Raw genomic sequence first — 144,179 nt, 5'->3', positions numbered from 1 at the left:
TGAGAAAAACATCATGGGGTTGTGCGCATTGTATGGGGGTGTGTTACATTACATTCACTAGTAGGAGTGAGAAAAACTTCGCGGGTTGGTGCGCATTGTATGGGTGTGTGTTACATTACATTCAATAGTAGGAGTGAGAAAAACATCACGGGTTGGTGCGCATTGTATGGGTGTGTGTTACATTACATTCACTAGGAGGAGTGCGATAAACATCACGGGGTGGTGCGCATTGTATGGGTGTGTGTTACATTACATTCACTAGTAGGTGTGAGAAAAACATCACGGGGTGGTGTGAATCGGAGGGTCTGAATTAGGATAGGCAGTGATTGGCAATGTAGGATGGAGAAAAGCACCGCGGGGTGGTCAGCATGGGGTGGTCAGGGAACATGCAGTGGCAATGTAGGATAGGTTTCTGAAAAACATCGCGGGGTGCTGCGCATTGTTTGGGTGTGTGTTACATTACATTCACTAGTAGGAGTGAGAAAAACATCACGGGGTGGTGCGCATTGTATGGGTGTGTGTTACATTACATTCACTAGTAGGAGTGAGAAAAACATCGCGGGGTGGTGCGCATTGTATTGGGTGTGTGTTACATTACATTCACTAGTAGGAGTGAGAAAAACATCGCGGGGTGGTGCGCATTGTATGGGTGTGTGTTACATTACATGAACTAGTAGGAGTGATAAAATCATCACGGGGTGGTGTGAATCGGAGGGTCTGAATTAGGATAGGCAGTGAGTGGCAATGTAGGATGGAGAAAAACACCGCGGGGTGGTCAGCATGCGGAGGTCAGGGAACATGCAGTGGCAATGTAGGATAGGTTTCTGAAAAACATCGCGGGGTGGTGCGCATTGTATGGGTGTGTGTTACATTACATTCACTAATAGGAGTGAGAAAAACATCACGGGGTGGTGTGAATCGGAGGGTCTGAATTAAGATAGGCAGTGAGTGGCAATGTAGGATGGAGAAAACCACCGCGGGGTGGTCAGCATGGGGAGGTCAGGGAACATGCAGTGGCAATGTAGGATAGGTTTCTGAAAAACATCGCGGGGTGTGCGCATTGTATGGGTGTGTGTTACATTACATTCACTAGTAGGAGTGAGAAAAACATCACGGGGTGGTGCGCATTGTATGGGTGTGTGTTACATTACATTCACTAGTAGGAGTGAGAAAAACATCACGGGGTGGTGTGAATCGGAGGGTCTGAATTAGGATAGGCAGTGAGTGGCAATGTAGAATGGATAAAACCACCGCGGGGTGGTCAGAATGGGGAGGTCAGGGCACATGCAGTGGCAATGTAGGATAGGTTTCTGAAAAACATCGCGGTGTGGTGCGCTTTGTATGGGTGTGTGTTACATTACATTCACTAGTAGGAGTGAGAAAAACATCACGGGGTTGTGCGCATTGTATGGGGGTGTGTTACATTACATTCACTAGTAGGAGTGAGAAAAACATCACGGGGTGGTGCGCATTGTATGGGTGTGTGTTACATTACATTAACTAGTAGGAGTGAGAAAAACATCGCGGGGTGGTGCGCATTGTTTGGGTGTGTGTTACATTGCATTCACTAGTAGGAGTGAGAAAAACATCGCGGGGTGGTGCGCATTGTATGGGTGTGTGTTACATTACATTCACTAGGAGGAGTGCGAAAAACATCACGGGGTGGTGCGCATTTTATGGGTGTGTGTTACATTACATTCACTAGTAGGACTGAGAAAAACATCACGGGGTGGTGTGAATCGGAGTGTCTGAATTAGGATAGGCAGTGAGTGGCAATGTAGGATGGAGAAAACCACCGCTGGGTGGTCAGCATGGGGAGGTCAGGGAACATGCAGTGGCAATGTAGGATAGGTTTCTGAAAAACATCGAAGGGTGGTGCGCATTGTATGGGTGTGTGTTACATTACATTCACTAGTAGGAGTGAGAAAAACATCACGGTGTGGTGCGCATTGTATGGGTGTGTGTTACATTACATTCACTAGTAGGAGTGAGAAAAACATCACGGGGTGGTGTGAATCGGAGGGTCTGAATTAGGATAGGCAGTGAGTGGCAATGTAGGATGGAGAAAACCACCGCGGGGTGGTCAGCATGGGGAGGTCAGGGAACATGCAGTGGCAATGTAGGATAGGTTTCTGAAAAACATCGCGGGGTGGTGCGCATTGTATGGGTGTGTGTTACATTACATTCACTAGTAGGAGTGAGAAAAACATCACGGGGTGGTGCGCATTGTATGGGTGTGTGTTACATTACATTCACTAGTAGGAGTGAGAAAAACATCACGGGGTGGTGTGAATCGGAGGGTCTGAATTAGGATAGGCAGTGAGTGGCAATGTAGGATGGAGAAAAGCACAGCGGGGTGGTCAGCATGGGGAAGTCAGGGAACATGCAGTGGTAATGTAGGATAGGTTTCTGAGAAATATCGCGAGGTGGTGCACATTGTATGGGTGTGTGTTACATTACATTCACTAGTAGGAGTGAGAATAACATCACGCGGTGGTGTGAATCAGAGGGTCTGAATTAGGATAGGCAGTGAGTGGCAATGTAGGATGGAGAAAAGCACCGCGGGGTGGTCCGCATGGGGAAGTCAGGGAACATGCAGTGGCAATGTAGGGTAGGTTTCGGAAAAACATCGCGGGGTGGTGCGCATTGTATGGGTGTGTGTTACATTACATTCACTAGTAGGAGTGAGAAAAACATCATGGGGTTGTGCGCATTGTATGGGGGTGTGTTACATTACATTCACTAGTAGGAGTGAGAAAAACATCGCGGGTTGGTGCGCATTGTATGGGTGTGTGTTACATTACATTCAATAGTAGGAGTGAGAAAAACATCACGGGTTGGTGCGCATTGTATGGGTGTGTGTTACATTACATTCACTAGGAGGAGTGCGATAAACATCACGGGGTGGTGCGCATTGTATGGGTGTGTGTTACATTACATTCACTAGTAGGTGTGAGAAAAACATCACGGGGTGGTGTGAATCGGAGGGTCTGAATTAGGATAGGCAGTGATTGGCAATGTAGGATGGAGAAAAGCACCGCGGGGTGGTCAGCATGGGGTGGTCAGGGAACATGCAGTGGCAATGTAGGATAGGTTTCTGAAAAACATCGCGGGGTGCTGCGCATTGTTTGGGTGTGTGTTACATTACATTCACTAGTAGGAGTGAGAAAAACATCACGGGGTGGTGCGCATTGTATGGGTGTGTGTTACATTACATTCACTAGTAGGAGTGAGAAAAACATCGCGGGGTGGTGCGCATTGTATTGGGTGTGTGTTACATTACATTCACTAGTAGGAGTGAGAAAAACATCGCGGGGTGGTGCGCATTGTATGGGTGTGTGTTACATTACATGAACTAGTAGGAGTGATAAAATCATCACGGGGTGGTGTGAATCGGAGGGTCTGAATTAGGATAGGCAATGAGTGGCAATGTAGGATGGAGAAAAACACCGCGGGGTGGTCAGCATGCGGAGGTCAGGGAACATGCAGTGGCAATGTAGGATAGGTTTCTGAAAAACATCGCGTGGTGGTGCGCATTGTATGGGTGTGTGTTACATTACATTCACTAATAGGAGTGAGAAAAACATCACGGGGTGGTGTGAATCGGAGGGTCTGAATTAAGATAGGCAGTGAGTGGCAATGTAGGATGGAGAAAACCACCGCGGGGTGGTCAGCATGGGGAGGTCAGGGAACATGCAGTGGCAATGTAGGATAGGTTTCTGAAAAACATCGCGGGGTGTGCGCATTGTATGGGTGTGTGTTACATTACATTCACTAGTAGGAGTGAGAAAAACATCACGGGGTGGTGCGCATTGTATGGGTGTGTGTTACATTACATTCACTAGTAGGAGTGAGAAAAACATCACGGGGTGGTGTGAATCGGAGGGTCTGAATTAGGATAGGCAGTGAGTGGCAATGTAGAATGGATAAAACCACCGCGGGGTGGTCAGAATGGGGAGGTCAGGGCACATGCAGTGGCAATGTAGGATAGGTTTCTGAAAAACATCGCGGTGTGGTGCGCTTTGTATGGGTGTGTGTTACATTACATTCACTAGTAGGAGTGAGAAAAACATCACGGGGTTGTGCGCATTGTATGGGGGTGTGTTACATTACATTCACTAGTAGGAGTGAGAAAAACATCACGGGGTGGTGCGCATTGTATGGGTGTGTGTTACATTACATTAACTAGTAGGAGTGAGAAAAACATCGCGGGGTGGTGCGCATTGTTTGGGTGTGTGTTACATTGCATTCACTAGTAGGAGTGAGAAAAACATCGCGGGGTGGTGCGCATTGTATGGGTGTGTGTTACATTACATTCACTAGTAGGAGTGAGAAAAAAATCGCGGGGTGATGCGCATTGTATGGGTGTGTGTTACATTACATTCACTAGTAGGAGTGAGAAAAACATCACGGGGTGATGCGCATTGTATGGGTGTGTGTTATATTACATTCACTAGTAGGTGTGAGAAAAACATCACGGGGTGGTGTGAATCGGAGGGTCTGAATTAGGATAGGCAGTGATTGGCAATGTAGGATGGAGAAAAGCACCGCGGGGTGGTCAGCATGGGGTGGTCAGGGAACATGCAGTGGCAATGTAGGATAGGTTTCTGAAAAACATCGCGGGGTGGTGCGCATTGTTTGGGTGTGTGTTACATTACATTCACTAGTAGGAGTGAGAAAAACATCACGGGGTGGTGCGCATTGTATGGGTGTGTGTTACATTACATTCACTAGTAGGAGTGAGAAAAACATCGCGGGGTGGTGCGCATTGTATTGGGTGTGTGTTACATTACATTCACTAGTAGGAGTGAGAAAAACATCACGGGGTGGTGCGCATTGTATGGGTGTGTGTTACATTACATGCACTAGTAGGAGTGAGAAAATCATCACGGGGTGGTGTGAATCGGAGGGTCTGAATTAGGATAGGCAGTGAGTGGCAATGTAGGATGGAGAAAAACACCGCGGGGTGGTCAGCATGGGGAGGTCAGGGAACATGCAGTGGCAATGTAGGATAGGCTTCTGAAAAACATCGCGGGTTGGTGCGCATTGTATGGGTGTGTGTTACATTACATTCACTAGTAGGAGTGAGAAAAACATCACGGGTTGGTGCGCATTGTATGGGTGTGTGTTACATTACATTCACTAGGAGGAGTGCGAAAAACATCACGTGGTGGTGCGGATTGTATGGGTGTGTGTTACATTACATTCACTAGTAGGTTTGAGAAAAACATCACGGGGTGGTGTGAATCGGAGGGTCTGAATTAGGATAGGCAGTGAGTGGCAATGTAGGATGGAGAAAAGCACCGCGGGGTGGTCAGCATGGGGTGGTCAGGGAATATGCAGTGGCAATGTAGGATAGGTTTCTGAAAAACATCGCGGGGTGGTGCGCATTGTATGGGTGTGTGTTACATTACATTCACTAGTAGGAGTGAGAAAAACATCACGGGGTGGTGTGAATCGGAGGGTCTGAATTAGGATAGGCAGTGAGTGGCAATGTAGGATGGAGAAAAGCACCGCGGGGTGGTCAGCATGGGGAGGTCAGGGAACATGCAGTGGCAATGTAGGATAGGTTTCTGAAAAACATCGCGGGGTGGTGCGCATTGTATGGGTGTGTGTTACATTACATTCACTAGTAGGAGTGAGAAAAACATCACGGGGTGGTGCGCATTGTATGGGTGTGTGTTACATTACATTCACTAGTAGGAGTGAGAAAAACATCACGGGGTGGTGTGAATCGGAGGGTCTGAATTAGGATAGGCAGTGAGTGGCAATGTAGGATGGAGAATAGCACCGCGGGGTGGTCAGCATGGGGAAGTCAGGGAACATGCAGTGGCAATGAAGGATAGGTTTCTGAGAAATATCGCGCGGTGGTGCACATTGTATGGGTGTGTGTTACATTACATTCACTAGTAGGAGTGAGAATAACATCACGCGGTGGTGTGAATCGGAGGGTCTGAATTAGGATAGGCAGTGAGTGGCAATGTAGGATGGAGAAAAGCACCGCGGGGTGGTCCGCATGGGGAGGTCAGGGAACATGCAGTGGCAATGTAGGGTAGGTTTTGGAAAAACATCGCGGGGTGGTGCGCATTGTATGGGTGTGTGTTACATTACATTCACTAGTAGGAGTGAGAAAAACATCATGGGGTTGTGCGCATTGTATGGGGGTGTGTTACATTACATTCACTAGTAGGAGTGAGAAAAACATCGCGGGTTGATGCGCATTGTATGGGTGTGTGTTACATTACATTCAATAGTAGGAGTGAGAAAAACATCGCGGGTTGGTGCGCATTGTATGGGTGTGTGTTACATTACATTCACTAGGAGGAGTGCGATAAACATCACGGGGTGGTGCGCATTGTATGGGTGTGTGTTACATTACATTCACTAGTAGGTGTGAGAAAAACATCACGGGGTGGTGTGAATCGGAGGGTTTGAATTAGGATAGGCAGTGATTGGCAATGTAGGATGGAGAAAAGCACCGCGGGGTGGTCAGCATGGGGTGGTCAGGGAACATGCAGTGGCAATGTAGGATAGGTTTCTGAAAAACATCGCGGGGTGGTGCGCATTGTTTGGGTGTGTGTTACATTACATTCACTAGTAGGAGTGAGAAAAACATCACGGGGTGGTGCGCATTGTATGGGTGTGTGTTACATTACATTCACTAGTAGGAGTGAGAAAAACATCGCGGGGTGGTGCGCATTGTATTGGGTGTGTGTTACATTACATTCACTAGTAGGAGTGAGAAAAACATCACGGGGTGGTGCGCATTGTATGGGTGTGTGTTACATTACATGAACTAGTAGGAGTGAGAAAATCATCACGGGGTGGTGTGAATCGGAGGGTCTGAATTAGGATAGGCAGTGAGTGGCAATGTAGGATGGAGAAAAACACCGCGGGGTGGTCAGCATGGGGAGGTCAGGGAACATGCAGTGGCAATGTAGGATAGGTTTCTGAAAAACATCGCGGGGTGGTGCGCATTGTATGGGTGTGTGTTACATTACATTCACTAATAGGAGTGAGAAAAACATCACGGGGTGGTGTGAATCGGAGGGTCTGAATTAAGATAGGCAGTGAGTGGCAATGTAGGATGGAGAAAACCACCGCCGGGTGGTCAGCATGGGGAGGTCAGGGAACATGCATTGGCAATGTAGGATAGGTTTTTGAAAAACATGGCGGGGTGGTGCGCATTGTATGGGTGTGTGTTACATTACATTCACTAGTAGGAGTGAGAAAAACATCACGGGGTGGTGCGCATTGTATGGGTGTGTGTTACATTACATTCACAAGTAGGAGTGAGAAAAACATCACGGGGTGGTGTGAATCGGAGGGTCTGAATTAGGATAGGCAGTGAGTGGCAATGTAGAATGGATAAAACCACCGCGGGGTGGTCAGCATGGGGAGGTCAGGGCACATGCAGTGGCAATGTAGGATAGGTTTCTGAAAAACATCGCGGTGTGGTGCGCATTGTATGGGTGTGTGTTACATTACATTCACTAGTAGGAGTGAGAAAAACATCACGGGGTTGTGCGCATTGTATGGGGGTGTGTTACATTACATTCACTAGTAGGAGTGAGAAAAACATCACGGGGTGGTGCGCATTGTATGGGTGTGTGTTACATTACATTAACTAGTAGGAGTGAGAAAAACATCGCGGGGTGGTGCGCATTGTATGGGTGTGTGTTACATTACATTCACTAGTAGCAGTGAGAAAAACATCGCGGGGTGGTGTGCATTGTATGGGTGTGTGTTACATTACATTCACTAGTAGGAGTGAGAAAAAAATCGCGGGGTGATGCGCATTGTATGGGTGTGTGTTACATTACGTTCACTAGGAGGATTGCGAAAAACACCACGGGGTGGTGCGCATTGTATGGGTGTGTTACATTACATTCACTAATAGGAGTGAGAAAAACATCACGGGGTGGTGCGCATTGTATGGGTGTGTGTTACATTACATTCACTAGTAGGAGTGAGATAAACATGACGGTGTGGTGAGCATTGTATGGGTGTGTGTTACATTACATTCACTAGTAGTAGTGAGAAAAACATCACGGGGTGGTGCGCACTTTATAGGTGTGTGTTACATTAGATTCACTAGTAGGAGTGGGAAAAACATCGCGGGGTGGTGCGCACTGTATGGGTGTGTGTTACATTACATTCACTAGTAGGAGTGAGAAAAACATCACGGGGTGGTGCGCATTTTATGGGTGTGTGTTACATTACATTCACTAGTAGGATTGAGAAAAACATCACGGGGTGTTGCGCATTGTATGGGTGTGTGTTACATTACATTCACTAGTAGGAGTGAGAAAAACATCACGGGGTTGTGCGCATTGTATGGGTGTGTGTTACATTACATTCACTAGTAGGAGTGAGAAAAACATCACGGGGTGGTGCGCATTGTATGGGTGTGTGTTACATTACATTCACTAGTAGGAGTGAGAAAAACATCACGGGGTGGTGCGCATTGTATCGGTGCGTGTTACATTACATTCACTAGTAGGAGTGAGAAAAATATCACGGGGTGGTGTGAATAGGAGGGTCTGAATTAGGCTAGGCAGTGAGTCGCAATGTAGGATGGAGAAAAGCACCACGGGGTGGTCAGCATGGGGAGGTCAGGGAACATGCAGTGGCGATGTATGATATGTTTCTGAAAAACGTCGTGTGGTGGTGCGCATTTTATGGGTGTGTGTTACATTACATTCACTAGTAGGAGTGAGAAAAACATCACGGGGTGGTGCGCATTGTATGGGTGTGTGTTACATTACATTCACTAGTAGGAGTGAGAAAAACATCACGTTGTGGTGCGCATTGTATGGGTGTGTGTTACATTACATTCACTAGTAGGAGTGAGAAAAACATCACGGGGTGGTGCGCATTGTATGGGTGTGTGTTACATTACATTCACTAGTAGGAGTGAGAAAAACATCACGGGGTGGTGCGCATTGTATGGGTGCGTGTTACATTACATTCACTAGTAGGAGTGAGAAAAACATCACGAGATGGTGCGCATTGTATGGGTGCGTGTTACATTACATTCACTAGTAGGAGTGAGAAAAACATCGCGGGGTGGTGCGCATTGTATTGGGTGTGTGTTACATTACATTCACTAGTAGGAGTGAGAAAAACATCACGGGGTGGTGCGCATTGTATGGGTGTGTGTTACATTACATGCACTAGTAGGAGTGAGAAAATCATCACGGGGTGGTGTGAATCGGAGGGTCTGAATTAGGATAGGCAGTGAGTGGCAATGTAGGATGGAGAAAAACACCGCGGGGTGGTCAGCATGGGGAGGTCAGGGAACATGCAGTGGCAATGTAGGATAGGCTTCTGAAAACCATCGCGGGTTGGTGCGCATTGTATGGGTGTGTGTTACATTACATTCACTAGTATGAGTGAGAAAAACATCACGGGGTGGTGCGCATTGTATGAGTGTGTGTTACATTACATTCACTAGTAGGAGTGAGAAAAACATCACGGGGTGGTGCGCATTGTATGGGTGCGTGTTACATTACATTCACTAGTAGGATTGAGAAAAATATCACGGGGTGGTGTGAATAGGAGGGTCTGAATTAGGCTAGGCAGTGAGTCGCAATGTAGGATGGAGAAAAGCACCACGGGGTGGTCAGCATGGGGAGGTCAGGGAACATGCAGTGGCGATATAGGATATGTTTCTGAAAAACGTCGCAGGGTGGTGCGCATTTTATGGGTGTGTGTTACATTACATTCACTAGTAGGAGTGAGAAAAACATCACGGTGTGGTGCGCATTGTATGGGTGTGTGTTACATTACATTCACTAGTAGGAGTGAGAAAAACATCACGTTGTGGTGCGCATTGTATGGGTGTGTGTTACATTACATTCACTAGTAGGAGTGAGAAAAACATCACGGGGTGGTGCGCATTGTATGGGTGTGTGTTACATTACATTCACTAGTAGGAGAGAGAAAACCATCACGGGGTGGTGTGAATCGGAGGGTCTGAATTAGGATAGGCAGTGAGTGGCAATGTAGGATGGAGAAAAGAACCGCGGGGTGGTCAGCATGGGGAGGTCAGGGAAAATGCAGTGGCAATGTAGGATAGTTTTTTGAAAAACATCACGGTGTGGTGCGCATTGTATGGGTGTGTGTTACATTACATTCACTAGTAGGAGTGAGAAAAACATCACGGGATGGTGCGCATTGTATGGGTGTGTGTTACATTACATTCACTAGTAGGAGTGAGAAAAACATCGCGGGGTGGTGCGCATTGTATTGGGTGTGTGTTACATTACATTCACTAGTAGGAGTGAGAAAAACATCACGGTGTGGTGCGCATTGTATGGGTGTGTGTTACATTACATGCACTAGTAGGAGTGAGAAAATCATCACGGGGTGGTGTGAATCGGAGGGTCTGAATTAGGATAGGCAGTGAGTGGCAATGTAGGATGGAGAAAAACACCGCGGGGTGGTCAGCATGGGGAGGTCAGCGAACATGCAGTGGCAATATAGGATAGGCTTCTGAAAAACATTGCGGGTTCATGCGCATTGTATGGGTGTGTGTTACATTACATTCACTAGTAGGAGTGAGAAAAACATCACGGGTTGGTGCGCATTGTATGGGTGTGTGTTACATTACATTCACTAGGAGGAGTGCGAAAAACATCACGGGGTGGTGCGCATTTTATGGGTGTGTGTTACATTACATTCACTAGTAGGACTGAGAAAAACATCACGGGGTGGTGTGAATCGGAGTGTCTGAATTAGGATAGGCAGTGAGTGGCAATGTAGGATGGAGAAAACCACCGCTGGGTGGTCAGCATGGGGAGGTCAGGGAACATGCAGTGGCAATGTAGGATAGGTTTCTGAAAAACATCGAAGGGTGGTGCGCATTGTATGGGTGTGTGTTACATTACATTCACTAGTAGGAGTGAGAAAAACATCACGGTGTGGTGCGCATTGTATGGGTGTGTGTTACATTACATTCACTAGTAGGAGTGAGAAAAACATCACGGGGTGGTGTGAATCGGAGGGTCTGAATTAGGATAGGCAGTGAGTGGCAATGTAGGATGGAGAAAACCACCGCGGGGTGGTCAGCATGGGGAGGTCAGGGAACATGCAGTGGCAATGTAGGATAGGTTTCTGAAAAACATCGCGGGGTGGTGCGCATTGTATGGGTGTGTGTTACATTACATTCACTAGTAGGAGTGAGAAAAACATCACGGGGTGGTGCGCATTGTATGGGTGTGTGTTACATTACATTCACTAGTAGGAGTGAGAAAAACATCACGGGGTGGTGTGAATCGGAGGGTCTGAATTAGGATAGGCAGTGAGTGGCAATGTAGGATGGAGAATAGCACCGCGGGGTGGTCAGCATGGGGAAGTCAGGGAACATGCAGTGGCAATGTAGGATAGGTTTCTGAGAAATATCGCGAGGTGGTGCACATTGTATGGGTGTGTGTTACATTACATTCACTAGTAGGAGTGAGAATAACATCACGCGGTGGTGTGAATCAGAGGGTCTGAATTAGGATAGGCAGTGAGTGGCAATGTAGGATGGAGAAAAGCACCGCGGGGTGGTCCGCATGGGGAAGTCAGGGAACATGCAGTGGCAATGTAGGGTAGGTTTCGGAAAAACATCGCGGGGTGGTGCGCATTGTATGGGTGTGTTACATTACATTCACTAGTAGGAGTGAGAAAAACATCATGGGGTTGTGCGCATTGTATGGGGGTGTGTTACATTACATTCACTAGTAGGAGTGAGAAAAACATCGCGGGTTGGTGCGCATTGTATGGGTGTGTGTTACATTACATTCAATAGTAGGAGTGAGAAAAACATCACGGGTTGGTGCGCATTGTATGGGTGTGTGTTACATTACATTCACTAGGAGGAGTGCGATAAACATCACGGGGTGGTGCGCATTGTATGGGTGTGTGTTACATTACATTCACTAGTAGGTGTGAGAAAAACATCACGGGGTGGTGTGAATCGGAGGGTCTGAATTAGGATAGGCAGTGATTGGCAATGTAGGATGGAGAAAAGCACCGCGGGGTGGTCAGCATGGGGTGGTCAGGGAACATGCAGTGGCAATGTAGGATAGGTTTCTGAAAAACATCGCGGGGTGCTGCGCATTGTTTGGGTGTGTGTTACATTACATTCACTAGTAGGAGTGAGAAAAACATCACGGGGTGGTGCGCATTGTATGGGTGTGTGTTACATTACATTCACTAGTAGGAGTGAGAAAAACATCGCGGGGTGGTGCGCATTGTATTGGGTGTGTGTTACATTACATTCACTAGTAGGAGTGAGAAAAACATCACGGGGTGGTGCGCATTGTATGGGTGTGTGTTACATTACATGAACTAGTAGGAGTGATAAAATCATCACGGGGTGGTGTGAATCGGAGGGTCTGAATTAGGATAGGCAGTGAGTGGCAATGTAGGATGGAGAAAAACACCGCGGGGTGGTCAGCATGCGGAGGTCAGGGAACATGCAGTGGCAATGTAGGATAGGTTTCTGAAAAACATCGCGGGGTGGTGCGCATTGTATGGGTGTGTGTTACATTACATTCACTAATAGGAGTGAGAAAAACATCACGGGGTGGTGTGAATCGGAGCGTCTGAATTAAGATAGGCAGTGAGTGGCAATGTAGGATGGAGAAAACCACCGCGGGGTGGTCAGCATGGGGAGGTCAGGGAACATGCAGTGGCAATGTAGGATAGGTTTCTGAAAAACATCGCGGGGTGGTGCGCATTGTATGGGTGTGTGTTACATTACATTCACTAGTAGGAGTGAGAAAAACATCACGGGGTGGTGCGCATTGTATGGGTGTGTGTTACATTACATTCACTAGTAGGAGTGAGAAAAACATCACGGGGTGGTGTGAATCGGAGGGTCTGAATTAGGATAGGCAGTGAGTGGCAATGTAGAATGGATAAAACCACCGCGGGGTGGTCAGCATGGGGAGGTCAGGGCACATGCAGTGGCAATGTAGGATAGGTTTCTGAAAAACATCGCGGTGTGGTGCGCTTTGTATGGGTGTGTGTTACATTACATTCACTAGTAGGAGTGAGAAAAACATCACGGGGTTGTGCGCATTGTATGGGGATGTGTTACATTACATTCACTAGTAGGAGTGAGAAAAACATCACGGGGTGGTGCGCATTGTATGGGTGTGTGTTACATTACATTAACTAGTAGGAGTGAGAAAAACATCGCGGGGTGGTGCGCATTGTTTGGGTGTGTGTTACATTGCATTCACTAGTAGGAGTGAGAAAAACATCGCGGGGTGGTGTGCATTGTATGGGTGTGTGTTACATTACATTCACTAGTAGGAGTGAGAAAAAAATCGCGGGGTGATGCGCATTGTATGGGTGTGTGTTACATTACATTCACTAGTAGGAGTGAGAAAAACATCACGGGGTGATGCGCATTGTATGGGTGTGTGTTACATTACATTCACTAGTAGGAGTGAGAAAAACATCACGGGGAGGTGCGCATTGTATGGGTGTGTGTTACACTACATTCACTAGTAGGAGTGAGAAAAACATCGCGGGGTGGTGTGCATTGTATGGGTGTGTGTTACATTACATTCACTAGTAGGAGTGAGAAAAAAATCGCGGGGTGATGCGCATTGTATGGGTGTGTGTTACATTACATTCACTAGTAGGAGTGAGAAAAACATCACGGGGTTGTGCGCATTGTATGGGTGTGTGTTACATTACATTCACTAGTAGGAGTGAGAAAAACATCACGGGGAGGTGCGCATTGTATGGGTGTGTGTTACACTACATTCACTAGTAGGAGTGAGAAAAACATCACGGGGTGGTGCGCATTGTATGGGTGTGTGTTACATTACATTAACTAGTAGGAGTGAGAAAAACATCGCGGGGTGGTGCGCATTGTTTGGGTGTGTGTTACATTGCATTCACTAGTAGGAGTGAGAAAAACATCGCGGGGTGGTGTGCATTGTATGGGTGTGTGTTACATTACATTCACTAGTAGGAGTGAGAAAAACATCACGGGTTGGTGCGCATTGTATGGGTGTGTGTGACATTACATTCACTAGGAGGAGTGGGAAAAACATCACGGGGTGGTGCGGATTGTATGGGTGTGTGTTACATTACATTCACTAGTAGGTGTGAGAAAAAGATCACGGGGTGGTGTGAATCGGAGGGTCTGAATTAGGATAGGCAGTGAGTGGCAATGTAGGATGGAGAAAAGAACCGCGGGGTGGTCAGCATGGGGTGGTCAGGGAATATGCAGTGGCAATGTAGGATAGGTTTCTGAAAAACATCGCGGGGTGGTGCGCATTGTAAGGGTGTGTGTTACATTACATTCACTAGTAGGAGTGAGAAAAACATCACGGGGTGGTGTGAATCGGAGGGTCTGAATTAGGATAGGCAGTGAGTGGCAATGTAGGATGGAGAAAACCACCGCGGGGTGGTCAGCATGGGGAGGTCAGGGAACATGCAGTGGCAATGTAGGATAGGTTTCTGAAAAACATCGCGGGGTGGTGCGCATTGTATGGGTGTGTGTTACATTACATTCACTAGTAGGAATGAGAAAAACATCGCGGGGTGGTGCGCATTGTTTGGGTGTGTGTTACATTACATTCACTAGTAGGAGTGAGAAAAACATCACGGGGTGGTGCGCATTGTATGGGTGTGTGTTACATTACATTCACTAGTAGGAGTGAGAAAAACATCGCGGGGTGGTGCGCATTGTATTGGGTGTGTGTTACATTACATTCACTAGTAGGAGTGAGAAAAACATCACGGGGTGGTGCGCATTGTATGGGTGTGTGTTACATTACATGAACTAGTAGGAGTGAGAAAATCATCACGGGGTGGTGTGAATCGGAGGGTCTGAATTAGGATAGGCAGTGAGTGGCAATGTAGGATGGAGAATAGCACCGCGGGGTGGTCAGCATGGGGAAGTCAGGGAACATGCAGTGGCAATGTAGGATATGTTTCTGAGAAATAACGCGCGGTGGTGCACATTGTATGGGTGTGTGTTACATTACATTCACTAGTAGGAGTGAGAATAACATCACGCGGTGGTGTGAATCGGAGGGTCTGAATTAGGATAGGCAGTGAGTGGCAATGTAGGATGGAGAAAAGCACCGCGGGGTGGTCCGCATGGGGAGGTCAGGGAACATGCAGTGGCAATGTAGGGTAGGTTTCGGAAAAACATCGCGGGGTGGTGCGCATTGTATGGGTGTGTGTTACATTACATTCACTAGTAGGAGTGAGAAAAACATCATGGGGTTGTGCGCATTGTATGGGGGTGTGTTACATTACATTCACTAGTAGGAGTGAGAAAAACATCGCGGGTTGGTGCGCATTGTATGGGTGTGTGTTACATTACATTCACTAGTAGGAGTGAGAAAAACATCACGGGTTGGTGCGCATTGTATGGGTGTGTGTTACATTACATTCACTAGGAGGAGTGCGATAAACATCACGGGGTGGTGCGCATTGTATGGGTGTGTGTTACATTACATTCACTAGTAGGTGTGAGAAAAACATCACGGGGTGGTGTGAATCGGAGGGTCTGAATTAGGATAGGCAGTGATTGGCAATTTAGGATGGAGAAAAGCACCGCGGGGTGGTCAGCATGGGGTGGTCAGGGAACATGCAGTGGCAATGTAGGATAGGTTTCTGAAAAACATCGCGGGGTGGTGCGCATTGTTTGGGTGTGTGTTACATTACATTCACTAGTAGGAGTGAGAAAAACATCATGGGATGGTGTGAATCGGAGGGTCTGAATTAGGATAGGCAGTGAGTGGGAATGTAGAATGGAGAAAACCACCGCGGGGTGGTCAGCATGGGGAGGTCAGGGCACATGCAGTGGCAATGTAGGATAGGTTTCTGAAAAACATCGCGGGGTGGTGCGCATTGTATGGGTGTGTGTTACATTACATTCACTAGTAGGAGTGAGAAAAACATCACGCGGTGGTGTGAATCGGAGGGTCTGAATTAGGATAGGCAGTGAGTGGCAATGTAGGATGGAGAAAAGCACCGCGGGGTGGTCCACATGGGGAGGTCAGGGAACATGCAGTGGCAATGTAGGGTAGGTTTCTGAAAAACATCGCGGTGTGGTGCGCATTGTATGGGTGTGTGTTACATTACATTCACTAGTAGGAGTGAGAAAAACATCACGGGGTTGTGCGCATTGTATGGGGGTGTGTTACATTACATTCACTAGTAGGAGTGAGAAAAACATCACGGGGTGGTGCGCATTGTATGGGTGTGTGTTACATTACATTAACTAGTAGGAGTGAGAAAAACATCGCGGGGTGGTGCGCATTGTATGGGTGTGTGTTACATTACATTCACTAGTAGGAGTGAGAAAAACATCGCGGGGTGGTGTGCATTGTATGGGTGTGTGTTACATTACATTCACTAGTAGGAGTGAGAAAAACATCGCTGGGTGATGCGCATTGTATGGGTGAGTGTTACATTACATTCACTAGGAGGATTGCGAAAAACACCACGGGGTGGTGCGCATTGTATGGGTGTGTTACATTACATTCACTAATAGGAGTGAGAAAAACATCACGGGGTGGAGCGCATTGTATGGGTGCGTGTTGCATTACATTCACTAATAGGAGTGAGATAAACATGACGGTGTGGTGCGCATTGTATGGGTGTTTGTTACATTACATTCACTAGTAGGAGTGACAAAAACATCACAGGGTGGTGCGCACTGTATAGGTGTGTGTTACATTAGATTCACTAGTAGGAGTGAGAAAAACATCGCGGGGTGGTGCGCACTGTATGGGTGTGTGTTACATTACATTCACTAGTAGGAGTGAGAAAAACATCACGGGGTGGTTCGCATTGTATGGGTGTGTGTTACATTACATTCACTAGTAGGATTGAGAAAAACATCACGGGGTGTTGCGCATTGTATGGGTGTGTGTTACATTACATTCACTAGTAGGAGTGAGAAAAACATCACGGGGTTGTACGCATTGTATGGGTGTGTGTTACATTACATTCAGTAGTAGGAGTGAGAAAAACATCACGGGGTGGTGCGCATTGTATGGGTGTGTGTTACATTACATTCACTAGTAGGAGTGAGAAAAACATCACGGGGTGGTGCGCATTGTATCGGTGCGTGTTACATTACATTCACTAGTAGGAGTGAGAAAAATATCACGGGGTGGTGTGAATAGGAGGGTCTGAATTAGGCTAGGCAGTGAGTCGCAATGTAGGATGGAGAAAAGCACCATGGGGTGGTCAGCATGGGGAGGTCAGGGAACATGCAGTGGCGATGTATGATATGTTTCTGAAAAACGTCGTGTGGTGGTGCGCATTTTATGGGTGTGTGTTACATTACATTCACTAGTAGGAGTGAGAAAAACATCACGGGGTGGTGGGCATTGTATGGGTGTGTGTTACATTACATTCACTAGTAGGAGTGAGAAAAACATCACGTTGTGGTGCGCATTGTATGGGTGTGTGTTATATTACATTCACTAGTAGGAGTGAGAAAAACATCACGGGGTGGTGCGCATTGTATGGGTGTGTGTTACATTACATTCACTAGTAGGAGTGAGAAAAACATCACGGGGTGGTGCGCAATGTATGGATGCGTGTTACATTACATTCACAGGTAGGAGTGAGAAAAACATCACGGGATGGTGCGCATTGTATGGGTGTGTGTTACATTACATTCACTAGTAGGAGTGAGAAAAACATCGCGGGGTGGTGCGCATTGTATTGGGTGTGTGTTACATTACATTCACTAGTAGGAGTGAGAAAAACATCACGGGGTGGTGCGCATTGTATGGGTGTGTGTTACATTACATGCACTAGTAGGAGTGAGAAAATCATCACGGGGTGGTGTGAATTGGAGGGTCTGAATTAGGATAGGCAGTGAGTGGCAATGTAGGATGGAGAAAAACACCGCTGGGTGGTCAGCATGAGGAGGTCAGGGAACATGCAGTGGCAATGTAGGATAGGCTTCTGAAAAACATCGCGGGTTGGTGCGCATTGTATGGGTGTGTGTTACATTACATTCACTAGTAGGAGTGAGAAAAACATCACGGGTTGGTGCGCATTGTATGGGTGTGTGTTACATTACATTCACTACTAGGTGTGAGAAAAACATCACGGGGTGGTGTGAATCGGAGGGTCTGAATTAGGATAGGCAGTGATTGGCAATGTAGGATGGAGAAAAGCACCGCGGGGTGGTCAGCATGGGGTGGTCAGGGAATATGCAGTGGCAATGTAGGATAGGTTTCTGAAAAACATCGCGGGGTGGTGTGCATTGTATGGGTGTGTGTTACATTACATTCACTAGTAGGAGTGAGAAAAACATCACGGGGTGGTGTGAATCGGAGGGTCTGAATTAGGATAGGCAGTGAGTGGCAATGTAGGATGGAGAAAACCACCGCGGGGTGGTCAGCATGGGGAGGTCAGGGAACATGCAGTGGCAATGTAGGATAGGTTTCTGAAAAACATCACGGGGTGGTGCGCATTGTATGGGTGTGTGTTACATTACATTCACTAGTAGGTGTGAGAAAAACATCACGGGGTGGTGTGAATCGGAGGGTCTGAATTAGGATAGGCAGTGATTGGCAATGTAGGATGGAGAAAAGCACCGCGGGGTGGTCAGCATGGGGTGGTCAGGGAACATGCAGTGGCAATGTAGGATAGGTTTCTGAAAAACATCGCGGGGTGCTGCGCATTGTTTGGGTGTGTGTTACATTACATTCACTAGTAGGAGTGAGAAAAACATCACGGGGTGGTGCGCATTGTATTGGTGTGTGTTACATTACATTCACTAGTAGGAGGGAGAAAAACATCGCGGGGTGGTGCGCATTGTATTGGGTGTGTGTTACATTACATTCACTAGTAGGAGTGAGAAAAAGATCACGGGGTGGTGCGCATTGTATGGGTGTGTGTTACATTACATGAACTAGTAGGAGTGATAAAATCATCACGGGGTGGTGTGAATCGGAGGGTCTGAATTAGGATAGGCAGTGAGTGGCAATGTAGGATGGAGAAAAACACCGCGGGGTGGTCAGCATGCGGAGGTCAGGGAACATGCAGTGGCAATGTAGGATAGGTTTCTGAAAAACATCGCGGGGTGGTGCGCATTGTATGGGTGTGTGTTACATTACATTCACTAATAGGAGTGAGAAAAACATCACGGGGTGGTGTGAATCGGAGCGTCTGAATTAAGATAGGCAGTGAGTGGCAATGTAGGATGGAGAAAACCACCGCGGGGTGGTCAGCATGGGGAGGTCAGGGAACATGCAGTGGCAATGTAGGATAGGTTTCTGAAAAACATCGCGGGGTGGTGCGCATTGTATGGGTGTGTGTTACATTACATTCACTAGTAGGAGTGAGAAAAACATCACGGGGTGGTGCGCATTGTATGGGTGTGTGTTACATTACATTCACTAGTAGGAGTGAGAAAAACATCACGGGGTGGTGTGAATCGGAGGGTCTGAATTAGGATAGGCAGTGAGTGGCAATGTAGAATGGATAAAACCACCGCGGGGTGGTCAGCATGGGGAGGTCAGGGCACATGCAGTGGCAATGTAGGATAGGTTTCTGAAAAACATCGCGGTGTGGTGCGCTTTGTATGGGTGTGTGTTACATTACATTCACTAGTAGGAGTGAGAAAAACATCACGGGGTTGTGCGCATTGTATGGGGATGTGTTACATTACATTCACTAGTAGGAGTGAGAAAAACATCACGGGGTGGTGCGCATTGTATGGGTGTGTGTTACATTTCATTAACTAGTAGGAGTGAGAAAAACATCGCGGGGTGGTGCGCATTGTTTGGGTGTGTGTTACATTGCATTCACTAGTAGGAGTGAGAAAAACATCGCGTGGTGGTGTGCATTGTATGGGTGTGTGTTACATTACATTCACTAGTAGGAGTGAGAAAAAAATCGCGGGGTGATGCGCATTGTATGGGTGTGTGTTACATTACATTCACTAGTAGGAGTGAGAAAAACATCACGGGGTGATGCGCATTGTATGGGTGTGTGTTACATTACATTCACTAGTAGGAGTGAGAAAAACATCACGGGGAGGTGCGCATTGTATGGGTGTGTGTTACACTACATTCACTAGTAGGAGTGAGAAAAACATCGCGGGGTGGTGTGCATTGTATGGGTGTGTGTTACATTACATTCACTAGTAGGAGTGAGAAAAAAATCGCGGGGTGATGCGCATTGTATGGGTGTGTGTTACATTACATTCACTAGTAGGAGTGAGAAAAACATCACGGGGTTGTGCGCATTGTATGGGTGTGTGTTACATTACATTCACTAGTAGGAGTGAGAAAAACATCACGGGGAGGTGCGCATTGTATGGGTGTGTGTTACACTACATTCACTAGTAGGAGTGAGAAAAACATCACGGGGTGGTGCGCATTGTATGGGTGTGTGTTACATTACATTAACTAGTAGGAGTGAGAAAAACATCGCGGGGTGGTGCGCATTGTTTGGGTGTGTGTTATATTGCATTCACTAGTAGGAGTGAGAAAAACATCGCGGGGTGGTGTGCATTGTATGGGTGTGTGTTACATTACATTCACTAGTAGGAGTGAGAAAAACATCACGGGTTGGTGCGCATTGTATGGGTGTGTGTTACATTACATTCACTAGGAGGAGTGAGAAAAACATCACGGGGTGGTGTGAATCGGAGGGTCTGAATTAGGATAGGCAGTGAGTGGCAATGTAGGATGGAGAAAACCACCGCGGGGTGGTCAGCATGGGGAGGTCAGGGAACATGCAGTGGCAATGTAGGATAGGTTTCTGAAAAACATCGCGGGGTGGTGCGCATTGTATGGGTGTGTGTTACATTACATTCACTAGTAGGAATGAGAAAAACATCGCGGGGTGGTGCGCATTGTTTGGGTGTGTGTTACATTACATTCACTAGTAGGAGTGAGAAAAACATCACGGGGTGGTGCGCATTGTATGGGTGTGTGTTACATTACATTCACTAGTAGGAGTGAGAAAAACATCGCGGGGTGGTGCGCATTGTATTGGGTGTGTGTTACATTACATTCACTAGTAGGAGTGAGAAAAACATCACGGGGTGGTGCGCATTGTATGGGTGTGTGTTACATTACATGAACTAGTAGGAGTGAGAAAATCATCACGGGGTGGTGTGAATCGGAGGGTCTGAATTAGGATAGGCAGTGAGTGGCAATGTAGGATGGAGAATAGCACCGCGGGTGGTCAGCATGGGGAAGTCAGGGAACATGCAGTGGCAATGTAGGATATGTTTCTGAGAAATAACGCGCGGTGGTGCACATTGTATGGGTGTGTGTTACATTACATTCACTAGTAGGAGTGAGAATAACATCACGCGGTGGTGTGAATCGGAGGGTCTGAATTAGGATAGGCAGTGAGTGGCAATGTAGGATGGAGAAATGCACCGCGGGGTGGTCCGCATGGGGAGGTCAGGGAACATGCAGTGGCAATGTAGGGTAGGTTTCGGAAAAACATCGCGGGGTGGTGCGCATTGTATGGGTGTGTGTTACATTACATTCACTAGTAGGAGTGAGAAAAACATCATGGGGTTGTGCGCATTGTATGGGGGTGTGTTACATTACATTCACTAGTAGGAGTGAGAAAAACATCGCGGGTTGGTGCGCATTGTATGGGTGTGTGTTACATTACATTCACTAGTAGGAGTGAGAAAAACATCACGGGTTGGTGCGCATTGTATGGGTGTGTGTTACATTACATTCACTAGGAGGAGTGCGATAAACATCACGGGGTGGTGCGCATTGTATGGGTGTGTGTTACATTACATTCACTAGTAGGTGTGAGAAAAACATCACGGGGTGGTGTGAATCGGAGGGTCTGAATTAGGATAGGCAGTGAGTGGGAATGTAGAATGGAGAAAACCACCGCGGGGTGGTCAGCATGGGGAGGTCAGGGCACATGCAGTGGCAATGTAGGATAGGTTTCTGAAAAACATCGCGGGGTGGTGCGCATTGTATGGGTGTGTGTTACATTACATTCACTAGTAGGAGTGAGAAAAACATCACGCGGTGGTGTGAATCGGAGGGTCTGAATTAGGATAGGCAGTGAGTGGCAATGTAGGATGGAGAAAAGCACCGCGGGGTGGTCCACATGGGGAGGTCAGGGAACATGCAGTGGCAATGTAGGGTAGGTTTCTGAAAAACATCGCGGTGTGGTTCGCATTGTATGGGTGTGTGTTACATTACATTCACTAGTAGGAGTGAGAAAAACATCACGGGGTTGTGCGCATTGTATGGGGGTGTGTTACATTACATTCACTAGTAGGAGTGAGAAAATCATCACGGGGTGGTGCGCATTGTATGGGTGTGTGTTACATTACATTAACTAGTAGGAGTGAGAAAAACATCGCGGGGTGGTGCGCATTGTATGGGTGTGTGTTACATTACATTCACTAGTAGGAGTGAGAAAAACATCGCGGGGTGGTGTGCATTGTATGGGTGTGTGTTACATTACATTCACTAGTAGGAGTGAGAAAAACATCGCTGGGTGATGCGCATTGTATGGGTGAGTGTTACATTACATTCACTAGGAGGATTGCGAAAAACACCACGGGGTGGTGCGCATTGTATGGGTGTGTTACATTACATTCACTAATAGGAGTGAGAAAAACATCACGGGGTGGTGCGCATTGTATGGGTGCGTGTTGCATTACATTCACTAGTAGGAGTGAGATAAACATGACGGTGTGGTGCGCATTGTATGGGTGTTTGTTACATTACATTCACTAGTAGGAGTGACAAAAACATCACAGGGTGGTGCGCACTGTATAGGTGTGTGTTACATTAGATTCACTAGTAGGAGTGAGAAAAACATCGCGGGGTGGTGCGCACTGTATGGCTGTGTGTTACATTACATTCACTAGTAGGAGTGAGAAAAACATCACGGGGTGGTTCGCATTGTATGGGTGTGTGTTACATTACATTCACTAGTAGGATTGAGAAAAACATCACGGGGTGTTGCGCATTGTATGGGTGTGTGTTACATTACATTCACTAGTAGGAGTGAGAAAAACATCACGGGGTTGTACGCATTGTATGGGTGTGTGTTACATTACATTCAGTAGTAGGAGTGAGAAAAACATCACGGGGTGGTGCGCATTGTATGGGTGTGTGTTACATTACATTCACTAGTAGGAGTGAGAAAAACATCACGGGGTGGTGCGCATTGTATCGGTGCGTGTTACATTACATTCACTAGTAGGAGTGAGAAAAATATCACGGGGTGGTGTGAATAGGAGGGTCTGAATTAGGCTAGGCAGTGAGTCGCAATGTAGGATGGAGAAAAGCACCACGGGGTGGTCAGCATGGGGAGGTCAGGGAACATGCAGTGGCGATGTATGATATGTTTCTGAAAAACGTCGTGTGGTGGTGCGCATTTTATGGGTGTGTGTTACATTACATTCACTAGTAGGAGTGAGAAAAACATCACGGGGTGGTGGGCATTGTATGGGTGTGTGTTACATTACATTCACTAGTAGGAGTGAGAAAAACATCACGTTGTGGTGCGCATTGTATGGGTGTGTGTTACATTACATTCACTAGTAGGAGTGAGAAAAACATCACGGGGTGGTGTGCATTGTATGGGTGTGTGTTACATTACATTCACTAGTAGGAGTGAGAAAAACATCACGGGGTGGTGCGCAATGTATGGGTGCGTGTTACATTACATTCACTAGTAGGAGTGAGAAAAACATCACGGGATGGTGCGCATTGTATGGGTGTGTGTTACATTACATTCACTAGTAGGAGTGAGAAAAACATCGCGGGGTGGTGCGCATTGTATTGGGTGTGTGTTACATTACATTCACTAGTAGGAGTGAGAAAAACATCACGGGGTGGTGCGCATTGTATGGGTGTGTGTTACATTACATGCACTAGTAGGAGTGAGAAAATCATCACGGGGTGGTGTGAATTGGAGGGTCTGAATTAGGATAGGCAGTGAGTGGCAATGTAGGATGGAGAAAAACACCGCTGGGTGGTCAGCATGAGGAGGTCAGGGAACATGCAGTGGCAATGTAGGATAGGCTTCTGAAAAACATCGCGGGTTGGTGCGCATTGTATGGGTGTGTGTTACATTACATTCACTAGTAGGAGTGAGAAAAACATCACGGGTTGGTGCGCATTGTATGGGTGTGTGTTACATTACATTCACTACTAGGTGTGAGAAAAACATCACGGGGTGGTGTGAATCGGAGGGTCTGAATTAGGATAGGCAGTGATTGGCAATGTAGGATGGAGAAAAGCACCGCGGGGTGGTCAGCATGGGGTGGTCAGGGAATATGCAGTGGCAATGTAGGATAGGTTTCTGAAAAACATCGCGGGGTGGTGTGCATTGTATGGGTGTGTGTTACATTACATTCACTAGTAGGAGTGAGAAAAACATCACGGGGTGGTGTGAATCGGAGGGTCTGAATTAGGATAGGCAGTGAGTGGCAATGTAGGATGGAGAAAACCACCGCGGGGTGGTCAGCATGGGGAGGTCAGGGAACATGCAGTGGCAATGTAGGATAGGTTTCTGAAAAACATCACGGGGTGGTGCGCATTGTATGGGTGTGTGTTACATTACATTCACTAGTAGGAATGAGAAAAACATCACGGGGTGGTGCGCATTGTATGGGTGTGTGTTACATTACATTCACTAGTAGGAGTGAGAAAAACATCACGGGGTGGTGTGAATCGGAGGGTCTGAATTAGGATAGGCAGTGAGTGGCAATGTAGGATGGAGAAAACCACCGCGGGGTGGTCAGCATGTGGAGGTCAGGGAACATGCAGTGGCAATGTAGGATAGGTTTCTGAAAAACATCGCGGGGTGGTGCGCATTGTATGGGTGTGTGTTACATTACATTCACTAGTAGGAATGAGAAAAACATCGCGGGGTGGTGCGCATTGTTTGGGGGTGTGTTACATTACATTCACTAGTAGGAGTGAGAAAAACATCACGGGGTGGTGCGCATTGTATGGGTGTGTGTTACATTACATTCACTAGTAGGAGTGAGAAAAACATCGCGGGGTGGTGCGCATTGTATTGGGTGTGTGTTACATTACATTCACTAGTAGGAGTGAGAAAAACATCACGGGGTGGTGCGCATTGTATGGGTGTGTGTTACATTACATGAACTAGTAGGAGTGAGAAAATCATCACGGGGTGGTGTGAATCGGAGGGTCTGAATTAGGATAGGCAGTGAGTGGCAATGTAGGATGGAGAATAGCACCGCGGGGTGGTCAGCATGGGGAAGTCAGGGAACATGCAGTGGCAATGTAGGATATGTTTCTGAGAAATAACGCGCGGTGGTGCACATTGTATGGGTGTGTGTTACATTACATTCACTAGTAGGAGTGAGAATAACATCACGCGGTGGTGTGAATCGGAGGGTCTGAATTAGGATAGGCAGTGAGTGGCAATGTAGGATGGAGAAAAGCACCGCCGGGTGGTCCGCATGGGGAGGTCAGGGAACATGCAGTGGCAATGTAGGGTAGGTTTCGTAAAAACATCGCGGGGTGGTGCGCATTGTATGGGTGTGTGTTACATTACATTCACTAGTAGGAGTGAGAAAAACATCATGGGGTTGTGCGCATTGTATGGGGGTGTGTTACATTACATTCACTAGTAGGAGTGAGAAAAACATCGCGGGTTGGTGCGCATTGTATGGGTGTGTGTTACATTACATTCACTAGTAGGAGTGAGAAAAACATCACGGGTTGGTGCGCATTGTATGGGTGTGTGTTACATTACATTCACTAGGAGGAGTGCGATAAACATCACGGGGTGGTGCGCATTGTATGGGTGTGTGTTACATTACATTCACTAGTAGGTGTGAGAAAAACATCACGGGGTGGTGTGAATCGGAGGGTCTGAATTAGGATAGGCAGTGATTGGCAATGTAGGATGGAGAAAAGCACCGCGGGGTGGTCAGCATGGGGTGGTCAGGGAACATGCAGTGGCAATGTAGGATAGGTTTCTGAAAAACATCGCGGGGTGGTGCGCATTGTTTGGGTGTGTGTTACATTACATTCACTAGTAGGAGTGAGAAAAACATCATGGGATGGTGTGAATCGGAGGGTCTGAATTAGGATAGGCAGTGAGTGGGAATGTAGAATGGAGAAAACCACCGCGGGGTGGTCAGCATGGGGAGGTCAGGGCACATGCAGTGGCAATGTAGGATAGGTTTCTGAAAAACATCGCGGGGTGGTGCGCATTGTATGGGTGTGTGTTACATTACATTCACTAGTAGGAGTGAGAAAAACATCACGCGGTGGTGCGCATTGTATGGGTGTGTGTTGCATTACATTCACTAGTAGGAGTGAGATAAACATGACGGTGTGGTGCGCACTGTATGGGTGTTTGTTACATTACATTCACTAGTAGGAGTGAGAAAAACATCACAGGGTGGTGCGCACTGTATAGGTGTGTGTTACATTAGATTCACTAGTAGGAGTGAGAAAAACATCGCGGGGTGGTGCGCACTGTATGGGTGTGTGTTACATTACATTCACTAGTAGGAGTGAGAAAAACATCACGGGGTGGTGCGCATTGTATGGGTGTGTGTTACATTACATTCACTAGTAGGATTGAGAAAAACATCACGGGGTGTTGCGCATTGTATGGGTGTGTGTTACATTACATTCACTAGTAGGAGTGAGAAAAACATCACGGGGTTGTGCGCATTGTATGGGTGTGTGTTACATTACATTCAGTAGTAGGAGTGAGAAAAACATCACGGGGTGGTGCGCATTGTATGGGTGTGTGTTACATTACATTCACTAGTAGGAGTGAGAAAAACATCACGGGGTGGTGCGCATTGTATCGGTGCGTGTTACATTACATTCACTAGTAGGAGTGAGAAAAATATCACGGGGTGGTGTGAATAGGAGGGTCTGAATTAGGCTAGGCAGTGAGTCGCAATGTAGGATGGAGAAAAGCACCACGGGGTGGTCAGTATGGGGAGGTCAGGGAACATGCAGTGGCGATGTATGATATGTTTCTGAAAAACGTCGTGTGGTGGTGCGCATTTTATGGGTGTGTGTTACATTACATTCACTAGTAGGAGTGAGAAAAACATCACGGGGTGGTGGGCATTGTATGGGTGTGTGTTACATTACATTCACTAGTAGGAGTGAGAAAAACATCACGTTGTGGTGCGCATTGTATGGGTGTGTGTTACATTACATTCACTAGTAGGAGTGAGAAAAACATCACGGGGTGGTGCGCATTGTATGGGTGTGTGTTACATTACATTCACTAGTAGGAGTGAGAAAAACATCACGGGGTGGTGCGCATTGTATGGGTGCGTGTTACATTACATTCACTAGTAGGAGTGAGAAAAACATCACGGGATGGTGCGCATTGTATGGGTGTGTGTTACATTACATTCACTAGTAGGAGTGAGAAAAACATCGCGGGGTGGTGCGCATTGTATTGGGTGTGTGTTACATTACATTCACTAGTAGGAGTGAGAAAAACATCACGGGGTGGTGCGCATTGTATGGGTGTGTGTTACATTACATGCACTAGTAGGAGTGAGAAAATCATCACGGGGTGGTGTGAATTGGAGGGTCTGAATTAGGATAGGCAGTGAGTGGCAATGTAGGATGGAGAAAAACACCGCGGGGTGGTCAGCATGAGGAGGTCAGGGAACATGCAGTGGCAATGTAGGATAGGCTTCTGAAAAACATCGCGGGTTGGTGCGCATTGTATGGGTGTGTGTTACATTACATTCACTAGTAGGAGTGAGAAAAACATCGCGGGGTGGTGTGCATTGTATGGGTGTGTGTTACATTACATTCACTAGTAGGAGTGAGAAAAACATCACGGGTTGGTGCGCATTGTATGGGTGTGTGTTACATTACATTCACTAGGAGGAGTGGGAAAAACATCACGGGGTGGTGCGGATTGTATGGGTGTGTGTTACATTACATTCACTAGTAGGTGTGAGAAAAAGATCACGGGGTGGTGTGAATCGGAGGGTCTGAATTAGGATAGGCAGTGAGTGGCAATGTAGGATGGAGAAAAGAACCGCGGGGTGGTCAGCATGGGGTGGTCAGGGAATATGCAGTGGCAATGTAGGATAGGTTTCTGAAAAACATCGCGGGGTGGTGCGCATTGTATGGGTGTGTGTTACATTACATTCACTAGTAGGAGTGAGAAAAACATCACGGGGTGGTGTGAATCGGAGGGTCTGAATTAGGATAGGCAGTGAGTGGCAATGTAGGATGGAGAAAACCACCGCGGGGTGGTCAGCTTGGGGAGGTCAGGGAACATGCAGTGGCAATGTAGGATAGGTTTCTGAAAAACATCGCGGGGTGGTGCGCATTGTATGGGTGTGTGTTACATTACATTCACTAGTAGGAATGAGAAAAACATCGCGGGGTGGTGCGCATTGTTTGGGTGTGTGTTACATTACATTCACTAGTAGGAGTGAGAAAAACATCACGGGGTGGTGCGCATTGTATGGGTGTGTGTTACATTACATTCACTAGTAGGAGTGAGAAAAACATCGCGGGGTGGTGCGCATTGTATTGGGTGTGTGTTACATTACATTCACTAGTAGGAGTGAGAAAAACATCACGGGGTGGTGCGCATTGTATGGGTGTGTGTTACATTACATGAACTAGTAGGAGTGAGAAAATCATCACGGGGTGGTGTGAATCGGAGGGTCTGAATTAGGATAGGCAGTGAGTGGCAATGTAGGATGGAGAATAGCACCGCGGGGTGGTCAGCATGGGGAAGTCAGGGAACATGCAGTGGCAATGTAGGATATGTTTCTGAGAAATAACGCGCGGTGGTGCACATTGTATGGGTGTGTGTTACATTACATTCACTAGTAGGAGTGAGAATAACATCACGCGGTGGTGTGAATCGGAGGGTCTGAATTAGGATAGGCAGTGAGTGGCAATGTAGGATGGAGAAAAGCACCGCCGGGTGGTCCGCATGGGGAGGTCAGGGAACATGCAGTGGCAATGTAGGGTAGGTTTCGTAAAAACATCGCGGGGTGGTGCGCATTGTTTGGGTGTGTGTTACATTACATTCACTAGTAGGAGTGAGAAAAACATCATGGGGTTGTGCGCATTGTATGGGGGTGTGTTACATTACATTCACTAGTAGGAGTGAGAAAAACATCGCGGGTTGGTGCGCATTGTATGGGTGTGTGTTACATTACATTCACTAGTAGGAGTGAGAAAAACATCACGGGTTGGTGCGCATTGTATGGGTGTGTGTTACATTACATTCACTAGGAGGAGTGCGATAAACATCACGGGGTGGTGCGCATTGTATGGGTGTGTGTTACATTACATTCACTAGTAGGTGTGAGAAAAACATCACGGGGTGGTGTGAATCGGAGGGTCTGAATTAGGATAGGCAGTGATTGGCAATGTAGGATGGAGAAAAGCACCGCGGGGTGGTCAGCATGGGGTGGTCAGGGAACATGCAGTGGCAATGTAGGATAGGTTTCTGAAAAACATCGCGGGGTGGTGCGCATTGTTTGGGTGTGTGTTACATTACATTCACTAGTAGGAGTGAGAAAAACATCATGGGATGGTGTGAATCGGAGGGTCTGAATTAGGATAGGCAGTGAGTGGGAATGTAGAATGGAGAAAACCACCGCGGGGTGGTCAGCATGGGGAGGTCAGGGCACATGCAGTGGCAATGTAGGATAGGTTTCTGAAAAACATCGCGGGGTGGTGCGCATTGTATGGGTGTGTGTTACATTACATTCACTAGTAGGAGTGAGAAAAACATCACGCGGTGGTGCGCATTGTATGGGTGTGTGTTGCATTACATTCACTAGTAGGAGTGAGATAAACATGACGGTGTGGTGCGCACTGTATGGGTGTTTGTTACATTACATTCACTAGTAGGAGTGAGAAATACATCACAGGGTGGTGCGCACTGTATAGGTGTGTGTTACATTAGATTCACTAGTAGGAGTGAGAAAAACATCGCGGGGTGGTGCGCACTGTATGGGTGTGTGTTACATTACATTCACTAGTAGGAGTGAGAAAAACATCACGGGGTGGTGCGCATTGTATGGGTGTGTGTTACATTACATTCACTAGTAGGATTGAGAAAAACATCACGGGGTGTTGCGCATTGTATGGGTGTGTGTTACATTACATTCACTAGTAGGAGTGAGAAAAACATCACGGGGTTGTGCGCATTGTATGGGTGTGTGTTACATTACATTCAGTAGTAGGAGTGAGAAAAACATCACGGGGTGGTGCGCATTGTATGGGTGTGTGTTACATTACATTCACTAGTAGGAGTGAGAAAAACATCACGGGGTGGTGCGCATTGTATCGGTGCGTGTTACATTACATTCACTAGTAGGAGTGAGAAAAATATCACGGGGTGGTGTGAATAGGAGGGTCTGAATTAGGCTAGGCAGTGAGTCGCAATGTAGGATGGAGAAAAGCACCACGGGGTGGTCAGCATGGGGAGGTCAGGGAACATGCAGTGGCGATGTATGATATGTTTCTGAAAAACGTCGTGTGGTGGTGCGCATTTTATGGGTGTGTGTTACATTACATTCACTAGTAGGAGTGAGAAAAACATCACGGGGTGGTGGGCATTGTATGGGTGTGTGTTACATTACATTCACTAGTAGGAGTGAGAAAAACATCACGTTGTCGTGCGCATTGTATGGGTGTGTGTTACATTACATTCACTAGTAGGAGTGAGAAAAACATCACGGGGTGGTGCGCATTGTATGGGTGTGTGTTACATTACATTCACTAGTAGGAGTGAGAAAAACATCACGGGGTGGTGCGCATTGTATGGGTGCGTGTTACATTACATTCACTAGTAGGAGTGAGAAAAACATCACGGGATGGTGCGCATTGTATGGGTGTGTGTTACATTACATTCACTAGTAGGAGTGAGAAAAACATCGCGGGGTGGTGCGCATTGTATTGGGTGTGTGTTACATTACATTCACTAGTAGGAGTGAGAAAAACATCACGGGGTGGTGCGCATTGTATGGGTGTGTGTTACATTACATGCACTAGTAGGAGTGAGAAAATCATCACGGGGTGGTGTGAATTGGAGGGTCTGAATTAGGATAGGCAGTGAGTGGCAATGTAGGATGGAGAAAAACACCGCGGGGTGGTCAGCATGAGGAGGTCAGGGAACATGCAGTGGCAATGTAGGATAGGCTTCTGAAAAACATCGCGGGTTGGTGCGCATTGTATGGGTGTGTGTTACATTACATTCACTAGTAGGAGTGAGAAAAACATCGCGGGGTGGTGTGCATTGTATGGGTGTGTGTTACATTACATTCACTAGTAGGAGTGAGAAAAACATCACGGGTTGGTGCGCATTGTATGGGTGTGTGTTACATTACATTCACTAGGAGGAGTGGGAAAAACATCACGGGGTGGTGCGGATTGTATGGGTGTGTGTTACATTACATTCACTAGTAGGTGTGAGAAAAAGATCACGGGGTGGTGTGAATCGGAGGGTCTGAATTAGGATAGGCAGTGAGTGGCAATGTAGGATGGAGAAAAGAACCGCGGGGTGGTCAGCATGGGGTGGTCAGGGAATATGCAGTGGCAATGTAGGATAGGTTTCTGAAAAACATCGCGGGGTGGTGCGCATTGTATGGGTGTGTGTTACATTACATTCACTAGTAGGAGTGAGAAAAACATCACGGGGTGGTGTGAATCGGAGGGTCTGAATTAGGATAGGCAGTGAGTGGCAATGTAGGATGGAGAAAACCACCGCGGGGTGGTCAGCATGTGGAGGTCAGGGAACATGCAGTGGCAATGTAGGATAGGTTTCTGAAAAACATCGCGGGGTGGTGCGCATTGTATGGGTGTGTGTTACATTACATTCACTAGTAGGAATGAGAAAAACATCGCGGGGTGGTGCGCATTGTTTGGGTGTGTGTTACATTACATTCACTAGTAGGAGTGAGAAAAACATCACGGGGTGGTGCGCATTGTATGGGTGTGTGTTACATTACATTCACTAGTAGGAGTGAGAAAAACATCGCGGGGTGGTGCGCATTGTATTGGGTGTGTGTTACATTACATTCACTAGTAGGAGTGAGAAAAACATCACGGGGTGGTGCGCATTGTATGGTTGTGTGTTACATTACATGAACTAGTAGGAGTGAGAAAATCATCACGGGGTGGTGTGAATCGGAGGGTCTGAATTAGGATAGGCAGTGAGTGGCAATGTAGGATGGAGAATAGCACCGCGGGGTGGTCAGCATGGGGAAGTCAGGGAACATGCAGTGGCAATGTAGGATATGTTTCTGAGAAATAACGCGCGGTGGTGCACATTGTATGGGTGTGTGTTACATTACATTCACTAGTAGGAGTGAGAATAACATCACGTGGTGGTGTGAATCGGAGGGTCTGAATTAGGATAGGCAGTGAGTGGCAATGTAGGATGGAGAAAAGCACCGCGGGGTGGTCCGCATGGGGAGGTCAGGGAACATGCAGTGGCAATGTAGGGTAGGTTTCGGAAAAACATCACGGGGTGGTGCGCATTTTATGGGTGTGTGTTACATTACATTCACTAGTAGGAGTGAGAAAAACATCATGGGGTTGTGCGCATTGTATGGGGGTGTGTTACATTACATTCACTAGTAGGAGTGAGAAAAACATCGCGGGTTGGTGCGCATTGTATGGGTGTGTGTTACATTACATTCACTAGTAGGAGTGAGAAAAACATCACGGGTTGGTGCGCATTGTATGGGTGTGTGTTACATTACATTCACTAGGAGGAGTGCGATAAACATCACGGGGTGGTGCGCATTGTATGGGTGTGTGTTACATTACATTCACTAGTAGGTGTGAGAAAAACATCACGGGGTGGTGTGAATCGGAGGGTCTGAATTAGGATAGGCAGTGAGTGGGAATGTAGAATGGAGAAAACCACCGCGGGGTGGTCAGCATGGGGAGGTCAGGGCACATGCAGTGGCAATGTAGGATAGGTTTCTGAAAAACATCGCGGGGTGGTGCGCATTGTATGGGTGTGTGTTACATTACATTCACTAGTAGGAGTGAGAAAAACATCACGCGGTGGTGTGAATCGGAGGGTCTGAATTAGGATAGGCAGTGAGTGGCAATGTAGGATGGAGAAAAGCACCGCGGGGTGGTCCACATGGGGAGGTCAGGGAACATGCAGTGGCAATGTAGGGTAGGTTTCTGAAAAACATCGCGGTGTGGTGCGCATTGTATGGGTGTGTGTTACATTACATTCACTAGTAGGAGTGAGAAAAACATCACGGGGTTGTGCGCATTGTATGGGGGTGTGTTACATTACATTCACTAGTAGGAGTGAGAAAAACATCACGGGGTGGTGCGCATTGTATGGGTGTGTGTTACATTACATTAACTAGTAGGAGTGAGAAAAACATCGCGGGGTGGTGCGCATTGTATGGGTGTGTGTTACATTACATTCACTAGTAGGAGTGAGAAAAACATCGCGGGGTGGTGTGCATTGTATGGGTGTGTGTTACATTACATTCACTAGTAGGAGTGAGAAAAACATCGCTGGGTGATGCGCATTGTATGGGTGAGTGTTACATTACATTCACTAGGAGGATTGCGAAAAACACCACGGGGTGGTGCGCATTGTATGGGTGTGTTACATTACATTCACTAATAGGAGTGAGAAAAACATCACGGGGTGGTGCGCATTGTATGGGTGTGTGTTGCATTACATTCACTAGTAGGAGTGAGATAAACATGACGGTGTGGTGCGCATTGTATGGGTGTTTGTTACATTACATTCACTAGTAGGAGTGAGAAAAACATCACAGGGTGGTGCGCACTGTATAGGTGTGTGTTACATTAGATTCACTAGTAGGAGTGAGAAAAACATCGCGGGGTGGTGCGCACTGTATGGGTGTGTGTTACATTACATTCACTAGTAGGAGTGAGAAAAACATCACGGGGTGGTTCGCATTGTATGGGTGTGTATTACATTACATTCACTAGTAGGATTGAGAAAAACATCACGGGGTGTTGCGCATTGTATGGGTGTGTGTTACATTACATTCACTAGTAGGAGTGAGAAAAACATCACGGGGTTGTGCGCATTGTATGGGTGTGTGTTACATTACATTCAGTAGTAGGAGTGAGAAAAACATCACGGGGTGGTGCGCATTGTATGGGTGTGTGTTACATTACATTCACTAGTAGGAGTGAGAAAAACATCACGGGGTGGTGCGCATTGTATCGGTGCGTGTTACATTACATTCACTAGTAGGAGTGAGAAAAATATCACGGGGTGGTGTGAATAGGAGGGTCTGAATTAGGCTAGGCAGTGAGTCGCAATGTAGGATGGAGAAAAGCACCACGGGGTGGTCAGCATGGGGAGGTCAGGGAACATGCAGTGGCGATGTATGATATGTTTCTGAAAAACGTCGTGTGGTGGTGCGCATTTTATGGGTGTGTGTTACATTACATTCACTAGTAGGAGTGAGAAAAACATCACGGGGTGGTGGGCATTGTATGGGTGTGTGTTACATTACATTCACTAGTAGGAGTGAGAAAAACATCACGTTGTGGTGCGCATTGTATGGGTGTGTGTTACATTACATTCACTAGTAGGAGTGAGAAAAACATCACGGGGTGGTGCGCATTGTATGGGTGTGTGTTACATTACATTCACTAGTAGGAGTGAGAAAAACATCACGGGGTGGTGCGCATTGTATGGGTGCGTGTTACATTACATTCACTAGTAGGAGTGAGAAAAACATCACGGGATGGTGCGCATTGTATGGGTGTGTGTTACATTACATTCACTAGTAGGAGTGAGAAAAACATCGCGGGGTGGTGCGCATTGTATTGGGTGTGTGTTACATTACATTCACTAGTAGGAGTGAGAAAAACATCACGGGGTGGTGCGCATTGTATGGGTGTGTGTTACATTACATGCACTAGTAGGAGTGAGAAAATCATCACGGGGTGGTGTGAATCGGAGGGTCTGAATTAGGATAGGCAGTGAGTGGCAATGTAGGATGGAGAAAAACACCGCTGGGTGGTCAGCATGAGGAGGTCAGGGAACATGCAGTGGCAATGTAGGATAGGCTTCTGAAAAACATCGCGGGTTGGTGCGCATTGTATGGGTGTGTGTTACATTACATTCACTAGTAGGAGTGAGAAAAACATCACGGGTTGGTGCGCATTGTATGGGTGTGTGTTACATTACATTCACTACAAGGTGTGAGAAAAACATCACGGGGTGGTGTGAATCGGAGGGTCTGAATTAGGATAGGCAGTGATTGGCAATGTAGGATGGAGAAAAGCACCGCGGGGTGGTCAGCATGGGGTGGTCAGGGAATATGCAGTGGCAATGTAGGATAGGTTTCTGAAAAACATCGCGGGGTGGTGTGCATTGTATGGGTGTGTGTTACATTACATTCACTAGTAGGAGTGAGAAAAACATCACGGGGTGGTGTGAATCGGAGGGTCTGAATTAGGATAGGCAGTGAGTGGCAATGTAGGATGGAGAAAACCACCGCGGGGTGGTCAGCATGGGGAGGTCAGGGAACATGCAGTGGCAATGTAGGATAGGTTTCTGAAAAACATCACGGGGTGGTGCGCATTGTATGGGTGTGTGTTACATTACATTCACTAGTAGGAATGAGAAAAACATCACGGGGTGGTGCGCATTGTATGGGTGTGTGTTACATTACATTCACTAGTAGGAGTGAGAAAAACATCACGGGGTGGTGTGAATCGGAGGGTCTGAATTAGGATAGGCAGTGAGTGGCAATGTAGGATGGAGAAAACCACCGCGGGGTGGTCAGCATGTGGAGGTCAGGGAACATGCAGTGGCAATGTAGGATAGGTTTCTGAAAAACATCGCGGGGTGGTGCGCATTGTATGGGTGTGTGTTACATTACATTCACTAGTAGGAATGAGAAAAACATCGCGGGGTGGTGCGCATTGTTTGGGTGTGTGTTACATTACATTCACTAGTAGGAGTGAGAAAAACATCACGGGGTGGTGCGCATTGTATGGGTGTGTGTTACATTACATTCACTAGTAGGAGTGAGAAAAACATCGCGGGGTGGTGCGCATTGTATTGGGTGTGTGTTACATTACATTCACTAGTAGGAGTGAGAAAAACATCACGGGGTGGTGCGCATTGTATGGGTGTGTGTTACATTACATGAACTAGTAGGAGTGAGAAAATCATCACGGGGTGGTGTGAATCGGAGGGTCTGAATTAGGATAGGCAGTGAGTGGCAATGTAGGATGGAGAATAGCACCGCGAGGTGGTCAGCATGGGGAAGTCAGGGAACATGCAGTGGCAATGTAGGATATGTTTCTGAGAAATAACGCGCGGTGGTGCACATTGTATGGGTGTGTGTTACATTACATTCACTAGTAGGAGTGAGAATAACATCACGCGGTGGTGTGAATCGGAGGGTCTGAATTAGGATAGGCAGTGAGTGGCAATGTAGGATGGAGAAAAGCACCGCCGGGTGGTCCGCATGGGGAGGTCAGGGAACATGCAGTGGCAATGTAGGGTAGGTTTCGTAAAAACATCGCGGGGTGGTGCGCATTGTATGGGTGTGTGTTACATTACATTCACTAGTAGGAGTGAGAAAAACATCATGGGGTTGTGCGCATTGTATGGGGGTGTGTTACATTACATTCACTAGTAGGAGTGAGAAAAACATCGCTGGTTGGTGCGCATTGTATGGGTGTGTGTTACATTACATTCACTAGTAGGAGTGAGAAAAACATCACGGGTTGGTGCGCATTGTATGGGTGTGTGTTACATTACATTCACTAGGAGGAGTGCGATAAACATCACGGGGTGGTGCGCATTGTATGGGTGTGTGTTACATTACATTCACTAGTAGGTGTGAGAAAAACATCACGGGGTGGTGTGAATCGGAGGGTCTGAATTAGGATAGGCAGTGATTGGCAATGTAGGATGGAGAAAAGCACCGCGGGGTGGTCAGCATGGGGTGGTCAGGGAATATGCAGTGGCAATGTAGGATAGGTTTCTGAAAAACATCGCGGGGTGGTGCGCATTGTATGGGTGTGTGTTACATTACATTCACTAGTAGGAGTGAGAAAAACATCACGGGGTGGTGTGAATCGGAGGGTCTGAATTAGGATAGGCAGTGAGTGGCAATGTAGGATGGAGAAAACCACCGCGGGGTGGTCAGCATGTGGAGGTCAGGGAACATGCAGTGGCAATGTAGGATAGGTTTCTGAAAAACATCGCGGGGTGGTGCGCATTGTATGGGTGTGTGTTACATTACATTCACTAGTAGGAATGAGAAAAACATCGCGGGGTGGTGCGCATTGTTTGGGTGTGTGTTACATTACATTCACTAGTAGGAGTGAGAAAAACATCACGGGGTGGTGCGCATTGTATGGGTGTGTGTTACATTACATTCACTAGTAGGAGTGAGAAAAACATCGCGGGGTGGTGCGCATTGTATTGGGTGTGTGTTACATTACATTCACTAGTAGGAGTGAGAAAAACATCACGGGGTGGTGCGCATTGTATGGGTGTGTGTTACATTACATGAACTAGTAGGAGTGAGAAAATCATCACGGGGTGGTGTGAATCGGAGGGTCTGAATTAGGATAGGCAGTGAGTGGCAATGTAGGATGGAGAATAGCACCGCGGGGTGGTCAGCATGGGGAAGTCAGGGAACATGCAGTGGCAATGTAGGATATGTTTCTGAGAAATAACGCGCGGTGGTGCACATTGTATGGGTGTGTGTTACATTACATTCACTAGTAGGAGTGAGAATAACATCACGTGGTGGTGTGAATCGGAGGGTCTGAATTAGGATAGGCAGTGAGTGGCAATGTAGGATGGAGAAAAGCACCGCGGGGTGGTCCGCATGGGGAGGTCAGGGAACATGCAGTGGCAATGTAGGGTAGGTTTCGGAAAAACATCACGGGGTGGTGCGCATTTTATGGGTGTGTGTTACATTACATTCACTAGTAGGAGTGAGAAAAACATCATGGGGTTGTGCGCATTGTATGGGGGTGTGTTACATTACATTCACTAGTAGGAGTGAGAAAAACATCGCGGGTTGGTGCGCATTGTATGGGTGTGTGTTACATTACATTCACTAGTAGGAGTGAGAAAAACATCACGGGTTGGTGCGCATTGTATGGGTGTGTGTTACATTACATTCACTAGGAGGAGTGCGATAAACATCACGGGGTGGTGCGCATTGTATGGGTGTGTGTTACATTACATTCACTAGTAGGTGTGAGAAAAACATCACGGGGTGGTGTGAATCGGAGGGTCTGAATTAGGATAGGCAGTGAGTGGGAATGTAGAATGGAGAAAACCACCGCGGGGTGGTCAGCATGGGGAGGTCAGGGCACATGCAGTGGCAATGTAGGATAGGTTTCTGAAAAACATCGCGGGGTGGTGCGCATTGTATGGGTGTGTGTTACATTACATTCACTAGTAGGAGTGAGAAAAACATCACGCGGTGGTGTGAATCGGAGGGTCTGAATTAGGATAGGCAGTGAGTGGCAATGTAGGATGGAGAAAAGCACCGCGGGGTGGTCCACATGGGGAGGTCAGGGAACATGCAGTGGCAATGTAGGGTAGGTTTCTGAAAAACATCGCGGTGTGGTGCGCATTGTATGGGTGTGTGTTACATTACATTCACTAGTAGGAGTGAGAAAAACATCACGGGGTTGTGCGCATTGTATGGGGGTGTGTTACATTACATTCACTAGTAGGAGTGAGAAAAACATCACGGGGTGGTGCGCATTGTATGGGTGTGTGTTACATTACATTAACTAGTAGGAGTGAGAAAAACATCGCGGGGTGGTGCGCATTGTATGGGTGTGTGTTACATTACATTCACTAGTAGGAGTGAGAAAAACATCGCGGGGTGGTGTGCATTGTATGGGTGTGTGTTACATTACATTCACTAGTAGGAGTGAGAAAAACATCGCTGGGTGATGCGCATTGTATGGGTGAGTGTTACATTACATTCACTAGGAGGATTGCGAAAAACACCACGGGGTGGTGCGCATTGTATGGGTGTGTTACATTACATTCACTAATAGGAGTGAGAAAAACATCACGGGGTGGTGCGCATTGTATGGGTGTGTGTTGCATTACATTCACTAGTAGGAGTGAGATAAACATGACGGTGTGGTGCGCATTGTATGGGTGTTTGTTACATTACATTCACTAGTAGGAGTGAGAAAAACATCACAGGGTGGTGCGCACTGTATAGGTGTGTGTTACATTAGATTCACTAGTAGGAGTGAGAAAAACATCGCGGGGTGGTGCGCACTGTATGGGTGTGTGTTACATTACATTCACTAGTAGGAGTGAGAAAAACATCACGGGGTGGTTCGCATTGTATGGGTGTGTATTACATTACATTCACTAGTAGGATTGAGAAAAACATCACGGGGTGTTGCGCATTGTATGGGTGTGTGTTACATTACATTCACTAGTAGGAGTGAGAAAAACATCACGGGGTTGTGCGCATTGTATGGGTGTGTGTTACATTACATTCAGTAGTAGGAGTGAGAAAAACATCACGGGGTGGTGCGCATTGTATGGGTGTGTGTTACATTACATTCACTAGTAGGAGTGAGAAAAACATCACGGGGTGGTGCGCATTGTATCGGTGCGTGTTACATTACATTCACTAGTAGGAGTGAGAAAAATATCACGGGGTGGTGTGAATAGGAGGGTCTGAATTAGGCTAGGCAGTGAGTCGCAATGTAGGATGGAGAAAAGCACCACGGGGTGGTCAGCATGGGGAGGTCAGGGAACATGCAGTGGCGATGTATGATATGTTTCTGAAAAACGTCGTGTGGTGGTGCGCATTTTATGGGTGTGTGTTACATTACATTCACTAGTAGGAGTGAGAAAAACATCACGGGGTGGTGGGCATTGTATGGGTGTGTGTTACATTACATTCACTAGTAGGAGTGAGAAAAACATCACGTTGTGGTGCGCATTGTATGGGTGTGTGTTACATTACATTCACTAGTAGGAGTGAGAAAAACATCACGGGGTGGTGCGCATTGTATGGGTGTGTGTTACATTACATTCACTAGTAGGAGTGAGAAAAACATCACGGGGTGGTGCGCATTGTATGGGTGCGTGTTACATTACATTCACTAGTAGGAGTGAGAAAAACATCACGGGATGGTGCGCATTGTATGGGTGTGTGTTACATTACATTCACTAGTAGGAGTGAGAAAAACATCGCGGGGTGGTGCGCATTGTATTGGGTGTGTGTTACATTACATTCACTAGTAGGAGTGAGAAAAACATCACGGGGTGGTGCGCATTGTATGGGTGTGTGTTACATTACATGCACTAGTAGGAGTGAGAAAATCATCACGGGGTGGTGTGAATCGGAGGGTCTGAATTAGGATAGGCAGTGAGTGGCAATGTAGGATGGAGAAAAACACCGCTGGGTGGTCAGCATGAGGAGGTCAGGGAACATGCAGTGGCAATGTAGGATAGGCTTCTGAAAAACATCGCGGGTTGGTGCGCATTGTATGGGTGTGTGTTACATTACATTCACTAGTAGGAGTGAGAAAAACATCACGGGTTGGTGCGCATTGTATGGGTGTGTGTTACATTACATTCACTACAAGGTGTGAGAAAAACATCACGGGGTGGTGTGAATCGGAGGGTCTGAATTAGGATAGGCAGTGATTGGCAATGTAGGATGGAGAAAAGCACCGCGGGGTGGTCAGCATGGGGTGGTCAGGGAATATGCAGTGGCAATGTAGGATAGGTTTCTGAAAAACATCGCGGGGTGGTGTGCATTGTATGGGTGTGTGTTACATTACATTCACTAGTAGGAGTGAGAAAAACATCACGGGGTGGTGTGAATCGGAGGGTCTGAATTAGGATAGGCAGTGAGTGGCAATGTAGGATGGAGAAAACCACCGCGGGGTGGTCAGCATGGGGAGGTCAGGGAACATGCAGTGGCAATGTAGGATAGGTTTCTGAAAAACATCACGGGGTGGTGCGCATTGTATGGGTGTGTGTTACATTACATTCACTAGTAGGAATGAGAAAAACATCACGGGGTGGTGCGCATTGTATGGGTGTGTGTTACATTACATTCACTAGTAGGAGTGAGAAAAACATCACGGGGTGGTGTGAATCGGAGGGTCTGAATTAGGATAGGCAGTGAGTGGCAATGTAGGATGGAGAAAACCACCGCGGGGTGGTCAGCATGTGGAGGTCAGGGAACATGCAGTGGCAATATAGGATAGGTTTCTGAAAAACATCGCGGGGTGGTGCGCATTGTATGGGTGTGTGTTACATTACATTCACTAGTAGGAATGAGAAAAACATCGCGGGGTGGTGCGCATTGTTTGGGTGTGTGTTACATTACATTCACTAGTAGGAGTGAGAAAAACATCACGGGGTGGTGCGCATTGTATGGGTGTGTGTTACATTACATTCACTAGTAGGAGTGAGAAAAACATCGCGGGGTGGTGCGCATTGTATTGGGTGTGTGTTACATTACATTCACTAGTAGGAGTGAGAAAAACATCACGGGGTGGTGCGCATTGTATGGGTGTGTGTTACATTACATGAACTAGTAGGAGTGAGAAAATCATCACGGGGTGGTGTGAATCGGAGGGTCTGAATTAGGATAGGCAGTGAGTGGCAATGTAGGATGGAGAATAGCACCGCGAGGTGGTCAGCATGGGGAAGTCAGGGAACATGCAGTGGCAATGTAGGATATGTTTCTGAGAAATAACGCGCGGTGGTGCACATTGTATGGGTGTGTGTTACATTACATTCACTAGTAGGAGTGAGAATAACATCACGCGGTGGTGTGAATCGGAGGGTCTGAATTAGGATAGGCAGTGAGTGGCAATGTAGGATGGAGAAAAGCACCGCCGGGTGGTCCGCATGGGGAGGTCAGGGAACATGCAGTGGCAATGTAGGGTAGGTTTCGTAAAAACATCGCGGGGTGGTGCGCATTGTATGGGTGTGTGTTACATTACATTCACTAGTAGGAGTGAGAAAAACATCATGGGGTTGTGCGCATTGTATGGGGGTGTGTTACATTACATTCACTAGTAGGAGTGAGAAAAACATCGCTGGTTGGTGCGCATTGTATGGGTGTGTGTTACATTACATTCACTAGTAGGAGTGAGAAAAACATCACGGGTTGGTGCGCATTGTATGGGTGTGTGTTACATTACATTCACTAGGAGGAGTGCGATAAACATCACGGGGTGGTGCGCATTGTATGGGTGTGTGTTACATTACATTCACTAGTAGGTGTGAGAAAAACATCACGGGGTGGTGTGAATCGGAGGGTCTGAATTAGGATAGGCAGTGATTGGCAATGTAGGATGGAGAAAAGCACCGCGGGGTGGTCAGCATGGGGTGGTCAGGGAACATGCAGTGGCAATGTAGGATAGGTTTCTGAAAAACATCGCGGGGTGGTGCGCATTGTTTGGGTGTGTGTTACATTACATTCACTAGTAGGAGTGAGAAAAACATCATGGGATGGTGTGAATCGGAGGGTCTGAATTAGGATAGGCAGTGAGTGGGAATGTAGAATGGAGAAAACCACCGCGGGGTGGTCAGCATGGGGAGGTCAGGGCACATGCAGTGGCAATGTAGGATAGGTTTCTGAAAAACATCGCGGGGTGGTGCGCATTGTATGGGTGTGTGTTACATTACATTCACTAGTAGGAGTGAGAAAAACATCACGCGGTGGTGTGAATCGGAGGGTCTGAATTAGGATAGGCAGTGAGTGGCAATGTATGATGGAGAAAAGCACCGCGGGGTGGTCCACATGGGGAGGTCAGGGAACATGCAGTGGCAATGTAGGGTAGGTTTCTGAAAAACATCGCGGTGTGGTGCGCATTGTATGGGTGTGTGTTACATTACATTCACTAGTAGGAGTGAGAAAAACATCACGGGGTTGTGCGCATTGTATGGGGGTGTGTTACATTACATTCACTAGTAGGAGTGAGAAAAACATCACGGGGTGGTGCGCATTGTATGGGTGTGTGTTACATTACATTAACTAGTAGGAGTGAGAAGAACATCGCGGGGTGGTGCGCATTTTATGGGTGTGTGTTACATTACATTCACTAGTAGGAGTGAGAAAAACATCGCGGGGTGGTGTGCATTGTATGGGTGTGTGTTACATTACATTCACTAGTAGGAGTGAGAAAAACATCGCTGGGTGATGCGCATTGTATGGGTGTGTGTTACATTACATTCACTAGGAGGATTGCGAAAAACACCACGGGGTGGTGCGCATTGTATGGGTGTGTTACATTACATTCACTAATAGGAGTGAGAAAAACATCACGGGGTGGTGCGCATTGTATGGGTGTGTGTTACATTACATTCACTAGTAAGAGTGAGATAAACATGACGGTGTGGTGCGCATTGTATGGGTGTTTGTTACATTACATTCACTAGTAGGAGTGAGAAAAACATCACGGGGTGGTGCGCACTGTATAGGTGTGTGTTACATTAGATTCACTAGTAGGAGTGAGAAAAACATCGCGGGGTGGTGCGCACTGTATGGGTGTGTGTTACATTACATTCACTAGTAGGAGTGAGAAAAACATCACGGGGTGGTGCGCATTGTATGGGTGTGTGTTACATTACATTCACTAGTAGGATTGAGAAAAACATCACGGGGTGTTGCGCATTGTATGGGTGTGTGTTACATTACATTCACTAGTAGGAGTGAGAAAAACATCACGGGGTTGTGCGCATTGTATGGGTGTGTGTTACATTACATTCACTAGTAGGAGTGAGAAAAACATCACGGGGTGGTGCGCATTGTATGGGTGTGTGTTACATTACATTCACTAGTAGGAGTGAGAAAAACATCACGGGGTGGTGCGCATTGTATCGGTGCGTGTTACATTACATTCACTAGTAGGAGTGAGAAAAATATCACGGGGTGGTGTGAATAGGAGGGTCTGAATTAGGCTAGGCAGTGAGTCGCAATGTAGGATGGAGAAAAGCACCACGGGGTGGTCAGCATGGGGAGGTCAGGGAACATGCAGTGGCGATGTAGGATATGTTTCTGAAAAACGTCGTGGGGTGGTGCGCATTTTATGGGTGTGTGTTACATTACATTCACTAGTAGGCGTGAGAAAAACATCACGGGGTGGTGCGCATTGTATGGGTGTGTGTTACATTACATTCACTAGTAGGAGTGAGAAAAACATCACGTTGTGGTGCGCATTGTATGGGTGTGTGTTACATTACATTCACTAGTAGGAGTGAGAAAAACATCACGGGGTGGTGCGCATTGTATGGGTGTGTGTTACATTACATTCACTAGTAGGAGTGAGAAAAACATCACGGGGTAGTGCGCATTGTATGGGTGCGTGTTACATTACATTCACTAGTAGGAGTGAGAAAAATATCACGGGGTGGTGTGAATAGGAGGGTCTGAATTAGGATAGGCAGTGAGTCGCAATGTAGGATGGAGAAAAGCACCATGGTGTGGTCAGCATGGGGAGGTCAGGGAACATGCAGTGGCGATGTAGGATATGTTTCTGAAAAACGTCGCGGGGTGGTGCGCATTTTATGGGTGTGTGTTACATTACATTCACTAGTACGAGTGAGAAAAACATCACGGATTGGTGCGCATTGTATGGGTGTGTGTTACATTACATTCACTAGGAGGAGTGCGATAAACATCACGGGGTGGTGCGCATTGTATGGGTGTGTGTTACATTACATTCACTAGTAGGTGTGAGAAAAACATCACGGGGTGGTGTGAATCGGAGGGTCTGAATTAGGATAGGCAGTGATTGGCAATGTAGGATGGAGAAAAGCACCGCGGGGTGGTCAGCATGGGGTGGTCAGGGAACATGCAGTGGCAATGTAGGATAGGTTTCTGAAAAACATCGCGGGGTGGTGCGCTTTGTTTGGGTGTGTGTTACATTACATTCACTAGTAGGAGTGAGAAAAACATCACGGGGTGGTGCGCATTGTATGGGTGTGTGTTACATTACATTCACTAGTAGGAGTGAGAAAAACATCGCGGGGTGGTGCGCACTGTATGGGTGTGTATTACATTACATTCACTAGTAGGAGTGAGAAAAACATCACGGGGTGGTGCGCATTGTATGGGTGTGTGTTACATTACATTCACTAGTAGGATTGAGAAAAACATCACGGGGTGTTGCGCATTGTATGGGTGTGTGTTACATTACATTCACTAGTAGGAGTGAGAAAAACATCACGGGGTTGTGCGCATTGTATGGGTGTGTGTTACATTACATTCACTAGTAGGAGTGAGAAAAACATCACGGGGTGGTGCGCATTGTATGGGTGTGTGTTACATTACATTCACTAGTAGGCGTGAGAAAAACATCACGGGGTGGTGCGCATTGTATCGGTGCGTGTTACATTACATTCACTAGTAGGAGTGAGAAAAATATCACGGGGTGGTGTGAATAGGAGGGTCTGAATTAGGCTAGGCAGTGAGTCGCAATGTAGGATGGAGAAAAGCACCACGGGGTGGTCAGCATGGGGAGGTCAGGGAACATGCAGTGGCGATGTAGGATATGTTTCTGAAAAACGTCGTGGGGTGGTGCGCATTTTATGGGTGTGTGTTACATTACATTCACTAGTAGGCGTGAGAAAAACATCACGGGGTGGTGCGCATTGTATGGGTGTGTGTTACATTACATTCACTAGTAGGAGTGAGAAAAACATCACGTTGTGGTGCGCATTGTATGGGTGTGTGTTACATTACATTCAATAGTAGGAGTGAGAAAAACATCACGGGGTGGTGCGCATTGTATGGGTGTGTGTTACATTACATTCACTAGTAGGAGTGAGAAAAACATCACGGGGTAGTGCGCATTGTATGGGTGCGTGTTACATTACATTCACTAGTAGGAGTGAGAAAAATATCACGGGGTGGTGTGAATAGGAGGGTCTGAATTAGGATAGGCAGTGAGTCGCAATGTAGGATGGAGAAAAGCACCACGGGGTGGTCAGCATGGGGAGGTCAGGGAACATGCAGTGGCGATGTAGGATATGTTTCTGAAAAACGTCGCGGGGTGGTACACATTTTATGGGTGTGTGTTACATTACATTCACTAGTAGGAGTGAGAAAAACATCACGGGGTGGTGCGCATTGTATGGGTGTGTGTTACATTACATTCACTAGTAGGAGTGAGAAAAACATCACGTTGTGGTGCGCATTGTATGGGTGTGTGTTACATTACATTCACTAGTAGGAGTGAGAAAAACATCACGGGGTGGTGCGCATTGTATGGGTGTGTGTTACATTGCATTCACTAGTAGGAGAGAGAAAACCATCAAGGGGTGGTGTGAATCGGAGGGTCTGAATTAGGATAGGCAGTGAGTGGCAATGTAGGATGGAGAAAAGAACCGCGGGGTGGTCAGCATGGGGAGGTCAGGGAAAATGCAGTGGCAATGTAGGATAGTTTTCTGAAAAACATCACGGTGTGGTGCGCATTGTATGGGTGTGTGTTACATTACATTCACTAGTAGGAGTGAGAAAAACATCATGGGGTGGTGCGCATTGTATGGGTGTGTGTTACATTACATTCACTAGTAGGAGTGAGAAAATATCACGGGGTGGTGTGAATAGGAGGGTCTGAATTAGGATAGGCAGTGAGTCGCAATGTAGGATGTAGAAAAGCACCACGGGGTGATCAGCATGGGGAGGTCAGGGAACATGAAGTGGCGATGTAGGATAGGTTTCTGAAAAACGTCGCGGGGTGGTGTGCATTGTATGGGTGTGCGTTACATTACATTCACTAGTAGGAGTGAGAAAAACATCACGGGATGGTGCGCATTGTATGGGTGTGTGTTACATTCACTAGTAGGAGTGAGAAAAACATCACGGGGTGGTGCGCATTGTATGGGTGTGTGTTACATTACATTCACTAGTAGGAGTGAGAAAAACATCGCGAGGTGGTGCGCATTGTATTGGGTGTGTGTTACATTACATTCACTAGTAGGAGTGAGAAAAACATCACGGGGTGGTGCGCATTGTATGGGTGTGTGTTACATTACATGCACTAGTAGGAGTGAGAAAATCATCACGGGGTGGTGTGAATCGGAGGGTCTGAATTAGGATAGGCAGTGAGTGGCAATGTAGGATGGAGAAAAACACCGCGGGGTGGTCAGCATGGGGAGGTCAGGGAACATGCAGTGGCAATGTAGGATAGGCTTCTGAAAAACATCGCGGGTTGGTGCGCATTGTATGGGTGTGTGTTACATTACATTCACTAGTAGGAGTGAGAAAAACATCACGGGTTGGTGCGCATTGTATGGGTGTGTGTTACATTACATTCACTAGGAGGAGTTTGATAAACATCACGGGGTGGTGCGCATTGTATGTGTGTGTGTTACATTACATTCACTAGTAGGTGTGAGAAAAACATCACGGGGTGGTGTGAATCGGAGTGTCTGAATTAGGATAGGCAGTGAGTGGCAATGTAGGATGGAGAAAAGCACCGCGGCGTGGTCAGCATGGGGTGGTCAGGAAATTTGCAGTGGCAATGTAGGATAGGTTTCTGAAAAACATCGCGGGGTGGTGCGCATTGTATGGGTGTGTATTACATTCACTAGTAGGAGTGAGAAAAACATCACGGGGTGGTGCGCATTGTATGGGTGTGTGTTACATTACATTCACTAGTAGGAGTGAGAAAAACATCACGGGGTGGTGTGAATCGGAGGGTCTGAATTAGGATAGGCAGTGAGTCTGAATGTAGGATGGAGAAAACCACCGCGGGGTGGTCAGCATGGGGAGGTCAGGGCACATGCAGTGGCAATGTAGGATAGGTTTCTGAAAAACATCGCGGGGTGGTGCGCATTGTATGGGTGTGTGTTACATTACATTCACTAGTAGGAGTGAGAAAAACATCACGGGATGGTGTGCATTGTATGGGTGTGTGTTACATTACATTCACTAATAGGAGTGAGAAAAACATCACGGGGTGGTGTGAATCGGAGGGTCTGAATTAGGATAGGCAGTGAGTGACAATGTAGGATGGAGAATAGCACCGCGGGGTCGTCAGCATGGGGAAGTCAGGGAACAAGCAGTGGCAATGTAGGATAGGTTTCTGAAAAAAATCGCGCGGTGGTGCACATTGTATGGGTGTGTGTTACATTAAATTCACTAGTAGGAGTGAGAATAACATCACGCGGTGGTGTGAATCGGAGGGTCTGAATTAGGATAGGCAGTGAGTGGCAATGTAGGATGGAGAAAAGCACCGCGGGGTGGTCGACATGGGGAGGTCATGGAACATGCAGTGGCAATGTAGGGTAGGTTTCTAAAAAACATCGCGGTGTGGTGCGCATTGTATGGGTGTGTGTTACATTACATTCACTAGTAGGAGTGAGAAAAACATCACGGGGTTGTGCGCATTGTATGGAGGTGTGTTACATTACATTCACTAGTAGGAGTGAGAAAAACATGACGGTGTGGTGCGCATTGTATGGGTGTGTGTTACATTACATTAACTAGTAGGAGTGAGAAAAACATCGCGGGGTGGTGCGCACTGTATGGGTGTGTGTTACATTACATTCACTAGTAGGAGTCAGAAAAACATCGCGGGGTGGTGCGCATTTTATGGGTGTGTGTTACATTACATTCACTAGTAGAAGTGAGAAAAACATCACGGGGTAGTGCGCATTGTATGGGTGCGTGTTACATTACATTCACTAGTAGGAGTGAGAAAAATATCACGGGGTGGTGTGAATAGGAGGGTCTGAATTAGGATAGGCAGTGAGTCGCAATGTAGGATGGAGAAAAGCACCACGGGGTGGTCAGCATGGGGAGGTCAGGGAACATGCAGTGGCGATGTAGGATATGTTTCTGAAAAACGTCGCTGGGTGGTGCACATTTTATGGGTGTGTGTTACATTACATTCACTAGTAGGAGTGAGAAAAACATCACGGGGTGGTGCGCATTGTATGGGTGTGTGTTACATTACATTCACTAGTAGGAGTGAGAAAAACATCACGTTGTGGTGCGCATTGTATGGGTGTGTGTTACATTACATTCACTAGTAGGAGTGAGAAAAACATCACGGGGTGGTGCGCATTGTATGGGTGTGTGTTACATTACATTCACTAGTAGAAGTGAGAAAAACATCACGGGGTAGTGCGCATTGTATGGGTGCGTGTTACATTACATTCACTAGTAGGAGTGAGAAAAATATCACGGGGTGGTGTGAATAGGAGGGTCTGAATTAGGATAGGCAGTGAGTCTCAATGTAGGATGGAGAAAAGCACCACGGGGTGGTCAGCATGGGGAGGTCAGGGAACATGCAGTGGCGATGTAGGATATGTTTCTGAAAAACGTCGCTGGGTGGTGCACATTTTATGGGTGTGTGTTACATTACATTCACTAGTAGGAGTGAGAAAAACATCACGGGGTGGTGCGCACTGTATGGGTGTGTGTTACATTACATTCACTAGTAGGAGTCAGAAAAACATCGCGGGGTGGTGCGCATTTTATGGGTGTGTGTTACATTACATTCACTAGTAGAAGTGAGAAAAACATCACGGGGTAGTGCGCATTGTATGGGTGCGTGTTACATTACATTCACTAGTAGGAGTGAGAAAAATATCACGGGGTGGTGTGAATAGGAGGGTCTGAATTAGGATAGGCAGTGAGTCGCAATGTAGGATGGAGAAAAGCACCACGGGGTGGTCAGCATGGGGAGGTCAGGGAACATGCAGTGGCGATGTAGGATATGTTTCTGAAAAACGTCGCTGGGTGGTGCACATTTTATGGGTGTGTGTTACATTACATTCACTAGTAGGAGTGAGAAAAACATCACGGGGTGGTGCGCATTGTATGGGTGTGTGTTACATTACATTCACTAGTAGGAGTGAGAAAAACATCACGTTGTGGTGTGCATTGTATGGGTGTGTGTTACATTACATTCACTAGTAGGAGTGAGAAAAACATCACGGGGTGGTGCGCATTGTATGGGTGTGTGTTACATTACATTCACTAGTAGGAGAGAGAAAACCATCACGGGGTGGTGTGAATCGGAGGGTCTGAATTAGGATAGGCAGTGAGTGGCAATGTAGGATGGAGAAAAGAACCGCGGGGTGGTCAGCATGGGGAGGTCAGGGAAAATGCAGTGGCAATGTAGGATAGTTTTCTGAAAAACATCACGGTGTGGTGCGCATTGTATGGGTGTGTGTTACATTACATTCACTAGTAGGAGTGAGAAAAACATCATGGGGTGGTGCGCATTGTATGGGTGTGTGTTACATTACATTCACTAGTAGGAGTGAGAAAAACATCGCTGGGTGATGCGCATTGTATGGGTGTGTGTTACATTACATTCACTAGGAGGATTGCGAAAAACACCACGGGGTGGTGCGCATTGTATGGGTGTGTTACATTACATTCACTAATAGGAGTGAGAAAAACATCACGGGGTGGTGCGCATTGTATGGGTGTGTGTTACATTACATTCACTAGTAAGAGTGAGATAAACATGACAGTGTGGTGCGCATTGTATGGGTGTTTGTTACATTACATTCACTAGTAGGAGTGAGAAAAACATCACGGGGTGGTGCGCACTGTATAGGTGTGTGTTACATTAGATTCACTAGTAGGAGTGAGAAAAACATCGCGGGGTGGTGCGCACTGTATGGGTGTGTGTTACATTACATTCACTAGTAGGAGTGAGAAAAACATCACGGGGTGGTGCGCATTGTATGGGTGTGTGTTACATTACATTCACTAGTAGGATTGAGAAAAACATCACGGGGTGTTGCGCATTGTATGGGTGTGTGTTACATTACATTCACTAGTAGGAGTGAGAAAAACATCACGGGGTTGTGCGCATTGTATGGGTGTGTGTTACATTACATTCACTAGTAGGAGTGAGAAAAACATCACGGGGTGGTGCGCATTGTATGGGTGTGTGTTACATTACATTCACTAGTAGGCGTGAGAAAAACATCACGGGGTGGTGCGCATTGTATCGGTGCGTGTTACATTACATTCACTAGTAGGAGTGAGAAAAATATCACGGGGTGGTGTGAATAGGAGGGTCTGAATTAGGCTAGGCAGTGAGTCGCAATGTAGGATGGAGAAAAGCACCACGGGGTGGTCAGCATGGGGAGGTCAGGGAACATGCAGTGGCGATGTAGGATATGTTTCTGAAAAACGTCGTGGGGTGGTGCGCATTTTATGGATGTGTGTTACATTACATTCACTAGTAGGCGTGAGAAAAACATCACGGGGTGGTGCGCATTGTATGGGTGTGTGTTACATTACATTCACTAGTAGGAGTGAGAAAAACATCACGTTGTGGTGCGCATTGTATGGGTGTGTGTTACATTACATTCACTAGTAGGAGTGAGAAAAACATCACGGGGTGGTGCGCATTGTATGGGTGTGTGTTACATTACATTCACTAGTAGGAGTGAGAAAAACATCACGGGGTAGTGCGCATTGTATGGGTGCGTGTTACATTACATTCACTAGTAGGAGTGAGAAAAATATCACGGGGTGGTGTGAATAGGAGGGTCTGAATTAGCATAGGCAGTGAGTCGCAATGTAGGATGGAGAAAAGCACCATGGTGTGGTCAGCATGGGGAGGTCAGGGAACATGCAGTGGCCATGTAGGATATGTTTCTGAAAAACGTCGCGGGGTGGTGCGCATTTTATGGGTGTGTGTTACATTACATTCACTAGTACGAGTGAGAAAAACATCACGGATTGGTGCGCATTGTATGGGTGTGTGTTACATTACATTCACTAGGAGGAGTGCGATAAACATCACGGGGTGGTGCGCATTGTATGGGTGTGTGTTACATTACATTCACTAGTAGGTGTGAGAAAAACATCACGGGGTGGTGTGAATCGGAGGGTCTGAATTAGGATAGGCAGTGATTGGCAATGTAGGATGGAGAAAAGCACCGCGGGGTGGTCAGCATGGGGTGGTCAGGGAACATGCAGTGGCAATGTAGGATAGGTTTCTGAAAAACATCGCGGGGTGGTGCGCTTTGTTTGGGTGTGTGTTACATTACATTCACTAGTAGGAGTGAGAAAAACATCATGGGGTGGTGTGAATCGGAGGGTCTGAATTAGGATAGGCAGTGAGTGGGAATGTAGAATGGAGAAAACCACCGCGGGGTGGTCAGCATGGGGAGGTCAGGGCACATGCAGTGGCAATGTAGGATATGTTTCTGAAAAACATCGCGGGGTGGTGCGCATTGTATGGGTGTGTGTTACATTACATTCACTAGTAGGAGTGAGAAAAACATCACGCGGTGGTGTGAATCGGAGGGTTTGAATTAGGATAGGCAGTTAGTGGCAATGTAGGATGGAGAAAAGCACCGCGGGGTGGTCCACATGGGGAGGTCAGGGAACATGCAGTGGCAATGTAGGGTAGGTTTCTGAAAAACATCGCGGTGTGGTGCGCATTGTATGGGTGTGTGTTACATTACATTCACTAGTAGGAGTGAGAAAAACATCACGGGGTTGTGCCCATTGTATGGGGGTGTGTTACATTACATTCACTAGTAGGAGTGAGAAAAACATCACGGGGTGGTGCGCATTGTATGGGTGTGTGTTACATTACATTAACTAGTAGGAGTGAGAAAAACATCGCGGGGTGGTGCGCATTGTATGGGTGTGTGTTACATTACATTCACTAGTAGGAGTGAGAAAAACATCGCGGGGTGGTGCGCACTGTATGGGTGTGTGTTACATTACATTCACTAGTAGGAGTGAGAAAAACATCACGGGGTGGTGCGCATTGTATGGGTGTGTGTTACATTACATTCACTAGTAGGATTGAGAAAAACATCACGGGGTGTTGCGCATTGTATGGGTGTGTGTTACATTACATTCACTAGTAGGAGTGAGAAAAACATCACGGGGTTGTGCGCATTGTATGGGTGTGTGTTACATTACATTCACTAGTAGGAGTGAGAAAAACATCACGGGGTGGTGCGCATTGTATGGGTGTGTGTTACATTACATTCACTAGTAGGCGTGAGAAAAACATCACGGGGTGGTGCGCATTGTATCGGTGCGTGTTACATTACATTCACTAGTAGGAGTGAGAAAAATATCACGGGGTGGTGTGAATAGGAGGGTCTGAATTAGGCTAGGCAGTGAGTCGCAATGTAGGATGGAGAAAAGCACCACGGGGTGGTCAGCATGGGGAGGTCAGGGAACATGCAGTGGCGATGTAGGATATGTTTCTGAAAAACGTCGTGGGGTGGTGCGCATTTTATGGGTGTGTGTTACATTACATTCACTAGTAGGCGTGAGAAAAACATCACGGGGTGGTGCGCATTGTATGGGTGTGTGTTACATTACATTCACTAGTAGGAGTGAGAAAAACATCACGTTGTGGTGCGCATTGTATGGGTGTGTGTTACATTACATTCAATAGTAGGAGTGAGAAAAACATCACGGGGTGGTGCGCATTGTATGGGTGTGTGTTACATTACATTCACTAGTAGGAGTGAGAAAAACATCACGGGGTAGTGCGCATTGTATGGGTGCGTGTTACATTACATTCACTAGTAGGAGTGAGAAAAATATCACGGGGTGGTGTGAATAGGAGGGTCTGAATTAGGATAGGCAGTGAGTCGCAATGTAGGATGGAGAAAAGCACCACGGGGTGGTCAGCATGGGGAGGTCAGGGAACATGCAGTGGCGATGTAGGATATGTTTCTGAAAAACGTCGCGGGGTGGTACACATTTTATGGGTGTGTGTTACATTACATTCACTAGTAGGAGTGAGAAAAACATCACGGGGTGGTGCGCATTGTATGGGTGTGTGTTACATTACATTCACTAGTAGGAGTGAGAAAAACATCACGTTGTGGTGCGCATTGTATGGGTGTGTGTTACATTACATTCACTAGTAGGAGTGAGAAAAACATCACGGGGTGGTGCGCATTGTATGGGTGTGTGTTACATTGCATTCACTAGTAGGAGAGAGAAAACCATCAAGGGGTGGTGTGAATCGGAGGGTCTGAATTAGGATAGGCAGTGAGTGGCAATGTAGGATGGAGAAAAGAACCGCGGGGTGGTCAGCATGGGGAGGTCAGGGAAAATGCAGTGGCAATGTAGGATAGTTTTCTGAAAAACATCACGGTGTGGTGCGCATTGTATGGGTGTGTGTTACATTACATTCACTAGTAGGAGTGAGAAAAACATCATGGGGTGGTGCGCATTGTATGGGTGTGTGTTACATTACATTCACTAGTAGGAGTGAGAAAATATCACGGGGTGGTGTGAATAGGAGGGTCTGAATTAGGATAGGCAGTGAGTCGCAATGTAGGATGTAGAAAAGCACCACGGGGTGATCAGCATGGGGAGGTCAGGGAACATGAAGTGGCGATGTAGGATAGGTTTCTGAAAAACGTCGCGGGGTGGTGTGCATTGTATGGGTGTGCGTTACATTACATTCACTAGTAGGAGTGAGAAAAACATCACGGGATGGTGCGCATTGTATGGGTGTGTGTTACATTCACTAGTAGGAGTGAGAAAAACATCACGGGGTGGTGCGCATTGTATGGGTGTGTGTTACATTACATTCACTAGTAGGAGTGAGAAAAACATCGCGAGGTGGTGCGCATTGTATTGGGTGTGTGTTACATTACATTCACTAGTAGGAGTGAGAAAAACATCACGGGGTGGTGCGCATTGTATGGGTGTGTGTTACATTACATGCACTAGTAGGAGTGAGAAAATCATCACGGGGTGGTGTGAATCGGAGGGTCTGAATTAGGATAGGCAGTGAGTGGCAATGTAGGATGGAGAAAAACACCGCGGGGTGGTCAGCATGGGGAGGTCAGGGAACATGCAGTGGCAATGTAGGATAGGCTTCTGAAAAACATCGCGGGTTGGTGCGCATTGTATGGGTGTGTGTTACATTACATTCACTAGTAGGAGTGAGAAAAACATCACGGGTTGGTGCGCATTGTATGGGTGTGTGTTACATTACATTCACTAGGAGGAGTTCGATAAACATCACGGGGTGGTGCGCATTGTATGTGTGTGTGTTACATTACATTCACTAGTAGGTGTGAGAAAAACATCACGGGGTGGTGTGAATCGGAGTGTCTGAATTAGGATAGGCAGTGAGTGGCAATGTAGGATGGAGAAAAGCACCGCGGCGTGGTCAGCATGGGGTGGTCAGGAAATATGCAGTGGCAATGTAGGATAGGTTTCTGAAAAACATCGCGGGGTGGTGCGCATTGTATGGGTGTGTATTACATTCACTAGTAGGAGTGAGAAAAACATCACGGGGTGGTGCGCATTGTATGGGTGTGTGTTACATTACATTCACTAGTAGGAGTGAGAAAAACATCACGGGGTGGTGTGAATCGGAGGGTCTGAATTAGGATAGGCAGTGAGTCTGAATGTAGGATGGAGAAAACCACCGCGGGGTGGTCAGCATGGGGAGGTCAGGGCACATGCAGTGGCAATGTAGGATAGGTTTCTGAAAAACATCGCGGGGTGGTGCGCATTGTATGGGTGTGTGTTACATTACATTCACTAGTAGGAGTGAGAAAAACATCACGGGATGGTGTGCATTGTATGGGTGTGTGTTACATTACATTCACTAATAGGAGTGAGAAAAACATCACGGGGTGGTGTGAATCGGAGGGTCTGAATTAGGATAGGCAGTGAGTGACAATGTAGGATGGAGAATAGCACCGCGGGGTCGTCAGCATGGGGAAGTCAGGGAACAAGCAGTGGCAATGTAGGATAGGTTTCTGAAAAAAATCGCGCGGTGGTGCACATTGTATGGGTGTGTGTTACATTAAATTCACTAGTAGGAGTGAGAATAACATCACGCGGTGGTGTGAATCGGAGGGTCTGAATTAGGATAGGCAGTGAGTGGCAATGTAGGATGGAGAAAAGCACCGCGGGGTGGTCGACATGGGGAGGTCATGGAACATGCAGTGGCAATGTAGGGTAGGTTTCTAAAAAACATCGCGGTGTGGTGCGCATTGTATGGGTGTGTGTTACATTACATTCACTAGTAGGAGTGAGAAAAACATCACGGGGTTGTGCGCATTGTATGGAGGTGTGTTACATTACATTCACTAGTAGGAGTGAGAAAAACATGACGGTGTGGTGCGCATTGTATGGGTGTGTGTTACATTACATTAACTAGTAGGAGTGAGAAAAACATCGCGGGGTGGTGCGCACTGTATGGGTGTGTGTTACATTACATTCACTAGTAGGAGTCAGAAAAACATCGCGGGGTGGTGCGCATTTTATGGGTGTGTGTTACATTACATTCACTAGTAGGCGTGAGAAAAACATCACGGGGTGGTGCGCATTGTATGGGTGTGTGTTACATTACATTCACTAGTAGAAGTGAGAAAAACATCACGGGGTAGTGCGCATTGTATGGGTGCGTGTTACATTACATTCACTAGTAGGAGTGAGAAAAATATCACGGGGTGGTGTGAATAGGAGGGTCTGAATTAGGATAGGCAGTGAGTCGCAATGTAGGATGGAGAAAAGCACCACGGGGTGGTCAGCATGGGGAGGTCAGGGAACATGCAGTGGCGATGTAGGATATGTTTCTGAAAAACGTCGCTGGGTGGTGCACATTTTATGGGTGTGTGTTACATTACATTCACTAGTAGGAGTGAGAAAAACATCACGGGGTGGTGCGCATTGTATGGGTGTGTGTTACATTACATTCACTAGTAGGAGTGAGAAAAACATCACGTTGTGGTGCGCATTGTATGGGTGTGTGTTACATTACATTCACTAGTAGGAGTGAGAAAAACATCACGGGGTGGTGCGCATTGTATGGGTGTGTGTTACATTACATTCACTAGTAGAAGTGAGAAAAACATCACGGGGTAGTGCGCATTGTATGGGTGCGTGTTACATTACATTCACTAGTAGGAGTGAGAAAAATATCACGGGGTGGTGTGAATAGGAGGGTCTGAATTAGGATAGGCAGTGAGTCTCAATGTAGGATGGAGAAAAGCACCACGGGGTGGTCAGCATGGGGAGGTCAGGGAACATGCAGTGGCGATGTAGGATATGTTTCTGAAAAACGTCGCTGGGTGGTGCACATTTTATGGGTGTGTGTTACATTACATTCACTAGTAGGAGTGAGAAAAACATCACGGGGTGGTGCGCATTGTATGGGTGTGTGTTACATTACATTCACTAGTAGGAGTGAGAAAAACATCACGTTGTGGTGTGCATTGTATGGGTGTGTGTTACATTACATTCACTAGTAGGAGTGAGAAAAACATCACGGGGTGGTGCGCATTGTATGGGTGTGTGTTACATTACATTCACTAGTAGGAGAGAGAAAACCATCACGGGGTGGTGTGAATCGGAGGGTCTGAATTAGGATAGGCAGTGAGTGGCAATGTAGGATGGAGAAAAGAACCGCGGGGTGGTCAGCATGGGGAGGTCAGGGAAAATGCAGTGGCAATGTAGGATAGTTTTCTGAAAAACATCACGGTGTGGTGCGCATTGTATGGGTGTGTGTTACATTACATTCACTAGTAGGAGTGAGAAAAACATCATGGGGTGGTGCGCATTGTATGGGTGTGTGTTACATTACATTCACTAGTAGGAGTGAGAAAAACATCGCTGGGTGATGCGCATTGTATGGGTGTGTGTTACATTACATTCACTAGGAGGATTGCGAAAAACACCACGGGGTGGTGCGCATTGTATGGGTGTGTTACATTACATTCACTAATAGGAGTGAGAAAAACATCACGGGGTGGTGCGCATTGTATGGGTGTGTGTTACATTACATTCACTAGTAAGAGTGAGATAAACATGACAGTGTGGTGCGCATTGTATGGGTGTTTGTTACATTACATTCACTAGTAGGAGTGAGAAAAACATCACGGGGTGGTGCGCACTGTATAGGTGTGTGTTACATTAGATTCACTAGTAGGAGTGAGAAAAACATCGCGGGGTGGTGCGCACTGTATGGGTGTGTGTTACATTACATTCACTAGTAGGAGTGAGAAAAACATCACGGGGTGGTGCGCATTGTATGGGTGTGTGTTACATTACATTCACTAGTAGGATTGAGAAAAACATCACGGGGTGTTGCGCATTGTATGGGTGTGTGTTACATTACATTCACTAGTAGGAGTGAGAAAAACATCACGGGGTTGTGCGCATTGTATGGGTGTGTGTTACATTACATTCACTAGTAGGAGTGAGAAAAACATCACGGGGTGGTGCGCATTGTATGGGTGTGTGTTACATTACATTCACTAGTAGGAGTGAGAAAAACATCACGGGGTGGTGCGCATTGTATCGGTGCGTGTTACATTACATTCACTAGTAGGAGTGAGAAAAATATCACGGGGTGGTGTGAATAGGAGGGTCTGAATTAGGCTAGGCAGTGAGTCGCAATGTAGGATGGAGAAAAGCACCACGGGGTGGTCAGCATGGGGAGGTCAGGGAACATGCAGTGGCGATGTAGGATATGTTTCTGAAAAACGTCGTGGGGTGGTGCGCATTTTATGGGTGTGTGTTACATTACATTCACTAGTAGGCGTGAGAAAAACATCACGGGGTGGTGCGCATTGTATGGGTGTGTGTTACATTACATTCACTAGTAGGAGTGAGAAAAACATCACGTTGTGGTGCGCATTGTATGGGTGTGTGTTACATTACATTCACTAGTAGGAGTGAGAAAAACATCACGGGGTGGTGCGCATTGTATGGGTGTGTGTTACATTACATTCACTAGTAGGAGTGAGAAAAACATCACGGGGTAGTGCGCATTGTATGGGTGCGTGTTACATTACATTCACTAGTAGGAGTGAGAAAAATATCACGGGGTGGTGTGAATAGGAGGGTCTGAATTAGGATAGGCAGTGAGTCGCAATGTAGGATGGAGAAAAGCACCATGGTGTGGTCAGCATGGGGAGGTCAGGGAACATGCAGTGGCCATGTAGGATATGTTTCTGAAAAACGTCGCGGGGTGGTGCGCATTTTATGGGTGTGTGTTACATTACATTCACTAGTACGAGTGAGAAAAACATCACGGATTGGTGCGCATTGTATGGGTGTGTGTTACATTACATTCACTAGGAGGAGTGCGATAAACATCACGGGGTGGTGCGCATTGTATGGGTGTGTGTTACATTACATTCACTAGTAGGTGTGAGAAAAACATCACGGGGTGGTGTGAATCGGAGGGTCTGAATTAGGATAGGCAGTGATTGGCAATGTAGGATGGAGAAAAGCACCGCGGGGTGGTCAGCATGGGGTGGTCAGGGAACATGCAGTGGCAATGTAGGATAGGTTTCTGAAAAACATCGCGGGGTGGTGCGCTTTGTTTGGGTGTGTGTTACATTACATTCACTAGTAGGAGTGAGAAAAACATCATGGGGTGGTGTGAATCGGAGGGTCTGAATTAGGATAGGCAGTGAGTGGGAATGTAGAATGGAGAAAACCACCGCGGGGTGGTCAGCATGGGGAGGTCAGGGCACATGCAGTGGCAATGTAGGATATGTTTCTGAAAAACATCGCGGGGTGGTGCGCATTGTATGGGTGTGTGTTACATTACATTCACTAGTAGGAGTGAGAAAAACATCACGCGGTGGTGTGAATCGGAGGGTTTGAATTAGGATAGGCAGTTAGTGGCAATGTAGGATGGAGAAAAGCACCGCGGGGTGGTCCACATGGGGAGGTCAGGGAACATGCAGTGGCAATGTAGGGTAGGTTTCTGAAAAACATCGCGGTGTGGTGCGCATTGTATGGGTGTGTGTTACATTACATTCACTAGTAGGAGTGAGAAAAACATCACGGGGTTGTGCCCATTGTATGGGGGTGTGTTACATTACATTCACTAGTAGGAGTGAGAAAAACATCACGGGGTGGTGCGCATTGTATGGGTGTGTGTTACATTACATTAACTAGTAGGAGTGAGAAAAACATCGCGGGGTGGTGCGCATTGTATGGGTGTGTGTTACATTACATTCACTAGTAGGAGTGAGAAAAACATCGCGGGGTGGTGCGCACTGTATGGGTGTGTGTTACATTACATTCACTAGTAGGAGTGAGAAAAACATCACGGGGTGGTGCGCATTGTATGGGTGTGTGTTACATTACATTCACTAGTAGGATTGAGAAAAACATCACGGGGTGTTGCGCATTGTATGGGTGTGTGTTACATTACATTCACTAGTAGGAGTGAGAAAAACATCACGGGGTTGTGCGCATTGTATGGGTGTGTGTTACATTACATTCACTAGTAGGAGTGAGAAAAACATCACGGGGTGGTGCGCATTGTATGGGTGTGTGTTACATTACATTCACTAGTAGGCGTGAGAAAAACATCACGGGGTGGTGCGCATTGTATCGGTGCGTGTTACATTACATTCACTAGTAGGAGTGAGAAAAATATCACGGGGTGGTGTGAATAGGAGGGTCTGAATTAGGCTAGGCAGTGAGTCGCAATGTAGGATGGAGAAAAGCACCACGGGGTGGTCAGCATGGGGAGGTCAGGGAACATGCAGTGGCGATGTAGGATATGTTTCTGAAAAACGTCGTGGGGTGGTGCGCATTTTATGGGTGTGTGTTACATTACATTCACTAGTAGGCGTGAGAAAAACATCACGGGGTGGTGCGCATTGTATGGGTGTGTGTTACATTACATTCACTAGTAGGAGTGAGAAAAACATCACGTTGTGGTGCGCATTGTATGGGTGTGTGTTACATTACATTCAATAGTAGGAGTGAGAAAAACATCACGGGGTGGTGCGCATTGTATGGGTGTGTGTTACATTACATTCACTAGTAGGAGTGAGAAAAACATCACGGGGTAGTGCGCATTGTATGGGTGCGTGTTACATTACATTCACTAGTAGGAGTGAGAAAAATATCACGGGGTGGTGTGAATAGGAGGGTCTGAATTAGGATAGGCAGTGAGTCGCAATGTAGGATGGAGAAAAGCACCACGGGGTGGTCAGCATGGGGAGGTCAGGGAACATGCAGTGGCGATGTAGGATATGTTTCTGAAAAACGTCGCGGGGTGGTACACATTTTATGGGTGTGTGTTACATTACATTCACTAGTAGGAGTGAGAAAAACATCACGGGGTGGTGCGCATTGTATGGGTGTGTGTTACATTACATTCACTAGTAGGAGTGAGAAAAACATCACGTTGTGGTGCGCATTGTATGGGTGTGTGTTACATTACATTCACTAGTAGGAGTGAGAAAAACATCACGGGGTGGTGCGCATTGTATGGGTGTGTGTTACATTGCATTCACTAGTAGGAGAGAGAAAACCATCAAGGGGTGGTGTGAATCGGAGGGTCTGAATTAGGATAGGCAGTGAGTGGCAATGTAGGATGGAGAAAAGAACCGCGGGGTGGTCAGCATGGGGAGGTCAGGGAAAATGCAGTGGCAATGTAGGATAGTTTTCTGAAAAACATCACGGTGTGGTGCGCATTGTATGGGTGTGTGTTACATTACATTCACTAGTAGGAGTGAGAAAAACATCATGGGGTGGTGCGCATTGTATGGGTGTGTGTTACATTACATTCACTAGTAGGAGTGAGAAAATATCACGGGGTGGTGTGAATAGGAGGGTCTGAATTAGGATAGGCAGTGAGTCGCAATGTAGGATGTAGAAAAGCACCACGGGGTGATCAGCATGGGGAGGTCAGGGAACATGAAGTGGCGATGTAGGATAGGTTTCTGAAAAACGTCGCGGGGTGGTGTGCATTGTATGGGTGTGCGTTACATTACATTCACTAGTAGGAGTGAGAAAAACATCACGGGATGGTGCGCATTGTATGGGTGTGTGTTACATTCACTAGTAGGAGTGAGAAAAACATCACGGGGTGGTGCGCATTGTATGGGTGTGTGTTACATTACATTCACTAGTAGGAGTGAGAAAAACATCGCGAGGTGGTGCGCATTGTATTGGGTGTGTGTTACATTACATTCACTAGTAGGAGTGAGAAAAACATCACGGGGTGGTGCGCATTGTATGGGTGTGTGTTACATTACATGCACTAGTAGGAGTGAGAAAATCATCACGGGGTGGTGTGAATCGGAGGGTCTGAATTAGGATAGGCAGTGAGTGGCAATGTAGGATGGAGAAAAACACCGCGGGGTGGTCAGCATGGGGAGGTCAGGGAACATGCAGTGGCAATGTAGGATAGGCTTCTGAAAAACATCGCGGGTTGGTGCGCATTGTATGGGTGTGTGTTACATTACATTCACTAGTAGGAGTGAGAAAAACATCACGGGTTGGTGCGCATTGTATGGGTGTGTGTTACATTACATTCACTAGGAGGAGTTCGATAAACATCACGGGGTGGTGCGCATTGTATGTGTGTGTGTTACATTACATTCACTAGTAGGTGTGAGAAAAACATCACGGGGTGGTGTGAATCGGAGTGTCTGAATTAGGATAGGCAGTGAGTGGCAATGTAGGATGGAGAAAAGCACCGCGGCGTGGTCAGCATGGGGTGGTCAGGAAATATGCAGTGGCAATGTAGGATAGGTTTCTGAAAAACATCGCGGGGTGGTGCGCATTGTATGGTTGTGTATTACATTCACTAGTAGGAGTGAGAAAAACATCACGGGGTGGTGCGCATTGTATGGGTGTGTGTTACATTACATTCACTAGTAGGAGTGAGAAAAACATCACGGGGTGGTGTGAATCGGAGGGTCTGAATTAGGATAGGCAGTGAGTCTGAATGTAGGATGGAGAAAACCACCGCGGGGTGGTCAGCATGGGGAGGTCAGGGCACATGCAGTGGCAATGTAGGATAGGTTTCTGAAAAACATCGCGGGGTGGTGCGCATTGTATGGGTGTGTGTTACATTACATTCACTAGTAGGAGTGAGAAAAACATCACGGGATGGTGTGCATTGTATGGGTGTGTGTTACATTACATTCACTAATAGGAGTGAGAAAAACATCACGGGGTGGTGTGAATCGGAGGGTCTGAATTAGGATAGGCAGTGAGTGACAATGTAGGATGGAGAATAGCACCGCGGGGTCGTCAGCATGGGGAAGTCAGGGAACAAGCAGTGGCAATGTAGGATAGGTTTCTGAAAAAAATCGCGCGGTGGTGCACATTGTATGGGTGTGTGTTACATTAAATTCACTAGTAGGAGTGAGAATAACATCACGCGGTGGTGTGAATCGGAGGGTCTGAATTAGGATAGGCAGTGAGTGGCAATGTAGGATGGAGAAAAGCACCGCGGGGTGGTCGACATGGGGAGGTCATGGAACATGCAGTGGCAATGTAGGGTAGGTTTCTAAAAAACATCGCGGTGTGGTGCGCATTGTATGGGTGTGTGTTACATTACATTCACTAGTAGGAGTGAGAAAAACATCACGGGGTTGTGCGCATTGTATGGAGGTGTGTTACATTACATTCACTAGTAGGAGTGAGAAAAACATGACGGTGTGGTGCGCATTGTATGGGTGTGTGTTACATTACATTAACTAGTAGGAGTGAGAAAAACATCGCGGGGTGGTGCGCACTGTATGGGTGTGTGTTACATTACATTCACTAGTAGGAGTCAGAAAAACATCGCGGGGTGGTGCGCATTTTATGGGTGTGTGTTACATTACATTCACTAGTAGGCGTGAGAAAAACATCACGGGGTGGTGCGCATTGTATGGGTGTGTGTTACATTACATTCACTAGTAGAAGTGAGAAAAACATCACGGGGTAGTGCGCATTGTATGGGTGCGTGTTACATTACATTCACTAGTAGGAGTGAGAAAAATATCACGGGGTGGTGTGAATAGGAGGGTCTGAATTAGGATAGGCAGTGAGTCGCAATGTAGGATGGAGAAAAGCACCACGGGGTGGTCAGCATGGGGAGGTCAGGGAACATGCAGTGGCGATGTAGGATATGTTTCTGAAAAACGTCGCTGGGTGGTGCACATTTTATGGGTGTGTGTTACATTACATTCACTAGTAGGAGTGAGAAAAACATCACGGGGTGGTGCGCATTGTATGGGTGTGTGTTACATTACATTCACTAGTAGGAGTGAGAAAAACATCACGTTGTGGTGCGCATTGTATGGGTGTGTGTTACATTACATTCACTAGTAGGAGTGAGAAAAACATCACGGGGTGGTGCGCATTGTATGGGTGTGTGTTACATTACATTCACTAGTAGAAGTGAGAAAAACATCACGGGGTAGTGCGCATTGTATGGGTGCGTGTTACATTACATTCACTAGTAGGAGTGAGAAAAATATCACGGGGTGGTGTGAATAGGAGGGTCTGAATTAGGATAGGCAGTGAGTCTCAATGTAGGATGGAGAAAAGCACCACGGGGTGGTCAGCATGGGGAGGTCAGGGAACATGCAGTGGCGATGTAGGATATGTTTCTGAAAAACGTCGCTGGGTGGTGCACATTTTATGGGTGTGTGTTACATTACATTCACTAGTAGGAGTGAGAAAAACATCACGGGGTGGTGCGCATTGTATGGGTGTGTGTTACATTACATTCACTAGTAGGAGTGAGAAAAACATCACGTTGTGGTGTGCATTGTATGGGTGTGTGTTACATTACATTCACTAGTAGGAGTGAGAAAAACATCACGGGGTGGTGGGCATTGTATGGGTGTGTGTTACATTACATTCACTAGTAGGAGAGAGAAAACCATCACGGGGTGGTGTGAATCGGAGGGTCTGAATTAGGATAGGCAGTGAGTGGCAATGTAGGATGGAGAAAAGAACCGCGGGGTGGTCAGCATGGGGAGGTCAGGGAAAATGCAGTGGCAATGTAGGATAGTTTTCTGAAAAACATCACGGTGTGGTGCGCATTGTATGGGTGTGTGTTACATTACATTCACTAGTAGGAGTGAGAAAAACATCATGGGGTGGTGCGCATTGTATGGGTGTGTGTTACATTACATTCACTAGTAGGAGTGAGAAAAACATCGCTGGGTGATGCGCATTGTATGGGTGTGTGTTACATTACATTCACTAGGAGGATTGCGAAAAACACCACGGGGTGGTGCGCATTGTATGGGTGTGTTACATTACATTCACTAATAGGAGTGAGAAAAACATCACGGGGTGGTGCGCATTGTATGGGTGTGTGTTACATTACATTCACTAGTAAGAGTGAGATAAACATGACAGTGTGGTGCGCATTGTATGGGTGTTTGTTACATTACATTCACTAGTAGGAGTGAGAAAAACATCACGGGGTGGTGCGCACTGTATAGGTGTGTGTTACATTAGATTCACTAGTAGGAGTGAGAAAAACATCGCGGGGTGGTGCGCACTGTATGGGTGTGTGTTACATTACATTCACTAGTAGGAGTGAGAAAAACATCACGGGGTGGTGCGCATTGTATGGGTGTGTGTTACATTACATTCACTAGTAGGATTGAGAAAAACATCACGGGGTGTTGCGCATTGTATGGGTGTGTGTTACATTACATTCACTAGTAGGAGTGAGAAAAACATCACGGGGTTGTGCGCATTGTATGGGTGTGTGTTACATTACATTCACTAGTAGGAGTGAGAAAAACATCACGGGGTGGTGCGCATTGTATGGGTGTGTGTTACATTACATTCACTAGTAGGAGTGAGAAAAACATCACGGGGTGGTGCGCATTGTATCGGTGCGTGTTACATTACATTCACTAGTAGGAGTGAGAAAAATATCACGGGGTGGTGTGAATAGGAGGGTCTGAATTAGGCTAGGCAGTGAGTCGCAATGTAGGATGGAGAAAAGCACCACGGGGTGGTCAGCATGGGGAGGTCAGGGAACATGCAGTGGCGATGTAGGATATGTTTCTGAAAAACGTCGTGGGGTGGTGCGCATTTTATGGGTGTGTGTTACATTACATTCACTAGTAGGCGTGAGAAAAACATCACGGGGTGGTGCGCATTGTATGGGTGTGTGTTACATTACATTCACTAGTAGGAGTGAGAAAAACATCACGTTGTGGTGCGCATTGTATGGGTGTGTGTTACATTACATTCACTAGTAGGAGTGAGAAAAACATCACGGGGTGGTGCGCATTGTATGGGTGTGTGTTACATTACATTCACTAGTAGGAGTGAGAAAAACATCACGGGGTAGTGCGCATTGTATGGGTGCGTGTTACATTACATTCACTAGTAGGAGTGAGAAAAATATCACGGGGTGGTGTGAATAGGAGGGTCTGAATTAGGATAGGCAGTGAGTCGCAATGTAGGATGGAGAAAAGCACCATGGTGTGGTCAGCATGGGGAGGTCAGGGAACATGCAGTGGCCATGTAGGATATGTTTCTGAAAAACGTCGCGGGGTGGTGCGCATTTTATGGGTGTGTGTTACATTACATTCACTAGTACGAGTGAGAAAAACATCACGGATTGGTGCGCATTGTATGGGTGTGTGTTACATTACATTCACTAGGAGGAGTGCGATAAACATCACGGGGTGGTGCGCATTGTATGGGTGTGTGTTACATTACATTCACTAGTAGGTGTGAGAAAAACATCACGGGGTGGTGTGAATCGGAGGGTCTGAATTAGGATAGGCAGTGATTGGCAATGTAGGATGGAGAAAAGCACCGCGGGGTGGTCAGCATGGGGTGGTCAGGGAACATGCAGTGGCAATGTAGGATAGGTTTCTGAAAAACATCGCGGGGTGGTGCGCTTTGTTTGGGTGTGTGTTACATTACATTCACTAGTAGGAGTGAGAAAAACATCATGGGGTGGTGTGAATCGGAGGGTCTGAATTAGGATAGGCAGTGAGTGGGAATGTAGAATGGAGAAAACCACCGCGGGGTGGTCAGCATGGGGAGGTCAGGGCACATGCAGTGGCAATGTAGGATATGTTTCTGAAAAACATCGCGGGGTGGTGCGCATTGTATGGGTGTGTGTTACATTACATTCACTAGTAGGAGTGAGAAAAACATCACGCGGTGGTGTGAATCGGAGGGTTTGAATTAGGATAGGCAGTTAGTGGCAATGTAGGATGGAGAAAAGCACCGCGGGGTGGTCCACATGGGGAGGTCAGGGAACATGCAGTGGCAATGTAGGGTAGGTTTCTGAAAAACATCGCGGTGTGGTGCGCATTGTATGGGTGTGTGTTACATTACATTCACTAGTAGGAGTGAGAAAAACATCACGGGGTTGTGCCCATTGTATGGGGGTGTGTTACATTACATTCACTAGTAGGAGTGAGAAAAACATCACGGGGTGGTGCGCATTGTATGGGTGTGTGTTACATTACATTAACTAGTAGGAGTGAGAAAAACATCGCGGGGTGGTGCGCATTGTATGGGTGTGTGTTACATTACATTCACTAGTAGGAGTGAGAAAAACATCGCGGGGTGGTGCGCACTGTATGGGTGTGTGTTACATTACATTCACTAGTAGGAGTGAGAAAAACATCACGGGGTGGTGCGCATTGTATGGGTGTGTGTTACATTACATTCACTAGTAGGATTGAGAAAAACATCACGGGGTGTTGCGCATTGTATGGGTGTGTGTTACATTACATTCACTAGTAGGAGTGAGAAAAACATCACGGGGTTGTGCGCATTGTATGGGTGTGTGTTACATTACATTCACTAGTAGGAGTGAGAAAAACATCACGGGGTGGTGCGCATTGTATGGGTGTGTGTTACATTACATTCACTAGTAGGCGTGAGAAAAACATCACGGGGTGGTGCGCATTGTATCGGTGCGTGTTACATTACATTCACTAGTAGGAGTGAGAAAAATATCACGGGGTGGTGTGAATAGGAGGGTCTGAATTAGGCTAGGCAGTGAGTCGCAATGTAGGATGGAGAAAAGCACCACGGGGTGGTCAGCATGGGGAGGTCAGGGAACATGCAGTGGCGATGTAGGATATGTTTCTGAAAAACGTCGTGGGGTGGTGCGCATTTTATGGGTGTGTGTTACATTACATTCACTAGTAGGCGTGAGAAAAACATCACGGGGTGGTGCGCATTGTATGGGTGTGTGTTACATTACATTCACTAGTAGGAGTGAGAAAAACATCACGTTGTGGTGCGCATTGTATGGGTGTGTGTTACATTACATTCAATAGTAGGAGTGAGAAAAACATCACGGGGTGGTGCGCATTGTATGGGTGTGTGTTACATTACATTCACTAGTAGGAGTGAGAAAAACATCACGGGGTAGTGCGCATTGTATGGGTGCGTGTTACATTACATTCACTAGTAGGAGTGAGAAAAATATCACGGGGTGGTGTGAATAGGAGGGTCTGAATTAGGATAGGCAGTGAGTCGCAATGTAGGATGGAGAAAAGCACCACGGGGTGGTCAGCATGGGGAGGTCAGGGAACATGCAGTGGCGATGTAGGATATGTTTCTGAAAAACGTCGCGGGGTGGTACACATTTTATGGGTGTGTGTTACATTACATTCACTAGTAGGAGTGAGAAAAACATCACGGGGTGGTGCGCATTGTATGGGTGTGTGTTACATTACATTCACTAGTAGGAGTGAGAAAAACATCACGTTGTGGTGCGCATTGTATGGGTGTGTGTTACATTACATTCACTAGTAGGAGTGAGAAAAACATCACGGGGTGGTGCGCATTGTATGGGTGTGTGTTACATTGCATTCACTAGTAGGAGAGAGAAAACCATCACGGGGTGGTGTGAATCGGAGGGTCTGAATTAGGATAGGCAGTGAGTGGCAATGTAGGATGGAGAAAAGAACCGCGGGGTGGTCAGCATGGGGAGGTCAGGGAAAATGCAGTGGCAATGTAGGATAGTTTTCTGAAAAACATCACGGTGTGGTGCGCATTGTATGGGTGTGTGTTACATTACATTCACTAGTAGGAGTGAGAAAAACATCATGGGGTGGTGCGCATTGTATGGGTGTGTGTTACATTACATTCACTAGTAGGAGTGAGAAAATATCACGGGGTGGTGTGAATAGGAGGGTCTGAATTAGGATAGGCAGTGAGTCGCAATGTAGGATGTAGAAAAGCACCACGGGGTGATCAGCATGGGGAGGTCAGGGAACATGAAGTGGCGATGTAGGATAGGTTTCTGAAAAACGTCGCGGGGTGGTGTGCATTGTATGGGTGTGCGTTACATTACATTCACTAGTAGGAGTGAGAAAAACATCACGGGATGGTGCGCATTGTATGGGTGTGTGTTACATTCACTAGTAGGAGTGAGAAAAACATCACGGGGTGGTGCGCATTGTATGGGTGTGTGTTACATTACATTCACTAGTAGGAGTGAGAAAAACATCGCGAGGTGGTGCGCATTGTATTGGGTGTGTGTTACATTACATTCACTAGTAGGAGTGAGAAAAACATCACGGGGTGGTGCGCATTGTATGGGTGTGTGTTACATTACATGCACTAGTAGGAGTGAGAAAATCATCACGGGGTGGTGTGAATCGGAGGGTCTGAATTAGGATAGGCAGTGAGTGGCAATGTAGGATGGAGAAAAACACCGCGGGGTGGTCAGCATGGGGAGGTCAGGGAACATGCAGTGGCAATGTAGGATAGGCTTCTGAAAAACATCGCGGGTTGGTGCGCATTGTATGGGTGTGTGTTACATTACATTCACTAGTAGGAGTGAGAAAAACATCACGGGTTGGTGCGCATTGTATGGGTGTGTGTTACATTACATTCACTAGGAGGAGTTCGATAAACATCACGGGGTGGTGCGCATTGTATGGGTGTGTGTTACATTACATTCACTAGTAGGTGTGAGAAAAACATCACGGGGTGGTGTGAATCGGAGTGTCTGAATTAGGATAGGCAGTGAGTGGCAATGTAGGATGGAGAAAAGCACCGCGGCGTGGTCAGCATGGGGTGGTCAGGAAATATGCAGTGGCAATGTAGGATAGGTTTCTGAAAAACATCGCGGGGTGGTGCGCATTGTATGGGTGTGTATTACATTCACTAGTAGGAGTGAGAAAAACATCACGGGGTGGTGCGCATTGTATGGGTGTGTGTTACATTACATTCACTAGTAGGAGTGAGAAAAACATCACGGGGTGGTGTGAATCGGAGGGTCTGAATTAGGATAGGCAGTGAGTCTGAATGTAGGATGGAGAAAACCACCGCGGGGTGGTCAGCATGGGGAGGTCAGGGCACATGCAGTGGCAATGTAGGATAGGTTTCTGAAAAACATCGCGGGGTGGTGCGCATTGTATGGGTGTGTGTTACATTACATTCACTAGTAGGAGTGAGAAAAACATCACGGGGTGGTGCGCATTGTATGGGTGTGTGTTACATTACATTCACTAGTAGGAGTGAGAAAAACATCACGGGGTGGTGTGAATCGGAGGGTCTGAATTAGGATAGGCAGTGAGTCTGAATGTAGGATGGAGAAAACCACCGCGGGGTGGTCAGCATGGGGAGGTCAGGGCACATGCAGTGGCAATGTAGGATAGGTTTCTGAAAAACATCGCGGGGTGGTGCGCATTGTATGGGTGTGTGTTACATTACATTCACTAGTAGGAGTGAGAAAAACATCACGGGATGGTGCGCATTGTATGGGTGTGTGTTACATTACATTCACTAATAGGAGTGAGAAAAACATCACGGGGTGGTGTGAATCGGAGGGTCTGAATTAGGATAGGCAGTGAGTGACAATGTAGGATGGAGAATAGCACCGCGGGGTCGTCAGCATGGGGAAGTCAGGGAACAAGCAGTGGCAATGTAGGATAGGTTTCTGAAAAAAATCGCGCGGTGGTGCACATTGTATGGGTGTGTGTTACATTACATTCACTAGTAGGAGTGAGAATAACATCATGCGGTGGTGTGAATCGGAGGGTCTGAATTAGGATAGGCAGTGAGTGGCAATGTAGGATGGAGAAAAGCACCGCGGGGTGGTCGACATGGGGAGGTCATGGAACATGCAGTGGCAATGTAGGGTAGGTTTCTAAAAAACATCGCGGTGTGGTGCGCATTGTATGGGTGTGTGTTACATTACATTCACTAGTAGGAGTGAGAAAAACATCACGGGGTTGTGCGCATTGTATGGAGGTGTGTTACATTACATTCACTAGTAGGAGTGAGAAAAACATCACGGTGTGGTGCGCATTGTATGGGTGTGTGTTACATTACATTAACTAGTAAGAGTGAGAAAAACATCGCGGGGTGGTGCGCACTGTATGGGTGTGTGTTACATTACATTCACTAATAGGAGTCAGAAAAACATCGCGGGGTGGTGCGCACTGTATGGGTGTGTGTTACATTACATTCACTAGTAGGAGTGAGAAAAACATCACGGGGTGGTGCGCATTGTATGGGTGTGTGTTACATTACATTCACTAGTAGGATTGAGAAAAACATCACGGGTTGTTGCGGATTGTATGGGTGTGTGTTACATTACATTCACTAGTAGGAGTGAGAAAAACATCACGGGGTGGTGTGCATTGTATGGGTGTGTGTTACATTACATTCACTAGTAGGAGTGAGAAAAACATCACGGGGTGGTGCGCATTGTATGGGTGCGTGTTACATTACATTCACTAGTAGGAGTGAGAAAAATATCACGGGGTGGTGTGAATAGGAGGGTCTGAATTAGGATAGGCAGTGAGTCGCAATGTAGGTTGGAGAAAAGCACCACGGGGTGGTCAGCATGGGGAGGTCAGGGAACATGCAGTGGCGATGTAGAATATGTTTCTGAAAAACGTCGTGGGGTGGTGCGCATTTTATGGGTGTGTGTTACATTACATTCACTAGTAGGAGTGAGAAAAACATCACAGGGTTGTGCGCATTGTATGGGTGTGTGTTACATTACATTCACTAGTAGGAGTGAGAAAAACATCACGTTGTGGTGCGCATTGTATGGGTGTGTGTTACATTACATTCACTAGTAGGAGTGAGAAAAACTTCACGGGGTGGTGCGCATTGTATGGGTGTGTGTTACATTACATTCACTAGTAGGAGTGAGAAAAACATCACGGGGAGGTGCGCATTGTATAGGTGCGTGTTACATTACATTCACTAGTAGGAGTGAGAAAAATATCACGGGGTGATGTGAATAGGAGGGTCTGAATTAGGATAGGCAGTGAGTCGCAATGTAGGATGGAGAAAAGCAGCACGGGGTGGTCAGCATGGGGAGGTCAGGGAACATGCAGTGGAGATGTAGGATATGTTTCTGAAAAACGTCGCGGGGTGGTGCGCATTTTATGGGTGTGTGTTACGTTACATTCACTAGTAGGAGTGAGAAAAACATCACGGGGTGGTGCGCATTGTATGGGTGTGTGTTACATTACATTCACTAGTAGGAGTGAGAAAAACATCACGTTGTGGTGCGCATTGTATGGGTGTGTGTTACATTACATTCAGTAGTAGGAGTGAGAAAAACATCACGGGGTGGTACGCATTGTATGGGTGTGTGTTACATTACATTCACTAGTAGGAGAGAGAAAACCATCACGGGGTGGTGTGAATCGGAGGGTCTGAATTAGGATAGGCAGTGAGTGGAAATGTAGGATGGAGACAAGCACCGCGGGGTGGTCAGCATGGGGAGGTCAGGGAAAATGCAGTGGCAATGTAGGATAGTTTTCTGAAAAACATCACGGTGTGGTGCGCATTGTATGGGTGTGTGTTACATTACATTCACTAGTAGGAGTGAGAAAAACATCACGGGGTGGTGCGCATTGTATGGGTGTGTGTTACATTACATTCACTAGTAGGAGTGAGAAAAATATCACGGGGTGGTGTGAATAGGAGGGTCTGAATTAGGATAGGCAGTGAGTCGCAATGTAGGATGTAGAAAAGCACCACGGGGTGGTCAGCATGGGGAGGTCAGGGAACATGAAGTGGCGATGTAGGATAGGTTTCTGAAAAACGTCGCGGGGTGGTGCGCATTGTATGGGTGTGTGTTACATTACATTCACTAGTAGGAGTGAGAAAAACATCACGGGGTGGTGCGCATTGTATGGGTGTGTGTTACATTACATTCACTAGTAGGAGTGAGAAAAACATCACGGGGTGGTGCGCATTGTATGGGTGTGTGTTACATTACATTCACTAGTAGGAGTGAGAAAAACATCACGGGGTGGAGCGCATTGTATTGGCTGTGTGTTATATTACATTCACTAGTAGGAGTGAGAAAAACATCACGGGGTGGTGCGCATTGTATGGGTGTGTGTTACATTACATTCACTAGTAGGAGAGATAAAAACATCACGGGGTGGTGCGCATTTTATGGGTGTGTGTTACATTACATTCACTAGTAGGTGTGAGAAAAACATCACGGGGTGGTGTGAATCGGAGGGTCTGAATTAGGATAGGCAGTGAGTGGCAATGTAGGATGGAGAAAAGCACCGCGGTGTGGTCAGCATGGGGTGGTCAGGGAATATGCAGTGGCAATGTACGATAGGTTTCTGAAAAACATCGCGGGGTGGTGCGCATTGTATGGGTGTGTGTTACATTACATTCACTGGTAGGAGTGAGAAAAACATCACGGGGTGGTGCGCATTGTATGGGTGTGTGTTACAGTACATTCACTAGTAGGAGTGAGAAAAACATCACGGGGTGGTGTGAATCGGACGGTCTGAATTAGGATAGGCAGTGAGTGGCAATGTAGGATGGAGAATAGCACCGCGGGGTGGTCAGCATGGGGAAGTCAGGGAACATTCAGTGGCAATGTAGGATAGGTTTCTGAGAAATATCGCGCGGTGGTGCACATTGTATGGGTGTGTGTTACATTACATTCACTAGTAGGAGTGAGAATAACATCACGCGGTGGTGTGAATCGGAGGGTCTGAATTAGGATAGGCAGTGCGTGGCAATGTAGGATGGAGAAAAGCACCGCGGGGTGGTCCGCATGGGGAGGTCAGGGAACATGCAGTGGCAATGTAGGGTAGGTTTCGGAAAAACATCGCGGGGTGGTGCGCATTGTATGGGTGTGTGTTACATTACATTCACTAGTAGGAGTGAGAAAAACATCACGGGGTTGTGCGCATTGTATGGGGGTGTGTTACATTACATTCACTAGTAGGAGTGAGAAAAACATCACGGGGTGTTGCGCATTGTATGGGTGTGTGTTACATTACATTAACTAGTAGGAGTGAGAAAAACATCGCGGGGTGGTGCGCATTGTATGGGTGTGTGTTACATTACATTCACTAGTAGGAGTGAGAAAAACATCGCGGGGTGGTGCGCATTGTATGGGTGTGTGTTACATTACATTCACTAGTAGGAGTGAGAAAAACATCGCGGGGTAATGCGCATTGTATGGGTGTGTGTTACATTACATTCACTAGTAGGATTGCGAAAAACACCACGGGTTGGTGCGCATTGTATGGGTGTGTGTTACATTACATTCACTAGTAGGAGTGAGAAAAACATCACGGGGTGGTGCGCACTGTATGGGTGTGTGTTACATTACATTCACTAGTAGGAGTGAGAAAAACATCGCGGGGTGGTGCGCACTGTATGGGTGTGTGTTACATTACATTCACTAGTAGGAGTGAGAAAAACATCACGGGGTGGTGCGCATTGTATGGGTGTGTGTTACATTACATTCACTAGTAGGATTGAGAAAAACATCACGGGGTGGTGCGCATTGTATGGGTGTGTGTTACATTACATTCACTAGTAGGAGTGAGAAAAATATCACGGGGTGGTGCGCATTGTATGGGTGTGTGTTACATTACATTCACTAGTAGGAGTGAGAAAAACATCACGAGGTGGTGCGCATTGTATGGGTGCGTGTTACATTACATTCACTAGTAGGAGTGAGGAAAATATCACGGGGTGGTGTGAATAGGAGGGTCTGAATTAGGATAGGCAGTGAGTCGCAATGTAGGATGGAGAAAAGCACCACGGGTTGGTCAGCATGGGGAGGTCAGGGAACATGCAGTGGCGATGTAGGATATGTTTCTGAAAAACGTCGCGGGGTGGTGCGCATTTTATGGGTGTGTTTTACATTACATTCACTAGTAGGAGTGAGAAATACATCACGTTGTGATGCGCATTGTATGGGTGTGTGTTACATTACATTCACTAGTAGGAGTGAGAAATACATCACGTTGTGATGCGCATTGTATGGGTGTGTGTTACATTACATTAACTAATAGGAGTGAGAAAAACATGACGGGGTGGTGCGCATTGTATGGGTGTGTGTTACATTACATTCACTAGTAGGAGTGAGAAAACCATCACGGGGTGGTGTGAATCGGAGGGTCTGAATTAGGATAGGCAGTGAGTGGCAATGTAGGATGGAGAAAAGCACCGCGGGGTGGTCAGCATGGGGAGGTCAGGGAAAATGCAGTGGCAGTGTAGGATAGTTTTCTGAAAAACATCGCGGGTTGGTGCGCATTGTATGGGTGTGTGTTACATTACATTCACTAGTAGGAGTGAGAAAAACATCACGGGTTGGTGCGCATTGTATGGGTGTGTGTTACATTACATTCACTAGTAGGAGTGAGAAAATCATCACGGGGTGGCGTGAATCGGAGGGTCTGAATTAGGATAGGCAGTGAGTGGCAATGTAGGATGGAGAAAAACACCGCGGTGTGGTCAGCATGGGGAGGTCAGGGAACATGCAGTGGCAATGTAGGATAGGCTTCTGAAAAACATCGCGGGTTGGTGCGCATTGTATGGGTGTGTGTTACATTACATTCACTAGTAGGAGTGAGAAAAACATCACGGGTTGGTGCGCATTGTATGGGTGTGTGTTACATTACATTCACTAGTATGAGTGCGAAAAACATCACGGGGAGGTGCGCATTGTATGGGTGTGTGTTACATTACATTCACTAGTACGAGTGAGAATAACATCACGGGGTGGTGCGCATTGTATGGGTGTGTGTTACATTACATTCACTAGTAGGAGTGAGAAAAACATCACGGGGTGGTGCGCATTGTATGGGTGTGTGTTACATTACATTCACTAGTAGGAGTGAGAAAAACATCACGGGGTGGTGTGAATCGGAGGGTCTGAATTAGAATAGGCAGTGAGTGGCAATGTAGGATGGAGAATAGCACCGCGGGGTGGTCAGCATGGGGAAGTCAGGGAACATGCAGTGACAATGTAGGATAGGTTTCTGAAAAATATCGCGCGGTGGTGCACATTGTATGGGTGTGTGTTACATTACATTCACTAGTAGGAGTGAGAATAACATCACGCGGTGGTGTGAATCGGAGGGTCTGAATTAGGATAGGCAGTGAGTGGCAATGTAGGATGGAGAAAAGCACCGCGGGGTGGTCCGCATGGGGAGGTCAGGGAACATGCAGTGGCAATGTAGGGTAGGTTTCTGAAAAACATCGCAGGGTGGTGCGCATTGTATGGGTGTGTGTTACATTACATTCACTAGTAGGAGTGAGAAAAACATCACGGGGTTGTGCGCATTGTATGGGGGTGTGTTACATTACATTCACTAGTAGGAGTGAGAATAACATCACGCGGTGATATGAATCGGAGGGTCTGAATTAGGATAGGCAGTGAGTGGCAATGTAGGATGGAGAAAAGCACCGCGGGATGGTCTGCATGGGGAGGTCAGGGAACATGCAGTGGCAATGTAGGGTAGGTTTCTGAAAAACATCGCGGGGTGGTGCGCATTGTATGGGTGTGTGTTACATTACATTCACTAGTAGGAGTGAGAAAAACATCACGGGGTTGTGCGCATTGTATGGGGGTGTGTTACATTACATTCACTAGTAGGAGTGAGAAAAACATCACGGGGTGGTGCGCATTGTATGGGTGTGTGTTACATTACATTCACTAATAGGAGTGAGAAAAACATCGCGGGGTGGTGCGCATTGTATGGGTGTGTGTTACATTACATTCACTAGTAGGATTGAGAAAAACATCACGGGGTGATGCGCATTGTATGGGTGTGTGTTACATTACATTCACTAGTAGGATTGCGAAAAACACCACGGAGTGGTGCGCATTGTATGGGTGTGTGTTACATTACATTCACTAATAGGAGTGAGAAAAACATCACGGGGTGGTGCGCATTGTATGGGTGTGTGTTACATTACATTCACTAGTAGGAGTGAGATAAACATGACGGTGTGGTGCGCATTGTATGGGTGTGTGTTACATTACATTCACTAGTAGGAGTGAGAAAAACATCACGGGGTGGTGCGCACTGTATGGGTGTGTGTTACATTACATTCACTAGTAGGAGTGAGAAAAACATCGCGGGGTGGTGCGCACTGTATGTGTGTGTGTTACATTACATTCACTAGTAGGAGTGAGAAAAACATCACGGGGTGGTGCGCATTGTATGGGTGTGTGTTACATTACATTCACTAGTAGAATTGAGAAAAACATCACGGGGTGGTGCGCATTGTATGGGTGTGTGTTACATTACATTCACTAGTAGGAGTGAGAAAAACATCACGGGGTGGTGCGCATTGTATGGGTGTGTGTTACATTACATTCACTAGTAGGAGTGAGAAAAACATCACGGGGTGGTGCGCATTGTATGGGTGCGTGTTACATTACATTCACTAGTAGGAGTGAGGAAAATATCACGGGGTGGTGTGAATAGGAGGGTCTGAATTAGGATAGGCAGTGAGTCGCAATGTAGGATGGAGAAAAGCACCACGGGGTGGTCAGCATGGGGAGGTCAGGGAACATGCAGTGGCGATGTAGGATATGTTTCTGAAAAACGTCGCGGGGTGGTGCGCATTTTATGTGTGGGTTTTACATTACATTCACTAGTAGGAGTGAGAAAAACATCACGGGGTGGTGCGCATTGTATGGGTGTGTTTTACATTACATTCACTAGTAGGAGTGAGAATAACATCACGCGGTGGTATGAATCGGAGGGTCTGAATTAGGATAGGCAGTGAGTGGCAATGTAGGATGGAGAAAAGCACCGCGGGATGGTCCGCATGGGGAGGTCAGGGAACATGCAGTGGCAATGTAGGGTAGGTTTCTGAAAAACATCGCGGGGTGTTGCGCATTGTATGGGTGTGTGTTACATTACATTCACTAGTAGGAGTGAGAAAAACATCACGGGGTTGTGCGCATTGTATGGGGGTGTGTTACATTACATTCACTAGTAGGAGTGAGAAAAACATCACGGGGTGGTGCGCATTGTATGGGTGTGTGTTACATTACATTAACTAGTAGGAGTGAGAAAAACATCGCGGGGTGGTGCACATTGTATGGGTGTTTGTTACATTACATTCACTAGTAGGAGTGAGAAAAACATCGCCGGGTGGTGCGCATTGTATGGGTGTGTGTTACATTACATTCACTAGTAGGAGTGAGAAAAACATCGCGGGGTGATGCGCATTGTATGGGTGTGTGTTACATTACATTCACTAGTAGGATTGCGAAAAACACCACGGAGTGGTGCGTATTGTATGGGTGTGTGTTACATTACATTCACTAATAGGAGTGAGAAAAACATCACGGGGTGGTGCGCATTGTATGGGTGTGTGTTACATTACATTCACTAGTAGTAGTGAGATAACCATGACGTTGTGGTGCGCATTGAATGGGTGTTTGTTACATTACATTCACTAGTAGGAGTGAGAAAAACATCACGGGGTGGTGCGCACTGTATGGGTGTGTGTTACATTACATTCACTAGTAGGAGTGAGAAAAACATCGCGGGGTGGTGCGCACTGTATGGGTGTGTGTTACATTACATTCACTAGTAGGAGTGAGAAAAACATCACGGGGTGGTGCGCATTGTATGGGTGTGTGTTACATTACATTCACTAGTAGGATTGAGAAAAACATCACGGGGTGGTGCGCATTGTATGGGTGTGTGTTACATTACATTCACTAGTAGGAGTGAGAAAAACATCACGGGGTTGTGGGCATTTTATGGGTGTGTGTTACATTACATTCACTAGTAGGAGTGAGAAAAACATCACGGGGTGGTGCGCATTGTATGGGTGTGTGTTACATTACATTCACTAGTAGGAGTGAGAAAAACATCACGGGGTGGTGCGCATTGTATGGGTGCGTGTTACATTACATTCACTAGTAGGAGTGAGAAAAATATCACGGGGTGGTGTGAATAGGAGCGTCTGAATTAGGATAGGCAGTGAGTGGCAATGTAGGATGGAGAAAAGCACCGCGGTGTGTTCAGCATGGGGTGGACAGGGAGCATGCAGTGGCAATGTAGGATAGGTTTCTGAAAAACATCGCGGGGTGGTGTGCATTGTATGGGTGTGTGTTACATTACATTCACTAGTAGGAGTGAGAAAAACATCACGGGGTGGTGTGAATCGGAGGGTCTGAATTAGCATAGGCAGTGAGTGGCAATGTAGGATGGAGAAAACCACCGCGGGGTGGTCAGCATGGGGAGGTCAGGGAACATGCAGTGGCAATGTAGGATAGGTTTCTGAAAAACATCGCGGGGTGGTGCGCATTGTATGGGTGTGTGTTACATTACATTCACTAGTAGGAGTGAGAAAAACATCACGGGGTGGTGCGCATTGTATGGGTGTGTGTTACATTACATTCACTAGTAGGAGTGAGAAAAACATCACGGGTTGGTGCGCATTGTATGGGTGTGTGTTACATTACATTCACTAGTATGAGTGCGAAAAACATCACAGGGAGGTGCGCATTGTATGGGTGTGTGTTACATTACATTCACTAGTAGGTGTGAGAAAAACATCACGGGGTGGTGTGAATCGCAGGGTCTGAATTAGGATAGGCAGTGAGTGGCAATGTAGGATGGAGAAAAGTACCGCGGGGTGGTCAGCATGGGGTGGTCAGGGAACATGCAGTGGCAATGTAGGATAGGTTTCTGAAAAACATCGCCGGGTGGTGCGCATTGTATGGGTGTGTGTTACATTACATTCACTAGTAGGAGTGAGAAAAACATCACGGGGTGGTGCGCATTGTATGGGTGTGTGTTACATTACATTCACTAGTAGGAGTGAGAAAAACATCACAGGGTGGTGCGCATTGTATGGGTGTGTGTTACATTACGTTCACTAGTAGGAGTGAGAAAAACATCACGGGGTGGTGTGAATCGGAGGGTCTGAATTAGAATACGCAGTGAGTGGCAATGTAGGATGGAGAATAGCACCGCGGGGTGGTCAGCATGTGGAAGTCAGGGAACATGCAGTGACAATGTAGGATAGGTTTCTGAAAAATATCGCGCGGTGGTGCACATTGTATGGGTGTGTGTTACATTTCATTCACTAGTATGAGTGAGAATAACATCACGCGGTGGTATGAATCGGAGGGTCTGAATTAGGATAGGCAGTGAGTGGCAATGTAGGATGGAGAAAAGCACCGCGGGATGGTCCGCATGGGGAGGTCAGGGAACATGCAGTGGCAATGTAGGGTAGGTTTCTGAAAAACATCGCGGGGTGGTGCGCATTTTATGGGTGTGTGTTACATTACATTCACTAGTAGGAGTGAGAAAAACATCACGGGGTTGTGCGCATTGTATGGGGGTGTGTTACATTACTTTCACTAGTAGGAGTGAGAAAAACATCGCGGGGTGGTGCGCATTGTATGGGTGTGTGTTACATTACATTCACTAGTAGGATTGAGAAAAACATCACGGGGTGATGCGCATTGTATGGGTGTGTGTTACATTACATTCACTAGTAGGATTGCGAAAAACACCACGGAGTGGTGCGCATTGTATGGGTGTGTGTTACATTACATTCACTAATAGGAGTGAGAAAAACATCACGGGGTGGTGCGCATTGTATGGGTGTGTGTTACATTACATTCACTAGTAGGAGTGAGATAAACATGACGGTGTGGTGCGCATTGTATGGGTGTGTGTTACATTACATTCACTAGTAGGAGTGAGAAAAACATCACGGGGTGGTGCGCACTGTATGGGTGTGTGTTACATTACATTCACTAGTAGGAGTGAGAAAAACATCGCGGGGTGGTGCGCACTGTATGTGTGTGTGTTACATTACATTCATTACTAGGAGTGAGAAAAACATCACGGGGTGGTGCGCATTGTATGGGTGTGTGTTACATTACATTCACTAGTAGGATTGAGAAAAACATCACGGGGTGGTGCGCATTGTATGGGTGTGTGTTACATTACATTCACTAGTAGGAGTGAGAAAAACATCACGGGGTGGTGCGCATTGTATGGGTGTGTGTTACATTACATTCACTAGTAGGAGTGAGAAAAACATCACGGGGTGGTGCGCATTGTATGGGTGCGTGTTACATTACATTCACTAGTAGGAGTGAGGAAAATATCACGGGGTGGTGTGAATAGGAGGGTCTGAATTAGGATAGGCAGTGAGTCGCAATGTAGGATGGAGAAAAGCACCACGGGGTGGTCAGCATGGGGAGGTCAGGGAACATGCAGTGGCGATGTAGGATATGTTTCTGAAAAACGTCGCGGGGTGGTGCGCATTTTATGTGTGTGTTTTACATTACATTCACTAGTAGGAGTGAGAAAAACATCACGGTGTGGTGCGCATTGTATGGGTGTGTTTTACATTACATTCACTAGTAGGAGTGAGAATAACATCACGCGGTGGTATGAATCGGAGGGTCTGAATTAGGATAGGCAGTGAGTGGCAATGTAGGATGGAGAAAAGCACCGCGGGATGGTCCGCATGGGGAGGTCAGGGAACATGCAGTGGCAATGTAGGGTAGGTTTCTGAAAAACATCGCGGGGTGGTGCGCATTGTATGGGTGTGTGTTACATTACATTCACTAGTAGGAGTGAGAAAAACATCACGGGGTTGTGCGCATTGTATGGGGGTGTGTTACATTACATTCACTAGTAGGAGTGAGAAAAACATCACGGGGTGGTGCGCATTGTATGGGTGTGTGTTACATTACATTAACTAGTAGGAGTGAGAAAAACATCGCGGGGTGGTGCGCATTTTATGGGTGTGTGTTACATTACATTCACTAGTAGGAGTGAGAAAAACATTGCCGGGTGGTGCGCATTGTATGGGTGTGTGTTACATTACATTCACTAGTAGGAGTGAGAAAAACACCGCGGGGTGATGCGCATTGTATGGGTGTGTGTTACATTACATTCACTAATAGGATTGCGAAAAACACCACGGAGTGGTCCGTATTGTATGGGTGTGTGTTACATTACATTCACTAATAGGAGTGAGAAAAACATCACGGGGTGGTGCGCATTGTATGGGTGTGTGTTACATTACATTCACTAGTAGTAGTGAGATAACCATGACGTTGTGGTGCGCATTGAATGGGTGTTTGTTACATTACATTCACTAGTAGGAGTGAGAAAAACATCACGGGGTGGTGCGCACTGTATGGGTGTGTGTTACATTACATTCACTAGTAGGAGTGAGAAAAACATCGCGGGGTGGTGCGCACTGTATGGGTGTGTGTTACATTACATTCACTAGTAGGAGTGAGAAAAACATCACGGGGTGGTGCGCATTGTATGGGTGTGTGTTACATTACATTCACTAGTAGGATTGAGAAAAACATCACGGGGTGGTGCGCATTGTATGGGTGTGTGTTACATTACATTCACTAGTAGGAGTGAGAAAAACATCACGGGGTTGTGGGCATTTTATGGGTGTGTGTTACATTACATTCACTAGTAGGAGTGAGAAAAACATCACGGGGTGGTGCGCATTGTATGGGTGTGTGTTACATTACATTCACTAGTAGGAGTGAGAAAAACATCACGGGGTGGTGCGCATTGTATGGGTGCGTGTTACATTACATTCACTAGTAGGAGTGAGAAAAATATCACGGGGTGGTGTGAATAGGAGCGTCTGAATTAGGATAGGCAGTGAGTGGCAATGTAGGATGGAGAAAAGCACCGCGGTGTGTTCAGCATGGGGTGGACAGGGAGCATGCAGTGGCAATGTAGGATAGGTTTCTGAAAAACATCGCGGGGTGGTGTGCATTGTATGGGTGTGTGTTACATTACATTCACTAGTAGGAGTGAGAAAAACATCACGGGGTGGTGTGAATCGGAGGGTCTGAATTAGCATAGGCAGTGAGTGGCAATGTAGGATGGAGAAAAGCACCGCGGGGTGGTCAGCATGGGGAGGTCAGGGAACATGCAGTGGCAATGTAGGATAGGTTTCTGAAAAACATCGCGGGGTGGTGCGCATTGCATGGGTGTGTGTTACATTACATTCACTAGTAGGAGTGAGAAAAACATCACGGGGTGGTGCGCATTATATGGGTGTGTGTTACATTACATTCACTAGTAGGAGTGAGATAAACATGACGGTGTGGTGCGCATTGTATGGGTGTGTGTTACATTACATTCACTAGTAGGAGTGAGAAAAACATCACGGGGTGGTGCGCACTGTATGGGTGTGTGTTACATTACATTCACTAGTAGGAGTGAGAAAAACATCGCGGGGTGGTGCGCACTGTATGTGTGTGTGTTACATTACATTCATTAGTAGGAGTGAGAAAAACATCACGGGGTGGTGCGCATTGTATGGGTGTGTGTTACATTACATTCACTAGTAGGATTGAGAAAAACATCACGGGGTGGTGCGCATTGTATGGGTGTGTGTTACATTACATTCACTAGTAGGAGTGAGAAAAACATCACGGGGTGGTGCGCATTGTATGGGTGTGTGTTACATTACATTCACTAGTAGGAGTGAGAAAAACATCACGGGGTGGTGCGCATTGTATGGGTGCGTGTTACATTACATTCACTAGTAGGAGTGAGGAAAATATCACGGGGTGGTGTGAATAGGAGGGTCTGAATTAGGATAGGCAGTGAGTCGCAATGTAGGATGGAGAAAAGCACCACGGGGTGGTCAGCATGCGGAGGTCAGGGAACATGCAGTGGCGATGTAGGATATGTTTCTGAAAAACGTCGCGGGGTGGTGCGCATTTTATGTGTGTGTTTTACATTACATTCACTAGTAGGAGTGAGAAAAACATCACGGTGTGGTGCGCATTGTATGGGTGTGTTTTACATTACATTCACTAGTAGGAGTGAGAATAACATCACGCGGTGGTATGAATCGGAGGGTCTGAATTAGGATAGGCAGTGAGTGGCAATGTAGGATGGAGAAAAGCACCGCGGGATGGTCCGCATGGGGAGGTCAGGGAACATGCAGTGGCAATGTAGGGTAGGTTTCTGAAAAACATCGCGGGGTGGTGCGCATTGTATGGGTGTGTGTTACATTACATTCACTAGTAGGAGTGAGAAAAACATCACGGGGTTGTGCGCATTGTATGGGGGTGTGTTACATTACATTCACTAGTAGGAGTGAGAAAAACATCACGGGGTGGTGCGCATTGTATGGGTGTGTGTTACATTACATTAACTAGTAGGAGTGAGAAAAACATCGCGGGGTGGTGCGCATTTTATGGGTGTGTGTTACATTACATTCACTAGTAGGAGTGAGAAAAACATCGCCGGGTGGTGCGCATTGTATGGGTGTGTGTTACATTACATTCACTAGTAGGAGTGAGAAAAACATCACGTGGTGGTGCGCATTGTATGGGTGCGTGTTACATTACATTCACTAGTAGGAGTGAGAAAAATATCACGGGGTGGTGTGAATAGGAGCGTCTGAATTAGGATAGGCAGTGAGTGGCAATGTAGGATGGAGAAAAGCACCGCGGTGTGTTCAGCATGGGGTGGACAGGGAGCATGCAGTGGCAATGTAGGATAGGTTTCTGAAAAACATCGCGGGGTGGTGTGCATTGTATGGGTGTGTGTTACATTACATTCACTAGTAGGAGTGAGAAAAACATCACGGGGTGGTGTGAATCGGAGGGTCTGAATTAGCATAGGCAGTGAGTGGCAATGTAGGATGGAGAAAAGCACCGCGGGGTGGTCAGCATGGGGAGGTCAGGGAACATGCAGTGGAAATGTAGGATAGGTTTCTGAAAAACATCGCGGGGTGGTGCGCATTGCATGGGTGTGTGTTACATTACATTCACTAGTAGGAGTGAGAAAAACATCACGGGGTGGTGCGCATTGTATGGGTGTGTGTTACATTACATTCACTAGTAGGAGTGAGAAAAACATCATGGGTTGGTGCGCATTGTATGGGTGTGTGTTACATTACATTCACTAGTATGAGTGCGAAAAACATCACAGGGAGGTGCGCATTGTATGGGTGTGTGTTACATTACATTCACTAGTAGGTGTGAGAAAAACATCACGGGGTGGTGTGAATCGGAGGGTCTGAATTAGGATAGGCAGTGAGTGGCAATGTAGGATGGAGAAAAGCACCGCGGTGTGGTCAGCATGGGGTGGTCAGGGAGCATGCAGTGGCAATGTACAATAGGTTTCTGAAAAACATCGCGGGGTGGTGTGCATTGTATGGGTGTGTGTTACATTACATTCACTAGTAGGAGTGAGAAAAACATCACGGGGTGGTGTGAATCGGAGGGTCTGAATTAGCATAGGCAGTGAGTGGCAATGTAGGATGGAGAAAACCACCGCGGGGTGGTCAGCATGGGGAGGTCAGGGAACATGCAGTGGCAATGCAGGATAGGTTTCTGAAAAACATCGCGGGGTGGTGCGCATTGTATGGGTGTGTGTTACATTACATTCACTAGTAGGAGTGAGAAAAACATCACGGGGTGGTGCGCATTGTATGGGTGTGTGTTACATTATATTCACTAGTAGGAGTGAGAAAAATATCACGGGTTGGTGTGCATTGTATGGGTGTGTGTTACATTACATTCACTAGTATGAGTGCGACAAACATCACGGGGAGGTGCGCATTGTATGGGTGTGTGTTACATTACATTCACTAGTAGGTGTGAGAAAAACATCACGGGGTGGTGTGAATCGCAGGGTCTGAATTAGGATAGGCAGTGAGTGGCAATGTAGGATGGAGAAAAGTACCGCGGGGTGGTCAGCATGGGGTGGTCAGGGAACATGCAGTGGCAATGTAGGATAGGTTTCTGAAAAACATCGCCGGGTGGTGCGCATTGTATGGGTGTGTGTTACATTACATTCACTAGTAGGAGTGAGAAAAACATCACGGGGTGGTGCGCATTGTATGGGTGTGTTTTACATTACATTCACTAGTTGTAGTGGGAATAACATCACGGGGTGGTGCGCATTGTATGGGTGTGTGTTACATTACATTCACTAGTAGGAGTGAGAAAAACATCACAGGGTGGTGCGCATTGTATGGGTGTGTGTTACATTACGTTCACTAGTAGGAGTGAGAAAAACATCACGGGGTGGTGTGAATCGGAGGGTCTGAATTAGAATACGCAGTGAGTGGCAATGTAGGATGGAGAATAGCACCGCGGGGTGGTCAGCATGTGGAAGTCAGGGAACATGCAGTGACAATGTAGGATAGGTTTCTGAAAAATATCGCGCGGTGGTGCACATTGTATGGGTGTGTGTTACATTACATTCACTAGTAGGAGTGAGAATAACATCACGCGGTGGTATGAATCGGAGGGTCTGAATTAGGATAGGCAGTGAGTGGCAATGTAGGATGGAGAAAAGCACCGCGGGATGGTCCGCATGGGGAGGTCAGGGAACATGCAGTGGCAATGTAGGGTAGGTTTCTCAAAAACATCGCGGGGTGGTGCGCATTGTATGGGTGTGTGTTACATTACATTCACTAGTAGGAGTGAGAAAAACATCACGGGGTTGTGCGCATTGTATGGGGGTGTGTTACATTACTTTCACTAGTAGGAGTGAGAAAAACATCACGGGGTGGTGCGCATTGTATGGGTGTGTGTTACATTACATTCACTAATAGGAGTGAGAAAAACATCGCGGGGTGGTGCGCATTGTATGGGTGTGTGTTACATTACATTCACTAGTAGGATTGAGAAAAACATCACGGGGTGATGCGCATTGTATGGGTGTGTGTTACATTACATTCACTAGTAGGATTGCGAAAAACACCACGGAGTGGTGCGCATTGTATGGGTGTGTGTTACATTACATTCACTAGTAGGAGTGAGAAAAACATCACGGGGTTGTGCGCATTGTATGGGGGTGTGTTACATTACTTTCACTAGTAGGAGTGAGAAAAACATCACGGGGTGGTGCGCATTGTATGGGTGTGTGTTACATTACATTCACTAGTAGGAGTGAGAAAACCATCACGGCGTGGTGCGCATTGTATGGGTGTGTGTTACATTACATTCACTAGTAGGAGTGAGAAAAACATCACGGGGTGGTGCGCATTGTATGGGTGTGTGTTACATTACATTCACTACTAGGAGTGAGAAAAACATCACGGGCTGGTGCGCATTGTATGGGTGTGTGTTACATTACATTCACTAGTAGGAGTGAGAAAAACATCACGGGGTGATGCGCATTGTATGGGTGTGTGTTACATTACATTCACTAGAAGGAGTGAGAAAAACATCACGGGGTGTTGTGAATCGGAGGGTCTGAATTAGGATAGGCAGTGAGTGGCAATGTAGGATGGAGAAAAGCACCGTGCGGTGGTCAGCATGGGGAGGTCAGGGAACATGTAGTGGGAATGTAGGATAGGTTTCTGAAAAACATCGTGGGGTGGTGCGCATTGTATGGGTGTGTGTTACATTAGATACACTAGTAGGAGTGAGAAAAACATCACGGGGTGGTGCGCATTGTATGGGTGTGTGTTACATTACATTCACTAATAGGAGTGAGAAAAACATCACGGGGTGGTGCGCACTGTATGGGTGTGTGTTACATTACATTCACTAGTAGGAGTGAGAAAAACATCGCGGGGTGGTGCGCACTGTATGTGTGTGTGTTACATTACATTCACTAGTAGGAGTGAGAAAAACATCACGGGGTGGTGCGCACTGTATGGGTGTGTGTTACATTACATTCACTAGTAGGTTTGAAAAAAACATCACGGGGTGGTGCGCATTGTATGGGTGTGTGTTACATTACATTCACTAGTAGGAGTTAGAAAAACATCACGGGGTGGTGCGCATTGTATGGGTGCGTGTTACATTACATTCACTAGTAGGAGTGAGGAAAATATCACGGGGTGGTGTGAATAGGAGGGTCTGAATTAGGATAGGCAGTGAGTCGCAATGTAGGATGGAGAAAAGCACCACGGGGTGGTCAGCATGGGGAGGTCAGGGAACATGCAGTGGCGATGTAGGATATGTTTCTGAAAAAGGTCGCGGGGTGGTGCGCATTTTATGTGTGTGTTTTACATTATATTCACTAGTAGGAGTGAGAAAAACATCACGGGGTGGTGCGCATTGTATGGGTGTGTGTTACATTACATTCACTAGTAGGAGTGAGAAATACATCACGTTGTGATGCGCATTGTATGGGTGTGTGTTACATTACATTCACTAGTAGGAGTGAGAAAAACATCACGGAGTGGTGCACATTGTATGGGTGTGTGTTACATTACATTCACTAGTAGGAGTGAGAAAACCATCACGGGGTGGTGTGAATCGGAGGGTCTGAATTAGGATAGGCAGTGAGTGGCAATGTAGGATGGAGAAAAGCACCGCGGGGTGGTCAGCACGGGGAGGTCAGGGAAAATGCAGTGGCAATGTAGGATAGTTTTCTGAAAAACATCGCGGGTTGATGCGCATTGTATGGGTGTGTGTTACATTACATTCACTAGTAGGAGTGAGAAAAACATCACGGGTTGGTGCGCATTGTATGGGTGTGTGTTACATTACATTCACTAGTAGGAGTGAGAAAAACATCACGGGTTGGTGCGCATTGTATGGGTGTGTGTTACATTACATTCACTAGTATGATTGCGAAAAACATCACGGGGAGGTGCGCATTGTATGGGTGTGTGTTACATTACATTCAGTAGTACGAGTGAGAATAACATCACGGGGTGGTGCGCATTGTATGGGTGTGTGTTACATTACATTCACTAGTAGGAGTGAGAAAAACATCACGGGGTGGTGCGCATTGTATGGGTGTGTGTTACATTACATTCACTAGTAGGAGTGAGAAAAACATCACGGGGTGGTGTGAATCGGAGGGTCTGAATTAGAATAGGCAGTGAGTGGCAATGTAGGATGGAGAATAGCACCGCGGGGTGGTCAGCATGGGGAAGTCAGGGAACATGCAGTGACAATGTAGGATAGGTTTCTGAAAAATATCGCGCGGTGGTGCACATTGTATGGGTGTGTGTTACATTACATTCACTAGTAGGAGTGAGAATAACATCACGCGGTGGTGTGAATCGGAGGGTCTGAATTAGGATAGGCAGTGAGTGGCAATGTAGGATGGAGAAAAGCACCGCGGGGTGGTCCGCATGGGGAGGTCAGGGAACATGCAGTGGCAATGTAGGGTAGGTTTCTGAAAAACATCGCAGGGTGGTGCGCATTGTATGGGTGTGTGTTACATTACATTCACTAGTAGGAGTGAGAAAAACATCACGGGGTTGTGCGCATTGTATGGGGGTGTGTTACATTACATTCACTAGTAGGAGTGAGAAAACCATTACGGGGTGGTGCGCATTTTATGGGTGTGTGTTACATTACATTAACTAGTAGGAGTGAGAAAAACATCGCGGGGTGGTGCGCATTGTATGGGTGTGTGTTACATTCATTCACTAGTAGGAGTGAGAAAAACATCGCGGGGTGGTGCGCATTGTATGGGAGTGTGTTACATTACATTCACTAGTAGGAGTGAGAAAAACATCGCGGGGTGATGCGCATTGTATGGGTGTGTGTTACATTACATTCACTAGTAGGATTGCGAAAAACACCACGGAGTGGTGCGCATTGTATGGGTGTGTGTTACATTACATTCACTAATAGGAGTGAGAAAAACATCACGGGGTGGTGCGCATTGTATGGGTGTGTGTTACATTACATTCACTAGTAGGAGTGAGATAAACATGACGGTGTGGTGCGCATTGTATGGGTGTGTGTTACATTACATTCATTAGTAGGAGAGAGAAAAACATCACGGGGTGGTGCGGATTGTATGGGTGTGTGTTACATTACATTCACTAGTAGGAGTGAGAAAAACATCGCGGGGTGGTGCGCACTGTATGGGTGTGTGTTACATTACATTCACTAGTAGGAGTGAGAAAAACATCACGCGGTGGTGCGCATTGTATGGCTGTGTGTTACATTACATTCACTAGTAGGATTGAGAAAAACATCGCGGGGTGGTGCGCATTGTATGGGTGTGTGTTACATTACATTCACTAGTAGGAGTGAGAAAAACATCACGGGGTTGTGCGCATTGTATGGGTGTGTGTTACATTACATTCACTAGTAGGAGTGAGAAAAACATCACGGGGTGGTGCGCATTGTATGGGTGTGTGTTACATTACATTCACTAGTAGGAGTGAGAAAAACATCACGGGGTGGTGCGCATTGTATCGGTGCGTGTTACATTACATTCACTAGTAGGAGTGAGAAAAATATCACGGGGTGGTGTGAATAGGAGGGTCTGAATTAGGATAGGCAGTGAGTCGCAATGTAGGATGGAGAAAAGCACCACGGGGTGGTCAGCATGGGGAGGTCAGGGAACATGCAGTGGCGATGTAGGATATGTTTCTGAAAAACGTCGCGGGGTGGTGCGCATTTTATGGGTGTGTGTTACATTACATTCACTAGTAGGAGTGAGAAAAACATCACGGGGTGGTGCGCATTGTATGGGTGTGTGTTACATTACATTCACTAGTAGGAGTGAGAAAAACATCACGGGGTGGTGTGAATCGGAGGGTCTGAATTAGGATAGGCAGTGAGTGGCAATGTAGGATGGAGAAAAGCACCGCGGTGTGGTCAGCATGGGGTGGTCAGGGAGCATGCAGTGGCAATGTAGGATAGGTTTCTGAAAAACATCGCGGGGTGGTGTGCATTGTATGGGTGTGTGTTACATTACATTCACTAGTAGGAGTGAGAAAAACATCACGGGGTGGTGTGAATCGGAGGGTCTGAATTAGCATAGGTAGTGAGTGGCAATGTAGGATGGAGAAAACCACCGCGGGGTGGTCAGCATGGGGAGGTTAGGGAACATGCAGTGGCAATGTAGGATAGGTTTCTGAAAAACATCGCGGGATGGTGCGCATTGTATGGGTGTGTGTTACATTACATTCACTAGTAGGAGTGAGAAAAACATCACGGGGTGGTGTGAATCGGAGGGTCTGAATTAGGATAGGCAGTGAGTGGCAATGTAGGATGGAGAATAGCACCGCGGGGTGGTCAGCATGGGGAAGTCAGGGAACATGCAGTGGCAATGTAGGATAGGTTTCTGAAAAATATCGCGCGGTCGTGCACATTGTATGGGTGTGTGTTACATTATATTCACTAGTAGGAGTGAGAATAACATCACGCGGTGGTGTGATTCGGAGGGTCTGAATTAGGATAGGCAGTGAGTGGCAATGTAGGATGGAGACAAGCACCGCGGGGTGGTCCACATGGGGAGGTCAGGGAACATGCAGTGGCAATGTAGGGTAGGTTTCTGAAAAACATCGCGGGGTGGTGCGCATTGTATGGGTGTGTGTTACATTACATTCACTAGTAGGAGTGAGAAATACATCACGTTGTGATGCGCATTGTATGGGTGTGTGTTACATTACATTCACTAGTAGGAGTGAGAAAGACATCACGGAGTGGTGCGCATTGTATGGGTGTGTGTTACATTACATTCACTAGTAGGAGTGAGAAATACATCACGTTGTGATGCGCATTGTATGGGTGTGTGTTACATTACATTCACTAGTAGGAGTGAGAAAAAAATCACGGAGTGGTGCGCATTGTATGGGTGTGTGTTACATTACATTCACTAGTATGATTGCGAAAAACATCACAGGGAGGTGCGCATTGTATGGGTGTGTGTTACATTACATTCACTAGTAGGTGTGAGAAAAACATCACGGGGTGGTGTGAATCGGAGGGTCTGAATTAGGATAGGCAGTGAGTGGCAATGTAGGATGGAGAAAAGCACTGTGGTGTGGTCAGCATGGGGTGGTCAGGGAGCATGCAGTGGCAATGTAGGATAGGTTTCTGAAAAACATCGCGGGGTGGTGTGCATTGTATGGGTGTGTGTTACATTACATTCACTAGTAGGAGTGAGAAAAACATCACGGTGTGGTGTGAATCGGAGGGTCTGAATTAGCATAGGCAGTGAGTGGCAATGTAGGATGGAGAAAACCACCGCGGGGTGGTCAGCATGGGGAGGTCAGGGAACATGCAGTGGCAATGCAGGATAGGTTTCTGAAAAACATCGCGGGGTGGTGCGCATTGTATGGGTGTGTGTTACATTACATTCACTAGTAGGAGTGAGAAAAACATCACGGGGTGGTGCGCATTGTATGGGTGTGTGTTACATTATATTCACTAGTAGGAGTGAGAAAAATATCACGGGTTGGTGTGCATTGTATGGGTGTGTGTTACATTACATTCACTAGTATGAGTGCGACAAACATCACGGGGAGGTGCGCATTGTATGGGTGTGTGTTACATTACATTCACTAGTAGGTGTGAGAAAAACATCACGGGGTGGTGTGAATCGCAGGGTCTGAATTAGGATAGGCAGTGAGTGGCAATGTAGGATGGAGAAAAGTACCGCGGGGTGGTCAGCATGGGGTGGTCAGGGAACATGCAGTGGCAATGTAGGATAGGTTTCTGAAAAACATCGCCGGGTGGTGCGCATTGTATGGGTGTGTGTTACATTACATTCACTAGTAGGAGTGAGAAAAACATCACGGGGTGGTGCGCATTGTATGGGTGTGTGTTACATTACATTCACTAGTTGTAGTGGGAATAACATCACGGGGTGGTGCGCATTGTATGGGTGTGTGTTACATTACATTCACTAGTAGGAGTGAGAAAAACATCACAGGGTGGTGCGCATTGTATGGGTGTGTGTTACATTACGTTCACTAGTAGGAGTGAGAAAAACATCACGGGGTGGTGTGAATCGGAGGGTCTGAATTAGAATACGCAGTGAGTGGCAATGTAGGATGGAGAATAGCACCGCGGGGTGGTCAGCATGTGGAAGTCAGGGAACATGCAGTGACAATGTAGGATAGGTTTCTGAAAAATATCGCGCGGTGGTGCACATTGTATAGGTGTGTGTTACATTACATTCACTAGTAGGAGTGAGAATAACATCACGCGGTGGTATGAATCGGAGGGTCTGAATTAGGATAGGCAGTGAGTGGCAATGTAGGATGGAGAAAAGCACCGCGGGATGGTCCGCATGGGGAGGTCAGGGAACATGCAGTGGCAATGTAGGGTAGGTTTCTGAAAAACATCGCGGGGTGGTGCGCATTGTATGGGTGTGTGTTACATTACATTCACTAGTAGGAGTGAGAAAAACATCACGGGGTTGTGCGCATTGTATGGGGGTGTGTTACATTACTTTCACTAGTAGGAGTGAGAAAAACATCACGGGGTGGTGCGCATTGTATGGGTGTGTGTTACATTACATTCACTAATAGGAGTGAGAAAAACATCGCGGGGTGGTGTGCATTGTATGGGTGTGTGTTACATTACATTCACTAGTAGGATTGAGAAAAATATCACGGGGTGATGCGCAATGTATGGGTGTGTGTTACATTACATTCACTAGTAGGATTGCGAAAAACACCACGGAGTGGTGCGCATTGAATGGGTGTGTGTTACATTACATTCACTAATAGGAGTGAGAAAAACATCACGGGGTGGTGCGCATTGTATGGGTGTGTGTTACATTACATTCACTAGTAGGAGTGAGATAAACATGACGGTGTGGTGCGCATTGTATGGGTGTGTGTTACATTACATTCACTAGTAGGAGTGAGAAAAACATCACGGGGTGGTGCGCACTGTATGGGTGTGTGTTACATTACATTCACTAGTAGGAGTGAGAAAAACATCGCGGGGTGGTGCGCACTGTATGTGTGTGTGTTACATTACATTCACTAGTAGGAGTGAGAAAAACATCACGGGGTGGTGCGCATTGTATGGGTGTGTGTTACATTACATTCACTAGTAGGATTGAGAAAAACATCACGGGGTGGTGCGCATTGTATGGGTGTGTGTTACATTACATTCACTAGTAGGAGTGAGAAAAACATCACGGGGTGGTGCGCATTGTATGGGTGTGTGTTACATTACATTCACTAGTAGGAGTGAGAAAAACATCACGGGGTGGTGCGCATTGTATGGGTGGTGTTACATTACATTCACTAGTAGGAGTGAGGAAAATATCACGGGGTGGTGTGAATAGGAGGGTCTGAATTAGGATAGGCAGTGAGTCGCAATGTAGGATGGAGAAAAGCACCACGGGGTGGTCAGCATGGGGAGGTCAGGGAACATGCAGTGGCGATGTAGGATATGTTTCTGAAAAACGTCGCGGGGTGGTGCGCATTTTATGTGTGTGTTTTACCTTACATTCACTAGTAGGAGTGAGAAAAACATCACGGGGTGGTGCGCATTGTATGGGTGTGTGTTACATTACATTCACTAGTAGGAGTGAGAAATACATCACGTTGTGATGCGCATTGTATGGGTGTGTGTTACATTACATTCACTAGTAGGAGTGAGAAAAACATCACGGAGTGGTGCACATTGTATGGGTGTGTGTTACATTACATTCACTAGTAGGAGTGAGAAAACCATCACGGGGTGGTGTGAATCGGAGGGTCTGAATTAGGATAGGCAGTGAGTGGCAATGTAGGATGGAGAAAAGCACCGCGGGGTGGTCAGCACCGGGAGGTCAGGGAAAATGCAGTGGCAATGTAGGATAGTTTTCTGAAAAACATCGCGGGTTGATGCGCATTGTATGGGTGTGTGTTACATTACATTCACTAGTAGGAGTGAGAAAAACATCACGGGTTGGTGCGCATTGTATGGGTGTGTGTTACATTACATTCACTAGTAGGAGTGAGAAAAACATCACGGGTTGGTGCGCATTGTATGGGTGTGTGTTACATTACATTCACTAGTATGAGTGCGAAAAACATCACGGGGAGGTGCGCATTGTATGGGTGTGTGTTACATTACATTCAGTAGTACGAGTGAGAATAACATCACGGGGTGGTGCGCATTGTATGGGTGTGTGTTACATTACATTCACTAGTAGGAGTGAGAAAAACATCACGGGGTGGTGCGCATTGTATGGGTGTGTGTTACATTACATTCACTAGTAGGAGTGAGAAAAACATCACGGGGTGGTGTGAATCGGAGGGTCTGAATTAGAATAGGCAGTGAGTGGCAATGTAGGATGGAGAATAGCACCGCGGGGTGGTCAGCATGGGGAAGTCAGGGAACATGCAGTGACAATGTAGGATAGGTTTCTGAAAAATATCGCGCGGTGGTGCACATTGTATGGGTGTGTGTTACATTACATTCACTAGTAGGAGTGAGAATAACATCACGCGGTGGTGTGAATCGGAGGGTCTGAATTAGGATAGGCAGTGAGTGGCAATGTAGGATGGAGAAAAGCACCGCGGGGTGGTCCGCATGGGGAGGTCAGGGAACATGCAGTGGCAATGTAGGGTAGGTTTCTGAAAAACATCGCAGGGTGGTGCGCATTGTATGGGTGTGTGTTACATTACATTCACTAGTAGGAGTGAGAAAAACATCACGGGGTTGTGCGCATTGTATGGGGGTGTGTTACATTACATTCACTAGTAGGAGTGAGAAAACCATTACGGGGTGGTGCGCATTTTATGGGTGTGTGTTACATTACATTCACTAGTAGGAGTGAGCAAAACATCGCGGGGTGGTGCGCATTGTATGGGAGTGTGTTACATTACATTCACTAGTAGGAGTGAGAAAAACATCGCGGGGTGATGCGCATTGTATGGGTGTGTGTTACATTACATTCACTAGTAGGAGTGAGAAAAACACCACGGAGTGGTGCGCATTGTATGGGTGTGTGTTACATTACATTCACTAATAGGAGTGAGAAAAACATCACGGGGTGGTGCGCATTGTATGGGTGTGTGTTACATTACATTCACTAGTAGGAGTGAGATAAACATGACGGTGTGGTGCGCATTGTATGGGTGTGTGTTACATTACATTCATTAGTAGGAGAGAGAAAAACATCACGGGGTGGTGCGGACTGTATGGGTGTGTGTTACATTACATTCACTAGTAGGAGTGAGAAAAACATCGCGGGGTGGTGCGCACTGTATGGGTGTGTGTTACATTACATTCACTAGTAGGAGTGAGAAAAACATCACGCGGTGGTGCGCATTGTATGGCTGTGTGTTACATTACATTCACTAGTAGGATTGAGAAAAACATCGCGGGGTGGTGCGCATTGTATGGGTGTGTGTTACATTACATTCACTAGTAGGAGTGAGAAAAACATCACGGGGTTGTGCGCATTGTATGGGTGTGTGTTACATTACATTCACTAGTAGGAGTGAGAAAAACATCACGGGGTGGTGTGCATTGTATGGGTGTGTGTTACATTACATTCACTAGTAGGAGTGAGAAAAACATCACGGGGTGGTGCGCATTGTATGGGTGCGTGTTACATTACATTCACTAGTAGGAGTGAGAAAAATATCACGGGGTGGTGTGAATAGGAGGGTCTGAATTAGGATAGGCAGTGAGTCGCAATGTAGGATGGAGAAAAGCACCACGGGGTGGTCAGTATGGGGAGGTCAGGGAACATGCAGTGGCCATGTAGGATATGTTTCTGAAAAACGTCGCGGGGTGGTGCGCATTTTATGGGTGTTTGTTACATTACATTCACTAGTAGGAGTGAGAAAAACATCACGGGGTGGTGCGCATTGTATGGGTGTGTGTTACATTACATTCACTAGTAGGAGTGAGAAAAACATCACGGGGTGGTGTGAATCGGAGGGTCTGAATTAGGATAGGCAGTGAGTGGCAATGTAGGATGGAGAAAAGCACCGCGGTGTGGTCAGCATGGGGTGGTCAGGGAGCATGCAGTGGCAATGTAGGATAGGTTTCTGAAAAACATCGCGGGGTGGTGTGCATTGTATGGGTGTGTGTTACATTACATTCACTAGTAGGAGTGAGAAAAACATCACGGGGTGGTGTGAATCGGAGGGTCTGAATTAGCATAGGTAGTGAGTGGCAATGTTGGATGGAGAAAACCACCGCGGGGTGGTCAGCATGGGGAGGTTAGGGAACATGCAGTGGCAATGTAGGATAGGTTTCTGAAAAACATCGCGGGATGGTGCGCATTGTATGGGTGTGTGTTACATTACATTCACTAGTAGGAGTGAGAAAAACATCACGGGGTGGTGTGAATCGGAGGGTCTGAATTAGGATAGGCAGTGAGTGGCAATGTAGGATGGAGAATAGCACCGCGGGGTGGTCAGCATGGGGAAGTCAGGGAACATGCAGTGGCAATGTAGGATAGGTTTCTGAAAAATATCGCGCGGTCGTGCACATTGTATGGGTGTGTGTTACATTATATTCACTAGTAGGAGTGAGAATAACATCACGCGGTGGTGTGATTCGGAGGGTCTGAATTAGGATAGGCAGTGAGTGGCAATGTAGGATGGAGACAAGCACCGCGGGGTGGTCCACATGGGGAGGTCAGGGAACATGCAGTGGCAATATAGGGTAGGTTTCTGAAAAACATCGCGGGGTGGTGCGCATTGTATGGGTGTGTGTTACATTACATTCACTAGTAGGAGTGAGAAATACATCACGTTGTGATGCGCATTGTATGGGTGTGTGTTACATTACATTCACTAGTAGGAGTGAGAAAGACATCACGGAGTGGTGCGCATTGTATGGGTGTGTGTTACATTACATTCACTAGTAGGAGTGAGAAATACATCACGTTGTGATGCGCATTGTATGGGTGTGTGTTACATTACATTCACTAGTAGGAGTGAGAAAGACATCACGGAGTGTTGCGCATTGTATGGGTGTGTGTTACATTACATTCACTAGTAGGAGTGAGAAATACATCACGTTGTGATGCGCATTGTATGGGTGTGTGTTACATTACATTCACTAGTAGGAGTGAGAAAAAAATCACGGAGTGGTGCGCATTGTATGGGTGTCTGTTACATTACATTCACTAGTAGGAGTGAGAAAAACATCACGGGGTGGTGCGCATTGTATGGGTGTGTGTTACATTACATTCACTAGTAGGATTGAGAAAAACATCACGGGGTGGTGCGCATTGTATGGGTGTGTGTTACATTACATTCACTAGTAGGAGTGAGAAAAACATCACGGGGTTGTGGGCATTTTATGGGTGTGTGTTACATTACATTCACTAGTAGGAGTGAGAAAAACATCACGGGGTGGTGCGCATTGTATGGGTGTGTGTTACATTACATTCACTAGTAGGAGTGAGAAAAACATCACGGGGTGGTGCGCATTGTATGGGTGCGTGTTACATTACATTCACTAGTAGGAGTGAGAAAAATATCACGGGGTGGTGTGAATAGGAGGGTCTGAATTAGGATAGGCAGTGAGTGGCAATGTAGGATGGAGAAAAGCTCCGCGGTGTGGTCAGCATGGGGTGGACAGGGAGCATGCAGTGGCAATGTAGGATAGGTTTCTGAAAAACATCGCGGGGTGGTGTGCATTGTATGGGTGTGTGTTACATTACATACACTAGTAGGAGTGAGAAAAACATCACGGGGTGGTGTAAATCGGAGGGTCTGAATTAGCATAGGCAGTGAGTGGCAATGTAGGATGGAGAAAACCACCGCGGGGTGGTCAGCATGGGGAGGTCAGGGAACATGCAGTGGCAATGTAGGATAGGTTTCTGAAAAACATCGCGGGGTGGTGCGCATTGTATGGGTGTGTGTTACATTACATTCACTAGTAGGAGTGAGAAAAACATCACGGGGTGGTGCGCATTGTATGGGTGTGTGTTACATTACATTCACTAGTAGGAGTGAGAAAAACATCACGGGTTGGTGCGCATTGTATGGGTGTGTGTTACATTACATTCACTAGTATGAGTGCGAAAAACATCACGGGGAGGTGCGCATTGTATGGGTGTGTGTTACATTACATTCACTAGTAGGTGTGAGAAAAACATCACGGGGTGGTGTGAATCGGAGGGTCTGAATTAGGATAGGCAGTGAGTGGCAATGTAGGATGGAGAAAAGCAACGCGGTGTGGTCAGCATGGGGTGGTCAGGGAGCATGCAGTGGCAATGTAGGATAGGTTTCTGAAAAACATCGCGGGGTGGTGTGCATTGTATGGGTGTGTGTTACATTACATTCACTAGAAGGAGTGAGAAAAACATCACGGGGTGGTGTGAATCGGAGGGTCTGAATTAGCATAGGCAGTGCGTGGCAATGTAGGATGGAGAAAACCACCGCGGGGTGGTCAGCATGGGGAGGTCAGGGAACATGCAGTGGCAATGTAGGATAGGTTTCTGAAAAACATCGCGGGGTGGTGCGCATTGTATGGGTGTGTGTTACATTACATTCACTAGTAGGAGTGAGAAAAACATCACGGGGTGGTGCGCATTGTATGGGTGTGTGTTACATTATATTCACTAGTAGGAGTGAGAAAAATATCACTGCTTGGTGTGCATTGTATGGGTGTGTGTTACATTACATTCACTAGTATGAGTGCGACAAACATCACGGGGAGGTGCGCATTGTATGGGTGTGTGTTACATTACATTCACTAGTAGGTGTGAGAAAAACATCACGGCGTGGTGTGAATCGCAGGGACTGAATTAGGATAGGCAGTGAGTGGCAATGTAGGATTGAGAAAAGTACCGCGGGGTGGTCAGCATGGGGTGGTCAGGGAACATGCAGTGGCAATGTAGGATAGGTTTCTGAAAAACATCGCCGGGTGGTGCGCATTGTATGGGTGTGTGTTACATTACATTCACTAGTAGGAGTGAGAAAAACATCACGGGGGTGGTGCGCATTGTATGGGTGTGTGTTACATTACATTCACTAGTTGTAGTGGGAATAACATAACGGGGTGGTGCGCATTGTATGGGTGTGTGTTACATTACATTCACTAGTAGGACTGAGAAAAACATCACAGGGTGGTGCGCATTGTATGGGTGTGTGTTACATTACATTCACTAGTAGGAGTGAGAAAAACATCATGGGGTGGTGTGAATCGGAGGGTCTGAATTAGAATACGCAGTGAGTGGCAATTTAGGATGGAGAATAGCACCGCGGGGTGGTCAGCATGGGGAAGTCAGGGAACATGCAGTGACAATGTAGGATAGGTTTCTGAAAAATATCGCGCGGTGGTGCACATTGTATGGGTGTGTGTTACATTACATTCACTAGTAGGAGTGAGAATAACATCACGCGGTGGTATGAATCGGAGGGTCTGAATTAGGATAGGCAGTGAGTGGCAATTTAGGATGGAGAAAAGCACCGCGGGATGGTCCGCATGGGGAGGTCAGGGAACATGCAGTGGCAATGTAGGGTAGGTTTCTGAAAAACATCGCGGGGTGGTGCGCATTGTATGGGGGTGTGTTACATTACATTCACTAGTAGGAGTGAGAAAAACATCACGGGGTGGTGCGCATTGTATGGGTGTGTGTTACATTACATTCACTAATAGGAGTGAGAAAAACATCGCGGGGTGGTGCGCATTGTATGGGTGTGTGTTACATTACATTCACTAGTAGGATTGAGAAAAACATCACGGGGTGATGCGCATTGTATGGGTGTGTGTTACATTACATTCACTAGTAGGATTGCGAAAAACACCACGGCGTGGTGCGCATTGTATGGGTGTGTGTTACAATACATTCACTAATAGGAGTGAGAAAAACATCACGGGGTGGTGCGCATTGTATGGGTGTGTGTTACATTACATTCACTAGTAGGAGTGAGATAAACATGACGGTGTGGTGCGCATTGTATGGGTGTGTGTTACATTACATTCACTAGTAGGAGTGAGAAAAACATCACGGGGTGGTGAGCACTGTATGGGTGCGTGTTACATTACATTCACTAGTAGAAGTGAGAAAAACATCGCGGGGTGGTGCGCACTGTATGTGTGTGTGTTACATTACATTCACTAGTAGGAGTGAGAAAAACATCACGGGGTGGTGCGCACTGTATGGGTGTGTGTTACATTACATTCACTAGTAGGATTGAGAAAAACATCACGTGGTGGTGCACATTGTATGGGTGTGTGTTACATTACATTCACTAGTAGGAGTGACAAAAACATCACGGGGTGGTGCGCATTGTATGGGTTTTGTTACATTACATTCACTAGTAGGAGTGAGAAAAACATCACGGGGTGGTGCGCATTGTATGGGTGCGTGTTACATTACATTCACTAGTAGGAGTGAGGAAAATATCACGGGGTGGTGTTAATAGGAGGGTCTGAATTAGGATAGGCAGTGAGTCGCAATGTAGAATGGAGAAAAGCACCACGGGGTGGTCAGCATGGGGAGGTCAGGGAACATGCAGTGGCGATGTAGGATATGTTTCTGAAAAACGTCGCGGGGTGGTGCGCATTTTATGTGTGTGTTTTACATTACATTCACTAGTAGGAGTGAGAAAAACATCACGGGGTGGTGCGCATTGTATGGGTGTGTGTTACATTACATTCACTAGTAGGAGTGAGAAATACATCACGTTGTGATGCGCATTGTATGGGTGTGTGTTACATTACATTCACTAGTAGGAGTGAGAAATACATCACGGAGTGGTGCGCATTGTATGGGTGTGTGTTACATTACATTCACTAGTAGGAGTGAGAAAACCATCACGGGGTGGTGTGAATCGGAGGGTCTGAATTAGGATAGGCAGTGAGTGGCAATGTAGGATGGAGAAAAGCACCGCGGGGTGGTCAGCATGGGGAGTTCAGGGAAAATGCAGTGGCAATGTAGGATAGTTTTCTGAAAAACATCGCGGGTTGATGCGCATTGTATGGGTGTGTGTTACATTACATTCACTAGTAGGAGTGAGAAAAACATCACGGGTTGGTGCGCATTGTATGGGTGTGTGTTACATTACATTCACTAGTAGGAGTGAGAAAAACATCACGGGTTGGTGCGCATTGTATGGGTGTGTGTTACATTACATTCACTAGTAGGATTGCGAAAAACACCACGGCGTGGTGCGCATTGTATGGGTGTGTGTTACAATACATTCACTAATAGGAGTGAGAAAAACATCACGGGGTGGTGCGCATTGTATGGGTGTGTGTTACATTACATTCACTAGTAGGAGTGAGATAAACATGACGGTGTGGTGCGCATTGTATGGGTGTGTGTTACATTACATTCACTAGTAGGAGTGAGAAAAACATCACGGGGTGGTGAGCACTGTATGGGTGCGTGTTACATTACATTCACTAGTAGAAGTGAGAAAAACATCGCGGGGTGGTGCGCACTGTATGTGTGTGTGTTACATTACATTCACTAGTAGGAGTGAGAAAAACATCACGGGGTGGTGCGCACTGTATGGGTGTGTGTTACATTACATTCACTAGTAGGATTGAGAAAAACATCACGTGGTGGTGCACATTGTATGGGTGTGTGTTACATTACATTCACTAGTAGGAGTGACAAAAACATCACGGGGTGGTGCGCATTGTATGGGTGTTTGTTACATTACATTCACTAGTAGGAGTGAGAAAAACATCACGGGGTGGTGCGCATTGTATGGGTGCGTGTTACATTACATTCACTAGTAGGAGTGAGGAAAATATCACGGGGTGGTGTTAATAGGAGGGTCTGAATTAGGATAGGCAGTGAGTCGCAATGTAGAATGGAGAAAAGCACCACGGGGTGGTCAGCATGGGGAGGTCAGGGAACATGCAGTGGCGATGTAGGATATGTTTCTGAAAAACGTCGCGGGGTGGTGCGCATTTTATGTGTGTGTTTTACATTACATTCACTAGTAGGAGTGAGAAAAACATCACGGGGTGGTGCGCATTGTATGGGTGTGTGTTACATTACATTCACTAGTAGGAGTGAGAAATACATCACGTTGTGATGCGCATTGTATGGGTGTGTGTTACATTACATTCACTAGTAGGAGTGAGAAATACATCACGGAGTGGTGCGCATTGTATGGGTGTGTGTTACATTACATTCACTAGTAGGAGTGAGAAAACCATCACGGGGTGGTGTGAATCGGAGGGTCTGAATTAGGATAGGCAGTGAGTGGCAATGTAGGATGGAGAAAAGCACCGCGGGGTGGTCAGCATGGGGAGTTCAGGGAAAATGCAGTGGCAATGTAGGATAGTTTTCTGAAAAACATCGCGGGTTGATGCGCATTGTATGGGTGTGTGTTACATTACATTCACTAGTAGGAGTGAGAAAAACATCACGGGTTGGTGCGCATTGTATGGGTGTGTGTTACATTACATTCACTAGTAGGAGTGAGAAAAACATCACGGGTTGGTGCGCATTGTATGGGTGTGTGTTACATTACATTCACTAGTATGAGTGCGAAAAACATCACGGGGAGGTGCGCATTGTATGGGTGTGTGTTACATTACATTCACTAGTACGAGTGAGAATAACATCACGGGGTGGTGCGCATTGTATGGGTGTGTGTTACATTACATTCACTAGTAGGAGTGAGAAAAACATCACGTGGTGGTGCGCATTGTATGGGAGTGTGTTACATTACATTCACTAGGAGGAGTGAGAATAACATCACGCGGTGGTGTGAATCGGAGGGTCTGAATTAGGATAGGCAGTGAGTGGCAATGTAGGATGGAGAAAACCACCGCGGGGTGGTCCGCATGGGGAGGTCAGGGAACATGCAGTGGCAATGTAGGGTAGGTTTCTGAAAAACATCGCAGGGTGGTGTGCATTGTATGGGTGTGTGTTACATTACATTCACTAGTAGGAGTGAGAAAAACATCTCGGGGTTGTGCGCATTGTATGGGGGTGTGTTACATTACATTCACTAGTAGGAGTGATCAAACCATCACGGGGTGGTGCGCATTGTATGGGTGTGTGTTACATTACATTAACTAGTAGGAGTGAGAAAAACATCGCGGGGTGGTGCGCATTGTATGGGTGTGTGTTACATTACATTCACTAGTAGGAGTGAGAAAAACATCGCGGGGTGGTGCGCATTGTATGGGAGTGTGTTACATTACATTCACTAGTAGGAGTGAGAAAAACATCGCGGGGTGATGCGCATTGTATGGGTGTGTGTTACATTATATTCACTAGTAGGATTGCGAAAAACACCACGGAGTGGTTCGCATTGTATGGGTGTGTGTTACATTACATTCACTAATAGGAGTGAGAAAATCATCACGGGGTGGTGCGCATTGTATGGGTGTGTGTTACATTACATTCACTAGTAGGAGTGAGATAAACATGACGGTGTGGTGCACATTGTATGGGTGTGTGTTACATTACATTCATTAGTAGGAGAGAGAAAAACATCACGGGGTGGTGCGCACTGTATGGGTGTGTGTTACATTACATTCACTAGTAGGAGTGAGAAAAACATCACGGGGTGGTGCGCATTGTATGGCTGTGTGTTACATTACATTCACTAGTAGGAGTGAGAAAAACATCACGGGGTTGTGCGCATAGTATGGCTGTGTGTTACATTACATTCACTAGTAGGAGTGAGAAAAACATCACGGGGTGGTGCGCATTGTATGGCTGTGTGTTACATTACATTCACTAGTAGGATTGAAAAAAACATCACGGGGTGGTGCGCATTGTATGGGTGTGTGTTACATTACATTCACTAGTAGGAGTGAGAAAAACATCACGGGGTTGTGCGCATAGTATGGCTGTGTGTTACATTACATTCACTAGTAGGAGTGAGAAAAACATCACGGGGTGGTACGCATTGTATGCGTGTGTGTTACATTACATTCACTACTAGGAGTGAGAAAAACATCACGGGGTGGTGCGCATTGTATGGGTGCGTGTTACATTACATTCACTAGTAGGAGTGAGAAAAATATCACGGGGTGGTGTGAATAGGAGGGTCTGAATTAGGATAGGCAGTGAGTCGCAATGTAGGATGGAGAAAAGCACCACAGGGTGGTCAGCATGGGGAGGTCAGGGAACATGCAGTGGCGATGTAGGATATGTTTCTGAAAAACGTTGCTGGGTGGTGCGCATTTTATGGGTGTGTGTTACATTACATTCACTAGTAGGAGTGAGAAAAACATCACGGGGTGGTGCGCATTGTATGGGTGTGTGTTACATTACATTCACTAGTAGGAGTGAGAAAAACATCACGGGGTGGTGTGAATCGGAGGGTCTGAATTAGGATAGGCAGTGAGTGGCAATGTAGGATGGAGAAAACCACCGCGGGGTGGTCAGCATGGGGAGGTCAGGGAACATGCAGTGGCGATGTAGGATATGTTTCTGAAAAACGTTGCTGGGTGGTGCGCATTTTATGGGTGTGTGTTACATTACATTCACTAGTAGGAGTGAGAAAAACATCACGGGGTGGTGCGCATTGTATGGGTGTGTGTTACATTACATTCACTAGTAGGAGTGAGAAAAACATCACGGGGTGGTGTGAATCGGAGGGTCTGAATTAGGATAGGCAGTGAGTGGCAATGTAGGATGGAGAAAAGCACCGCGGTGTGGTCAGCATGGGGTGGTCAGGGAGCATGCAGTGGCAATGTAGGATAGGTTTCTGAAAAACATCGCGGGGTGGTGTGCATTGTATGGGTGTGTGTTACATTACATTCACTAGTAGGAGTGAGAAAACCATCACGGGGTGGTGTGAATCGGAGGGTCTGAATTAGGATAGGCAGTGAGTGGCAATGTAGAATGGAGAAAAGCACCGCGGGGTGGTCAGCATGGGGAGGTCAGGGAAAATGCAGTGGCAATGTAGGATAGTTTTCTGAAAAACATCGCGGGTTGATGCGCATTGTATGGGTGCGTGTTACATTACATTCACTAGTAGGAGTGAGAAAAACATCACGGGTTGGTGCGCATTGTATGGGTGTGTGTTACATTACATTCACTAGTAGGAGTGAGAAAAACATCACGGGTTGGTGCGCATTGTATTGGTGTGTGTTACATTACATTCACTAGTATGAGTGCGAAAAACATCACGGGGAGGTGCGCATTGTATGGGTGTGTGTTACATTACATTCACTAGTACGAGTGAGAATAACATCACGGGGTGGTGCGCATTGTATGGGTGTGTGTTACATTACATTCACTAGTAGGAGTGAGAAAAACATCACGGGGTGGTGCGCATTGTATGGGTGTGTGTTACATTACATTCACTAGTAGGAGTGAGAAAAACATCACGGGGTGGTGTGAATCGGAGGGTCTGAATTAGAATAGGCAGTGAGTGGCAATGTAGGATGGAGAATAGCACCGCGGGGTGGTCAGCATGGGGAAGTCAGGGAACATGCAATGACAATGTAGGATAGGTTTCTGAAAAATATCGCGCGGTGGTGCACATTGTATGGGTGTGTGTTACATTACATTCACTAGTAGGAGTGAGAATAACATCACGCGGTGGTGTGAATCGGAGGGTCTGAATTAGGATAGGCAGTGAGTGGCAATGTAGGATGGAGAAAAGCACCGCGGGGTGGTCCGCATGGGGAGGTCAGGGAACATGCAGTGGCAATGTAGGGTAGGTTTCTGAAAAACATCGCAGGGTGGTGCGCATTGTATGGGTGTGTGTTACATTACGTTTACTAGTAGGAGTGAGAAAACATCACGGGGTTGTGCGCATTGTATGGGGGTGTGTTACATTACATTCACTAGTAGGAGTGAGAAAACCATCACGGGGTGGTGCGCATTGTATGGGTGTGTGTTACATTACATTAACTAGTAGGAGTGAGAAAAACATCGCGGGGTGGTGCGCATTGTATGGGTGTGCGTTACATTACATTCACTAGTAGGAGTGAGAAAAACATCGCGGGGTGGTGCGCATTGTATGGGAGTGTGTTACATTACATTCACTAGTAGGAGTGAGAAAAACATCGCGGGGTGATGCGCATTGTATGGGTGTGTGTTACATTACATTCACTAGTAGGATTGCGAAAAACACCACGGAGTGGTGCGCATTGTATGGGTGTGTGTTACATTACATTCACTAATAGGAGTGAGAAAAACATCACGGGGTGGTGCGCATTGTATGGGTGTGCGTTACATTACATTCACTAGTAGGAGTGAGATAAACATGACGGTGTGGTGCGCATTGTATGGGTGTGTGTTACATTACATTCATTAGTAGGAGAGAGAAAAACATCACGGGGTGGTGCGCACTGTATGGGTGTGTGTTACATTACATTCACTAGTAGGAGTGAGAAAAACATCGCGGGGTGCTGCGCACTGTATGGGTGTGTGTTACATTACATTCACTAGTAGGAGTGAGAAAAACATCACAGGGTGGTGTGCATTGTATGGCTGTGTGTTACATTACATTCACTAGTAGGATTGAGAAAAACATCACGGGGTGGTGCGCATTGTATGGGTGTGTGTTACATTACATTCACTAGTAGGAGTGAGAAAAACATCACGGGGTGGTGCGCATTGTATGGGTGTGTGTTACATTACATTCACTAGTAGGAGTGAGAAATACATCACGTTGTGATGCGCATTGTATGGGTGTGTGTTACATTACATTCACTAGTAGGAGTGAGAAAAAAATCACGGAATGGTGCGCATTGTATGGGTGTCTGTTACATTACATTCACTAGTAGGAGTGAGAAAAACATCACGGGGTGGTGCGCATTGTATGGGTGTGTGTTACATTACATTCACTAGTAGGATTGAGAAAAACATCACGGGGTGGTGCGCATTGTATGGGTGTGTGTTACATTATATTCACTAGTAGGAGTGAGAAAAACATCACGGGGTTGTGGGCATTTTATGGGTGTGTGTTACATTACATTCACTAGTAGGAGTGAGAAAAACATCACGGGGTGGTGCGCATTGTATGGGTGTGTGTTACATTACATTCACTAGTAGGAGTGAGAAAAACATCATGGGGTGGTGCGCATTGTATGGGTGCGTGTTACATTACATTCACTAGTAGGAGTGAGAAAAATATCACGGGGTGGTGTGAATAGGAGGGTCTGAATTAGGATAGGCAGTGAGTGGCAATGTAGGATGGAGAAAAGCACCGCGGTGTGGTCAGCATGGGGTGGACAGGGAGCATGCAGTGGCAATGTAGGATAGGTTTCTGAAAAACATCGCGGGGTGGTGTGCATTGTATGGGTGTGTGTTACATTACATACACTAGTAGGAGTGAGAAAAACATCACGGGGTGGTGTGAATCGGAGGGTCTGAATTAGCATAGGCAGTGAGTGGCAATGTAGGATGGAGAAAACCACCGCGGGGTGGTCAGCATGGGGAGGTCAGGGAACATGCAGTGGCAATGTAGGATAGGTTTCTGAAAAACATCGCGGGGTGGTGCGCATTGTATGGGTGTGTGTTACATTACATTCACTAGTAGGAGTGAGAAAAACATCACGGGGTGGTGCGCATTGTATGGGTGTGTGTTACATTACATTCACTAGTAGGAGTGAGAAAAACATCACGGGTTGGTGCGCATTGTATGGGTGTGTGTTACATTACATTCACTAGTATGAGTGCGAAAAACATCACGGGGAGGTGCGCATTGTATGGGTGTGTGTTACATTACATTCACTAGTAGGTGTGAGAAAAACATCACGGTGTGGTGTGAATCGGAGGGTCTGAATTAGGATAGGCAGTGAGTGGCAATGTAGGATGGAGAAAAGCACCGCGGTGTGGTCAGCATGGGGTGGTCAGGGAGCATGCAGTGGCAATGTAGGATAGGTTTCTGAAAAACATCGCGGGGTGGTGTGCATTTTATGGGTGTGTGTTACATTACATTCACTAGAAGGAGTGAGAAAAACATCACGGGGTGGTGTGAATCGGAGGGTCTGAATTAGCATAGGCAGTGAGTGGCAATGTAGGATGGAGAAAACCACCGCGGGGTGGTCAGCATGGGGAGGTCAGGGAACATGCAGTGGCAATGTAGGATAGGTTTCTGAAAAACATCGCGGGGTGGTGCGCATTGTATGGGTGTGTGTTACATTACATTCACTAGTAGGAGTGAGAAAAACATCACGGGGTGGTGCGCATTGTATGGGTGTGTGTTACATTATATTCACTAGTAGGAGTGAGAAAAATATCACTGGTTGGTGTGCATTGTATGGGTGTGTGTTACATTACATTCACTAGTATGAGTGCGACAAACATCACGGGGAGGTGCGCATTATATGGGTGTGTGTTACATTACATTCACTAGTAGGTGTGAGAAAAACATCACGGGGTGGTGTGAATCGCAGGGTCTGAATTAGGATAGGCAGTGAGTGGCAATGTAGGATGGAGAAAAGTACCGCGGGGTGGTCAGCATGGGGAGGTCAGGGAACATGCAGTGGCAATGTAGGATAGGTTTCTGAAAAACATCGCCGGGTGGTGCGCATTGTACGGGTGTGTGTTACATTACATTCACTAGTAGGAGTGAGAAAAACATCACGGGGTGGTGCGCATTGTATGGGTGTGTGTTACATTACATTCACTAGTAGGAGTGAGAAAAACATCACGGGTTGGTGCGCATTGTATGGGTGTGTGTTACATTACATTCACTAGTATGAGTGCGAAAAACATCACGGGGTGGTGCGCATTGTATGGGTGTGTGTTACATTACATTCACTAGTAGGTGTGAGAAAAACATCACGGGGTGGTGTGAATCGGAGGGTCTGAATTAGGATAGGCAGTGAGTGGCAATGTAGGATGGAGAAAAGCACCGCTGTGTGGTCAGCATGGGGTGGTCAGGGAGCATGCAGTGGCAATGTAGGATAGGTTTCTGAAAAACATCGCGGGGTGGTGTGCATTGTATGGGTGTGTGTTACATTACATTCACTAGAAGGAGTGAAAAAAACATCACGGGGTGGTGTGAATCGGAGGGTCTGAATTAGCATAGGCAGTGAGTGGCAATGTAGGATGGAGAAAACCACCGCGGGGTGGTCAGCATGGGGAGGTCAGGGAACATGCAGTGGCAATGTAGGATAGGTTTCTGAAAAACATCGCGGGGTGGTGCGCATTGTATGGGTGTGTGTTACATTACATTCACTAGAAGGTGTGAGAAAAACATCACGGGGTGGTGTGAATCGGAGGGTCTGAATTAGCATAGGCAGTGAGTGGCAATGTAGGATGGAGAAAACCACCGCGGGGTGGTCAGCATGGGGAGGTCAGGGAACATGCAGTGGCAATGTAGGATAGGTTTCTGAAAAACATCGCGGGGTGGTGCGCATTGTATGGGTGTGTGTTACATTACATTCACTAGTAGGAGTGAGAAAAACATCACGGGGGTGGTGCGCATTGTATGGGTGTGTGTTACATTACATTCACTAGTTGTAGTGGGAATAACATCACGGGGTGGTGCGCATTGTATGGGTGTGTGTTACATTACATTCACTAGTAGGACTGAGAAAATCATCACAGGGTGGTGCGCATTGTATGGGTGTGTGTTACATTACATTTACTAGTAGGAGTGAGAAAAACATCACGGGGTGGTGTGAATCGGAGGGTCTGAATTAGAATACGCAGTGAGTGGCAATGTAGGATGGAGAATAGCACCGCGGGGTGGTCAGCATGGGGAAGTCAGGGAACATGCAGTGACAATGTAGGATAGGTTTCTGAAAAATATCCCGCGGTGGTGCACATTGTCTGGGTGTGTGTTACATTACATTCACTAGTAGGAGTGAGAATAACATCACGCGGTGGTATGAATCGGAGGGTCTGAATTAGGATAGGCAGTGAGTGGCAATGTAGGATGGAGAAAACCACCGCGGGGTGGTCAGCATGGGGAGGTCAGGGAACATGCAGTGGCAATGTAGGATAGGTTTCTGAAAAACATCGCGGGGTGGTGCGCATTGTATGGGTGTGTGTTACATTACATTCACTAGTAGGAGTGAGAAAAACATCACGGGGAGGTGCGCATTATATGGGTGTGTGTTACATTACATTCACTAGTAGGTGTGAGAAAAACATCACGGGGTGGTGTGAATCGCAGGGTCTGAATTAGGATAGGCAGTGAGTGGCAATGTAGGATGGAGAAAAGTACCGCGGGGTGGTCAGCATGGGGAGGTCAGGGAACATGCAGTGGCAATGTAGGATAGGTTTCTGAAAAACATCGCCGGGTGGTGCGCATTGTACGGGTGTGTGTTACATTACATTCACTAGTACGAGTGAGAAAAACATCACGGGGTGGTGCGCATTGTATGGGTGTGTGTTACATTACATTCACTAGTAGGAGTGAGAAAAACATCACGGGTTGGTGCGCATTGTATGGGTGTGTGTTACATTACATTCACTAGTATGAGTGCGAAAAACATCACGGGGTGGTGCGCATTGTATGGGTGTGTGTTACATTACATTCACTAGTAGGTGTGAGAAAAACATCACGGGGTGGTGTGAATCGGAGGGTCTGAATTAGGATAGGCAGTGAGTGGCAATGTAGGATGGAGAAAAGCACCGCGGTGTGGTCAGCATGGGGTGGTCAGGGAGCATGCAGTGGCAATGTAGGATAGGTTTCTGAAAAACATCGCGGGGTGGTGTGCATTGTATGGGTGTGTGTTACATTACATTCACTAGAAGGAGTGAGAAAAACATCACGGGGTGGTGTGAATCGGAGGGTCTGAATTAGCATAGGCAGTGAGTGGCAATGTAGGATGGAGAAAACCACCGCGGGGTGGTCAGCATGGGGAGGTCAGGGAACATGCAGTGGCAATGTAGGATAGGTTTCTGAAAAACATCGCGGGGTGGTGCGCATTGTATGGGTGTGTGTTACCTTACATTCACTAGTAGGAGTGAGAAAAACATCACGGGGGTGGTGCGCATTGTATGGGTGTGTGTTACATTACATTCACTAGTTGTAGTGGGAATAACATCACGGGGTGGTGCGAATTGTATGGGTGTGTGTTACATTACATTCACTAGTAGGACTGAGAAAAACATCACAGGGTGGTGCGCATTGTATGGGTGTGTGTTACATTACATTCACTAGTAGGAGTGAGAAAAACATCACGGGGTGGTGTGAATCGGAGGGTCTGAATTAGAATACGCAGTGAGTGGCAATGTAGGATGGAGAATAGCACCGCGGGGTGGTCAGCATGGGGAAGTCAGGGAACATGCAGTGACAATGTAGGATAGGTTTCTGAAAAATATCCCGCGGTGGTGCACATTGTCTGGGTGTGTGTTACATTACATTCACTAGTAGGAGTGAGAATAACATCACGCGGTGGTATGAATCGGAGGGTCTGAATTAGGATAGGCAGTGAGTGGCAATGTAGGATGGAGAAAAGCACCGCGGGATGGTCCGCATGGGGAGGTCAGGGAACATGCAGTGGCAATGTAGGGTAGGTTTCTGAAAAACATCGCGGGGTGGTGCGCATTGTATGGGTGTGTGTTACATTACATTCACTAGTAGGAGTGAGAAAAACATCACGGCGTTGTGCGCATTGTATGGGGGTGTGTTACATTACATTCACTAGTGGGAGTGAGAAAAACATCACGGGGTGGTGCGCATTGTATGGGTGTGTGTTACATTACATTCACTAATAGGAGTGAGAAAAACATCAAGGGGTGGTGCGCATTGTATGGGTGTGTGTTACATTACATTCACTAGTAGGAGTGAGATAAACATCACGGTGTGGTGCGCATTGTATGGGTGTGTGTTACATTACATTCACTAGTAGGAGTGAGAAAAACATCACGGGGTGGTGCGCATTGTATGGGTGTGTGTTACATTACATTCACTAGTAGGATTGAGAAAAACATCACGGGGTGGTGCGCATTGTATGGGTGTGTGTTACATTACATTCACTAGTAGGAGTGAGATAAACATGACGGTGTGGTGCGCATTGTATGGGTGTGTGTTACATTACATTCACTAGTAGGAGTGAGAAAAACATCACGGGGTGGTGCGCACTGTATGGGTGTGTGTTACATTACATTCACTAGTAGGAGTGAGAAAAACATCGCGGGGTGGTGCGCACTGTATGTGTGTGTGTTACATTACATTCACTAGTAGGAGTGAGAAAAACATCACGGGGTGGTGCGCACTGTATGGGTGTGTGTTACATTACATTCACTAGTAGGATTGAGAAAAACATCACCGGGTGGTGCGCATTGTATGGGTGTGTGTTACATTACATTCACTAGTAGGAGTGAGAAAAACATCACGGGGTGGTGCGCATTGTATGGGTGTGTGTTACATTACATTCACTAGTAGGAGTGAGAAAAACATCACGGGGTGGTGCGCATTGTATGGGTGCGTGTTACATTACATTCACTAGTAGGAGTGAGGAAAATATCACGGGGTGGTGTGAATAGGAGGGTCTGAATTAGGATAGGCAGTGAGTCGCAATGTAGGATGGAGAAAAGCACCACGGGGTGGTCAGCATGGGGAGGTCAGGGAACATGCAGTGGCGATGTAGGATATGTTTCTGAAAAACGTCGCGGGGTGGTGCGCATTTTATGTGTGTGTTTTACATTACATTCACTAGTAGGAGTGAGAAAAACATCACGGGCTGGTGCGAATTGTATGGGTGTGTGTTACATTACATTCACTAGTAGGAGTGAGAAATACATCACGTTGTGATGCGCAATGTATGGGTGTGTGTTACATTACATTCACTAGTAGGAGTGAGAAATACATCACGGAGTGGTGCGCATTGTATGGGTGTGTGTTACATTACATTCACTAGTAGGAGTGAGAAAACCATCACGGGGTGGTGTGAATCGGAGAGTCTGAATTAGGATAGGCAGTGAGTGGCAATGTAGGATGGAGAAAAGCACCGCGGGGTGGTCAGCATGGGGAGGTCAGGGAAAATGCAGTGGCAATGTAGGATAGGTTTCTGAAAAACATCGCGGGGTGGTGCGCATTGTATGGCTGTGTGTTACATTACATTCACTAGTAGGATTGAGAAAAACATCACGGGGTGGTGCGCATTGTATGGGTGTGTGTTACATTACATTCACTAATAGGAGTGAGAAAAACATCACGGGGTTGTGCGCATTGTATGGCTGTGTGTTACATTACATTCACTAGTAGGAGTGAGAAAAACATCACGGGGTGGTGCGCATTGTATGCGTGTGTGTTACATTTCATTCACTACTAGGAGTGAGAAAAACATCACGGGGTGGTGCGCATTGTATGGGTGCGTGTTACATTACATTCACTAGTAGGAGTGAGAAAAATATCACGGGGTGGTGTGAATAGGAGGGTCTGAATTAGGATAGGCAGTGAGTCGCAATGTAGGATGGAGAAAAGCACCACGGGGTGGTCAGCATGGGGAGGTCAGGGAACATGCAGTGGCGATGTAGGATATGATTCTGAATAACGTCGCGGGGTGGTGCGCATTTTATGGGTGTGTGTTACATTACATTCACTAGTAGGAGTGAGAAAAACATCACGGGGTGGTGCGCATTGTATGGGTGTGTGTTACATTACATTCACTAGTGGGAGTGAGAAAAACATCACGGGGTGGTGTGAATCGGAGGGTCTGAATTAGGATAGGCAGTGAGTGGCAATGTAGGATGGAGAAAAGCACCGCGGTGTGGTCAGCATGGGGTGGTCAGGGAGCATGCAGTGGCAATGTAGGATAGGTTTCTGAAAAACATCGCGGGGTGGTGTGCATTGTATGGGTGTGTGTTACATTACATTCACTAGTCGGAGTGAGAAAAACATCACGGGGTGGTGTGAATCGGAGGGTCTGAATTAGCATAGGTAGTGAGTGGCAATGTAGGATGGAGAAAACCACCGCGGGGTGGTCAGCATGGGGAGGTTAGGGAACATGCAGTGGCAATGTAGGATAGGTTTCTGAAAAACATCGCGGGATGGTGCCATTGTATGGGTGTGTGTTACATTACATTCACTAGTAGGAGTGAGAAAAACATCACGGGGTGGTGTGAATCGGAGGGTCTGAATTAGGATAGGCAGTGAGTGGCAATGTAGGTTGGAGAATAGCACCGCCGGGTGGTCAGCATGGGGAAGTCAGGGAACATGCAGTGGCAATGTAGGATAGGTTTCTGAAAAATATCGCGCGGTCGTGCACATTGTATGGGTGTGTGTTACATTATATTCACTAGTAGGAGTGAGAATAACATCACGCGGTGGTGTGATTCGGAAGGTCTGAATTAGGATAGGCAGTGAGTGGCAATGTAGGATGGAGACAAGCACCGCGGGGTGGTCCACATGGGGAGGTCAGGGAACATGCAGTGGCAATGTAGGGTAGGTTTCTGAAAAACATCGCGGGGTGGTGCGCATTGTATGGGTGTGTGTTACATTACATTCACTAGTAGGAGTGAGAAAAACATCACGGGGTTGTGCGCATTGTATGGGGGTGTGTTACATTACATTCACTAGTAGGAGTGAGAAAAACATCACGGGGTGGTGCGCATTGTATGGGTGTGTGTTACATTACATTAACTAGTAGGAGTGAGTAAAACATCGCGGGGTGGTGCGCATTGTATGGGAGTGTGTTACATTACATTCACTAGTAGGAGTGAGAAAAACATCGCGGGGTGGTGCGCATTGTATGGGAGTGTGTTACATTACATTCACCAGTAGGAGTGAGAAAAACATCGCGGGGTGATGCGCATTGTATGGGTGTGTGTTACATTACATTCACTAGTAGGATTGCGAAAAACACCACGGAGTGGTGCGCTTTCTATGGGTGTGTGTTACATTACATTCACTAATAGGAGTGAGAAAAACATCACGGGGTGGTGCGCATTGTATGGGTGTGTGTTACATTACATTCACTAGTAGGAGTGAGATAAACATGACGGTGTGGTGCGCATTGTATGGGTGTGTGTTACATTACATTCATTAGTAGGAGAGAGAAAAACATCACGGGGTGGTGCGCACTGTATGGGTGTGTGTTACATTACATTCACTAGTAGGAGTGAGAAAAACATCGCGGGGTGGTGCGCACTGTATGGGTGTGTGTTACATTACATTCACTAGTAGGAGTGAGAAAAACATCACGGGGTGGTGCGCATTGTATGGCTGTGTGTTACATTACATTCACTAGTAGGATTGAGAAAAACATCACGGGGTGGTGCGCATTGCATGGGTGTGTGTTACATTACATTCACTAGTAGGAGTGAGAAAAACATCACGGGGTTGTGCGCATTGTATGGGTGTGTGTTACATTACATTCACTAGTAGGAGTGAGAAAAACATCACGGGGTGGTGCGCATTGTATGGGTGTGTGTTACATTACATTCACTAGTAGGAGTGAGAAAAACATCACGGGGTGGTGCGCATTTTATGGGTGTGTGTTACATTACATTCACTAGTAGGAGTGAGAAAAACATCACGGGGTGGTGCGCATTGTATGGGTGTGTGTTACATTACATTCACTAGTAGGAGTGAGAAAAACATCACGGGGTGGTGTGAATCGAAGGGTCTGAATTAGGATAGGCAGTGAGTGGCAATGTAGGATGGAGAAAAGCACCGCGGTGTGGTCAGCATGGGGTGGTCAGGGAGCATGCAGTGGCAATGTAGGATAGGTTTCTGAAAAACATCGCGGGGTGGTGTGCATTGTATGGGTGTGTGTTACATTACATTCACTAGTAGGAGTGAGAAAAACATCACGGGGTGGTGTGAATCGGAGGGTCTGAATTAGCATAGGCAGTGAGTGGCAATGAAGGATGGAGAAAACCACCGCGGGGTGGTCAGCATGGGGAGGTCAGGGAACATGCAGTGGCAATGTAGTATAGGTTTCTGAAAAACATCGCGGGGTGGTGCGCATTGTATGGGTGTGTGTTACATTACATTCACTAGTAGGAGTGAGAAAAACATCACGGGGTGGTGTGAATCGGAGGGTCTGAATTAAAATAGGCAGTGAGTGGCAATGTAGGATGGAGAATAGCACCGCGGTGTGGTCAGTATAGGGAAGTCAGGGAACATGCAGTGGCAATGTAGGATAGGTTTCTGAAAAATATCGTGCGGTCGTGCACATTGTATGGGTGTGTGTTACATTATATTCACTAGTAGGAGTGAGAATAACATCACGCGGTGGTGTGATTCGGAGGGTCTGAATTAGGATAGGCAGTGAGTGGCAATGTAGGATGGAGACAAGCACCGCGGGGTGGTCCACATGGGGAGGTCAGGGAACATGCAGTGGCAATGTAGGGTAGGTTTCTGAAAAACATCGCGGGGTGGTGCGCATTGTATGGGTGTGTGTTACATTACATTCACTAGTAGGAGTGAGAAATACATCACGTTGTGATGCGCATTGTATGGGTGTGTGTTACATTACATTCACTAGTAGGAGTGAGAAAAACATCACGGAGTGGTGCGCATTGTATGGGTGTGTGTTACATTACATTCACTAGTAGGAGTGAGAAATACATCACGTTGTGTTGCGCATTGTATGGGTGTGTGTTACATTACATTCACTAGTAGGAGTGAGAAAAACATCACGGAGTGGTGCGCATTGTATGGGTGTGTGTTACATTACATTCACTAGTAGGAGTGAGAAAACCATCACGGGGTGGTGTGAATCGGAGGGTCTGAATTAGGATAGGCAGTGACTGGCAATGTAGGATGGAGAAAAGCACCGCGGGGTGGTCAGCATGGGGAGGTCAGGGAAAATGCAGTGGCAATGTAGGATAGTTTTCTGAAAAACATCGCGGGTTGGTGCGCATTGTATGGGTGTGTGTTACATTACATTCACTAGTAGGAGTGAGAAAAACATCACGGGTTGGTGCGCATTTTATGGGTGTGTGTTACATTACATTCACTAGTAGGAGTGAGAAAAACATCACGGGTTGGTGCGCATTGTATGGGTGTGTGTTACATTACATTCACTAGTATGAGTGCGAAAAACATCACGGGGAGGTGCGCATTGTATGGGTGTCTGTTACATTACATTCACTAGTAGGAGTGAGAATAACATCACGGGGTGGTGCGCATTGTATGGGTGTGTGTTACATTACATTCACTAGTAGGAGTGAGAAAAACATCACGGGGTGGTGCGCATTGTATGGATGTGTGTTACATTACATTCACTAGTAGGTGTGAGAAAAACATCACGGGGTGGTGTGAATCGGAGGGTATGAATTAGGATAGGCAGTGAGTGGCAATGTTGGATGGAGAAAAGCACCGCGGGGTGGTCAGCATGGGGTGGTCAGGGAATATGCAGTGGCAATGTAGGATAGGTTTCTGAAAAACATCGCGGGGTGGTGCGCATTGTATGGGTGTGTGTTACATTACATTCACTAGTAGGAGTTGGAAAAACATCACGGGGTGGTGTGAATCGGAGGGTCTGAATTAGGATAGGCAGTGAGTGGCAATGTAGGATGGAGAAAACCACCGCGGGGTGGTCAGCATGGGGAGGTCAGGGAACATGCAGTGGCAATGTAGGATAGGTTTCTGAAAAACATCGCGGGGTGGTGCGCATTGTATGGGTGTGTGTTACATTACATTCACTAGTAGGAGTGAGAAAAACATCACGGGGTGGTGCGCATTGTATGGGTGTGTTTTACATTACATTCACTACTAGGAGTGAGAATAACATCAAGCGGTGGTGTGAATCGGAGGGTCTGAATTAGGATAGGCAGTGAGTGGCAATGTAGGATGCAGAAAAGCACCGCGGGGTGGTCCGCATGGGGAGGTCAGGGAACATGCAGTGGCAATGTAGGGTAGGTTTCGGAAAAACATCGCGGGGTGGTGAGCATTGTATGTGTGTGTGTTACATTACATTCACTAGTAGGAGTGAGAAAAACATCACGGGGTTCTGCGCATTGTATGGGGGTGTGTTACATTACATTCACTAGTAGGAGTGAGAAAAACATCACGGGGTGGTGCGCATTGTATGGGGGTGTGTTACATTACATTCACTAGTAGGAGTGAGAAAAACATCACGGGGTTGTGCGCATTGTATGGGGGTGTGTTACATTACATTCACTAGTAGGAGTGAGAAAAACATCACGGGGTGGTGCGCATTGTATGGGTGTGTGTTACATTACATTAACTAGTAGGAGTGAGAAAAACATCGCGGGGTGGTGCGCATTGTATGGGTGTGTGTTACATTACATTCACTAGTATGAGTGAGAAAAACATCGCGAGGTGGTGTGCATTGTATGGGTGTGTCTTACATTACATTCACTAGTAGGAGTGAGAAAAACATCGCGGGGTGATGCGCATTGTATGGGGGTGTGTTACATTACATTCACTAGTAGGATTGCGAAAAACACCACGGGGTGGTACGCATTGTATGGGTGTGTGTTACATTACATTCACTAATAGGAGTGAGAAAAACATCACGGGGTGGTGCGCATTGTATGAGTGTGTGTTACATTACATTAACTAGTAGGAGTGAGATATACATGACGGTGTGGTGCGCATTGTATGGCTGTGTGTTACATTACATTCACTAGTAGGAGTGAGAAAAACATCAAGGGGTGGTACGCAATGTATGGGTGTGTGTTACATTACATTCACTAGTAGGAGTGAGAAAAACATTGCGGGGTGGTGCGCACTGTATGGCTGTGTGTTACATTACATTCACTAGTAGGAGTGAGAAAAACATCACGGGGTGGTGCGCATTGTATGGGTGTGTTACATTACATTCACTAGTAGGAGTGAGAAAAACATCACGGGGTGGTGCGCATTGTATGGGTGTGTGTTACATTACATTCACTAGTAGGAGTGAGAAAAACATCACGGGGTGGTGCGCATTGTATGGGTGCGTGTTACATTACATTCACTAGTAGGAATGAGGAAAATATCACGGGGTGGTGTGAATAGGAGGGTCTGAATTAGGATAGGCAGTGAGTCGCAATGTAGGATGGAGAAAAGCACCACAGGGTGGTCAGCATGGGGAGGTCAGGGAACATGCAGTGGCGATGTAGGATATGTTTCTGAAAAACGTCGCGGGGTGGTGCGCATTTTATGGGTGCGTTTTACATTACATTCACTAGTAGGAGTGAGAAAAACATCACGGGGTTCTGCGCATTGTATGGGGGTGTGTTACATTACATTCACTAGTAGGAGTGAGAAAAACATCACGGGGTGGTGCGCATTGTATGGGGGTGTGTTACATTACATTCACTAGTAGGAGTGAGAAAAACATCACGGGGTTGTGCGCATTGTATGGGGGTGTGTTACATTACATTCACTAGTAGGAGTGAGAAAAACATCACGGGGTGGTGCGCATTGTATGGGTGTGTGTTACATTACATTAACTAGTAGGAGTGAGAAAAACATCGCGGGGTGGTGCGCATTGTATGGGTGTGTGTTACATTACATTCACTAGTATGAGTGAGAAAAACATCGCGAGGTGGTGTGCATTGTATGGGTGTGTCTTACATTACATTCACTAGTAGGAGTGAGAAAAACATCGCGGGGTGATGCGCATTGTATGGGGGTGTGTTACATTACATTCACTAGTAGGATTGCGAAAAACACCACGGGGTGGTACGCATTGTATGGGTGTGTGTTACATTACATTCACTAATAGGAGTGAGAAAAACATCACGGGGTGGTGCGCATTGTATGAGTGTGTGTTACATTACATTAACTAGTAGGAGTGAGATATACATGACGGTGTGGTGCGCATTGTATGGCTGTGTGTTACATTACATTCACTAGTAGGAGTGAGAAAAACATCAAGGGGTGGTACGCAATGTATGGGTGTGTGTTACATTACATTCACTAGTAGGAGTGAGAAAAACATTGCGGGGTGGTGCGCACTGTATGGGTGTGTGTTACATTACATTCACTAGTAGGAGTGAGAAAAACATCACGGGGTGGTGCGCATTGTATGGGTGTGTTACATTACATTCACTAGTAGGAGTGAGAAAAACATCACGGGGTGGTGCGCATTGTATGGGTGTGTGTTACATTACATTCACTAGTAGGAGTGAGAAAAACATCACGGGGTGGTGCGCATTGTATGGGTGCGTGTTACATTACATTCACTAGTAGGAATGAGGAAAATATCACGGGGTGGTGTGAATAGGAGGGTCTGAATTAGGATAGGCAGTGAGTCGCAATGTAGGATGGAGAAAAGCACCACAGGGTGGTCAGCATGGGGAGGTCAGGGAACATGCAGTGGCGATGTAGGATATGTTTCTGAAAAACGTCGCGGGGTGGTGCGCATTTTATGGGTGCGTTTTACATTACATTCACTAGTAGGAGTGAGAAAAACATCACGGGGTGGTGCGCATTGTATGGGTGTGTGTTACATTACATTCACTAGTAGGAGTGAGAAATACATCACGTTGTGATGCGCATTGTATGGGTGTGTGTTACATTACATTCACTAATAGGAGTGAGAAAAACATGACGGGGTGGTGCGCATTGTATGGGTGTGTGTTACATTACATTCACTAGTAGGAGTGAGAAAACCATCACGGGGTGGTGTGAATCGGAGGGTCTGAATTAGGATAGGCAGTGAGTGGCAATGTAGGATGGAGAAAAGCACCACGGGGTGGTCAGCATGGGGAGGTCAGGGAAAATGCAGTGGCAATGTAGGATAGTTTTCTGAAAAACATCTCGGGTTGGTGCGCATTGTATGGGTGTGTGTTAAATTACATTCACTAGTAGGAGTGAGAAAAACATCACGGGTTTTTGCGCATTGTATGGGTGTGTGTTACATTACTTTCACTAGTAGGAGTGAGAAAAACATCACGGGTTGGTGCGCATTGTATGGGTGTGTGTTACATTACATTCACTAGTAGGAGTGCGAAAAACATCACGGGGTGGTGCGCATTGTATGGGTGTGTGTTACATTACATTCACTAGTAGGTGTGAGAAAAACATCACGGGGTGGTGTGAATCGGAGGGTCTGAATTAGGATAGGCAGTGAGTGGCAATGTAGGATGGAGAAAAGCACCGCGGTGTGGTCAGCATGGGGTGGTCAGGGAGCATGCAGTGGCAATGTAGGATAGGTTTCTGAAAAACATCGCGGGGTGTTGTGCATTGTATGGGTGTGTGTTACATTACATTCACTAGTAGGAGTGAGAAAAACATCACGGGGTGGTGTGAATCGGAGGGTCTGAATTAGAATACGCAGTGAGTGGCAATGTAGGATGGAGAAAAGTACCGCGGGGTGGTCAGCATGGGGTGGTCAGGGAACATGCAGTGGCAATGTAGGATAGGTTTCTGAAAAACATCGCCGGGTGGTGCGCATTGTATGGGTGTGTGTTACATTACATTCACTAGCAGGAGTGAGAAAAACATCACGGGGTGGTGCGCATTGTATGGGTGTGTGTTACATTACATTCACTAGTTGTAGTGGGAATAACATCACGGGGTGGTGCGCATTGTATGGGTGTGTGTTACATTACATTCACTAGTAGGAGTGAGAAAAACATCACAGGGCGGTGTGCATTGTATGGGTGTGTGTTACATTACATTCACTAGTAGGAGTGAGAAAAACATCACGGGGTGGTGCGCATTGTATGGGTGTGTGTTACATTACATTCACTAGTAGGAGTGAGAAAAACATCACGGGATGGTGTGAATCGGAGGGTCTGAATTAGAATACGCAGTGAGTGGCAATGTAGAATGGAGAATAGCACCGCGGGGTGGTCAGCATGGGGAAGTCAGGGAACATGCAGTGACAATGTAGGATAGGTTTCTGAAAAATATCGCACGGTGGTGCACATTGTATGGGTGTGTGTTACATTACATTCACTAGTAGGAGTGAGAATAACATCATGCGGTGGTGTGAATCGGAGGGTCTGAATTAGGATAGGCAGTGAGTGGCAATGTAGGATGGAGAAAAGCACCGCGGGGGGGTCCGCATGGGGAGGTCAGGGAACATGCAGTGGCAATGTAGGGTAGGTTTCTGAAAAACATCGCGGTGTGGTGCGCATTGTATGGGTGTGTGTTACATTACATTCACTAGTTGGAGTGAGAAAAACATCACGGGGTTGTGCGCATTGTATGGGGGTGTGTTACATTACATTCACTAGTAGGAGTGAGAAAAACATCACGGGGTGGTGCGCATTGTATGGGTGTTTGTTACATTACATTCACTAGTAGGATTGCGAAAAACACCACGGAGTGGTGCGCATTGTATGGGTGTGTGTTACATTACATTCACTAATAGGAGTGAGAAAAACATCACGGGGTGGTGCGCATTGTATGGGTGTGTGTTACATTACATTAACTAGTAGGAGTGAGAAAAACATCGCGTGGTGGTGCGCATTGTATGGGTGTGTGTTACATTACATTCACTAATAGGAGTGAGAAAAACATCGCGGGGTGGTGCGCATTGTATGGGTGTGTGTTACATTACATTCACTAGTAGGAGTGAGAAAAACATCGCGGGATGATGCGCATTGTACGGGTGTGTGTCACATTACATTCACTAGTAGGATTGCGAAAAACACCACGGAGTGGTGCGCATTGTATGGGTGTGTGTTACATTACATTCACTAATAGGAGTGAGAAAAACATCACGGGGTGGTGCGCATTTTATGGGTGTGGGTTACATTACATTCTCTAGTAGGAGTGAGAAAAACATCACGAGGTGGTGCGCATTGTATGGGTGTGTGTTACATTACATTCACCAGTAGGAGTGAGAAAAACATCACGTTGTGGTGCGCATTGTATGGGTGTGTGTTACATTACATTCACTAGTAGGAGTGAGAAAAACATCACGGGCTGGTGCGCATTGTATGGGTGTGTGTTACATTACATTCACTAGTAGGAGTGAGAAAACCATCACGGGGTGGTGTGAATCGGAGGGTCTGAATTAGGATAGGCAGTGAGTGGCATGTAGGATGGAGAAAAGCACCGCGGTGTGGTCAGCATGGGGTGGTCAGGGAGCATGCAGTGGCAATGTAGGATAGGTTTCTGAAAAACATCGCGGGGTGGTGTGCATTGTATGGGTGTGTGTTACATTACATTCACTAGTAGGAGTGAGAAAAACATCACGGGGTGCTGTGAATCGGAGGGTCTGAATTAGCATAGGCAGTGAGTGGCAATGTAGGATGGAGAAAACCACCGCGGGGTGGTCAGCATGGGGAGGTCAGGGAACATGCAGTGGCAATGTAGGATAGGTTTCTGAAAAACATCGCGTGGTGGTGCGCATTGTATGGGTGTGTGTTACATTACATTCACTAGTAGGAGTGAGAAAAACATCACGGGGTGGTGCGCATTGTATGGGTGTGTGTTACATTATATTCACTAGTAGGAGTGAGAAAAATATCACGGGTTGGTGCGCATTGTATGGGTGTGTGTTACATTACATTCACTAGTATGAGTGCGAAAAACATTACGGGGAGGTGCGCATTGTATGGGTGTGTGTTACATTACATTCACTAGTAGGAGTGAGGAAAATATCACGGGGTGGTGTGAATAGGAGGGTCTGAATTAGGATAGGCAGTGAGTCGCAATGTAGGATGGAGAAAAGCACCACGGGGTGGTCAGCATGGGGAGGTCAGGGAACATGCAGTGGTGATGTAGGATAGGTTTCTGAAAAACGTCGCTGGGTGGTGCGCATTTTATGGGTGTGTGTTACATTCCATTCTCTAGTAGGAGTGAGAAAAACATCACGGGGTGGTGCGCATTGTATGGGTGTGTGTTACATTACATTCACCAGTAGGAGTGAGAAATACATCACGTTGTGGTGCGCATTGTATGGGTGTGTGTTACATTACATTTACTAGTAGGAGTGAGAAAAACATCACGGGGTGGTGCGCATTGTATGGGTGTGTGTTACATTACATTCACTAGTAGAAGTGAGAAAACCATCACGGGGTGGTGTGAATCGGAGGGTCTGAGTTAGGATAGGCAGTGAGTGGCAATGTAGGATGGAGAAAAGCACCGCGGTGTGGTCAGCATGGGGTGGACAGGGAGCATGCAGTGGCAATGTAGGATAGGTTTCTGAAAAACATCGCGGGGTGGTGTGCATTGTATGGGTGTGTGTTACATTACATTCACTAGTAGGAGTGAGAAAAACATCACGGGGTGCTGTGAATCGGAGGGTCTGAATTAGGATAGGCAGTGAGTGGCAATGTAGGATGGAGAATAGCACCGCGTGGTTGTCAGCATGGGGAAGTCAGGGAACATGCAGTGGCAATGTAGGATAGGTTTCTGAAAAATATCGCGCGATCATGCACATTGTATGGGTGTGTGTTACATTATATTCACTAGTAGGAGTGAGAATAACATCACGCGGTGGTGTGAATCGGAGGGTCTGAATTAGGATAGGCAGTGAGTGGCAATGTAGGATGGAGAAAAGCACCGCGGGGTGGTCCACATGGGGAGGTAAGGGAACATGCAGTGGCAATGTAGGGTAGGTTTCTGAAAAACATCGCGGGGTGGTGCGCATTGTATGGGTGTGTGTTACATTACATGAACTAGTAGGAGTGAGAAAAACATCACGGGGTTGTGCGCATTGTATGGGGGTGTGTCACATTACATTCACTAGTAGCAGTCAGAAAAACATCACGGGGTGGTGCGCATTGTATGGGTGTGTGTTACATTACATTCACTAATAGGAGTGAGAAAAACATCGTGGGGTGGTGCGCATTGTATGGGTGTGTGTTACATTACATTCACTAGTAGGATTGCGAAAAACACCACAGGGTGGTGCGCATTGTATGGATGTGTGTTACATTACATTCACTAGTAGGTGTGAGAAAAACATCACGGGGTGGTGTGAATCGGAGGGTCTGAATTAGGATAGGCAGTGAGTGGCAATGTTGGATGGAGAAAAGCACCGTGGGGTGGTCAGCATGGGGTGGTCAGGGAATATGCAGTAGCAATGTAGGATAGGTTTCTGAAAAACATCGCGGGGTGGTGCGCATTGTATGGGTGTGTGTTACATTACATTCACTAGTAGGAGTGAGAAAAACATCACGGAGTGGTGTGAATCGGAGGGTCTGAATTAGGATAGGCAGTGAGTGGCAATGTAGGATGGAGAAAACCACCGCGGGGTGGTCAGCATGGGGAGCTCAGGGAACATGCTGTGGCAATGTAGGATAGGTTTCTGAAAAACATCGCGGGGTGGTGCGCATTGTATGGGTGTGTGTTACATTACATTCACTAGTAGGAGTGAGAAAAACATCACGGGGTGGTGCGCATTGTATGGGTGTGTGTTACATTACATTCACTAGTAGGAATGAGAATAACATCAAGCGGTGGTGTCAATCGGAGGGTCTGAATTAGGATAGGAAGTGAGTGGCAATGTAGGATGCAGAAAATCACCGCGGGGTGGTCCGCATGGGGAGGTCAGGGAACATGCAGTGGCAATGTAGGGTAGGTTTCGGAAAAGCATCGCGGGGTGGTGCGCATTGTATGGGTGTGTGTTACATTACATTCACTAGTAGGAGTGAGAAAAACATCACGGGGTTGTGCGCATTGTATGGGGGTGTGTTACATTACATTCACTAGTAGGAGTGAGAAAAACATCACGGGTAGTGCGCATTGTATGGGTGTGTGTTACATTACATTAACTAGTAGGAGTGAGAAAAACATCGCGGGGTGGTGCGCATTGTATGGGTGTGTGTTACATTACATTCACTAGTAGGAGTGAGAAAAACATCGGGAGGTGGTGTGCATTGTATGGGTGTGTCTTACATTACATTCACTAGTAGGAGTGAGAAAAACATCGCGGGGTGATGCGCATTGTATGGGGGTGTGTTACATTACATTCACAAGTACGATTGCGAAAAACACCACGGGGTGGTACGCATTGTATGGGTGTGTGTTACATTACATTCACTAATAGGAGTGAGAAAAACATCACGGGGTGGTGCGCACTGTATGAGTGTGTGTTACATTACATTCACTAGTAGGAGTGAGATAAACATGACGGTGTGGTGCGCATTGTATGGCTCTGTGTTACATTACATTCACTACTAGGAGTGAGAAAAACATCACGGGGTGGTACGCACTGTATGGGTGTGTGTTACATTACATTCACTAGTAGGAGTGAGAAAAACATCGCGGGGTGGTGCGCACTGTATGGGTGTGTGTTACATTACATTCACTAGTAGGAGTGAGAAAAACATCACGGGGTGGTGCGCATTGTATGGGTGTGTGTTACATTACATTAACTAGTAGGATTGAGAAAAACATCACGGGGTGGTGCGCATTGTATGGGTGTGTGTTACATTACATTCACTAGTAGGAGTGAGAAAAACATCACGGGGTGGTGCGCATTGTATGGGTGTGTGTTACATTACATTCACTAGTAGGAGTGAGAAAAACATCACGGGGTGGTGCGCATTGTATGGGTGCGTGTTACATTACATTCACTAGTAGGAGTGAGGAAAATATCACAGGGTGGTGTGAATAGGAGAGTCTGAATTAGGATAAGCAGTGAGTCGCAATGTAGGATGGAGAAAAGCACCACGAGGTGGTCAGCATGGGGAGGTCAAGGAACATGCAGTGGCGATGTCGGATATGTTTCTGAAAAACGTCGCGGGGTGGTGCGCATTTTATGGGTGTGTTTTACATTACATTCACTAGTAGGAGTGAGAAAAACATCACGGGGTGGTGCGCATTGTATGGGTGTGTGTTACATTACATTCACTAGTAGGAGTGAGAAATACATCACGTTGTGAGCGCATTGTATGGGTGTGTGTTACATTACATTCACTAATAGGAGTGAGAAAAACATGACGGGGTGGTGCGCATTGTATGGGTGTGTGTTACATTACATTCACTAGTAGGAGTGAGAAAACCATCACGGGGTGGTGTGAATCGGAGGGTCTGAATTAGGATAGGCAGTGAGTGGAAATGTAGGATGGAGAAAAGCACCGCGGGGTGGTCAGCATGGGGAGGTCAGGGAAAATGCAGTGGCAATGTAGGATAGTTTTCTGAAAAACATCGCGGGTTGGTGCGCATTGTATGGGTGTGTGTTACATTACATTCACTAGTAGGAGTGAGAAAAACATCACGGGTTTTTGCGCATTGTATGGGTGTGTGTTACATTACATTCACTAGTAGGAGTGAGAAAATCATCACGGGGTGGTGTGAATCGGAGGGTCTGAATTAGGATAGGCAGTGAGTGGCAATGTAGGATGGAGAAAAACACCGCAGGGTGGTCAGCATGGGGAGGTCAGGGAACATGCAGTGGCAATGTAGTATAGGCTTCTGAAAAACATCGCGGGTTGGTGCGCATTGTATGGGTGTGTGTTACATTACGTTCACTAGTAGGAGTGAGAAAAACATCACGGGTTGGTGCGCATTGTATGGGTGTGTGTTACATTACATTCACTAGTAGGAGTGCGAAAAACATCACGGGGTGGTGCGCATTGTATGGGTGTGTGTTACATTACATTCACTAGTAGGTGTGAGAAAAACATCACGGGGTGGTGTGAATCGGAGGGTCTGAATTAGGATAGGCAGTGAGTGGCAATGTAGGATGGAGAAAAGCACCGCGGTGTGGTCAGCATGGGGTGGTCAGGGAGCATGCAGTGGCAATGTAGGATAGGTTTCTGAAAAACATCGCGGGGTGGTGCACATTGTATGGGTGTGTGTTACATTACATTCACTAGTAGGAGTGAGAATAACATCACGCGGTGGTGTGAATCGGAGGGTCTGAATTAGGATAGGCAGTGAGTGGCAATGTAGGATGGAGAAAAGCACCGCCGGGGGGTCCGCATGGGGAGGTCAGGGAACATGCAGTGGCAATGTAGGGTAGGTTTCTGAAAAACATCGCGGTGTGGTGCGCATTGTATGGGTGTGTGTTACATTACATTCACTAGTAGGAGTGAGAAAAGCATCACGGGGTTGTGCGCATTGTATGGGGGTGTGTTACATTACATTCACTAGTAGGAGAGAGAAAAACATCACGGGGTGGTGCGCATTGTATGGGTGTGTGTTACATTACATTCACTAGTAGGAGTGAGAAAAACATCACGGGGTGGTGCGCATTGTATGGGTGTGTGTTACATTACATTCACTAGTAGGAGTGAGAAAAACATCACGGGTTGGTGCGCATTGTATATGTGTGTGTTACATTACATTCACTAGTATGAGTGCGAAAAACATTACGGGGAGGTGCGCATTGTATGGGTGTGTGTTACATTACATTCACTAGTAGGTGTGAGAAAAACATCACGGGGTGGTGTGAATCGGAGGGTCTGAATTAGGATAGGCAGTGAGTGGCAATGTAGGATGCAGAAAAGCACCGCGGTGTGGTCAGCATGGGGTGGTCAGGGAGCATGCAGTGGCAATGTAGGATAGGTTTCTGAAAAACATCGCGGGGTGGTGTGCATTGTATGGGTGTGTGTTACATTACATTCACTAGTAGGAGTGAGAAAAACATCACGGGGTGGTGTGAATCGGAGGGTCTGAATTAGCATAGGCAGTGAGTGGCAATGTAGGATGGAGAAAACCACCGCGGGGTGGTCAGCATGGGGAAGTCAGGGAACATTCAGTGGCAATGTAGGATAGGTTTCTGAAAAACATCGCGGGGTGGTGCGCATTGTATGGGTGTGTGTTACATTACATTCACTAGTAGGAGTGAGAAAAACATCACGGGGTGGTGCGCATTGTATGGGTGTGTGTTACATTATATTCACTAGTAGGAGTGAGAAAAATATCACGGGTTGGTGCGCATTGTATGGGTGTGTGTTACATTACATTCACTAGTATGAGTGCGAAAAACATTACGGGGAGGTGCGCATTGTATGGGTGTGTGTTACATTACATTCACAAGTAGGTGTGAGAAAAACATCACGGGGTGGTGTGAATCGGAGTGTCTGAATTAGGATAGGCAGTGAGTGGCAATGTAGGATGGAGAAAAGTACCGCGGGGTGGTCAGCATGGGGTGGTCAGGGAACATGCAGTGGCAATGTAGGATAGGTTTCTGAAAAACATCGCCGGGTGGTGCGCATTTTATGGGTGTGTGTTACATTACATTCACTAGTAGGAGTGAGAAAAACATCACGGGGTGGTGCGCATTGTAGGGGTGTGTGTTACATTACATTCAATAGTTGTAGTGGGAATAACATCACGGGGTGGTGCGCATTGTATGGGTGTGTGTTACATTACATTCACTAGTAGGAGTGAGAAAAACATCATGGGGTGGTGCGCATTGTATGGGTGTGTGTTACATTACATTCACTAGTAGGAGTGAGAAAAACATCACGGGGTGGTGCGCATTGTATCGGTGTGTGTTACATTACATTCACTAGTAGGAGTGAGAAAAACATCGCGGGGTGGTGCGCACTGTATGGGTGTGTGTTACATTACATTCACTAGTAGGAGTGAGAAAAACATCACGGGGTGGTGCGCATTGTATGGGTGTGTGTTACATTACATTATCTAGTAGGATTGAGAAAAACATCACGGGGTGGTGCGCATTGTATGGGTGTGTGTTACATTACATTCACTAGTAGGAGTGAGAAAAACATCACGGGGTGGTGCGCATTGTATGGGTGTGTGTTACATTACATTCACTAATAGGAGTGAGAAAAACATCACGGGGTGGTGCGCATTGTATGGGTGCGTGTTACATTACATTCACTAGTAGGAGTGAGGAAAATATCACGGGGTGGTGTGAATAGGAGAGTCTGAATTAGGATAGGCAGTGAGTCGCAATGTAGGATGGAGAAAAGCACCACGAGGTGGTCAGCATGGGGAGGTCAGGGAACATGCAGTGGCGATGTCGGATATGTTTCTGAAAAACGTCGCGGGGTGGTGCGCATTTTATGGGTGTGTTTTACATTATATTCACTAGTAGGAGTGAGAAAAACATCACGGGGTGGTGCGCATTGTATGGGTGTGTGTTACATTACATTCACTACTAGGAGTGAGAAATACATCACGTTGTGATGCGCATTGTATGGGTGTGTGTTACATTACATTCACTAATAGGAGTGAGAAAAACATGACGGGGTGGTGCGCATTGTATGGGTGTGTGTTACATTACATTCACTAGTAGGAGTGAGAAAACCATCACGGGGTGGTGTGAATCGGAGGGTCTGAATTAGGATAGGCAGTGAGTGGAAATGTAGGATGGAGAAAAGCACCGCGGGGTGGTCAGCATGGGGAGGTCAGGGAAAATGCAGTGGCAATGTAGGATAGTTTTCTGAAAAACATCTCGGGTTGGTGCACATTGTATGGGTGTGTGTTACATTACATTCACTAGTAGGAGTGAGAAAAACATCACAGGTTTTTGCGCATTGTATGGGTGTGTGTTACATTACATTCACTAGTAGGAGTGAGAAAATCATCACGGGGTGGTGTGAATCGGAGGGTCTGAATTAGGATAGGCAGTGAGTGGCAATGTAGGATGGAGAAAAACACCGCAGGGTGGTCAGCATGGGGAGGTCAGGGAACATGCAGTGGCAATGTAGTATAGGCTTCTGAAAAACATCGCGGGTTGGTGCGCATTGTATGGGTGTGTGTTACATTACGTTCACTAGTAGGAGTGAGAAAAACATCACGGGTTGGTGCGCATTGTATGGGTGTGTGTTACATTACATTCACTAGTAGGAGTGCGAAAAACATCACGGGGTGGTGCGCATTGTATGGGTGTGTGTTACATTACATTCACTAGTAGGTGTGAGAAAAACATCACGGGGTGGTGTGAATCGGAGGGTCTGAATTAGGATAGGCAGTGAGTGGCAATGTAGGATGGAGAAAAGCACCGCGGTGTGGTCAGCATGGGGTGGTCAGGGAGCATGCAGTGGCAATGTAGGATAGGTTTCTGAAAAACATCGCGGGGTGGTGTGCATTGTATGGGTGTGTGTTACATTACATTCACTAGTAGGAGTGAGAAAAACATCACGGGGTGGTGTGAATCGGAGGGTCTGAATTAGCATAGGCAGTGAGTGGCAATGTAGGATGGAGAAAACCACCGCGGGGTGGTCAGCATGGGGAGGTCAGGGAACATGCAGTGGCAAAGTAGGATAGGTTTCTGAAAAACATCGCGGGGTGGTGCGCATTGTATGGGTGTGTGTTACATTACATTCACTAGTAGGAGTGAGAAAAACATCACGGGGTGGTGCGCATTGTATGGGTGTGTGTTACATTATATTCACTAGTAGGAGTGAGAAAAACATCACGGGTTGGTGCGCATTGTATGGGTGTGTGTTACATTACATTCACTAGTATGAGTGCGAAAAACATCACGGGGAGGTGCGCATTGTATGGGTGTGTGTTACATTACATTCACTAGTAGGTGTGAGAAAATCATCACGGGGTGGTGTGAATCAGAGGGTCTGAATTAGGATAGGCAGTGAGTGGCAATGTAGGATGGAGAAAAGTACCGCGGGGTGGTCAGCATGGGGTGGTCAGGGAACATGCAGTGGCAATGTGGGATAGGTTTCTGAAAAACATCGCCGGGTGGTGCGCATTGTATGGGTGTGTGTTACATTACATTCACTAGCAGGAGTGAGAAAAACATCACGGGGTGGTGTGCACTGTATGGGTGTGTGTTACATTACATTCACTAGTTGTAGTGGGAATAACATCACGGGGTGGTGCGCATTGTATGGGTGTGTGTTACATTACATTCACTAGTAGGAGTGAGAAAAACATCACGGGGCGGTGCGCATTGTATGGGTGTGTGTTACATTACATTCACTAGTAGGAGTGAGAAAAACATCACGGGGTGGTGCGCATTGTATGGGTGTGTGTTACATTACATTCACTAGTAGGAGTGAGAAAAACATCACGGGATGGTGTGAATCGGAGGGTCTGAATTAGAATACGCAGTGAGTGGCAATGTAGAATGGAGAATAGCACCGCGGGGTGGTCAGCATGGGGAAGTCAGGGAACATGCAGTGACAATGTAGGATAGGTTTCTGAAAAATATCGCGCGGTGGTGCACATTGTATGGGTGTGTGTTACATTACATTCACTAGTAGGAGTGAGAATAACATCACGCGGTGGTGTGAATCGGAGAGTCTGAATTAGGATAGGCAGTGAGTGGCAATGTAGGATGGAGAAAAGCACCGCGCTGGGGGCCGCATGGGGAGGTCAGGGAACATGCAGTGGCAATGTAGGGTAGGTTTCTGAAAAACATCGCGGTGTGGTGCGCATTGTATGGGTGTGTGTTACATTACATTCACTAGTAGGAGTGAGAAAAGCATCACGGGGTTGTGCGCATTGTATGGGGGTGTGTTACATTACATTCACTAGTAGGAGTGAGAAAAACATCACGGGGTGGTGCGCATTGTATGGGTGTGTGTTACATTACATTCAGTAGTAGGAGTGAGAAAAACATCACGGGGTGGTGCGCATTGTATGGGTGTGTGTTACATTACATTCACTAGTAGGAGTGAGAAAAACATCACGTGTTGGTGCGCATTGTATATGTGTGTGTTACATTACATTCACTAGTATGAGTGCGAAAAACATTACGGGGAGGTGCGCATTGTATGGGTGTGTGTTACATTACATTCACTAGTAGGTGTGAGAAAAACATCACGGGGTGGTGTGAATCGGAGGGTCTGAATTAGGATAGGCAGTGAGTGGCAATGTAGGATGGAGAAAAGCACCGCGGTGTGGTCAGCATGGGGTGGTCAGGGAGCATGCAGTGGCAATGTAGGATAGGTTTCTGAAAAACATCGCGGGGTGGTGTGCATTGTATGGGTGTGTGTTACATTACATTCACTAGTAGGAGTGAGAAAAACATCACGGGGTGGTGTGAATCGGAGGGTCTGAATTAGCATAGGCAGTGAGTGGCAATGTAGGATGGAGAAAACCACCGCGGGGTGGTCAGCATGGGGAGGTCAGGGAACATGCAGTGGCAATGTAGGATAGGTTTCTGAAAAACATCGCGGGGTGGTGCGCATTGTATGGGTGTGTGTTACATTACATTCACTAGTAGGAGTGAGAAAAACATCACGGGGTGGTGCGCATTGTATGGGTGTGTGTTACATTATATTCACTAGTAGGAGTGAGAAAAATATCACGGGTTGGTGCGCATTGTATGGGTGTGTGTTACATTACATTCACTAGTATGAGTGCGAAAAACATTACGGGGAGGTGCGCATTGTATGGGTGTGTGTTACATTACATTCACTAGTAGGTGTGAGAAAAACATCACGGGGTGGTGTGAATCGGAGTGTCTGAATTAGGATAGGCAGTGAGTGGCAATGTAGGATGGAGAAAAGTACCGCGGGGTGGTCAGCATGGGGTGGTCAGGGAACATGCAGTGGCAATGTAGGATAGGTTTCTGAAAAACATCGCCGGGTGGTGCGCATTTTATGGGTGTGTGTTACATTACATTCACTAGTAGGAGTGAGAAAAACATCACGGGGTGGTGCGCATTGTAGGGGTGTGTGTTACATTACATTCAATAGTTGTAGTGGGAATAACATCACGGGGTGGTGCGCATTGTATGGGTGTGTGTTACATTACATTCACTAGTAGGAGTGAGAAAAACATCACGGGGTGGTGCGCATTGTATCGGTGTGTGTTACATTACATTCACTAGTAGGAGTGAGAAAAACATCACGGGGTGGTGCGCATTGTATGGGTATGTGTTACATTACATTCACTAGTTGTAGTGGGAATAACATCACGGGGTGGTGCGCATTGTATGGGTGTGTGTTACATTACATTCACTAGTAGGAGTGAGAAACACATCATGGGGTGGTGCGCATTGTATGGGTGTGTGTTACATTACATTCACTAGTAGGAGTGAGAAAAACATCACGGGGTGGTGCGCATTGTATGGGTGTGTGTTACATTACATTCACTAGTAGGAGTGAGAATAACATCACGCGGTGGTGTGAATCGGAGGGTCTGAATTAGGATAGGCAGTGAGTGGCAATGTAGGATGGAGAAAAGCACCGCGGGGTGGTCCGCATGGGAGGTCAGGGAACATGCAGTGGCAATGTAGGGTAGGTTTCTGAAAAACATCGCGGGGTGGTGCGCATTGTATGGGTGTGTGTTACATTACATTCACTAGTAGGAGTGAGAAAAACATCACGGGGTTGTGCGCATTGTATGGGGGTGTGTTACATTACATTCACTAGTAGGAGAGAGAAAAACATCACGGGGTGGTGCGCATTGTATGGGTGTGTGTTACATTACATTAACTAGTAGGAGTGAGAAAAACATCGCAGGGTGGTGCACATTTTATGGGTGTGTGTTACATTACATTCACTAATAGGAGTGAGAAAAACATCGCGGGGTGGTACGCATTGTATGGGTGTGTGTTACATTACATTCACTAGTAGGAGTGAGTAAAACATCGCGGGGTGATGCGCATTGTATGGGTGTGTGTTACATTACATTCACTAGTAGGATTGCGAAAAACACCACGGAGTGGTGCGCATTGTACGGGTGTGTGTTACATTACATTCACTAATAGGAGTGAGAAAAACATCACGGGGTGGTGCGCATTGTATGGGTGTGTGTTACATTACATTCACTAGTAGGAGTGAGATAAACATGACGGTGTGGTGCGAATTGTATGGGTGTGTGTTACATTACATTCACTAGTAGGAGTGAGAAAAACATCACGGGGTGGTGCGCACTGTATGGGTGTGTGTTACATTACATTCAGTAGTAGGAGTGAGAAAAACATCGTGGGGTGGTGCGCGCTGTATGGGTGTTTGTTACATTACAATCACTAGTAGGAGTGAGAAAAACATCACGGGGTGGTGCGCATTGTATGGGTGTGTGTTACATTACATTCACTAGTAGGATTGAGAAAAATATCACGGGGTGGTGCGCATTGTATGGGTGTGTGTTACATTACATTCACTAGTAGGAGTGAGAAAAACATCACGGGGTGGTGCGCATTGTATGGGTGTGTGTTACATTACATTCACTAGTAGGAGTGAGAAAAACATCACGGGGTGGTGCGCATTGTATGAGTGCGTGTTACATTACATTCACTAGTAGGAGTGAGGAAAATATCACGGGGTGGTGTGAATAGGAGGGTCTGAATTAGGATAGGCAGTGAGTCGCAATGTAGGATGGGAAAAGCACCACGGGGTGGTCAGCATGGGGAGGTCAGGGAACATGCAGTGGCGATGTAGGATATGTTTCTGAAAAACGTCGCGGGGTGGTGCGCATTTTATGTGTGTGTTTTACATTACATTCACTAGTAGGAGTGAGAACAACATCACGGGGTGGTGCGCATTGTATGGGTGTGTGTTACATTACATTCACTAGTAGGAGTGAGAAATACATCACGTTGTGATGCGCATTGTATGGGTGTGTGTTACATTACATTCACTAGTAGGAGTGAGAAAAACATCACGGAGTGGTGCGCATTGTATGGGTGTGTGTTACATTACATTCACTAGTAGGAGTGAGAAAACCATCACGGGGTGGTGTGAATCGGAGGGTCTGAATTAGGATAGGCAGTGAGTGGTAATGTAGGATGGAGAAAAGCACCGCGGGGTGGTCAGCATGGGGAGGTCAGGGAAAATGCAGTGGCAATGTAGGATAGTTTTCTGAAAAACATCGCGGGTTGGTGCGCATTGTATGGGTGTGTTTTACATTATATTCACTAGTAGGAGTGAGAAAAACATCACGGGTTGGTGCACATTGTATGGGTGTGTGTTACATTACATTCACTAGTAGGAGTGAGAAAAACATCACGGGTTGGTGCGCATTGTATGGGTGTGTGTTACATTACATTCACTAGTATGAGTGCGAAAAACATCACGGGGAGGTGCGCATTGTATGGGTGTGTGTTACATTACATTCACCAGTATGTGTGAGAAAAACATCACGGGGTGGTGTGAATCGGAGGGTCTGAATTAGGATAGGCAGTGAGTGGCAATGTAGGATGGAGAAAAGTACCGCGGGGTGGTCAGCATGGGGTGGTCAGGGAACATGCAGTGGTAATGTAGGATAGGTTTCTGAAAAACATCGCGGGGTGGTGCGCATTGTATGGGTGTGTGTTACATTACATTCACTATTAGGAGTGAGAAAAACATCGCGGGGTGGTGCGCACTATATGGGTGTGTGTTACATTACATTCACTAGTAGGAGTGAGAAAAACATCACGGGGTGGTGCGCATTGTATGGGTGTGTGTTACATTACATTCACTAGTAGGATTGAGAAAAACATCACGGGGTGGTGCTCATTGTATGGGTGTGTGTTACATTACATTCACTAGTAGGAGTGAGAAAAACATCACGGGGTGGTGCGCATTGTATGGGTGTGTGTTACATTACATTCACTGGTAAGAGTGAGAAAAACATCACGGGATGGTGCGCATTGTATGGGTGCGTGTTACATTACATTCACTAGTAGGAGTGAGGAAAATATCACGGGGTGGTGTGAATAGGAGGGTCTGAATTAGGATAGGCAGTGAGTCGCAATGTAGGATGGAGAAAAGCACCACGGGGTGGTCAGCATGGGGAGGTCAGGGAACATGCAGTGGCGATGTAGCATAGGTTTCTGAAAAAGGTCGCGGGGTGGTGCGCATTTTATGGGTGTGTGTTACATTACATTCACTAGTAGGAGTGAGAAAAACATCACGGGGTGGTGCGCATTGTATGGGTGTGTGTTACATTACATTCACCAGTAGGAGTGAAAAAAACATCACGTTGTGGTGCGCATTGTATGGGTGTGTGTTACATTACATTCACTAGTAGGAGTGAGAAAAACATCACGGGGTGGTGCGCATTGTATGGGTGTGTGTTACATTACATTCACTAGTAGGAGTGAGAAAACCATCACGGGGTGGTGTGAATCGGAGGGTCTGAATTAGGATAGGCAGTGAGTGGCAATGTAGGATGGAGAAAAGCACCGCGGTGTGGTCAGCATGGGGTGGACAGGGAGCATGCAGTGGCAATGTAGGATAGGTTTCTGAAAAACATCGCGGGGTGGTGTGCATTGTATGGGTGTGTGTTACATTACATTCACTAGTAGGAGTGAGAAAAACATCACGGGTTGGTGTGCATTGTATGGGTGTGTGTTACATTACATTCACTAGTATGAGTGCGAAAAACATCACGGGGAGGTGCGCATTGTATGGGTGTGTGTTACATTACATTCACTAGTAGGTGTGAGAAAAACATCACGGGGTGGTGTGAATCGGAGGGTCTGAATTAGGATAGGCAGTGAGTGGCAATGTAGGATGGAGAAAAGTACCGCGGGGTGGTCAGCATGGGGTGGTCAGGGAACATGCAGTGGTAATGTAGGATAGGTTTCTGAAAAACATTGCGGGGTGGTGCGCATTGTATGGGTGTGTGTTACATTACATTCACTAGTAGGAGTGAGAAAAACATCACGGGGTGGTGCGCATTGTATGGGTGTGTGTTACATTACATTCACTAGTAGGAGTGAGAAAAACATTACGGGGTGGTGCGCATTGTATGGGTATGTGTTACATTACATTCACTAGTAGGAGTGAGAAAAACATCACGGGGTGGTGCGCATTGTATGGGTGTGTGTTACATTACATTCACTAGTTGTAGTGAGAATAACATCACGGGGTGGTGCGCATTGTATGGGTGAGTGTTACATTACATTCACTAGTAGGAGTGAGAAAAGCATCACGGGGTGGTGCGCATTGTATGGGTGTGTGTTACATTACATTCACTAGTAGGAGTGAGAAAAACATCACGGGGTGGTGCGCATTGTATGGGTGTGTGTTACATTACATTCACTAGTAGGAGTGAGAAAAACATCACGGGGTGGTGTGAATTGGAGGGTCTGAATTAGAATAGGCAGTGAGTGGCAATGTAGGATGGAGAATAGCACCGCGGGGTGGTCAGCATGGGGAAGTCAGGGAACATGCAGTGACAATGTACGATAGGTTTCTGAAAAATATCGCGCGGTGGTGCACATTGTATGGGTGTGTGTTACGTTACATTCACTAGTAGGAGTGAGAATAACATCACGCGGTCGTGTGAATCGGAGGGTCTGAATTAGGTTAGGCAGTGAGTGGCAATGTAGGATGGAGAAAAGCACCGCTGGGTGGTCCGCATGGGGAGGTCAGGGAACATGCAGTGGCAATGTAGGTCAGGTTTCTGAAAAACATCGCGGGGTGGTGCGCATTGTATGGGTGTGTGTTACATTACATTCACTAGTAGGAGTGAGAAATACATCACGGGGTTGTGCACATTGTATGGGGGTGTGTTACATTACATTCACTAGTAGGAGTGAGAAAAACATCACGGGGTGGTGCGCATTGTATGGGTGTGTGTTACATTACATTAACTAGTAGGAGTGAGAAAAACATCGCCGGATGGTGCGCATTGTATGGGTGTGTGTTACATTACATTCACTAGTAGGAGTGAGAAAAACATCGCCGGGTGATGCGCATTGTATGGGTGTGTGTTACATTACATTCACTAGTAGGATTGCGAAAAACACCACGGAGTGGTGCGCATTGTATGGGTGTGTGTTACATTACATTCACTAATAGGAGTGAGGAAAACATCATGGGGTGGTGCGCATTGTATGGGTGTGTGTTACATTACATTCACTAGTAGTAGTGAGATAAACATGACGTTGTGGTGCGCATTGAATGGGTGTTTGTTACATTACATTCACTAGTAGGAGTGAAAAAAACATCACGGGGTGGTGCGCACTGTATGGGTGTGTGTTACATTACATTCACTAGTAGGAGTGAGAAAAACATCGCGGGGTGGTGCGCACTGTATGGGTGTGTGTTACATTACATTCACTAGTAGGAGTGAGAAAAACATCACGGGGTGGTGCGCATTGTATGGGTGTGTGTTACATTACATTCACGAGTAGGATTGAGAAAAACATCACGGGGTGGTGCGCATTGTATGGGTGTGTGTTACATTACATTCACTAGTAGGAGTGAGAAAAACATCACGGGGTTGTGCGCATTTTATGGGTGTGTGTTACATTACATTCACTAATAGGAGTGAGAAAAACATCACGGGGTGGTGCGCATTGTATGGGTGTGTGTTACATTACATTCACTAGTAGGAGTGAGAAAAACATCACGGGGTGGTGCGCATTGTATGGGTGCGTATTACATTACATTCACTAGTAGGAGTGAGAAAAATATCACGGGGTGGTGCGAATAGGAGGGTCTGAATTAGGATAGGCAGTGAGTCGCAATGTAGGATGGAGAAAAGCACCACGGGGTGGTCAGCATGGGGAGGTCAGGGAACATGCAGTGGCGATGTAGGATAGGTTTCTGAAAAACGTCGCGGGGTGGTGCGCATTTTATGGGTGTGTGTTACATTACATTCACTAGTAGGAGTGAGAAAAACATCACGGAGTGGTGCGCATTGTATGGGTGTGTGTTACATTACATTCACCAGTAGGAGTGAGAAAAACATCACGTTGTGGTGCGCATTGTATGGGTGTGTGTTACATTACATTCACTAGTAGGAGTGAGAAAAGCATCACGGGGTGGTGCACATTGTATGGGTGTGTGTTACATTACATTCACTAGTAGGAATGAGAATAACATCACGCGGTGGTGTGAATCGGAGGGTCCGAATTAGGATAGGCAGTGAGTGGCAATGTAGGATGGAGAAAAGCACCGCGAGGTGGTCCGCATGTGGAGGTCAGGGAACATGCAGTGGCAATGTAGGGTAGGTTTCTGAAAAACATCGCGGGGTGGTGCGCATTGTATGGGTGTGTGTTACATTACATTCACTAGTAGGAGTGAGAAATACATCACGTTGTGATGCGCATTGTATGGGTGTGTGTTACATTACATTCACTAGTAGGAGTGAGAAAAACATCACGGAGTGGTGCGCATTGTATGGGTGAGTGTTACATTACATTCACTAGTAGGAGTGAGAAAACCATCACGGGGTGGTGTGAATCGGAGGGTCTGATTTAGGATAGGCAGTGAGTGGCAATGTAGGATGGAGAAAAGCACCGCGGGGTGGTCAGCATGGGGAGGTCAGGGAAAATGCAGTGGCAATGTAGGATAGGTTTCTGAAAAATATCGCGCGGTGGTGCACATTGTATGGGTGTGTGTTACATTACATTCACTAGTAGGAGTGAGAATAACATCACGCGGTGGTGTGAATCGGAGGGTCTGATTTAGGATAGGCAGTGAGTGGCAATGTAGGATGGAGAAAAGCACCGCGGGGTGGTCCGCATGGGGAGGTCAGGGAACATGCAGTGGCAATGTAGGGTAGGTTTCTGAAAAACATCGCGGGGTGGTGCGCATTGTATGGGTGTGTGTTACATTACATTCACTAGTAGGAGTGAAAAAACATCACGGGGTTGTGCGCATTGTATGGGGGTGTGTTACATTACATTCACTAGTAGGAGTGAGAAAAACATCACGGGGTGGTGCGCATTGTATGGGTGTGTGTTACATTACATTAACTAGTAGGAGTGAGAAAAACATCGCAGGGTGGTGCGCATTGTATGGGTATGTGTTACATTACATTCACTAGTAGGAGTGAGAAAAACATCGCGGGGTGGTGCGCATTGTATGGGTGTGTGTTACATTACATTCACTAGTAGGAGTGAGAAAACCATCACGGTGTGGTGTGAATCGGAGGGTCTGAATTAGGATAGGCAGTGAGTGCAATGTAGGATGGAGAAAAGCACCGCGGGGTGGTCAGCATGTGGAGGTCAGGGAACATGCAGTGGCAATGTAGGGTAGGTTTCTGAAAAACATCGCGGGGTGGTGCGCATTGTATGGGTGTGTGTTACATTACATTCACTAGTAGGAGTGAGAAATACATCACGTTGTGATGCGCATTGTATGGGTGTGTGTTACATTACATTCACTAGTAGGAGTGAGAAAAACATCACGGAGTGGTGCGCATTGTATGGGTGAGTGTTACATTACATTCACTAGTAGGAGTGAGAAAACCATCACGGGGTGGTGTGAATCGGAGGGTCTGAATTAGGATAGGCAGTGAGTGGCAATGTAGGATGGAGAAAAGCACCGCGGGGTGGTCAGCATGGGGAGGTCAGGGAACATGCAGTGGCAATGTAGGGTAGGTTTCTGAAAAACATCGCGGGGTGGTGCGCATTGTATGGGTGTGTGTTACATTACATTCACTAGTAGGAGTGAAAAAACATCACGGGGTTGTGCGCATTGTATGGGGGTGTGTTACATTACATTCACTAGTAGGAGTGAGAAAAACATCACGGGGTGGTGCGCATTGTATGGGTGTGTGTTACATTACATTCACTAGTAGGATTGCGAAAAACACCACGGAGTGGTGCGCATTTTATGGGTGTGTGTTACATTACATTCACTAATAGGTGTGAGAAAAACATCACGGGGTGGTGCGCATTATATGGGTGTGTGTTACATTACATTCACTAGTAGGAGTGAGATAAACATGACGGTATGGTGCGCATTGTATGGGTGTGTGTTACATTACATTCATTAGTAGGAGAGAGAAAAACATCACGGGGTGGTGCGCACTGTATGGGTGTGTGTTACATTACATTCACTAATAGGAGTGAGAAAAACATCACGGGGTGGTGCGCATTGTATGGCTGTGTGTTACATTACATTCACTAGTAGGATTGAGAAAAACATCACGGGGTGGTGCGCATTGTATGGGTGTGTGTTACATTACATTCACTAGTAGGAGTGAGAAAAACATCACGGGGTTGTGCGCATTGTATGGGTGTGTGTTACATTACATTCACTAGTAGAGTGAGAAAAACATCACGGGGTGGTGCGCATTGTATGGGTGTGTGTTACATTACATTCACTAGTAGGAGTGAGAAAAACATCACGGGGTGGTGCGCATTGTATGGGTGTGTGTTACATTACATTCACTAGTAGGAGTGAGAAAAATATCACGGGGTGGTGTGAATAGGAGGGTCTGAATTAGGATAGGTAGTGAGTCGCAATGTAGGATGGAGAAAAGCACCACGGGGTGGTCAGCATGGGGAGGTCAGGGAACATGCAGTTGCGATGTAGGATATGTTTCTGAAAAACATCGCGGGGTGGTGCGCATTTTATGGGTGTGTGTTACATTACATTCACTAATAGGAGTGAGAAATACATCACGGGGTGGTGCGCATTGTATGGGTGTGTGTTACATTACATTCACTAGTAGGAGTGAGAAAAACATCACGGGGTGGTGTGAATCGGAGGGTCTAAATTAGGATAGGCAGTGAGTGGCAATGTAGGATGGAGAAAAGCACCGCGGTGTGGTCAGCATGGGGTGGTCAGGGAGCATGCAGTGGCAATGTAGGATAGGTTTCTGAAAAACATCGCGTGGTGGTGTGCATTGTATGGGTGTGTGTTACATTACATTCACTAGTAGGAGTGAGAAAAACATCACGGGGTGGTGTGAATCGGAGGGTCTGAATTAGCATAGGCAGTGAGTGGCAATGTAGGATGGAGAAAACCACCGCGGGGTGGTCAGCATGTGGAGGTCAGGGAACATGCAGTGGCAATGTAGGATAGGTTTCTGAAAAACATCGCGGGGTGGTGCGCATTGTATGGGTGTGTGTTACATTACATTCACTAGTAGGAGTGAGAAAAACATCACGGGGTGGTGCGCATTGTATGGGTGTGTGTTACATTACATTCACTAGTAGGAGTGAGAAAAACATCACGGGGTGGTGTGAATCGGAGGGTCTGAATTAGGATAGGCAGTGAGTGGCAATGTAGGATGGAGAATAGCACCGCGGGGTGGTCAGCATGGGGAAGTCAGGGAACATGCAGTGGCAATGTAGGATAGGTTTCTGAAAAATATCGCGCGGTGGTGCACATTGTATGGGTGTGTGTTACATTATATTCACTAGTAGGAGTGAGAAAAACATCGCGGGGTGGTGCGCATTGTATGGGTGTGTGTTACATTACATTCACTAGTAGGAGTGACAAAAACATCGCGGGGTGATGCGCATTGTATGGGTGTGTGTTACATTACATTCACTAGTAGGAATGCGAAAAACACCACGGGGTGGTGCGCATTGTAAGGGTGTGTGTTACATTACATTCACTAGTAGGAGTGAGATAAACATGACGGTGTGGAGCGCATTGTATGGGTGTGGGTTACATTACATTCACTAGTAGGAGTGAGAAAAACATCATGGGGTGGTGCGCACTGTATGGGTGTGTGTTACATTACATTCACTAGTAGGAGTGAGAAAAACATCGCGAGTTGGTGCGCACTGTATGGGTGTGTGTTACATTACATTCACTAGTAGGAGTGAGAAAAACATCACGGGGTTGTGCGCATTGTATGGGTGTGTGTTACATTACATTCACTAGTAGGAGTGAGAAAAACATCACGGGGTGGTGCGCATTGTATGGGTGTGTGTTACGTTACATTCACTAGTAGCAGTGAGAAAAATATCACGGGGTGGTGTGAATAGGACGGTCTGAATTAGGATAGGCAGTGAGTCGCAATGTAGGATGTAGAAAAGCACCACGGGGTGGTCAGTATGGGGAGGTCATGGAACATGCAGTGGCGATGTAGGATAGGTTTCTGAAAAACGTCGCGGGGTGGTGCGCATTGTATGGGTGTGTGTTACATTACATTCACTAGTAGGAGTGAGAATAACATCACGCGGTGGTGTGAATCGGAGGGTCTGAATTAGGATAGGCAGTGAGTGGCAATGTAGGATGGAGAAAAGCACCGCGGGGTGGTCCGCATGGGGAGGTCAGGGAACATGCAGTGGCAATGTAGGGTAGGTTTCTGAAAAACATCGCGGGGTGGTGCGCATTGTATGGGTGTGTGTTACATTACATTCACTAGTAGGAGTGAAAAAACATCACGGGGTTGTGCGCATTGTATGGGG

This window comes from Cavia porcellus, unplaced genomic scaffold, assembly GCF_034190915.1.
Source record: "Cavia porcellus strain 051 isolate PalLab524CR breed Dunkin Hartley unplaced genomic scaffold, mCavPor4.1 scaffold_22, whole genome shotgun sequence".
In the NCBI taxonomy this organism is placed as follows: Eukaryota; Metazoa; Chordata; class Mammalia; order Rodentia; family Caviidae; genus Cavia; species Cavia porcellus.
This window is presented reverse-complemented; position numbering follows the sequence as displayed.